Source organism: Prunus avium, chromosome 5, assembly GCF_965620075.1.
Source record: "Prunus avium chromosome 5, drPruAviu1.hap1.1, whole genome shotgun sequence".
Taxonomy (NCBI): Eukaryota; Viridiplantae; Streptophyta; class Magnoliopsida; order Rosales; family Rosaceae; genus Prunus; species Prunus avium.
Window position 1 is genome coordinate 18,322,819 of NC_142288.1, and position 116,053 is coordinate 18,438,871.

General features: G+C 36.1%; 13 protein-coding genes, 1 non-coding gene and 3 pseudogenes across 23 annotated transcripts; 7 read left to right on the forward strand and 10 right to left on the reverse strand.

Moving 5' to 3' along the window:
* Positions 1-717: 717 nt before the first annotated feature.
* Positions 718-7,442, reverse strand: LOC110756465 (CCR4-NOT transcription complex subunit). 2 transcript variants are annotated; one of them, XM_088253519.1, is made up of 12 exons: positions 7,163-7,442; positions 6,736-6,846; positions 6,218-6,313; positions 5,659-5,712; positions 5,346-5,491; positions 5,119-5,269; positions 4,902-5,039; positions 2,958-3,029; positions 2,793-2,866; positions 2,523-2,664; positions 1,262-1,340; positions 718-974 (listed from the first exon to the last, which is right to left on the reverse strand). In XM_088253519.1, exons 1-12 carry the CDS (start codon positions 7,322-7,324, stop codon positions 877-879), a joined length of 1,323 nt encoding a protein of 440 aa, XP_088109645.1. In that variant the 5' UTR covers positions 7,325-7,442; the 3' UTR covers positions 718-876. The 2 variants fall into 2 exon arrangements, with proteins under 2 accessions (XP_088109645.1, XP_088109646.1); XM_088253520.1 differs by lacking the exon at positions 7,163-7,442 and adding an exon at positions 7,005-7,131.
* A 1,252-nt stretch (positions 7,443-8,694) lies between these two features.
* LOC148294448 (uncharacterized) lies at positions 8,695-9,883 on the forward strand (annotated as a pseudogene).
* A 502-nt stretch (positions 9,884-10,385) lies between these two features.
* Positions 10,386-16,309, reverse strand: LOC110748743 (histone-lysine N-methyltransferase, H3 lysine-9 specific SUVH6-like). Of its 3 annotated transcripts, none has more exons than XM_088252977.1 (7): positions 16,022-16,309; positions 15,595-15,705; positions 15,077-15,172; positions 14,518-14,571; positions 14,205-14,350; positions 11,290-14,128; positions 10,386-10,716 (listed from the first exon to the last, which is right to left on the reverse strand). In XM_088252977.1, the coding sequence occupies exons 1-6, from the start codon at positions 16,181-16,183 to the stop codon at positions 11,311-11,313; spliced, it is 3,387 nt and encodes a 1,128-aa protein (XP_088109103.1). In that variant the 5' UTR covers positions 16,184-16,309; the 3' UTR covers positions 10,386-10,716; positions 11,290-11,310. The 3 variants fall into 3 exon arrangements, with proteins under 3 accessions (XP_088109103.1, XP_088109102.1, XP_088109104.1); XM_088252976.1 differs by having other exon boundaries at positions 11,272-14,128; XM_088252978.1 differs by lacking the exon at positions 16,022-16,309 and adding an exon at positions 15,864-16,009 and having other exon boundaries at positions 11,272-14,128.
* Positions 16,310-17,209: 900 nt separating this feature from the next.
* On the forward strand, positions 17,210-18,743 carry LOC148294449 (uncharacterized; annotated as a pseudogene).
* A 391-nt stretch (positions 18,744-19,134) lies between these two features.
* LOC110756442 (histone-lysine N-methyltransferase, H3 lysine-9 specific SUVH6 pseudogene) lies at positions 19,135-23,599 on the reverse strand (annotated as a pseudogene). 2 transcript variants are annotated; one of them, XR_015835761.1, is made up of 2 exons: positions 20,150-23,599; positions 19,135-19,576 (listed from the first exon to the last, which is right to left on the reverse strand). The product of XR_015835761.1 is annotated as a histone-lysine N-methyltransferase, H3 lysine-9 specific SUVH6 pseudogene, transcript variant X2 (transcript). The 2 variants fall into 2 exon arrangements; XR_015835760.1 differs by having other exon boundaries at positions 19,136-19,576; positions 20,132-23,599.
* A 4,727-nt stretch (positions 23,600-28,326) lies between these two features.
* On the forward strand, positions 28,327-34,725 carry TCP-1 (T-complex protein 1 alpha subunit). The gene is made up of 17 exons (XM_021957879.2): positions 28,327-28,562; positions 28,654-28,718; positions 29,212-29,301; positions 29,413-29,499; positions 29,608-29,667; positions 29,824-29,874; positions 30,223-30,318; positions 30,538-30,603; positions 30,739-30,956; positions 31,353-31,449; positions 32,055-32,141; positions 32,396-32,530; positions 32,743-32,847; positions 33,472-33,600; positions 33,687-33,814; positions 34,119-34,209; positions 34,312-34,725. The coding sequence occupies exons 1-17, from the start codon at positions 28,490-28,492 to the stop codon at positions 34,393-34,395; spliced, it is 1,662 nt and encodes a 553-aa protein (XP_021813571.1). The 5' UTR covers positions 28,327-28,489; the 3' UTR covers positions 34,396-34,725.
* A 620-nt stretch (positions 34,726-35,345) lies between these two features.
* On the reverse strand, positions 35,346-35,418 carry TRNAK-CUU (transfer RNA lysine (anticodon CUU)). Its single transcript has one exon. It is a non-coding gene; the product is annotated as a tRNA-Lys (tRNA).
* Positions 35,419-35,631: 213 nt separating this feature from the next.
* On the forward strand, positions 35,632-36,854 carry LOC110756393 (uncharacterized). Its single transcript, XM_021957822.2, has one exon. The coding sequence runs from the start codon at positions 35,696-35,698 to the stop codon at positions 36,632-36,634; it is 939 nt and encodes a 312-aa protein (XP_021813514.1). The 5' UTR covers positions 35,632-35,695; the 3' UTR covers positions 36,635-36,854.
* Positions 36,855-37,437: 583 nt separating this feature from the next.
* On the reverse strand, positions 37,438-43,840 carry GATA26 (GATA transcription factor 26). Its single transcript, XM_021957877.2, has 8 exons — positions 43,319-43,840; positions 41,357-41,728; positions 40,300-40,729; positions 39,786-39,858; positions 39,203-39,306; positions 38,592-38,778; positions 38,396-38,507; positions 37,438-38,014 (listed from the first exon to the last, which is right to left on the reverse strand). Exons 1-8 carry the CDS (start codon positions 43,356-43,358, stop codon positions 37,704-37,706), a joined length of 1,629 nt encoding a protein of 542 aa, XP_021813569.1. The 5' UTR covers positions 43,359-43,840; the 3' UTR covers positions 37,438-37,703.
* Positions 43,841-56,914: 13,074 nt separating this feature from the next.
* Positions 56,915-60,126, reverse strand: LOC110756481 (transcription factor IIIB). The gene is made up of 4 exons (XM_021957923.2): positions 59,922-60,126; positions 59,547-59,723; positions 57,749-57,859; positions 56,915-57,326 (listed from the first exon to the last, which is right to left on the reverse strand). The coding sequence occupies exons 2-4, from the start codon at positions 59,661-59,663 to the stop codon at positions 57,093-57,095; spliced, it is 462 nt and encodes a 153-aa protein (XP_021813615.1). The 5' UTR covers positions 59,664-59,723; positions 59,922-60,126; the 3' UTR covers positions 56,915-57,092.
* A 615-nt stretch (positions 60,127-60,741) lies between these two features.
* On the reverse strand, positions 60,742-63,642 carry LOC110756398 (bax inhibitor 1). Its single transcript, XM_021957827.2, has 6 exons — positions 63,395-63,642; positions 62,119-62,262; positions 61,914-62,005; positions 61,452-61,638; positions 61,165-61,320; positions 60,742-61,058 (listed from the first exon to the last, which is right to left on the reverse strand). Exons 1-6 carry the CDS (start codon positions 63,509-63,511, stop codon positions 61,008-61,010), a joined length of 747 nt encoding a protein of 248 aa, XP_021813519.1. The 5' UTR covers positions 63,512-63,642; the 3' UTR covers positions 60,742-61,007.
* A 1,900-nt stretch (positions 63,643-65,542) lies between these two features.
* LOC110756400 (Protein kinase superfamily protein) lies at positions 65,543-71,598 on the reverse strand. Its single transcript, XM_021957829.2, has 15 exons — positions 71,109-71,598; positions 70,963-71,012; positions 69,801-70,565; positions 69,630-69,696; positions 69,476-69,538; positions 69,002-69,065; positions 68,818-68,911; positions 68,653-68,736; positions 68,479-68,568; positions 68,309-68,336; positions 67,432-67,956; positions 67,260-67,321; positions 66,727-66,836; positions 66,545-66,632; positions 65,543-66,061 (listed from the first exon to the last, which is right to left on the reverse strand). The coding sequence occupies exons 1-15, from the start codon at positions 71,485-71,487 to the stop codon at positions 65,825-65,827; spliced, it is 2,706 nt and encodes a 901-aa protein (XP_021813521.1). The 5' UTR covers positions 71,488-71,598; the 3' UTR covers positions 65,543-65,824.
* A 1,882-nt stretch (positions 71,599-73,480) lies between these two features.
* Positions 73,481-77,895, reverse strand: LOC110756401 (Plant VAMP (vesicle-associated membrane protein) family protein). 3 transcript variants are annotated; one of them, XM_021957832.2, is made up of 8 exons: positions 77,508-77,895; positions 77,132-77,274; positions 75,730-75,800; positions 75,505-75,586; positions 75,082-75,197; positions 74,848-74,979; positions 74,330-74,398; positions 73,481-73,785 (listed from the first exon to the last, which is right to left on the reverse strand). In XM_021957832.2, the coding sequence occupies exons 2-8, from the start codon at positions 77,190-77,192 to the stop codon at positions 73,651-73,653; spliced, it is 666 nt and encodes a 221-aa protein (XP_021813524.1). In that variant the 5' UTR covers positions 77,193-77,274; positions 77,508-77,895; the 3' UTR covers positions 73,481-73,650. The 3 variants fall into 3 exon arrangements, with proteins under 3 accessions (XP_021813524.1, XP_021813523.1, XP_021813522.1); XM_021957831.2 differs by having other exon boundaries at positions 74,330-74,404; positions 77,492-77,894; XM_021957830.2 differs by having other exon boundaries at positions 74,330-74,404; positions 77,508-77,893.
* Positions 77,896-81,334: 3,439 nt separating this feature from the next.
* On the reverse strand, positions 81,335-83,506 carry LOC110756456 (Ribosomal protein L19 family protein). Of its 2 annotated transcripts, XR_002526677.2 has the most exons (6): positions 83,348-83,506; positions 82,910-83,254; positions 82,565-82,651; positions 82,342-82,475; positions 81,528-81,701; positions 81,335-81,421 (listed from the first exon to the last, which is right to left on the reverse strand). XR_002526677.2 is itself a non-coding variant. In XM_021957895.2 (5 exons), the coding sequence occupies exons 1-5, from the start codon at positions 83,369-83,371 to the stop codon at positions 81,593-81,595; spliced, it is 699 nt and encodes a 232-aa protein (XP_021813587.1). In that variant the 5' UTR covers positions 83,372-83,506; the 3' UTR covers positions 81,469-81,592. The 2 variants fall into 2 exon arrangements, 1 of the variants encoding a protein (XP_021813587.1); XM_021957895.2 differs by lacking the exon at positions 81,335-81,421 and having other exon boundaries at positions 81,469-81,701.
* A 14,642-nt stretch (positions 83,507-98,148) lies between these two features.
* On the forward strand, positions 98,149-103,014 carry LOC110756463 (Transducin/WD40 repeat-like superfamily protein). Of its 2 annotated transcripts, XM_021957903.2 has the most exons (7): positions 98,149-98,405; positions 98,560-98,658; positions 99,219-100,309; positions 100,381-100,642; positions 101,272-101,345; positions 102,326-102,365; positions 102,463-103,014. In XM_021957903.2, exons 1-5 carry the CDS (start codon positions 98,387-98,389, stop codon positions 101,340-101,342), a joined length of 1,542 nt encoding a protein of 513 aa, XP_021813595.1. In that variant the 5' UTR covers positions 98,149-98,386; the 3' UTR covers positions 101,343-101,345; positions 102,326-102,365; positions 102,463-103,014. The 2 variants fall into 2 exon arrangements, with proteins under 2 accessions (XP_021813595.1, XP_021813594.1); XM_021957902.2 differs by having other exon boundaries at positions 102,326-103,014.
* A 453-nt stretch (positions 103,015-103,467) lies between these two features.
* G3PP4 (Major facilitator superfamily protein) lies at positions 103,468-108,387 on the forward strand. Its single transcript, XM_021957913.2, has 3 exons — positions 103,468-105,110; positions 106,435-106,980; positions 108,003-108,387. Exons 1-3 carry the CDS (start codon positions 104,075-104,077, stop codon positions 108,038-108,040), a joined length of 1,620 nt encoding a protein of 539 aa, XP_021813605.1. The 5' UTR covers positions 103,468-104,074; the 3' UTR covers positions 108,041-108,387.
* Positions 108,388-112,575: 4,188 nt separating this feature from the next.
* Positions 112,576-113,484, forward strand: LOC110756420 (uncharacterized). The gene has a single exon (XM_021957855.2). It carries the CDS (start codon positions 112,708-112,710, stop codon positions 113,173-113,175), a length of 468 nt encoding a protein of 155 aa, XP_021813547.1. The 5' UTR covers positions 112,576-112,707; the 3' UTR covers positions 113,176-113,484.
* Positions 113,485-116,053: the final 2,569 nt, after the last annotated feature.

The window sequence follows — 116,053 nt, forward strand, 5'->3', positions numbered from 1 at the left end:
GATTAATTAAAAAACATCTTCAGAAAACAAAAACAATGAAAATGTGTCTAGTAGTACAATTTGAAATAATAATATGTGAGTTATTTTTATGAAAATAACTTTTTTCTGTTTTCTACAAGTACACATGAACTTGTTTTCATTTTATGAAAACATTCTCAGTGTTTTCTATTTTTGGGCCACTCGAACGTGTTTTTGCCTCATTTTTGTTCTCTGAAAATGAAAACAACCTCTTAAAACGTTACCGAACGGGCCCTTTCCATCTGCAAGAGCTATAATTATTCTTCATCTGAATGGCCACGATTATAATAAATAGAGATATTTAGTCATATACCCATTCTTAGCACTAAAACTATAAATAAACTCTACATCATTTAATTTCTATAAACAAACCCAAAAAATGATAGCTAACCCTATTGAATTTAATTTTGATTATTAAATTACTTTGATGCCCTATTGAGTGTTTTGGGTTTTTTTATGAGGTTTTGGAGTTGGGTTTATTTTAAGAAATCAATGTCAGTTTTGTAATTTAAAAGAAGTTAAAATTCTTTCTGTTATGTTATAAATGAGCTTCGAGTGTGTCTCTAAAGTCCATTTTATATAGGATTTTTTTTATAATTTATTCTCCTATATTGGATATAATAGTGAATCTCCCTTATAAATATAACAATTTTTTTTTATTATGCACATGAGGGAGGGAAAATACCAACAATGCCAGCATGAAGAAAAGAATAATTCACTAAATGACCTCTAAATGAAGATACAATCTACAAGCAGAGAAAACAGTCGAAACAGAAAGAAAAATCATTGCTTAACCTAAAAGAGTAACTTCTTGTAATATGGATTTAAAAAGAAATTGAAAAAAAATAGGAACATAGTTCATTCCAATGACTTAAGGAGCCTAAAGAGTGCCGCTGCTTCCCTAATCCGTGAAAACTCTATGCAAAAAGCTTGGACTTCGATGAAAAGATCCTTAACTGCAAAGACAACCATTGACCAAAAGTCAGCAACATAACGTTGAGATTAAAATTTGTTCAAATGGGACTTCAGGTGTTCATACAACAACAAAAATCCTTTCAACTTCGAATTCCATCAACCATTTCAACATTTAACATGCAATGCAAGTAGATAATCATGAGTAACACACTTCAAGCACATATGCATATGCTGATGGGCATGATTGCGGCCGCTAACGTCCGCACGTTAAATCACAATCATACGGCCAAGATAACAGAACACACTGCAGATAAAGAGTGATGCTGACCGTTGATAATGTTGTTTCGGATAAGGCTCTGCAGAAACACACAAACAAGCCTCACAAGTCTGTTCTGCATGTACTTGTCCTGGAAGGACGAAATTTAAAATTTCAAGTCGTTAGTAAATACTAAAAAGAGTTTGGTAATAAGAGCAAACAAAGAAACACATTATTTTAATGGCTTCTACTTAAATATTTTGTATAATTGAACCCTGGCATGCAATATTTCACTACATAGCTTCTTAAATGTTATCATAAATAAACACTATAGCTCCTATACACATGGCAACGGAAACTGCTGATGAGGAAGGAGCAACTATGAGTTCGTATGAGCTCACACATCACTGCACGTTCGCAGCTTCCTATATTTTGGTTGAATCCAAACGACAAGCAGAACATGTCTATCGCTTATTTGGCAAGGAATCTCCAGATAATGCTACTTCAGATTTTAAATTGAAGACAACAAACAAAAGAAAAATGCCACAAAATTTTAAGGCCTACATTATATTCAGGAACTGAAAATAGCATGGGTAGGGTACAAACCACAATGCATTTGTGATTGCATGAATTCTTTAAAACTATTTAGTCAACTGAAAATTACAGAAGCTATATCATTTATGGTCAAACTTTATTTGACATTTAAAGTATCACAAGCACTCCGGTAAAATTAAAAAAACATATAGCTAGTACAAGTAGGCAAACACAAATTGCATGAATTTCATCACTCAAATAGTCTCTTTCTCATTTTCGGCCTTAAACTTCAGTATGCACCAATCTATCCTCAAGCATCCTTGTCATGTGCATACTTCAATCCTTTCCATTGACAGACCTTTAAAAAATTAGATGGAATTTGCTGGCACATCATATTTCGCATTGAAACAATAAGCCACATGATTTTCTTCCCAAACCCACACCATTTCAACTTCACTCAGCAACCGCCACCACCAAGGCCACTGCACAGACTAACCTACAAAAGCCGCTCACCCAGAGTGGGGAAAAAATCCCCAGAACCTACCACCATGCTCATCCCTATTGAATCTAGCGAGTCTACTAACTATTTCTTCTCCTAACAAGCTCCTCTTACTTTTATTCATCTTAGTCTTGCATGCACGGAACCACCAAAGGAGACATTAAAAACCCATTATAACGTGACTGTTTATATAAACATTTGAATTGTGCCTTTGCATCTCGGAATGTAGTCAGGAATACTAGTAACCACAGGCAATGTATTCAGCAATACTAATAACCGCAGGCAAGGTGAAGCAAGTACCTTGATATTCTCACACGATGATATACAATTTGTTATGTACATGTGTATGAACTCAGAAGGAAGTTCAACTGCTGTTGTAAGCCTGTTTACCACTTCCATAGAGTGTAGACTCATGTCCATGTTGACAAGCACTGTAAAGTATCTGTGGCCAAAATAAAATGTCAATAAAGCATAAAAATCTACAATGAGGAAGCGAGCAGGCTTACAAAGTCATCTCTGATTCTCTGTATATTAGACACAGAAAGTATATCATAGAAACCATAGACATACTCTGCGATTTCAGGGGAATTTATCAACTTGGTGAGAACTTCAACTGCAATGAGGGGATTATTTTCCACCAATTCCTGAAAACAAGAATTGAGGAATTATAAAAGAAAAATTGGACAAAAAATTACTTGCATTGTTGACCAAGAGTTATATTACAATAACACATACCGGTAGCTTTCTTGGTGTCAACCCACAGTGATATACAAGTTTCGGGTCATTTGCCAACTCCAACAAGACTTGCTGGACAATGAAAGGGCAAGCATTGGGTCATCTCTTCCTTCAAAATGACTGATGTAACACGATATAAAATAAATAACATGAATTACTCAGTTTTTCTTTTGAAAGTAATGTAAAAATGAAGGCCTCAACAAACTCTATTTTTTATAAAATAATTTATTTTAACTATTACAATATTTCGTAGAGGGAAATTAGAACTTAGGACCACCACTTAAGAGGACGTGTGAAATTACCAACTGGACTATACATCAGCCACCTATTAATCGCTAGCAATCACTGAAGTTAAACATTACTAAATTCAAAGGTGCCTACACGGTGTCAGTTCTAATTGGACTCCAAAATTCCCTGGGCCTACCACTAGCTTCAGCTCTAGTAGATCCATACTTCATATGAACCTTGGGGTCAGAAAGGGATGGACCTCCTTTCAGTTTTATCTGTGTTTTGTTCAAGACCCAATATCACTATGATTTTAAGCCTAGCGCAAATCATTTTACCCCTACCCACAAAATAGATTGGGGGCTCCGAGGCCCAATATCAATATCTACAGACTCTTCAACCTTCTAATGAAGGTACCAAACCACCACGATTATCAGAAAGCTTTGAAATTGCCCAAAATTTTCAAGTTAAAATCTCTTCCCATTACAATTGATCTCAAACTCCCATGGGGTGAACCCATTTTCTATACTCCCATATTTAATTATTGCTTCAAACAAATTTGGCACGACCTCTATCTTATATGTACCTCTAAAGGCCTCCACATCGCTCAGAGATCTCTCAAGACAAAAGCATAAATGAGCAAATGCTACAATCCCAATCAACCTCCCAAAGAAGGCAAATTATTACTAACTGAAATGTACCAAAGCTCTGATATCTGTAATGATACAGTAATCCGTACTAAAAAAAAAAAAAAAAAAAAGGGGCCATAATCTTTGAAACCCCTCTGCCTCGAGTGGGTTTCTACACAAGAAAACAGCCTTGTCTGCATCCAGTGCGGTCCTAAATCAACTTTGAACTCCAACAACTTGGATAGGGCTGCTTGTGTTTATCTCCATACAAAGCTATTCTATCTATAACCACAGACAATGACACAAAAATAAGGAAATAGCCTAGAAGATGAATAACTTGCAACTACTGACCCATGAATAATGAGAATGGAATATCTCTGAACTCATTAAATCCACAATGAAGACCAAAAAGGTACTCTCTCCCACAATGAAACCACTTCCTTCTGCGACATTATGTTACTTTGTAACAAACTACACACAAAATAGTCAAATACAACAATTCCACAAAGCATTTGCCCTTTTTCCCCCAAAAGTGTTTCTCAACCAATAATGAAACACAAGAAGCCAGAGTGCCCAGTTCAGTCTTCCCTCAAAAAAGATTATTTCACAAAGAACCGACAGTTGGGCAATGGAGGAAAAGATGATCAATATTCTCCACTCCTATTAAACACATAACACACCAAGAGAGTGAGATAAAATCATTGCGCCTTTTTGTTGAAAAAATATCTTAAGTATTATCTTCCTGTGAGCAATCATGCAAACCAAAATATGAACCTTGCAATGTACCTCTCAGCCTTCCGAATCAAATAGAAAAGGTTGAAAATGGGTCAAGATAGTTCATCAATATTACCGCAGTCAGTCATAATATAGTATACTATTTCATTCATGTATGTACCCAAACCATATAAAGACCAACCAGACAGTGGTTCATACACTAAATCTTAAGACCCGCATCAGCCAATTGCCTAGACACATGACAACTTGATATGGGAAAAAAAAAATTCATTCAACATTTTGGACTGACAGATAAAAATACACGTGTATGTATATTTAAACTGATTATAAAGCAATTAAATATATGTATCAGCACCTCTTGTTGTGCAGGCGCAAGTGGTCCCTTCAAAGCTTTTGCAATCAAGTCCCTGACAGCTGCCCCTCTGCTAGTGTCAACACACATACCATCATCCCATAAAAGTTCATGATTGTCAACAGGGTTGAGCCACACTAGCTGAAACATGTTTTGCAAGAAAAATCTAGTAAACAAATAGGCCCTACAAATTATCAATATATAAAACTTTAAGTCTTACTTCATCATCCTGTACTGGGAGCCTAGGTGGAATAGGCCTCTTCCAGTGAGGACCTAACCCTTCGAGCGCTAAATTGGACAGCAAACCAAGCACTGTCTCATCTCTATCTCCAGAACCAAGCTTAGGATTTGCTCCTGGTTGTACATCAAACCTAGAACATGATCCTCGATGTCATATAGAGAAGAAGAAGCAAATAAGAAAGAAATTGTCTATTGTCAAGGTCATACTCTGATGAGTTAACATCAAAACCGCAAGGAACATCAGGATCTGCGACCACATTTCTAACTGAACTATCCTTTAGTGGAGAATTATATCGTTCAGGATGGACTTTATCGGCATACTGCTGCTGCAACTGTTCGTGTTGCGGGAAGGCCTGTCAAGACAATTGAAAAATATCTGTCATGGGCATGGACTAAGAATTTTTCTCAACACATTGGTAAATAAAATCCCTGAATGAAGCGGAGATCCTTTGTAGGCTTGAACAAAATTACCAAATCATGAGCATATTTGATCTTAAAATACACTTAGGGTATAACTTACATGCACTGAAGGATCAAAACTTTTGATGTAATCTGCAGCAGACTGTTTAAGTAGCTGAAACAGAAGATTCTCCTTCAGATATTCATAATATTGAAGAGACGCATTCAAGATAAGATGATGAGGTAGTAACAAAATTAAGTAAAATAATTACAGCAGCTGGTTACAGTTCACACTGGTGTAGTAAATTGTTTCTGATAGAAAGGTTCTTTTTAATCTTCTTTTTTTTCTTATACTCTTATACCACGGGTATTCTTTTAGGCCTCCAAAGGGGATATTACATATAAAAGTACCAAATACTACAGGCTAACCAAAAAAAATATTCATAAGCCGTAATTTGTTGCTAATTGCCCCCAAGAAGATCATACATCCAATAGGTTAGGTCCAATTAATTGTACTGATCTTAATCCACAAACATTCCTAGGAGAAAAGACCAAAAATACGAAATTGGGGTTTGTTTGCAGTTGTATTCGCAGTACAAAAGGATAAGGAAATTTTGGTAAAACTAAATCAACAACATAAATCCACTTCACGGATCAAAAGGTTAATCAAGAATGAGAACCTCTTTGCCACCACTAGAGCCATCAGAGCCGAATAGCTGTAATAGCTGAAGAATAAGTGCCCTCTCATATTTTTCAGCTTCAACATCACATGCAGCCTGTAACCCGAGAGTTAAAAGCAGGCATTAGCAAATACTGAATTTCATTTTTATTTAAGAAAACAAATGATGAAGCTATTATACTTTGAATAAAGAAAAAGAACCAGCATCATATCCATTGCAGAAATATGAAAACATGTCTAGATGACCACACAGTTTGGGAAAAAGGAGGATTTATCATATATTAGGCAAATAGAGTGCTCTAAAGATTGAGGAGGACGTTGATAACATGATAAATGATTCAAAAGAACTGTTTGGAAGATATTGATATTCCTTACAACTTCTCATATTGATTGTGACAAGCATAGTAACGAGATATCAAGAAGCCGATTTCAATCAGGTACGGATCATCCATTGCGAACACTAAAGCAACCAACACTAATGAACTACCAATGCTAGAATGACAACGGCGCAATGCTTACATTTATTAGTAAACTAATGAACGGATTTGCAGAAGGTTTCTGGGAAGAATACGCCTGCTGAAGAATAGCGAACGCAATCAAACGTTGAGTGGAACTCAGCATCTTCTTATCCTGAGAAGCATAGCATTCAACTAGTTAGAATTGCCCATCATAACACATATGTCAAAGAACCAATATTTTTAACACATTAGAATTATAAATAACAGAACAGGTAATACCCAATTGAAGTCTTCACTCAATTATACATGTTTATTATATAAATTTCATACCCAATTGCACATAAACCCTACCACAGGGGTGATGATAAGGGATCTAGGGTTTTCCTTCATTTTTGTAAAAAAAAAAAAAAGGGCAACTCTCAATGTTTGTTCTAAAGCAGGCACAAGGAAGAAGAGAGAGAGAGAGAGAGAGAGAGAGAGAGAGAGACCTGTAAAAGAATGGAGATAGAAAAGCAGGGAATGAATTGGCGGCCATGGGAGAAAAAGGAGTTGAAGTCTGAGACGATCTCTTCGAGTGGACGTTGCTCTGCTCTCAGCAGACCAAACACGGCCTTCGATTCTTCGAACCCCAGCGTCGCTCTCTTCTTCATCTTCGAGCTTTTACCAAACACTTATCTCACACACACAGGACAGAGAAGAGACTCAGACACGAAAAGAAGAAGAAACAAAAATTTCTCTGTTCTTTTTTTTTATTTATTATATTTGTTATTTTATTTATGTAGTTCAAATCAAAGGAAGAAAGAAGTCTTATTGCTTGTGCACTGTGTAACCTAGCAACTGGACTGGTTCACTTTTCAACGGGCTACCCATTTTCTATTTGGGTGAGGCTCTTTCGGTTCGGATCTCCCAAAAAAAACCCAATGTACTCTGCCCTTTAACTTTTGTTTGAAAAAAAAATTAAACAAAATAAAAAGCACCATAATCCAGTCCTTAAGAGCATCCATAATAGGCTCCCTAAATCACATCCTTATATAAAATTTAGGAGGAATTGAAAAAACTCACCTCCAATCATGCTCCATATCCAGCTCCTAAAATAGGAAGACCTCTAGGAGTTCCTAAATTTGAAGAGAGAGAAAGGGCTCCTAATAACTCCCTATAATTAAATACTATTATATTTTATTATTATTTTAAACATTTATTTAATGATGTATTTAATTTTATCATTTTTTTCTGCATTTTATATTTTTAATCACCTTTCTATTGCACACTACCTACATCATGCACTGTCTTTTCTATTCTTTTTGCTATAGGTGCTTTGCAAAGTACAAGCAAATAATTTTTTTTTCAATTCTTTTCACTGTAGACATTTAGAAGCACACAAACACCCTTTTTTTTTTTTTAATAGTTCTTTTCTCTGTAGGTATTTTGCAAAACACAAAAACCATAGAATTGTTTTTGTTGTTTATTATTTGGGAATATTCAGTATTTGAATATGAACATTTTATTGCAAATCATGAATTAAATTTAAAAAGAAGTAGAGTATTTATGACAAAAAGAAGTAAAGCATTTATGACTCGCCAAATTAGGGAGTATGGTAGGAGTTGAAATTTTTTAGAGAGCTCGTAAAATAATTTTTTTTGTGTTTTTAGATAAATTTTAGCTAAGAAATAGGGAGCATGATTGTATATGCTCTAACAATTAATTACCGTCAACAGGGGCTAGCCTAGTGAAAAAGGGGCTTGACTTGTACAACAGTGGTTTTAGGTTCAAAATTCATGTTACCAATGTGTGTGAGAAAAACCCCCTCCCCTTTTTAACTTTACCCAAAAAATAAACTATTAAATTAGATTTAGTTTATTTTTTTGGGCCGATTGGGGAGGTTGGCTGGTGCAGCTGGGTTTTGGGGTGGGGGTGGAGTTGGTGATTGCTTGGGATGGGAATGGCGTCGGGATTAATGGGTGGGCCTGGGTTTTTTTTTTTTTTTTTATAACTTTTCTTAATTTCAGTTATCAAAACCTTAATGTTGGTGGGTGGAATAGGAAAGAGAAAGAACAAAAAAGAATAAGATTGATTAAAAAGTTTTTAAAAGCAAAAGATTTTACCCTCCGTTTGGATGAGGGAAAATAACGCGGAATTTAGCTAAAAGTAGGGAATTTAAGATGAGAAATTGACAATTCTCTTGTTTGGCAATTTAAGCGCGGAATTTATTAAATGACGCGCGGAAAAAATCATGGAAATTGAGGCATCAAATTCCCGAGTTTAATTTCCACCAAAATAGGCGTCATTTGACAATTTCCACAGTGCGGGAATTCATATTTTCCGTTGTGCCAAAATTTAAATAATAAAAAAAACGCCAAAATTTTCATGAAAAAAAAAAAAGAAAGAAAAAAGGCGCCAAACTTAAAAACAGCGCCAAGTTTGGAGGCCTTGTCGCTCTATAAAACCTATGAAACCCTGAACAACAGATTGCCTTGTCGCTTTATAAAAAAAGCTGCGAGCCAGAGAAGTAAGAAAAAAACTGTGAGTCTCTGTTCTTCCTGTCTCTGATCTTCTGCTCTTCTGCTCTTCTGCTTTCTCCGACTCTGTATGCGTCTCTGTTTTTTTTCTGTTGTTAAAGAGTACTTATAAGATTCTTATTTGACTTTGATTATTTGTTTGGTAGTCTCATGACGATGCTAGAGGTTTTCGATTTAAAGTTATAAAAAATTGGGATGATATAGTAGATTTGTGTGGCAAATATAGAGCCACTGGAGAGGGCGCTGAAACAGGTGCAGATGCAACTGAGGTTATGACTCCTACTGATGAAGTTGATCATGTTGATTTGGATGGTGATACAAGATTTAGAAGATATTCATGTTATTGATGATATTTCACCAACCTCAACAAATGGTCAAAAGAGAAGAAATCGTGCATCAAATTCTTCTGATATTCTTCCTACAAAGAAAAGAGGTGCTGTCAAAGATGTTATTGCTGATTCGATTGCTAGAATGGCTTTATCATTTGAAGAGTTTATCCGTGGTGATACTAAGAACCTTGATCCAGCAGAGGTATATGCTGAAGTACAAGCAGTACCAGGTCTTAGTGAAAATGAACAACTCAAAGCATGTGCTTGGCTGATAGAAAATGACAAACAATTTCAGATGCTGAAGGCACTCCCAATTGAGAAAAAAAAGAGTATGTTGCTGATGTTTATTGCACGTGGGGAGTGATTTGATTTGCTAATATGTTCTATTTGTTTAAGTTGAGTTATTTAGTTCATCAAACGATATGTTATTTTATACTTCGAGGAATACCTTCTATGTCGGTTATTAGTTTTTTTTTTCTTTCGAAATATTTAATTTCTATCATTTATAATTTACATGAGATATCCGAACATTGAAATTTTCAATTTCTGTCATTTACGAAATCCGACATGCATAAATCCAAACACTGAAATCTTCAATTGCTAGAAATTGAAATGACGGAAATCTAATTTCCGTCATTTTAGAATTCTATGTAATTAGCAATTCCTTCATCCAAACGGACTTAGGGAAAAATTAAAGAAACACGTGTCATGGAAACTTATTTCCTTTCCTTTTTTCTTTGAATTATTCACATTTTAATATTTTTATTTCCTCGCATAAAAGGTAGTACAATGAAATTACCACAATTTTTACTTATGATCTGTCTCTGAGTGATTTTAGCAATGATAAAAGTAAAAATCTCCATATCTTTGACAGCAATAGTAAAAAGTTGTATTCCGAGTGAGTTATAGAGTGCTTCCAATGGCATTTGCAGGAACCATGTACAAATTTTTAACAATAACTTTCATGTCTTTCAAGCAATGCAAGCTCTCTATGAATCCGCCTTCAAATGCCCGTCCTTCTCATTGTCCCCGGAAGCTCTCACTCTTCTGTTTTTCAGGTCAAAATCGTTTAAAATGTAAATCTTGCTACTGATATGTGTTGCCGTGTCGAGATACCTTGGGCCTTCAAAAAATGCTGCTGCCAAATCCTTCCAACTCGAAGTCCAACTTCCTGCTCTATTCCCACTAGAACTTTATCTACAGATGGATCACAGAATGCTCTATTAGAATGCATTGTAACAACTAAAGTAATTAAAGAAATAATTATGCCCAGTGAGTTCTAGAAAATGTTCATATACCATACCTCAACCATCTGAAACAATACAATAAAAGCTGCTTTATTATATAACAGATTTATAACTTTCACAATCAATCTATGTTTTGTTTCTTCATTGTCAGTAACAAATATTTCACCAAATTTCCTTGATTTCTATCTATTCTATTTCTATTTATATTTTTCACTAAGATAATCAGAGATGATGAGGAAAAATAATAATAATTGTAATCATAAGAACCAAAGGAATAATAAGAATAAATATACGATACAAATGACTCTATAGAAAATAAGAAAAAGTAAAACTAAACTATTACTCCAGTTGCATGTTCTGTTTGATGGGCAGGACCCACATGCTTCACAAATGCGCACACACAAACACAGAATTACATTTACATGCATGTGTGTGTGAGTAGCTGCATACAAAATAGAAGGCAGGAATCTATCTAGAATCTAAAAACATGGGAGCAAGAAACCACCTCTTGTAAGTTACTCACAATTGTCCTCTTAAGTCTGACTCAATACAGCCTGCCGGTACACTCTGCAGAACCACAATAGCAACTCTTCTTCTTTATATTGCCATCAGAATCACGAACTTGATCGATCATATAATTGTAATGATAAGTCAACTCTTGCAAGGGAGGAATGTTCTCGGCGGCAAAGAACATAATGTGAGGAATTCTAGTATCATCATGATCATAGAGGACATTTTGGGCATAGAGATTAGGGGAACAACTATGGTTGACAAATCTTCCCACATTGCCATATTGTGCTGCATCAATGGTAAATCCACCATCCCCCACAACTTCATAAGAACTTGACTGTCCATCGGGCATGAGGGTTGAAAGTCCATCCCAAAGAGAACCATCATTGTAGTTATTCCCAATATCAAACAGATACTCATCATTACCAGTTCTTTCTTCAGCTTCCTTGTCTTCAAGGAGCTCTCCTATATACTCACATATAAAACTTCCTGAAGGAATGGAATTTAGGGATCTCACTCCCCAACCCCTTGATTCAGTTTTAAAAATTTCAAGCGGAAATTTGATACCACGCTGGCTAACTCTATTGTAACAAGAAGGAGGACACTTACAAGAAGGACCACACTCATACACAAGGGGCTTTACTTCAACAATAGCGCCATTAAAGTTATATGGGATCTCACCTCCGTTGTTAACTGCACAAGAACATTTCTCAGAATCTGAGCATGCAACAGTACAGCTACAACCCTTGGGAGGGATTGGGCGGCACCAATCAGGATATATCATGTTGGTTATGTATACAAATCGTGGAGGTTTCTCATCATCTATGGTATTCACAGCACAAATAGGAATTGACTCTTTCCCCAGTGAAATATCATCACTGCAGCGACCTACCCGTACTCGAGATTTTTTGGACTTCTTGACTTCTTTCAAGGCAAGCTCTGGTTGATCTCGAATTCTGTCCAGTTGAAACTTGAAAACAAGCTTACCATGAGACCCCACATCCTGCCAACATTTAGCTACTAAATATAGTCCATCATAGACATATGTCTTACTTTTTCCATCAGAAGATTCAGAGCCACGGATCACTCTAACAGGATTCTTTTCATGCAGACTGTTCTTCAAAGCAAGGTTTCCCCGTTCAAGCTTCTGATCTTCAGGTTCCTTATCAGTATTCATCACATTTCCTCCTTGGCCCGTATAAATCAAGGAATCTGAATTATCCAAATCATCAGCATAACCACCAGATGCAACTATACTAGTTGCAAGGACCTGGCCACCATGCTTCACATAATCTATACCACATTGACTCTGGCGATGAAGGCCAACTATAGTAAGTTCCACTCTGTAATGAAACTCATCACCAACTTCAACACCCGGGACAGGCCCCAAGATTTGTTTGCCTATATTTACATATTTTCCGTTATCCTTGAGAATCTTCGCCGCTGCATAATCAATCCTCCTGCGAAAACTTCCTCCTTTCTTTGACTTACCTTCTTCCTCCTGCAAGAACTTCCTACAAAGAGCTTGGAACAGACGCAATGTCTCCCTCACCTTGTTTCGGGTGACAGTTCGATCATTATCATGAACTTTGCTAATTGAACTACTAAGACCAAAAGGAGGAGGGCATACATCAGAACAACATGATCTTGGAGTCCTGTGAAGGTCTTCCTTCTGGTCACTCTCAAGAGAATTCTCTGTATCCCAGATAACAAGCTGATTTGAGCCTTGGTAAGCATTCTTTCGTGCTATAGGATTTCGTGCTATAGGAAGAACCTTCTTTTTAGACTTTCCTCCAATGTCCGAGTCAACTTTTTTCCTGGACGCAGTTTTAGATCTTTCTAGCTGACATTTAAAATCAGGTTTCTTTTGTTTGCTTCCACTCATACCACCTTCTGTTTTACGCTTGCAGACCTCTTTTCCCTTCCTCCACGGACAATTTGAGGCAGCCATCAAACCCATCACCATCACCCTATCCGATGTAAGTTCTGAACTTTCAAAATCTTCTTCATGCAATTGGTTATGAAAATTAGATATATCTAAACATTTTTCACTTGGACTTTCCTTCGCATGGTATACCACAATTTCCTTCCCCACCAGCTCCTCTAAATGTCCAACATCCCCCGGGCCTTGACATCCATTGTTTTCTTGAGAAGGTTCAATACACTCTTTTCTTGTATCTTTTGGAACCACCTTCATCTTAGAATTTACCTTACATTCATCTAAACATTTCTCACTTGGAATTTCCTTCTCATTGTATACTACCATCTCCTTCCCCACTTTCTCCTCCGAATATCCAACATCCCCCGCACCTTGACATCCATTGCTTTCTTGAGAAGGTTCAATGCACTTTTTCTTTGTATCTTTCGGAACCACATTCATCTTAGAATTTACCTTACATTCATCTTGTTTCTCCATTTCTTGAACAGCATTCTCCTTACAGTTGGGTTGAACCTCCCCAATTACTTTAGACACATTCACTTCCAAATCGCTCTTGTGAAACTCATCATCCTGAACATCCTCTCCTGTTTGTTTCACACTAGTATTCGGTGTGTTCAATGATGATGGTTTGTCACCTACAGCCGACCTCTCTTGACCAAAATTCCTTTCTTCCAGAGAAACATTTCTTCCACAGAGAAGAGGGAAGTCCCGAACGGCTGATACTCTTCTTCGAGGAGGATATTTTTTAACTACAGTCTTGTCCACACCATTGTCATTAGAAACAGGTGGTGAACAAAAATTTATATCTGGTAGAACAGCAATCATATCTTCATTTGGACTAGCCACACCAAGCACTGTCTCATCTCTATCTCCAGAACCAAGCTTAGGATTTGCTCCTGGTTGTACATCAAACCTAGAACATGATCCTCGATGTCATATAGAGAAGAAGAAGCAAATAAGAAAGAAATTGTCTATTGTCAAGGTCATACTCTGATGAGTTAACATCAAAACCGCAAGGAACATCAGGATCTGCGACCACATTTCTAACTGAACTATCCTTTAGTGGAGAATTATATCGTTCAGGATGGACTTTATCGGCATACTGCTGCTGCAACTGTTCGTGTTGCGGGAAGGCCTGTCAAGACAATTGAAAAATATCTGTCATGGGCATGGACTAAGAATTTTTCTCAACACATTGGTAAATAAAATCCCTGAATGAAGCGGAGATCCTTTGTAGGCTTGAACAAAATTACCAAATCATGAGCATATTTGATCTTAAAATACACTTAGGGTATAACTTACATGCACTGAAGGATCAAAACTTTTGATGTAATCTGCAGCAGACTGTTTAAGTAGCTGAAACAGAAGATTCTCCTTCAGATATTCATAATATTGAAGAGACGCATTCAAGATAAGATGATGAGGTAGTAACAAAATTAAGTAAAATAATTACAGCAGCTGGTTACAGTTCACACTGGTGTAGTAAATTGTTTCTGATAGAAAGGTTCTTTTTAATCTTCTTTTTTTTCTTATACTCTTATACCACGGGTATTCTTTTAGGCCTCCAAAGGGGATATTACATATAAAAGTACCAAATACTACAGGCTAACCAAAAAAAATATTCATAAGCCGTAATTTGTTGCTAATTGCCCCCAAGAAGATCATACATCCAATAGGTTAGGTCCAATTAATTGTACTGATCTTAATCCACAAACATTCCTAGGAGAAAAGACCAAAAATACGAAATTGGGGTTTGTTTGCAGTTGTATTCGCAGTACAAAAGGATAAGGAAATTTTGGTAAAACTAAATCAACAACATAAATCCACTTCACGGATCAAAAGGTTAATCAAGAATGAGAACCTCTTTGCCACCACTAGAGCCATCAGAGCCGAATAGCTGTAATAGCTGAAGAATAAGTGCCCTCTCATATTTTTCAGCTTCAACATCACATGCAGCCTGTAACCCGAGAGTTAAAAGCAGGCATTAGCAAATACTGAATTTCATTTTTATTTAAGAAAACAAATGATGAAGCTATTATACTTTGAATAAAGAAAAAGAACCAGCATCATATCCATTGCAGAAATATGAAAACATGTCTAGATGACCACACAGTTTGGGAAAAAGGAGGATTTATCATATATTAGGCAAATAGAGTGCTCTAAAGATTGAGGAGGACGTTGATAACATGATAAATGATTCAAAAGAACTGTTTGGAAGATATTGATATTCCTTACAACTTCTCATATTGATTGTGACAAGCATAGTAACGAGATATCAAGAAGCCGATTTCAATCAGGTACGGATCATCCATTGCGAACACTAAAGCAACCAACACTAATGAACTACCAATGCTAGAATGACAACGGCGCAATGCTTACATTTATTAGTAAACTAATGAACGGATTTGCAGAAGGTTTCTGGGAAGAATACGCCTGCTGAAGAATAGCGAACGCAATCAAACGTTGAGTGGAACTCAGCATCTTCTTATCCTGAGAAGCATAGCATTCAACTAGTTAGAATTGCCCATCATAACACATATGTCAAAGAACCAATATTTTTAACACATTAGAATTATAAATAACAGAACAGGTAATACCCAATTGAAGTCTTCACTCAATTATACATGTTTATTATATAAATTTCATACCCAATTGCACATAAACCCTACCACAGGGGTGATGATAAGGGATCTAGGGTTTTCCTTCATTTTTGTAAAAAAAAAAAAAAGGGCAACTCTCAATGTTTGTTCTAAAGCAGGCACAAGGAAGAAGAGAGAGAGAGAGAGAGAGAGAGAGAGAGAGAGACCTGTAAAAGAATGGAGATAGAAAAGCAGGGAATGAATTGGCGGCCATGGGAGAAAAAGGAGTTGAAGTCTGAGACGATCTCTTCGAGTGGACGTTGCTCTGCTCTCAGCAGACCAAACACGGCCTTCGATTCTTCGAACCCCAGCGTCGCTCTCTTCTTCATCTTCGAGCTTTTACCAAACACTTATCTCACACACACAGGACAGAGAAGAGACTCAGACACGAAAAGAAGAAGAAACAAAAATTTCTCTGTTCTTTTTTTTTATTTATTATATTTGTTATTTTATTTATGTAGTTCAAATCAAAGGAAGAAAGAAGTCTTATTGCTTGTGCACTGTGTAACCTAGCAACTGGACTGGTTCACTTTTCAACGGGCTACCCATTTTCTATTTGGGTGAGGCTCTTTCGGTTCGGATCTCCCAAAAAAAACCCAATGTACTCTGCCCTTTAACTTTTGTTTGAAAAAAAAATTAAACAAAATAAAAAGCACCATAATCCAGTCCTTAAGAGCATCCATAATAGGCTCCCTAAATCACATCCTTATATAAAATTTAGGAGGAATTGAAAAAACTCACCTCCAATCATGCTCCATATCCAGCTCCTAAAATAGGAAGACCTCTAGGAGTTCCTAAATTTGAAGAGAGAGAAAGGGCTCCTAATAACTCCCTATAATTAAATACTATTATATTTTATTATTATTTTAAACATTTATTTAATGATGTATTTAATTTTATCATTTTTTTCTGCATTTTATATTTTTAATCACCTTTCTATTGCACACTACCTACATCATGCACTGTCTTTTCTATTCTTTTTGCTATAGGTGCTTTGCAAAGTACAAGCAAATAATTTTTTTTTCAATTCTTTTCACTGTAGACATTTAGAAGCACACAAACACCCTTTTTTTTTTTTTAATAGTTCTTTTCTCTGTAGGTATTTTGCAAAACACAAAAACCATAGAATTGTTTTTGTTGTTTATTATTTGGGAATATTCAGTATTTGAATATGAACATTTTATTGCAAATCATGAATTAAATTTAAAAAGAAGTAGAGTATTTATGACAAAAAGAAGTAAAGCATTTATGACTCGCCAAATTAGGGAGTATGGTAGGAGTTGAAATTTTTTAGAGAGCTCGTAAAATAATTTTTTTTGTGTTTTTAGATAAATTTTAGCTAAGAAATAGGGAGCATGATTGTATATGCTCTAACAATTAATTACCGTCAACAGGGGCTAGCCTAGTGAAAAAGGGGCTTGACTTGTACAACAGTGGTTTTAGGTTCAAAATTCATGTTACCAATGTGTGTGAGAAAAACCCCCTCCCCTTTTTAACTTTACCCAAAAAATAAACTATTAAATTAGATTTAGTTTATTTTTTTGGGCCGATTGGGGAGGTTGGCTGGTGCAGCTGGGTTTTGGGGTGGGGGTGGAGTTGGTGATTGCTTGGGATGGGAATGGCGTCGGGATTAATGGGTGGGCCTGGGTTTTTTTTTTTTTTTTTATAACTTTTCTTAATTTCAGTTATCAAAACCTTAATGTTGGTGGGTGGAATAGGAAAGAGAAAGAACAAAAAAGAATAAGATTGATTAAAAAGTTTTTAAAAGCAAAAGATTTTACCCTCCGTTTGGATGAGGGAAAATAACGCGGAATTTAGCTAAAAGTAGGGAATTTAAGATGAGAAATTGACAATTCTCTTGTTTGGCAATTTAAGCGCGGAATTTATTAAATGACGCGCGGAAAAAATCATGGAAATTGAGGCATCAAATTCCCGAGTTTAATTTCCACCAAAATAGGCGTCATTTGACAATTTCCACAGTGCGGGAATTCATATTTTCCGTTGTGCCAAAATTTAAATAATAAAAAAAACGCCAAAATTTTCATGAAAAAAAAAAAAAGAAAGAAAAAAGGCGCCAAACTTAAAAACAGCGCCAAGTTTGGAGGCCTTGTCGCTCTATAAAACCTATGAAACCCTGAACAACAGATTGCCTTGTCGCTTTATAAAAAAAGCTGCGAGCCAGAGAAGTAAGAAAAAAACTGTGAGTCTCTGTTCTTCCTGTCTCTGATCTTCTGCTCTTCTGCTCTTCTGCTTTCTCCGACTCTGTATGCGTCTCTGTTTTTTTTCTGTTGTTAAAGAGTACTTATAAGATTCTTATTTGACTTTGATTATTTGTTTGGTAGTCTCATGACGATGCTAGAGGTTTTCGATTTAAAGTTATAAAAAATTGGGATGATATAGTAGATTTGTGTGGCAAATATAGAGCCACTGGAGAGGGCGCTGAAACAGGTGCAGATGCAACTGAGGTTATGACTCCTACTGATGAAGTTGATCATGTTGATTTGGATGGTGATACAAGATTTAGAAGATATTCATGTTATTGATGATATTTCACCAACCTCAACAAATGGTCAAAAGAGAAGAAATCGTGCATCAAATTCTTCTGATATTCTTCCTACAAAGAAAAGAGGTGCTGTCAAAGATGTTATTGCTGATTCGATTGCTAGAATGGCTTTATCATTTGAAGAGTTTATCCGTGGTGATACTAAGAACCTTGATCCAGCAGAGGTATATGCTGAAGTACAAGCAGTACCAGGTCTTAGTGAAAATGAACAACTCAAAGCATGTGCTTGGCTGATAGAAAATGACAAACAATTTCAGATGCTGAAGGCACTCCCAATTGAGAAAAAAAAGAGTATGTTGCTGATGTTTATTGCACGTGGGGAGTGATTTGATTTGCTAATATGTTCTATTTGTTTAAGTTGAGTTATTTAGTTCATCAAACGATATGTTATTTTATACTTCGAGGAATACCTTCTATGTCGGTTATTAGTTTTTTTTTTCTTTCGAAATATTTAATTTCTATCATTTATAATTTACATGAGATATCCGAACATTGAAATTTTCAATTTCTGTCATTTACGAAATCCGACATGCATAAATCCAAACACTGAAATCTTCAATTGCTAGAAATTGAAATGACGGAAATCTAATTTCCGTCATTTTAGAATTCTATGTAATTAGCAATTCCTTCATCCAAACGGACTTAGGGAAAAATTAAAGAAACACGTGTCATGGAAACTTATTTCCTTTCCTTTTTTCTTTGAATTATTCACATTTTAATATTTTTATTTCCTCGCATAAAAGGTAGTACAATGAAATTACCACAATTTTTACTTATGATCTGTCTCTGAGTGATTTTAGCAATGATAAAAGTAAAAATCTCCATATCTTTGACAGCAATAGTAAAAAGTTGTATTCCGAGTGAGTTATAGAGTGCTTCCAATGACATTTGCAGGAACCATGTACAAATTTTTAACAATAACTTTCATGTCTTTCAAGCAATGCAAGCTCTCTATGAATCCGCCTTCAAATGCCCGTCCTTCTCATTGTCCCCGGAAGCTCTCACTCTTCTGTTTTTCAGGTCAAAATCGTTTAAAATGTAAATCTTGCTACTGATATGTGTTGCCGTGTCGAGATACCTTGGGCCTTCAAAAAATGCTGCTGCCAAATCCTTCCAACTCGAAGTCCAACTTCCTGCTCTATTCCCACTAGAACTTTATCTACAGATGGATCACAGAATGCTCTATTAGAATGCATTGTAACAACTAAAGTAATTAAAGAAATAATTATGCCCAGTGAGTTCTAGAAAATGTTCATATACCATACCTCAACCATCTGAAACAATACAATAAAAGCTGCTTTATTATATAACAGATTTATAACTTTCACAATCAATCTATGTTTTGTTTCTTCATTGTCAGTAACAAATATTTCACCAAATTTCCTTGATTTCTATCTATTCTATTTCTATTTATATTTTTCACTAAGATAATCAGAGATGATGAGGAAAAATAATAATAATTGTAATCATAAGAACCAAAGGAATAATAAGAATAAATATACGATACAAATGACTCTATAGAAAATAAGAAAAAGTAAAACTAAACTATTACTCCAGTTGCATGTTCTGTTTGATGGGCAGGACCCACATGCTTCACAAATGCGCACACACAAACACAGAATTACATTTACATGCATGTGTGTGTGAGTAGCTGCATACAAAATAGAAGGCAGGAATCTATCTAGAATCTAAAAACATGGGAGCAAGAAACCACCTCTTGTAAGTTACTCACAATTGTCCTCTTAAGTCTGACTCAATACAGCCTGCCGGTACACTCTGCAGAACCACAATAGCAACTCTTCTTCTTTATATTGCCATCAGAATCACGAACTTGATCGATCATATAATTGTAATGATAAGTCAACTCTTGCAAGGGAGGAATGTTCTCGGCGGCAAAGAACATAATGTGAGGAATTCTAGTATCATCATGATCATAGAGGACATTTTGGGCATAGAGATTAGGGGAACAACTATGGTTGACAAATCTTCCCACATTGCCATATTGTGCTGCATCAATGGTAAATCCACCATCCCCCACAACTTCATAAGAACTTGACTGTCCATCGGGCATGAGGGTTGAAAGTCCATCCCAAAGAGAACCATCATTGTAGTTATTCCCAATATCAAACAGATACTCATCATTACCAGTTCTTTCTTCAGCTTCCTTGTCTTCAAGGAGCTCTCCTATATACTCACATATAAAACTTCCTGAAGGAATGGAATTTAGGGATCTCACTCCCCAACCCCTTGATTCAGTTTTAAAAATTTCAAGCGGAAATTTGATACCACGCTGGCTAACTCTATTGTAACAAGAAGGAGGACACTTACAAGAAGGACCACACTCATACACAAGGGGCTTTACTTCAACAATAGCGCCATTAAAGTTATATGGGATCTCACCTCCGTTGTTAACTGCACAAGAACATTTCTCAGAATCTGAGCATGCAACAGTACAGCTACAACCCTTGGGAGGGATTGGGCGGCACCAATCAGGATATATCATGTTGGTTATGTATACAAATCGTGGAGGTTTCTCATCATCTATGGTATTCACAGCACAAATAGGAATTGACTCTTTCCCCAGTGAAATATCATCACTGCAGCGACCTACCCGTACTCGAGATTTTTTGGACTTCTTGACTTCTTTCAAGGCAAGCTCTGGTTGATCTCGAATTCTGTCCAGTTGAAACTTGAAAACAAGCTTACCATGAGACCCCACATCCTGCCAACATTTAGCTACTAAATATAGTCCATCATAGACATATGTCTTACTTTTTCCATCAGAAGATTCAGAGCCACGGATCACTCTAACAGGATTCTTTTCATGCAGACTGTTCTTCAAAGCAAGGTTTCCCCGTTCAAGCTTCTGATCTTCAGGTTCCTTATCAGTATTCATCACATTTCCTCCTTGGCCCGTATAAATCAAGGAATCTGAATTATCCAAATCATCAGCATAACCACCAGATGCAACTATACTAGTTGCAAGGACCTGGCCACCATGCTTCACATAATCTATACCACATTGACTCTGGCGATGAAGGCCAACTATAGTAAGTTCCACTCTGTAATGAAACTCATCACCAACTTCAACACCCGGGACAGGCCCCAAGATTTGTTTGCCTATATTTACATATTTTCCGTTATCCTTGAGAATCTTCGCCGCTGCATAATCAATCCTCCTGCGAAAACTTCCTCCTTTCTTTGACTTACCTTCTTCCTCCTGCAAGAACTTCCTACAAAGAGCTTGGAACAGACGCAATGTCTCCCTCACCTTGTTTCGGGTGACAGTTCGATCATTATCATGAACTTTGCTAATTGAACTACTAAGACCAAAAGGAGGAGGGCATACATCAGAACAACATGATCTTGGAGTCCTGTGAAGGTCTTCCTTCTGGTCACTCTCAAGAGAATTCTCTGTATCCCAGATAACAAGCTGATTTGAGCCTTGGTAAGCATTCTTTCGTGCTATAGGATTTCGTGCTATAGGAAGAACCTTCTTTTTAGACTTTCCTCCAATGTCCGAGTCAACTTTTTTCCTGGACGCAGTTTTAGATCTTTCTAGCTGACATTTAAAATCAGGTTTCTTTTGTTTGCTTCCACTCATACCACCTTCTGTTTTACGCTTGCAGACCTCTTTTCCCTTCCTCCACGGACAATTTGAGGCAGCCATCAAACCCATCACCATCACCCTATCCGATGTAAGTTCTGAACTTTCAAAATCTTCTTCATGCAATTGGTTATGAAAATTAGATATATCTAAACATTTTTCACTTGGACTTTCCTTCGCATGGTATACCACAATTTCCTTCCCCACCAGCTCCTCTAAATGTCCAACATCCCCCGGGCCTTGACATCCATTGTTTTCTTGAGAAGGTTCAATACACTCTTTTCTTGTATCTTTTGGAACCACCTTCATCTTAGAATTTACCTTACATTCATCTAAACATTTCTCACTTGGAATTTCCTTCTCATTGTATACTACCATCTCCTTCCCCACTTTCTCCTCCGAATATCCAACATCCCCCGCACCTTGACATCCATTGCTTTCTTGAGAAGGTTCAATGCACTTTTTCTTTGTATCTTTCGGAACCACATTCATCTTAGAATTTACCTTACATTCATCTTGTTTCTCCATTTCTTGAACAGCATTCTCCTTACAATTGGGTTGAACCTCCCCAATTACTTTAGACACATTCACTTCCAAATCGCTCTTGTGAAACTCATCATCCTGAACATCCTCTCCTGTTTGTTTCACACTAGTATTCGGTGTGTTCAATGATGATGGTTTGTCACCTACAGCCGACCTCTCTTGACCAAAATTCCTTTCTTCCAGAGAAACATTTCTTCCACAGAGAAGAGGGAAGTCCCGAACGGCTGATACTCTTCTTCGAGGAGGATATTTTTTAACTACAGTCTTGTCCACACCATTGTCATTAGAAACAGGTGGTGAACAAAAATTTATATCTGGTAGAACAGCAATCATATCTTCATTTGGACTAGCCACACCAAGCTGATTTGGGTTCTTCAACAAATCAGATACTTCATGCTCTAAGGCTGTTAAAGATTCAACTGCATCCACAGTACCAGCAGCCTTACCATTCATCAAGATAATCTCATCCACCTGACCAGTAGAGACCATCGGCTTTTCAATCCCTTGTCCATCACCATTCTTACCCCTGCTAATCAAAGCCTCAGCAGTAACAACAGAAGCGGCCTCTTCAACAGATCTCAAATTGTTTAACTGATGTAGATTCTTCGGAGAATCAGATATTTCATGCTCTAAGGCTGTTACTGATTCAATTGTCTCCACAGTTTCGATGTCCTTGCGATTCTTCAAGTCAGTCTCATGTTCCTGACCATTTGAGAGCATCAAGTTATCAACCCAATGTCCATCGCCATTTTTATCCCTACTAATCGAACTTTCTGTTGGTACACTCTCAGCCACAGAAGTCGCCTCCTTATCAGGTCTCAAATTGTTTATCTGAGCAAATCGTCCACATCCCGGGGGGAAATCTCGAACAGCAGAGATTCTGCGCCTCTTTAACTTAGGTGACTGGGAATGGAAAGAGCACTCTCCATTTTCCATGGGCAATTGTCCCAATCTTACATCAGAATGACTACCATTAAGTGAAGCAATTGTTCTCAACGACTCCAAATGTTGCATTGCCTCTACGACCCCCATTCCAACTCCAAAACCAATGTAGTGAAATGCTCAAAAACCTAAAACCATAGTAATCATTAGGAACACAGCTATCCTCAGTGTGCTAACAACAAAATGAATCAAGTAAAAGCTACAAATGTCATAATCCACGAGACTATAGGACAATGTTTAAACCACCCAAGAATCCAAACCCTAATTAAATCACAAAGTGCTAACAAAAGGATATAACAAAGGGGAGATTTAGAGAATCAGTGGTTGCCTTCTTCATCTTCTCTGTACATGAAGAGTTGGAGAATTGTCATAGTTCTTAACCCATCTCGCCATATTTCAGGATATCTGATAAATATTGCCGAAATCACCCCCATCAACTACGAACTACGTTAACTACGCAAACAACTCAATATTGATGCATAAGGTAATCTAGTTCATTTTCCCACTACTTTCTCAGTACCCAAACAGAAACCAAAATCCAAGGAACCCAATCTAATTTACAGATTGAAATAATCAGATGAAAAAATAAAAAATACCTGAATATCTTCTTCGAGTATGAATAGTTTCAAAGCGTCCAGCTGAAATAGAAAATTCATATATCAACGAGATGACGATGAACACACATAATCGATGAGTCGATTCGTCTTCTGAGTGATGCACAGCTCCCGATGGTTGAAGATGATGGTACAGCTCATAAATTTATTGCAATTGGAGGTCAAAATGGAGATTTGGAACGTACACTGGTAAAAAAGTTAGGACAACAGTAAGACAGAAGTCTGGCGAATGGAAATGGAAGGCATGAACCGCATCAAAATGGGTTTTCAAGTAACGTTCAATGGGCAAACTTGGAAACTTGTAAACTGCGTTACGCCAGAACGACGTCGTTAGGTGTGAGCAATGGAATTTGTAAAGCACAAACCTGCTCGGTTATGTTGAATTTTCATTTTTGTGGATTTCATGCAGGGACTTACAATTTCAGGTGCTAATTTAAAATGACTACAGTTTTTAGGGGTTTTATGTAATTAACCCAATAAAAATAGAGATATTTAGTTATATACCCATTTTTAGCACAAGTGATATAGATAAATCCTATACCCTATTGAATTTAATTTTGATTTTGAAATTACTTTGATACCTTATTGAATGTTTTGGGTTTTTTTATGAGGTTTTTGGGTTGAGCTTGTTTTAAAAAATCAATGGCAATTTTATTATAGGAAGTTCGAAGCTTTTTTGTTATATTGTAAATGGACTCTGGGTGTGTTTTTAAATCCCATTTAATGTATGATTTTTTAAAAAAAATTGGGCCCTATATTGGGTATAATAGTGAATCTCCCATAAAAATATTCATGCTTATGTTAATGACTAATGTCTTAGCAAAATTCTCTACATAATATCCGAAAAATTTCATACAATAAAGCTCTTGATCTAGAGATACTTCTTCCCATTATTAGGAGTTCTCCAAGTTCACATTTCCTATATTAATTAAGAAATATAAAAGACTAAAGTGGAAGGTTGGGGTATTGTAGGGTTACATTGTCCAAAAAATAATCTATATATATAAAGCAAAAAGCAGAGAATGGTAAAACATTCAAAATACCGGAAAATGCCCTTGGTTAATGCAAACATTAAGAATTGAAATTATTAATTAAATGAGAATAATATTGTAAATTCACACTTTTTCATTTAAAAAAAAATTAAAATTAAAAGAAAAATCAGATAATGGATCCTATTTTTATGAAATACAACTACTCTTTATCTTTTTTAATTCTAAAATAAATTTTAAATTTTTTTTTAAAAGTCTCTTACAGGCGCGAAAGCATGCAATCTGAAAGTTCAATTTAAAAATAAAAGAATAAGATATAAACAATAACTAAAAAACAGTTAGTCCAAGTAATATTTGTGTTTCTATTTTTCAATGTTTTAAAAAATTTATATCTAAAACATATTTGTATATTACCTTAATTATAATTTTGGGCCAAATTGCTACAAGTAGTTAATTTTATGTACTAGATTTGAAATTATTCATAGACAAAATTGAAATCATGATCAAACTAGGAAACCAAAACTGTCGTTTCACCATACAATTATCATATTATCCTTGTATTTTAAATAATAACGATATATTTGGTATTTCATGAATGTAGAAATTTTTAGATACCATATGTAACTTTATTAATATGACAAAAGACTCACCCCATAGTGTGGTTATATGATCATAACCTTCTACTTTAGGCCTAAAGGCATGTTTAATTACTTAAAAGGATGATATTCAAGACTCAAGAAAAGTCAGGAATAAGTCAATGGGGTTGAGTCCAAAAAGGGCCTTGACTTGTAAATCAGAGGTTTCATGTTTGAATCCTCATAGTATCATAGTTGTGTGTGCGTGTGAGAAATCTCCCTCCCCTCTAGTTTAGACTATCACTTGTACTAAAAAAACAATCAAGAATAGGTATGGAATCAACTATCTATTCCCGCATAATCAATCTAATTCCTAGTTTTCTGATATTGGATTACAAATTTTAATGTGGAATACTCTTTTATTTTGTATGTGTTAGTAAATGCATGGGAAAGTTAAGAATGAAAATAATTCAAATACCAGTAACATGTAAGGGCTCGTTTGACAATGATTGTGGATAGACCAATAAGAGCATATGCAATGGTTAAGATCAATGCAATTTTATTGCATGAAATTGAACTACAACAGTAAAATCCCCGTGCAATGGTGTGATTTAGTAATTGCAATAAAGGGTGTTATGTGATGAACCCTCTATTGAATTGCAATAGGCTAATCATAAGACTCACATGCCAATAAATTGAAGCTATTGAATTGTACCATTTCAAGTAAAACGGCAGTTCAATTCAATAGATGTCAAAATAGTTCAATAAATTGAACTATTGAACAACCATTGCAAATCCTCTAATGTAACACCTGAGGTTGGTGTGTTGAGTCACACATCAGTAAACTACTAGGTTGATTTGGCTACATAGGCAATTGCATGGAGCCTCGATATTGACTAGTCCTTTTAGGATATAGTGTTGAGGTGGCGTGCGACTAGGTCATGACATATGGTATCAGAGCCAACCTGACTGGTTTTACCATGTGGGCTCAAGGGGCACATTGTGGATCTTGACAAAGATTGTCAAGCTGACTATAGGCCCTGACAAGGACATCATCCATTGAAGTGGGGGAGAATGTAACACCCCATGTTGGCGTGTTGAGTCCCTTATCGGTAAAGTAGTCCCCTATCGATAAAGTACCAGGTTGATATGAGCTTCATAAGTGATTACATGGAGCCCCACTAGTAACAAGTCCTTTAATGGTATATTGCTGAGATGGCATGAGTAATTATTTGGAGAAGCACGTGGGAGTTGCTTCTCCTCATAATCGCTTAAAATCACTTAAAGTGATTATATGGAGAAGTGATTCTCCATATTAGTGATTATTGGCCTATCCAGAATCATTCCCAAACGAGCCATTATATGTCATAATTATAACCAACCCCATCCTTTTTCACCACCATCTCCTCTCTCTTTTCCCCGCCAATACCGGATGCGGCTTGCATAGAGCTGGTCTCCCATGAGTGTAAGATCCTATCGTCCACACATACCTTTCTTTCTCTTTCTTCTTGTCTTTTTATTCCTCATCCGGCCTCGAATTGTGTCAATCACTAGAGTCGGGTGAGTGTTTCCAACGACATAATGAGTGTAGCAAGAGAGAAAGAAAAAGAAAAAGGATGAAGGGATGGTAAATTGGAATATTATTTTGGGGGAAAAAAATTTGGGGGTAGGCATATAGAGCAATTGGTGGTAGTATATTCCTCATGTAATTTAGTCCAAAAAACAAGCAAAACAAGCAAAACACAAAAGGAACTAGACTTGGACTTGCAAACCAACTCAAATATGCATTTGTTTCACATTAGGGTTTTCATTATGGTTCACTAATGTAACGCATAAACACATGTAATGAATATAAACACAAGAATCATAACTTACCTTAGGACTTGTTGATTGTTGCAATGGAGAATGTCAAGAACAAATCTTGTGTTGATGCCGAAATTTGGACAAATACCTAAATGCGAACTATAAGATCATATCATTATAGAGCACTGGAGTGTTCACGGAAGGTGTTTGGTGTTTTCACTACCGAATAAAAGAGAATTATCACGAGATGTTATTTGATCAATAATTCAATTCCACCAAAGCACTCAAAAGATAATATGATAGATGAAATAGGTATTCTAAGAGGCCTTGTTGAAACTTGTTGACTTAAGTATCCTATAGAGAATGAATTGAATGAATTTTTCTGAATTTGAGGCCTTTATATATAGGAATACTCTTTATTGTTAGAGTTGGGGTATAAGTTAAGTTTTAGAGTATACTTGATCCTTAAGAAATCTATTGTGATAAAACTTCCCTTTCTTGCTGGGATTGGATTTTTTTTTTTGGGAATTTCAATATATTAAATAAAGTGAACTAAGAGAGTATCTTTTTAATTTCTTAATTATAAAATATTAAAAAGATTATCGCTTGTATTAAAAAACAGGAAGGTTATTGTAGTTGCCTAGTTATGATATTGTGTAGGACACGCAAATCGCCTGTAATCCGGGCCTACGACGGAAGCCCATATAGAATGAAAAGCGGGCATCGGGCTTCGTTTTCTTTAGCAAAGTGGACCGTTTATGGCTTTTCGCAGAAAGACGTCCAAAACGACGCCGTGGAGATGCGAAACCCTTTCATTTCGAGGTGGTGAGGATGCGAGAGGGGCTTTGTGTTTTGTATTTGTGAACATTCGAGACTCGCAGTTTGCAGTTTTACAGTAAACACCTTCTACTTCGTTCTCATTCTCTTCCTACTTGGTCCAAAGATCCGATCTAGGGTTTAACTAGGGTTTCTACTCTCTCTCTCTCAAGCCAAGCACAAATGACTATGTCCTCACAGACCCCCGATATCTTGGGCGACCGTCAGTACGGTCAGGACGTTCGCACCCAAAATGGTACTCTCTCTCTCGCTCTCTCTGAGTTTTCATTTTTAGGTCTTGTACTGAAATGGTGCTAATTTGTTCGGCTTCGTTTTGGTGAACACAGTGATGGCCTGTCAAGCTGTTGCAAACATTGTCAAATCCTCACTTGGCCCCGTTGGCCTCGACAAGGTATTCCACCCCCTTCTCTCTCTATAAAAACACACATACATACCAGAGATATTTGTATACGCATGAGATGTTATGTGTTTATGAGGTTTCAGTTCAGCTACTAGTATTCTATACTACTATGAAATGGTGGCTCTTTACCTCTTTGCTCCCTTTCTCGTGGGGTTGTGTGTGCGAAATTATCTTTTTTTTTTAATTTTAAAAAAACTTTAAACTAAGTTGCTTGGTGTATTTCACTACTTAAAAGTTTCAACTTTGCGGTTAATATATGAAGTTTGTCTTAGATAATTACGCCATGTAGTGGAATGGAATTCACTGTATTTTGTTTTCTTAAATGAATTGTAAGATGGTGAATTGGTATGCTTACACTTACTTGTGGAGTTTACCTTTGTCTAATGTGGCACCGAATCTAATAGCCCTTTAATTGTACACTGTTGTAGATTATGTATGCAAGAGTTTCGGCTAATTTACTCTGTTTATTGATTGGTTATTTCAGATGCTTGTGGATGATATTGGTGATGTGACTATTACTAATGATGGAGCTACTATACTCAAGATGCTAGAAGTTGAGCACCCTGCTGCCAAGGTGGGTAAAATTTGGTTATTTCTTGCTAATATGATACTATAGATGCATTTATACGTGTCAGAATGCTTGTTCCTATCAAATATATCATATAGTTTCGTTTAAGCTGTACAGGTGCTTGTGGAGCTGGCTGAGCTTCAAGATCGGGAAGTTGGAGATGGGACGACATCAGTGGTCATTGTAGCTGCAGAGTTGCTTAAGGTAATCTTGTCTGCTTGTTCTTCTCACTTCATATGCTTTTTGGGAAGCTATCTGATGTTCTAAAGCATGGTGACTTGGAAATCTAACTTTTTGACTCTAATTCTACAGAGAGCAAATGATCTAGTAAGGAACAAAATTCACCCAACATCCATAATCAGTGGTTACAGAGTGAGCACTTTTTCTTTTTTCCTTTTTTCTCTTGTTTTAATATTTAGCAACTGCATCCACGTATGCTCATTGCAAAATGTTTTGTGGCTTATAACATGTTACTTTTCTATTGTAAACAACCCCTTATGTTTGACCCTTTCTTTGCATTGTGTACAGCTTGCTATGAGGGAAGCTTGCAAGTATGTTGAGGAAAAATTAGCTGTGAAGGTGAGGCTCCTCAAGTGAATTATTCTTTTGAAATTTGTTGAAAAGTAGAAGGGTCCCTTGTTATGGGAATAAGTGTCCTTTTGGTTGTACAGACTGTAGTGCTTCTGTTATATTGTGTAATCTCTTAGAGGTGTGGAAGTATAGTAATGGAATGTTGTGGAAAGAAGTTGATAATTTTGGATGTTCAATTGGCTCTTACCAAGAAGGCTTACTGGTCATACACTCATAGTCATGATAGCACCAGGCCTTATGCTTTGACATGGACAGAAATTTTATGGTAAAGTTGTAAAATGCATGATATATAAAATGTTCCTGTTTGATTAATTGATACTTTCTTGATTTCCCTAGGTTGACAAGCTTGGAAAAGATTCTCTAGTAAATTGTGCAAAGACAAGCATGTCCTCAAAGTTGATAGGTGGTGACAGTGACTTCTTTGCGAACATGGTATGCTTATATGTTGGATATGCTGTTCGGAATTTGTATTTTCTTAGGAATGAAATCTTATAATATTGCTGGATTTGTCATTCATAGAATTATTTTTCTCATATAAAATTTGTAGGTATGTCAGGTATTTATTTGTGATTTCTGGAGCAGTAGAAACCCTTAATTTTCTTTTTGTACTTATGTGTTTTGATGATATTAGTATATAATTGGTTTTTGAAGGTTGTAGATGCAGTTCAAGCAGTAAAGATGACCAACGCTCGAGGGGAAGTCAAGTACCCAATCAAGGTCGGTACTTCGTAGCTATGTATTCACATGTGATTCATGAAGGTTCCATCATGAGCCATTATCTTTCTTTTTATATCATTCTATCGGTTTGTTATTGCCTACATACTATGTCTTAATTGCTCTTTTAATTTTCAGGGGATTAATGTTTTGAAAGCACATGGGAAAAGTGCTAGAGATAGCTATCTCTTGACTGGTTATGCGCTAAATACAGGCCGTGCTGCACAAGGAATGCCACTTAGAGTTGCCCCTGCGAGGATTGCCTGTCTTGACTTTAATCTTCAGAAGACAAAAATGCAAATGGGTGTCCAAGTTTTAGTTAGTGATCCCAGGGAGCTTGAAAAAATTCGCCAAAGGTGATAAGATAGTGGACCCTAATTTTCTTTTAACTTGTATATTATGCAGTGAACTATTTTGCAGACCCTATCTTTAGCATGCCAATGGACACATGCAATTAGTCATATCTATTATATAAGGTTTTTACAGTGAGATATGTTGAGGGCATGAACACAGTTTAGCATACTGTGGTGATATTATGTAATCTGTTCTCCATACTGCTAAAAATAACTTGCTCAATTACACTTTCGTCAGTGAAATTGATAGGGCAATATAGAATTATGGCACATGCCTATGATTTCCATATTGCTATGATGCCTCAGACATAATGGTAACTGCCTCAAATGGATTGGTTTGGGAAATTAAGGATGTCACAAATGTTTGGTAATGTACTAACAACACTCATGTCTCTATAGAGAAGCTGATATGACGAAAGAGCGTATTGAAAAACTCCTGAAAGCTGGAGCAAATGTTATTCTGACTACAAAAGGGATTGACGACATGGCACTCAAGGCAAGATTTTTAGTGATTTGTTTTATCAACTGCTTTAGCTAAGTCATGCCTGATATTCGATTTTGAAGTACCAGACTGGGTCAGAAAAACGTTGTTATTGTAAATTATAGTTACTGTTAGCTTGTTCATAACTTTTGACATGGTTGGAATTTGTATTCCTGAAAGCTCCTGGTTAAATTTTTTCTAATTACCATTTGTAGGTTCTCTTATTGAAAATTCTGCAACACCTTCTTGAGGATATGTTACTTGTATCCATTTCAGCACCTCTTTGAGTTAATAAGATATGCTCTAGTTTAATACAAAAGCGTAAAAGTTTGAGGTTTCAACCTAATGGTTTTAGGAAATGAACTAGTAGGTGTACTCTCTTTATTTTAACTCCCGTATGGTTATTTCGCAATACAAAGGGAGATATACAATACAAATGTGTTTCCCTTTAAATATTGATGATGTGGGTATATGCTGAGTCGGTCTTGTGGGTTCACTGTTATTACAGTGATCTAAGACATGCAATCTGTTTACAATGAGTTTGTGTATGAATGTTTATCCCATGCACTATAGTAAGTTTGTTGGTTATATAAATTTAATATCAGTGATTGTTATTTCAGTATTTTGTGGAGGCTGGTGCTATTGCTGTAAGACGTGTTCAGAAAGAAGATATGCGCCATGTTGCTAAAGCTACCGGTGCAACAATGGTAATTTCCTCTTGTGCTTCTTTAATAACATAATTATCTCGCAGATTTGTTTTCCTTTGGAAATTGACAACCAGATATTCAGATGACTAATGATGTTTAGATTTCAAAATAGTTAAAACTTATTTTTCAATTTTGCATCTTTCTTCAATCAAGTAGATCCATATGTATGTTTCCAATGATAAACAAGTACAACCTGTATATGCATGTCATCTTGTTTCTTATTTTATCCCCCTTTTTTTCTTTTGGATCTGTAGGTTTCAACTTTTGCTGATATGGAAGGGGAGGAAACATTCGATTCTTCACTGCTCGGATCCGCTGATGAAGTTGTGGAGGAGCGCATTTCTGATGATGATGTAATTTTGATAAAAGGAACCAAAAATAATAGTGCGGTGAGTGATTTTAATTAAATTTGATACATTTTTCCTCCTTGACTTTGGGGTCTAGTTTGTTCTGGTGAAAGTTATGAATTTATCTATATGACATGACTTGGATAAGTGCATAACCCTGACCAACCTATGTTAAGAACTAATGAAGTTACACTAGTATTACATTTACTTTATTCATATGGTATGGTCTGATTTTCTCAATATATTATTTTCAGGTTTCTTTGATCCTCAGAGGTGCAAATGATTATATGCTCGATGAGATGGAAAGAGCTCTTCATGATGCTTTGTCTATTGTCAAGAGAACCCTAGAGTCAAACTCGGTAAAATTTGGCACTTCCTGTTAATGTTCTGCATTGTTTGGCAGTGGTTATAAATTAATGATATTTTTTCCTTTAATTAGTATGGTTGCAGGAAAGTTATGGCATATAGTAGCACTTGGATAAGTTATGGTCTGTTTTCTTAACTGTCATCATATCATTGCAGGAAACTTGTAAAAGTTCTATTTGAGTTTTGTGTTGTTTTGCTTAAACATGGTGAAATGAAAGGCAGAAGCTTTTGTCCCCTTTTACTTGGGCTTTTCTGTAAGAAAACACCTCACATTTCTTTCATATATTAGTGATAGGAAAGGGATCAGAACCATTTTAAATTTACCATCTTCTAAACTAAATCATCTTTGCCACTATTTGCTATTAATCAGGTCTTTTGTCATGCAAAACGGATTACTGCGGCTGTTCACTTGATTTATATTAAATTAGAATTTTTTTATCAATGTTTTTCCATATATTATTCCAATCATGTGTGTGGTGTGAGGATGTGCAATGCATTTTTCGATGGAAAGAAAAAGGAAAAATGGGAATGTTTCACTACCAAGTTTGGTGTCCTGGTTTGATTGTGATTTTTCGTGTTACTTATGTACCTAACTCATCGATATATTGACCATGCAGGTGGTAGCAGGTGGAGGTGCAGTGGAGTCTGCGCTGTCTGTGTATTTGGAATGTTTTGCTACAACATTAGGATCGCGTGAGCAGTTGGCAATTGCAGAGTTTGCTGAATCTTTGTTAATTATACCGAAGGTTCTAGATTTCTGTTGTATTCCTGTTGTCTTTTGCTATTGTTATCTGTTCATGGTGTTTATATTGTCACTTTTTATCTGGTTTAGGTGCTGGCTGTCAATGCTGCCAAGGATTCCACAGACTTAGTTGCAAAACTACGGGCCAATCACCACATTGCACAAACCAAGGCACCAACCAAGGCACAGACCAAGGCTGATCAGAAGGATTATTCTAGGTATTCTGATTTCTGACATTGCAAATTCCGGCTGATTTTCATTTTTTATTTTGGGGAGCTCTTACATGAGTGACAGTCTAAATTCTACGTGTGGGTTTCCTTTTTGTTTCCGTCATCCTCTTTGTTTGTGGTGCGTCTGTATATTGAATTTAGTGGCATTGTGATTGTACTTGCTCATATCCAATAGGTGACAGAGATGCCAATATGATAATAATGCAACTGAAATTATTCTGTCTTGGATGCATAGAAATCCTTACAGATTATGTGACTGCTTACTTACGGTGATTGCTCTAAATTATTGCAGCATGGGGTTAGACCTTTTAAAGGGAGAAGTCCGCGACAACTTAAAAGCCGGAGTCATTGAGCCTGCAATGAGTAAAGTGAAGATAATTCAGGTACAAAATCCTAGATACAAATTCAGTAATAATTTATAGGATAAATCTTGGTTAATGACAGTCTTGTGACGTTTGTTAACTTGAAACTTTTTTGTTTGGCAGTTTGCAACTGAAGCAGCTATTACAATTCTCCGAATTGATGACATGATCAGGCTAGTCAAAGATGAAAGTCAAAATGAGGATTAAGGTGCGCGGAGTAGCATTTGACATTGTCCTTTTCTTTTTGTGTTCGAAGTAGAAGGAGCGGGAAGTGAATCCGTGCCAAACATGACTTTACGGTTTATATTCCTTCCCTGCACCGAAGAGGATTTGTTGATGTCTTTTGTTTGGGAATTTGTATCAAACTCTTGTTTTAGGTGAAATGGTTTTCCAAGGTTTGGGTGAGGTGGAATTTATTAACCAATGATGGTTTCCGGCTAGCACTCGAGCTGGAAATGTTTTGTATTGATTAGTGAGTAGATGTTTGTAATGGCCATTTTGGAAACATAAATGTGAAACCTTTTTGTGGTGGCGAAATGGCAGTGTCCTTGTTAGCTTTTCTTACTTTTTCTTATTGAATAATTTGGGTCGACAAAATATGTAGTTGGGAATAAGATGAAAATATGGGCAAGTGAAACTGATTGAATTTAGCCCAAGAAAAGAAATTTGGAAATATGCAGTGCTAATACAAAAGGCGTACCCAGAATAGAAAGAAAAAGTTACAGATCGATAGACTCTGGCAGCTGAAACTGAACTTGGATTTGGAGAGCTGGACGTGGAAAAAGATGAAAAAAATGGCCTGGAATTCGGTTTTAAAATTTCAAAGGCCAAGAAGAGAGCATGCAGTTGAATATATAATTAATTGCAACCCAGTCATCATCTTCTCTAACATTCAATCTTCTCACCTAAACTGCTAGGCTAGATAGTGGAGTGGACTGGTATTGCACGTTGCAACACCATTCCAGTCGCTTTGAAACGTTGAAGCCAAGAAACATTCTATTCCTGCAGAATTACAAGCCATGCAATGCAATAGATTTGATTGGATTTTTATTTTTTCAAAAAGAAAAAAAGAAAAAGAAGCAGAGCTTTTGAAATTTAAGACAAATGCATCAGCAGCTTCTGTTGATTGCAAGAATTATAAAATAAAATAAAATATTCGCCCACCGTGGGGCTCGAACCCACGACCACAAGGTTAAGAGCCTTGCGCTCTACCAACTGAGCTAGACGGGCTTGGTGCTGAAGTTGCGTTTAAGTTCTATTTCAAGTAAAAGTAAAAAATTCAAACACCCGCCTTATCAAAATAACTCAAAGGGAATGCGCGCCTAAATCCAATTTCATCACTCATCCTCCGCCGTTGATCAGAAAATGAGCGGGAATCTCCCAAATCAAACCCTTCAAAACCAAAAATAAAAAATAAAAAATATAAAATATATGCAAACCCTTTAAAAGGAGAAGACTGAAAGAAGAGCAAATTGACGAAGACGAAAACCCAAACAAACCCCATCTCATGGACGACGGCGACGACAGCTACGAGTATGAGAATGACTCGTCGTCTGAGTCCAGCTCCGGCTCAGTGGCCTGCACCGGCATCATTATGGTCTCGCCTCCGGAGAGCTCAGAGGACGACGAAGCTCACAACAACAGAGCCTCCCAAGACGTGTTCCAGACCCCACCCGAATACTCGTACCCGCTAACCTCCGAAGGGAAAGCTCCGTTGCTGGAAGTTAATACGAGCGACGACGATCCTCCGTACGAGGATGTTGGAGACGGGCGAGGCGTAATCGTGGCCTTCAGCGAAGGTACGGGTGCGGTGGATTTGGGAGGGGACACGGATCTAGGGTTTGCAGAGGCTGCAGCGGTGGAATTTAACGTTTTGAGGAGGGAATTGTCCCCGGAAGGCGGTTTACTGGAACCCCCATTGAAGAAATTGAAGGATTCCAAGCACGATTTGGGAAAATTTGAGCCCTCCTGTAGTTCCACTGAAAGTCTCGAAATTGACGGTTGCGATGAGAGTTTGGGCGAGGAAGGCTCGGAGGAGAGGAAGCTGGACTCTTCTGACAACGAGAGCGAGAGTGCTGTCGAAGAAACTCAATCGAACAGTGATGAAAAAGACAGCGTTGTGGAGATGGAGGATGGCGGCGAGGAATGCCTGGATGATGTGATGAGGAGTACACCAAATGTGACTATTGAGGAATTGCGGCGAATAGACAGCCCGTGGAGAGGGCGGGCTCTGCCACGATCGATCGTGCAGCCTGGGTCTAGTGCTATGGATGGTGAGGATACGGTGCAGAATGAGGTTGCTATATTGGATGTGTTGAAACTTCTGAAAGACAAGTATGATGGTGATGGTGATGATGTGGTTGACAATGGTAGTTTTTGGGAGATAAGTAGGCGTCGAGGCATGACTTTTTCCCAGCCATCGTGGTGGCCGGAAGGCGGGTTCTGATTTGAAGAAGAAGAGTCAAGTTTGAAGAGCAGCAGCATTGCAACTGAGGTAGGACTTTTAGGGTGTAGGTAAATGGGGGTTTTATTAGAAAAGTTAGGATGAAACCGCTACTTTTAGTATAGAAAAGTCTTGCTTGTGAATTGGGTTGCATCACCTACTTGTATTACATTTATGTCTAACCTTGGTGTTTTGCTTTTATTTAAAAAGAACATATTGCTCAGGCTTTCTTCTTTTGAAGTTTCACAATTTGGAAAAATATATCTTTTGAAAGGAATTGGCCTATGGTTTGAATATGTATTATTTCTTTGATATTGCTCTTTTATGTCAATAAATTTTTATATATAAACCTCCCCCCATCTTTAGTTTCTCAGTTGATCACCTCTGCAAACAGAAAAACGCCAAAAAATAGATTTGATACTTGATGCTCCTAAAAAATTTAGAATATCTCAGATTCTACCAGTATCTTAAAAAAGGTGTGAGCTTAGTTGAAGACATGTTGAACCTTAACCCCACATGAAGGAAACTCATATCCTAATTCCCACATCTTGGACTTTTAAGAAAAGTAGCAAACCAACAAACCTTAGTATTCTTGAGTGGATAGTTGGATAAGAAAGACCTTATCGTTAAGATATTAGTCAACAATTTGAGCAATTCTAGCATCCTAGAAAAAGGCATAAAGGAAGGCTAAATGTCCACTACCTTCGCATGCATCACGCAAATTTTTTTTTTTTTTCTCTCTTTAATAAGCAACAAACAAGCCACCAAACGAGTATCTGGCTTATTATGAAAGACAGAAACTAAAATTCATACAAAATTATGGAACTTACCAGTTGTGCAATATAAGCTTATATTACAACCTGTTTGTCAACCTATACAAAAAGCCCCACCCAAATTTCATCCCTTAAGAGTTCAGGTTCAAAGAGGTAAAGGGAAAAAGAGAGCAACCATCAAACCTCATTCACATGTCTTTACCATTCAAAATACATGAACCCTGTCATCGCTTTAGGCAGAAGGCGTGGTACCTATATAATTCTATCGATCAACATAGCGTTCGACATTTTCACATTTGTCACGGATGGAGTACGTGTGGGTATATTGAGCTACTACTAGTGCTTGCCTGTTGGGCACCAAAACTCATGGCTGGGTGAAGAAGCTCTGCTTGTGCGAAAGATCCATTGGATGGCAAATCCAGTAGAAGATCCTGATCAGAACTTTCATCAACAAAATTCATAGATTCCATCAAGAGAGAGCTACCATCTGCAGGCAAAGCGAATAGGCTTCTTGGACTAAAGCAAGAACCATCATAGTCCATGAGATCCTTGTTTTCATTGCTACCCTTCACGATTATCCTTTTGGGGCTCTTCATCATCATCTTTACATCTGAAAGATGCAAGATAGTTAAGAACAGTTACAATGTACAATAAATTGAAGGGGGAATTGTGAAAAGATGATAGACTATTTCTCAAATGTTGTTCCATAGGTTTTGAAGTTCGAGTAAATATAAGCTGAAAGTGAAAAGATTGATTTTAGCCTCTTAAATTGCGTTACTATCATTTCACTATCATGATGCAAAGAATTAATCTTGTCTTTTGCAAATGCTCTTACCAATATTGCATGTTACACACGGGCGAAGAGAAGTAATGTTATGGTACTCAGATATGCACTCTCGTTTCATCTTTTGTGTAATGTTTCTGTTTCGAAAAGACATACTAGCAGAAACTTCACCATTCAACTAAATATAAGAGAGAACTTTCAGCTAACCTGGAAAACTTTGAGTCTCGCTGTCCCGCAGTCTCTTGACATGTCGGAAATTACTAGATGCCAGGGCGTTAGGCCCAGAAATAATAGACTTTCCAGGGCTAGTTTTACATTTCTGTAGCAAAAAATGGATAGCGACTATTGTAAATTCACTTTGAAATTTTTTCTAATAATATTTAGATTTTAGAATAGCTCAAACCTTGAGAAGATGATAGCGTTCAACCCATTTAGATTTTGAAGAATTGGACAATACAAGCCTTTTCAAAGTCTTACAGTCTTCAGTTTTTGCCCCTAGAAAGGAGATATCAAAGACCCCTTCTGCTAGCAGTTGCTGAAAGGAAGTCAAATTCTCCCTGAATTGAGGACTATCGAACATGCTTTTGAGGCTGCACATACAAAACAAACAAACCACAATGAATGTCATATATCATGTCCAACTTCTTAAATTCTCTTATGTAAGGTTAGACTTGATAGCTAATCTATCCTTAAAACATACCATACTGACATTCCAAAAGAAATTGTATTCTATGTTTTCAAGCACACATGGTGATAATTTAACATGGCTCCATGTTCATTATGGGCCTCTGGGAAATTTCACCATGTGCAAAATAGGATGGTTCATATCTGTAGGACTAGATAACATATCAATCTTGCAACTGTGCACCCAGTGACATATTGCTTAAGTAATACAAAATAATAGCATGAAAAAGTATATGTTCACTGCCACAGTTGTAAACTTCTCTTGGAATTCAATATTCACCGGTCAACGATAAAATATTCTATTAAAACATAAATGACAAGGCTTCTAACCTATAAGGAAATTTAACAACATCAACTGGAGGTAGATGTTTCAGTAATTGCTGTTGTTCCTCATTTGTCAACTGCCTCGTAAACTCTTCAAAATTTAAAATATCCTACACCAAACAAGAATTGAAACTATGTTAAGAGTTCAATATTGAAGGAACAACTTTTCAAGCAGACCAATTATGACTGAATACACTTGAACTCCAGATCAGACTGTTGAAGTAGCATAGAATTAGGCAGAACTTTGAAGTAGCAGGAAATGACTAAGAAAAGAATAATAAACAAAAATTAAAGAAAATAATGAAAATAATATCAGCTATTGAAAAGCATATACTGTTGCCCACAGGAAAAGTAGTTGTAAGTTTTACATCCTAAAAATGTTTGGTAAATTTGGATATTGGGTTGAGTGAAAAATTGGGCATAAATGGAACAATTCACATTCTGCAATAACTAAGCGTTCATTAACTTGTTGAAATTAGGGACTATATAGATAACAGAGAATCTTATCAGAGGGAATTGCCTTCTTTAGTAACATGAAGCCATGGAATTGAGGGAATTGCCTTCTTTTATAACATACAATTCAACTTACATTTAAATCTACATGACACAGTGGTGAATTATGGTTTCCCAAGATCTGGAAGTTGTCATACTGAGACTTATCCCTGCAAATACAAACAACACATATTAGTTACAGCGAGAGAAATCGATTTTACTTCACCTTTCTCCAATAGTATCTTCTATTTTTAACCGCATGCAGATACTTCATTATAGCTTTGTATCACAGAAAAGGAAGTATTTCCATCCTACTACCAGCTAGTTAAAAATGATCCACGACTCACATAAAGGATGGATGTTTTGTATTTCTAAGATATGTGCATAACAAAATGGTCCTAAATTTCTATCTGAGCCATGTTGGGCCCAGTACTCATTTTGAATACAAACAGTTATGTGAAAAAAATTATACATCACATTAAATACTTAGTAAATCTATATGTGCATTGTACAAAGCATCCTAGCTGAGCAATAATACTCATGTTTGTCGTTTTGGCATATAATTGACAAGAGTGCATATCACCTTGTTACATAGTTCAGGAGAGTGTTACCTTTTCAGTGGCTCTTGTTGCATCCCTTGTCCTGCAAGGTTATTCATCTTTCCAGTTACAGTACTGGTCATAATGGCACCCTTATTATTATGTACAAGAAGGGTTGCAGGATGGGAATAAGCCTCATTTATGTGGCACTGTTTGTTATCAACTGAAAGGGAGCTAGCTTCAGATTCCTCTTCTCGTGTTATTGAGCTGGGATGCCTCATGAGAACACTTCCATGTCCTATTTCAACAGAAACCATTGGTGTTTCACATTCAAAAAGCAGATCCTCTTCAGAAGACCCGGAAAAGTACGAAGACTGTTGCTCATGTAAAATAGTATATAGATCCTTTGTTAGCTTTTCAACAGGAGATGGCTTAGGACGACCGATACAGGTCCTTTTCCTAGAAGGAACCATTGAGTCCCATACCATTGACTGAGCAGGACCTGAAAAAATCAGTCAGAAGAGTGAGAACAGTAAGAATTATTTGGCTACTTTATGAGAAATAATTCCATGAAGATGGTGAAAATCAAATTATTTGGAAGGTGTCAATCTTCATAAATATAAAATGATTAGCCAGATATATTATTGATCACTGCATTATATGAAAGACTAAGATGTGCACAAAAGGCTTCGAAGCGAACTGCTTGAATAAGAGATTCTGAAACACCAATGGAACTAAAGAAACCACTCGACTGGCAAAATTTCTTTTTTTGGTCCAAAGGGCTAAGGCCTAAGGAAGGAGGATAAGAGTCGACCTCTGATAGTGGGTGTGGGAAAGAAGTGCTCTACCATTAAAAACTACATTGGGCATAAGTTCCCTCCTTTTTTTACTCATAGAACTAACAATCATTTCCTGGTCCACTCTTCTTTAACTGCAAATGCATCTCCAAATTTCAATCAAAATGAGCAATTTATAAAGGAATTTGCAGCTCTTTATCTAGTTAATTTATCAACAATTTTGTCACCTTAAGTGTAACAACATAGAAGTAGACTCTCCTTTCATGGATTGAAAAGGCGGAGGAATATTTCAAACATCTATAATTGAATATTAATTGTCACAAGTGTCCAACCTGTCAAATCACTTGCATCTGCACTGCCAAATTGTGCACAGCTCTCAGAGTTAGACACAGCAGACCCAGAACTGGACCTATTACTTGTATCTTCATCAGTTACCTTTCGGAAGCCATGGGTATAATCAGCAGCAACCCCTCCAACCATCACACTGTCAGGATTCTGCTTTCTTTTAACCAGTTTTATTTCTTTGTTTTTGTTTATAGATATGCTCTTCACCCTGGCAACCCTATGATCTTCATAATCATCAGGTTCGGCTCGAGCATGTAGAGGTGTATAATTTGCAAGTGTTCCCTTAGTCCTCCATCGAGATCCACATGCATTGCAAAGTACTGGCTTGTCAGGTGGCCCGTTGCGCCAAAGGGGAGTGCCTGTTGCAATGCTTGGTTGTCAGCATTTAATATGCAGAAAATTACTTAAGCCGGAAGAAGATGTAAAGCAGATAAACATAATTGAACAAGACTAATTGTTTCTATTAAAATGGAGAAACTAGTGGTTGCCACTTGCCACTACTCACAGCTTAACTAGGCCAAGGCTTAATTTCTGCACTTAAATAACTGTAATAAAGAAAAAACAAGTACACAGCAAACGCTACTTTCAATAATTTCGTAACAAAAGACAGATAGGCACTACTGATGAGTGATGACTATTCTGCTTGTAGTGTACTGGCTGAAATTCAGCTCTTAGGCAGGAGTCTAAACCAAGGCACAACAACTGAAGTAACAATCAACTGATTGTTGGCATTGATCTTGAGTTTCTAATCAACACCCTCATTCTGTGTTTGCAATGAGTAAAAGCCCCAACATTCACTAGGCTACCCACAAAAAAGAAGAAGAAAAAGAAAAAAGAAGCTAAAGCTACTGTACTTCCCCACACTGCTGATTATACATGATTAGAATAAACACAGATAGAAGGCGCTTTACAAGTAAACAATGATTTCAACCACAGAGAAAAGTTGGAATTTCAGAAACAAAATGGATGAGGATTAAATTTCACAAGGCTGAGGCGAGTTGTTAATTTCAAGGGATGAATATCTTGGAAGCCAACAAATGCACTACATACTGAGTTCTGAAACTGGAACTAGAGTGTCCGGGAATGAAAAGGAATGGTGTCACTTCAACATTTAAATTTGGTACAAGTTTCTATTACAATACAACTAACTTCAAGTATTCAATTTATCAGTTTCAAGGTTTAAGCTTCAGAACAAGTAGCATTCGATTAGATTGACTTCACATCAAGAGTGCATGGAAGAACATTTTAAAACAATACACAAGAAGAATGGGATAAAACTAGACCAGAGAATACTGAGCAAAAGCTAGAAAAACAGTCCAATTAACATAAGGTGGCAATATGGTTCACAAAGAATATGGGAAAGAAGACTCTCACTAACTTATGGAAGGGATGAAGGAACCGAAACACGGACATTGTGAAAGGTAAATTTGTTGGTAACTGAATCATTTCCTTAGATTACAGACACAAATTATTGCTTCAACACGGTATTTTCAGGATGATAAAGACCTCAAGAGCAATGAGCAAGCATACAAAATCAAACATTACTCTAGGAGTTTTCCAGTACACAACAGATACAAACTTAAATAAGCATTCTGGGACATGTCAAACTTCGAGTGACAGTCAAACACCAATCAAGAGAAAGTAAAGGGTTGAAAAAGAGTCATGAAACAAAATCAAACTCAAACCACTACAGAAATCCGAAGAAAATAGGATGCTGCAAGTAGTGAATTCAGGCGAACACAAGGCCTCATACGTTTCAATTATTGTTTTTTACTTTTTCTCACTCTTTTCGCATAGTTGCTCTCTTCCATTTTGTGATTCAATTTTTTCCTTTCTGTGCATATAAAACCCAGTTACAGAATATTTATTCCGAAAAAAAATTGAAATGAGGACCCAATTTTTGAAGTAGTCAAAATTATAAAAGAAAAAATGGAGAAACAAGAACTCACTTGTAACTCCACAGTGATAGCAAGGTCCTTGCTTGCCCATGTCTTTCTCTTTTCTTCAAGTGAAGAGAACTAAATTCAACGAAAATTTACAGAACCAAAAAAAGAGAGAAAATAATTTATTGGCTAAAAAGTGGGAAAAAAGAACGAAAATTTGTGCAAAATAAGATTTTTCTCTTCAACTTTTTTATGGCATATACTAGTGAGTATACAAGGCTTTTCTGCAGCAAACCCAGAGCGAGAGTTTGCAGAAGAAAGCAAAAGCCAAAAGACCCAGAAGAGTTTTATGTCTTATAGTCCCAAAAATTCACAGAAAACAGCCAAACATCATAGAGAAATTAAGGGATTGAGATGGGTTTTTAGCTGGGAATCTGTACAATCCAATGGAAGAGAAAAGACCATTAGAGGAATCTCATAAATGGGTGTGAAAAGGGAAGATGAAATGAGAGAGAGAAAGAGAGAGAGAGAGAGAGAGAGAGAGAGGGATGTTGTGTTGTGTGTCTGTGTTGTTGTATTGTATATGAAGTAAATGTTCAGCTTTCTCTGCTTTATTTTTGATGTCATTGAAAGATTTCTTCAACCCCTTTTTATTATTAATGTTAATGTAAAAGAATTTAATTAGTTTTTTAACCTGTTCATTTGTGAATGAGGTAAAGGAATATTATTGCATATGTCCTGTTGACTACAGACTTTTCTTCTCTGTGCATCATCAATTTTTCCAACTCCATAAAAATGAAGCCATTAAAATCAAAGCACTGAACCTGAAATTTTGAGAAAAGAATTTGACTATAAATAAAACTAAGGCAAATGGAAAAGATAAGTCATAGCCAATAACAACCAAAATTTGAAGAAGGAAACAAAGAGGGTTAGTTTGCCTTTTTATTTTTCTTCTTATTCCTTTTCATCCCTTTTCTGTTTCTACATTATTTTTCTTCCTTTTCTTTTCTTTTTGGGTATTATTCTATGTGTATGTGATGACATGATGTTGTTGTTGATAATATTTGTTGGTTTTTTCAACAAAAAAAAATATCAGTAAATTCCAAAGTCACCTGTCACACAACCATTGGTAATGACAACAGTAATCTCTACCTTAAATTTAGGGGAAAAAAAATGTTAAGTGGGGTCCTTTTAGATGTTTGCCACGTGGCATAATCTATGATCCTGTGGTGATCCAGAGTCTAGAGAGAGGGATGTCAGCTGTTTTACTGTATTGTGATGGTCACAAAACGCAATCTAGACAAGCAAAATGCAAAGCACTCCATGAAAGGGAAATTTCATTTTCTTTCTTTCTTTCTTTCTTCTTTCTTAATTTATTAATTTTTTTTTAATTTTTTAAAATTATTTTATTATTTTTATGAAAGAAAAATTTATATAGTTCCATGATGCATAGTGGGTATCTCATGAATTTGACTCATTTGGTGCCATGTGGCCTCTTTTATTTAATTATTATTATTTTGTTTGCCCACCTAGGGCCCACCCAGACCCTATGAAATTTAGACCTTCATGGTCAGCAGAAGCATAAAACTGCATACTTTGGCCATCAGATTGCCTGGTCCTTTCTTCAAAAGATTTTGACCTGTAACCAACTAATACACAACTCACATCCTGTTCTAATCCGACGGCTAAGGATCATCCATCTTCTAGGCCGATTAGAGAATGAGAAATTCAACTCTTGAAATCTTAATGATCAATTCTACATAAAGTTTTCTCTCAAATCAAAAACATCAACCATTCAACCCCTTCATCTGTCTTAACCCCCCCTAAAATAAATCACTTTCATAGACTATATAAGTATAAAGACATAGAGAAAATGTGAACATATATCCTTTTATAATAAAAAAAATTAATCGTAAGAGTTACTCACAATTAATAACATGTAGCGTCACAAATTAATGGTGTGTGGGTGATTGTGTTAGTAAATTTTTACATGTTAAAACTTTCGGTCTTGTTGCCAATGTGGTTTAACTCAATGAAAAAGGGTCTTAACTTGCATTGTTTGTGTGAGAAAACTCCTCTCCACCTTATAGTTTAAACTATCGGTTATATTCTATCGAACCTAAGACCACTTGTCATTTTCTACTAGGCTAGACTATGTTGGCTAATCATGTGTCGTTTTAGTTTAGTATACACCATCAACTTTTTAATCAATTTACACTAACTCTCTTCATTTAGTGATAAATTTCAAGTTCGAATCTCATCCCCGTTGGTAAAAACAGGAAAGAAAAAGAAAAAGAAGAAAGAAACTTTTTAATCACTTTAACCCATCCATCAAGGCCGTTCATTTTATCAATAGTATTAAACTGTGCTCAATCAGAAAAGCCTTTCCAGCCAAGTCCGCAATCCTCACCCCTCTGATTCTCAAACCTTCCCTCAACACAGACATCTTACCTACTCCACGTTTTCCCAAGTCCTCACCCTTATAATTTAAATTTTAAAAAAAAGTAAATGATAACATAAATAAATAGCAAGAATTGGCTCAGATAAATCTAACAAATATATATCTCATCATTGACGGTGGAGATTGATACTTTATTCCACAAAAGCCACATCAACGCTCAACGCGCCGTTGATAAAATCTCCCATATTACATCATAAATAATATTAAAAATATATACAATTATAGAATAATAATAAATAAATAAAAGGGGGAGAATATGGTAAATAAATATAGTCCAAGTCATTGTTGGATCCCAAGTAGAACGCTCGAAGCCCTTCTTTCTTCATCGACCAATTCTCCTTCTTTTCCTTTCCTTTGTTTTCTAGTTTCCTTTAAACGGGGCGTCGTAGGATGTGAGCACTCACACGGCTAGACAGACTTGCAAAAGGGAAAATGGTGGGGCCCACAGAAGGATCCAAGTCTAGTAGATGTGGGCCCACGAGCGTGACTTATTGTATATGCCAAGTGTAAAGATGAGAAGTGAGGTGCATGATTGGACCCATGTGATGGGTCACAGGTAAGTCTTTATATGAATTAAAGAAAAACAAAAAAGCCGTCTTTAATAATAGGGGGAGCATCGAGGCCTACTCTGATAATCTCCGGTATTAACAATGAGCACTTTTTTTTTTCGTTGAGATTTTTTGTAGTGACTAAAACAAAAAAATATCCACTCGAGGTTAATCACCTCTCTTCCAATATCGCTTATATAAAAATAAAAAAACCCAAAGCAAAAATTCACATTTTCAAATTCTGCCGGAATTTTTTTTATTCTCATATATAATGCTCATTTCATACCCTTCTCCAAACAACCCACAAAATTTTTATTTTTTATTTTAAATCTTTCCTATTGAGAGGGACGATAGTGGCTAAAACAAAAAATATCCGCTTGAGGTTATGTGTTAAAATCACCTCTCTTACAATATCGCTTATATTAAATATATTTAAAATAACCCAAAATTTCACATTTTCAAATTATACCGGAATTTTTATTATTCCCATATATAATGCTCATTTCATGCCCTTCTCCAAACAACCCACGTTTAAATGTTCTGCATTGGTGTAGGTGCTGTCGTTAAGGAGAGATTTTTGCATTAATTTTGTGCACACTTGTACATCAAATTCCTTTTTTTAAGAGTTAACCAGATTACATTTCAGTGCCCAAATTCCTAATGGGTTTCCCAACGTGTTCTTTAATGGAACTTAATGAATGGCCAAAGTTGGGCTACATTAAAATATACAGAAGATAATTGCTTACAAGAGCAACTCCAAAATAATACACAACACACTTTTTTAACTTATCATGAACGATTTGGCATGCTCAAGCACTTACACAAAACAGTTTTCTCGAACGCAACGGCAAATGCTCTTAACCATTTGACTTATAAGTATATTATTATATAAATTTTAAACCTTAGAAAGAGGGTATAGCAAAATTTTGTTTCATTAAGTTTGGGTGAGAGTTGACAAAATCAGATGTACAAGAAGAGATTAGTTGGTGGGATCTCCTCAAATGTGGTGTTGTGAGCTAAATTATAGTGACAAAAGAAAGTCCATATATTATTAGCCGGTTAGATGTATCTTTTAGCCTTGTTTTTTGGCTTCATTGTAGTCATTTTTATTAAATCGTGTGTGGTTGTTTTATATTGCCTACCTTTAATATCTTATGGTTATTTAAATTAGCAATAATTGTATTCAATAATTAGGCACAAAGATCAAATATCCATAAAGGGTTAATACAAAGATGGATACACAGTAAGGGTTAATCCAAATATAGAAGTATATACCGGCAACATCACACAACTTGTATCTCCATTAATAGCCCTAAAAGACTAAATACATTTCAACGTAACTATTACATTACAAATATTTTTTGGTAATTAACTTACATTTCATTTTGGGGCATGTATATTGTCTTCAAAAGTTTAATTGTACTATCCTTTATATATTGCATTTAAATAAGGACATAAGTTGAAGACTTAACTTATATCAATTGTCACATAAGATACATTATAAGTGAAAAGTTGATGATATATATGTGTGTGTGTGTGCATCTCAACAATTCATATACGATTTTATGGTTGATATACAAATTCTCAACCTAGACTCTATTATTCATTTTCTTTGTAAATTATTAATCTACCCAAACAATAATATAGATTTTTTTTTATAAAGTTAATCAATATATATATAGATGACTATCAAGTTAAATAAATATAAACAACTCATATTTAAATGAGAAGCGATAGTTATTTACACTGATATGTGTTATTACCCATTTGTGTGAGTTTTCCCCTCCCATTTCCTAGCATTGGCAACAACAAAAAATGTTTTCACATATATATATATATATATATATATATATATATATATAAGGAACATTATAATAGTTAAATACATAAATATTTGCTAAATGAAATAGGTAATCTTTTTCTAAAGCATCACATTAAATGAAATAAAAAATTCAGATAGTGATACTTTTCACAATAAAAAAAATATCAAATATCTCAATTTGAAGATATTGCAAAATCAAATTTTCATATCTAAAAATGTTGTTTGTGATTTAAAAGTGGGTTTTTTCAAATCCTTTATCACTTCTCTCACTTTCTCAACAACCAAACAATGACACAACCTTCAACTACATTTTACTCCCCATAAAAAAAAAACTTATGGTGCATTTGGATGGGGAAATAAACTTGAGATTTGGACAAAAGTGAAAATTTCTAAATTGGCATACACTAATTCGTGTTTCAATAAAAAGACATAGAAATTTAGACATTTCATGTGTAAAAAAAAAACATGGAATTTGGAGGTCATGAATCCCAACTTCAAATTATATCTAAATAGTTGTCATTTCTAAAATTTCAAGAACGTGGAAGTTTTAAAATATTAAATTTCATGTTTAAATCCAATAACCAAACAAGAAACTTTACAAATTTTCACTCCTTTTAAAGATATTGTAGGTTTGATGGAAGTGGTTGGAGTTATTCAAGTTCGTGATGTTTATCGTGAACACAAATATTGTAGCTAATGAATTAGCAAAGGGAGGGACATGATCATAGATCAAATCTTTGTATTTGGTATTCTAATTTTGGAATACTAAGGGGATTCTCTCTTTATATATATTGTCATTAAAAAAAACTATATAAATAATGCTAAAAAAAGTTGGAATATTGATATATCAAACTACAAAAAGTGTTTTCATGCCTTAAATATAGAATTTATAAATAAATAAAAATTTAGCTTCCTGCTAGCTAGATAGTGGAAACAAAAGCCATTTGAGATAGATTTTCTTACCTCCAATTGTATTAAAAAGATGCACTATATAAAGGGTTGTTCGTCAAGGAAATGATAGTCGATATTCTTAACATTAAATATTTTAAAGTTGAAGGCGCACACTAAAGTATATTATTTTTTGTCATTTTATTTATTTATTATTCTAGAGTTTTTAGTAAGCTCTAGGCTTTCATTGTAGATTCTTGACGTTGTTTTACTTCAGTTTTCTTTTAAACATTAAATTTCTTTAACATCAAGGCACAACAAAGAAATACACAAATAGCAAAGGACTCACTAATATAGTGGTTTGGAACAATTGCTCCCCCAAAAAAGATCATGGGTTCGAGTATTGGCATCCAAGTAATATGAGTGAGTTTAATATATTATCGTCTCTCTCAATAAGAAATACACAAGTAGCAAAAACAATTATCTTTTGGACTATAATTCAATCACGTTAACTTAGAGTTTTGTTTCAGCTACATATAGTTAATGGGTTTTTAATTGTAGATGCCTTTGAATTTTACCTCAAGTTTTAATTGAGTCCCAAAACTTTTTTCTGAGGCAATTACATCGAGTTTCAATTCAGTCCTTGAACTTTACCTCGAGTTTCAATAAAAATATCGAATGACAAAAGTAAGTTCTCAAAGAGTAGGAAAATAATATGGGAGAATGCACTACAGAGATTTTATTAAGCTGCATTTGTTTCATTGAAAAGTTCAAATAATATATTTACCAAAATAAATATATAGTAATATATTAGAGTACAAAAGTTGAATCCTTCTCTTCCGTGGGTATATGCCTACCCTTTTTTAAAACTTTATTTCAAATGAAGAAGTTCCATTTCATTTTTCTTTTCTAGTTTTGATTTTGTCGTTTATACTTTAGTAATTTTTTGGGTTATATTGGAGGAAAGAAATTCCACTAGGTTCGATGTGCGCTTGTATCTTTTTATTTTCAATAGGGAATAATAATTTTCTTTATTTATATAAAACCCATGTAACTATATCTCTATAACTATATAAAGTTCGTATAAAAAAAACTATATAATAATATAAAGTTTAATATTTAGAGTGTTTGACTTTTTTTTTTTCTGGGTCTAAGCATAGATTGGTCGGTTTGTGCAAAGTAAAGTAGGCTATGATTCAAAATGTAAGTTTCAAAATATACACATTGACATGATCTTAAGTTAATTCATAATGCAAAGAACTCATTAGTGTAGTGGTTTGGAGCAATTTTTCTTCTCAATAAAGGTCTTGGGTTCGAGTCCTAAGAGCATTTTCACTCATTTGCCATGGCAAAAAGCAAGAGGAGGCAATGGTTTGTTTTTTTTCAATTTTTTTAAATTTAAATTGGTTGCTGATGTCACAATGACTTTAGCATTAAGTCATCTTGCCTTGGGCCTTGCCCAAGCTGGTTGAGCCCAGCGTAGGCAAGCCTTGGCTACTAGAATTGGGGCCCTAGGGGGCCACTTGTTCGGGCTAGTCACTCCCGCTGGAAATGCTCTAATATATGTATATTGTATTTGAGTTTAGTCTATTGTACCTCTCAACAGGAAAGGTCCTAAAAAAACAAGTTTAACCCATCTGCTAGTGATTTGAACCTCTACATTTTTCCCCTAATACCAAAAGTTTCTACATCCGCCTGTGGTCCCAGGTAAATAAATAAATATCCGAAGTGCATAAATTTCACTTTTGAATTTTGATTGAAATCTAATTTCCTCGAACAATTTTTTTTTTGAATGTGGGAATAAAACTATTAGGTAAAAGACCTGTGCGCACTAGAAGCCGACCTACTTTTTTTAATTTTCTTTTCCTTTTCCCAGAATTAAAACCAGTAAGGAAGTATCTTTTTACTGTTTCAATCAAGTGGGCTCGTGACTCAAACTCTTGATAGCTTTAGGGTTCAAAGTCCGTCCACACACACACTGGTCGCTGGCTCACTCATGCGTGAGTGCTTTTACGCAACCCACTGCTAATCCGGAAAGATATGACACGTGGCAGGTGGTAATTGGTTTAGGATGACTAATTTTTCTGAGATATTGAGCCACTAGATGCCAACCCACCCCCTTCAGATGACTAAAAGGCCCCATTGATAGCGCTTGGTTGCATCATGGTTCATGCCAGTCCACACCTACCCATGAGCATGGGCAACCCCAAACTCCATAGTTTATTCAAAGTAATAATGTTTGTTTAAATTAATGTAACTATATAACAACAGGTGGGTAGGTATAGATAGATACATACAATTAATTAATAAGTTGTGTTTGGGTCCGTCACTAACGCTAGAGTGATCGACTTTTAATCGTTGATGCATGTGAAGTTCTCATCACTTACATCAATGATTGGAAGTCCTCTACGTGCTCATGAGAATTTGCTATTAAAATTAACTACCCAAGCCTATTACATGTTTACTTATTAGAAATATGATAAGTTATGAATCGGGAAACTTTTAAAGAGGGCGAATTTAAGGAATTGAAATTGGATCAACTATTCCCCTTAGTTAATTCAATTCCTGATTTTGAAGGTATTGAGTTACAAATTTTAGCGTGGAACTCAAATAATTTTGTATTCATTATGTGTTCATAAGTACAGGAAAACATGAATTGAACTAATTCAAATACTCATTCTTGATAAATAAACATGTTATAAGTAGAAAATTATGATTTTGTTTAGCTACGGACAGAACACTATAACTAAGAAAGGTTTCAATGAAAATTTAAGCACTTTATGGAAAAGAAAAAGAGGTTATATTTGGTCAATATTGTTTGTATATATTGAAGGGTTAGGCAAAATTATGCGTCCAATAACTGTCGAGAGCAAAATGCAAATTCAAAATGTGCCATCTTTATCAATAGTGTAGAGAAGCCTAAAGTAAATTCATGTATGCCTTTGATGACTTCATCATCCATTCTTGATTTTTATTTTATTTTTTCCATATGGAGGGTCAAAGACTCAAAGTTAGTTTTTTAATTTTATTTTACAAAAATTGAAGATTAAAATTGCTCCAACCGAGTAGTCAAATTCTACATGAATTTGAAGGTTAGAAAAGATATGTCAAAAATAATATATCAAAAAGCTTGATGTCAAATATTATTTTAATATTTTTTTAGTCATGAACCCCATTATCATTTATTCTTTTTAAAAACTTTATACATCATATAGGCCCCATTTGCTTTTAAAAATATAATTAAAAAAAATTATGATATTTGGCATTTCGGGTGGAGTCAAATTGACACATAAACCATCAAATTCAAATTTAACATTTTGCAAAATTTTGACATAATATTTTATGATTTTTATCTGAATTTGAACCCACCCTTCTACCAAAAATATCAGGCCTAGGATTCCAGAATTTGCAAAATCACTGAAAACCTGGTTTCAATTATTACACTAGGGTTTAGATTTCCTTGATCACCTCTTTGCCTTTTCTATAGGTCTATTTGCATTTTCTTTCCCCCTCTCTGCGTCTGGCCCTGGTTTCATGTTCTGCAATTTTACTACTTTGAGCAAAATTAAATCAATCATTTATTATTTCATACAAAGGACCTCACCAGTCATGAAAATCTCAAAACTGTACAAAATATAATTTATAACTCTATCATTGAATAGCACGTATATGTGGGGTTGGGTTGAGTTTCACTTGTCTTTGATGCTGGCTTTGTTGTCAAACTTAAGAAAAATTCCATGAAGAACAAAATACTTCCCTCCTTACCAAGTAAGTAGGAGCTCCTACATTCCTGCAAATAGCATTGTGACATGTGTGCAAAAGTTTTTTTTTGTGTGTTTTTGATAAATTATTTTTGCGTATGTGTCAAACTGTGATTCACAGGATTGAGGAGTATACTGTATCTCCTTACAGTTAAGTAGTATCCATCTTTGTTGGTCTTTTATGCAACGTGATCTTTGTGTTAATTAAGAAAAATTCTTAAAGATATGGTCTAGCTTTTTGAGGAAATATTTTCTTTTTCTTTTGAGGTAATGCGGGCAAGTACTCTATGTATTTTTTTGTCCAAGTTGTTGCTTAAATATGAAATTAGTTGCCAATAGGGTATAGCTCAGTAGAAAAGAGCATTGACTTGCATATTAGTGGATTTGAAAAGGGATTAAACTTCTATTTTACTATGAAAAAGTTTTGAATTTTTTTTAGAAATTTGTTGTGATTGTAGAAAGGTCAATATCAAAGAGACCCAATTCTTATTTTGTCAAAGCCCACTACTGTGTTTTTAAAATCTTTGATAATGAACTAGTATTTTGTAAAGAGGCCCAAACAATTTTTATTTTATTAAAAACCCATGAAAAGACATGCTTTATTGTATTGTACCCATCATTTTCACAAGTCAAAGTAAATTGAGTGTTTCTAGTTCATTCAACCCAACATTTCTCTTTTTTACCTCAATATTTCTCTTATTATTCCTTGGAAAATAAATTAAAGTGAAGTTTTAGTGGTGATGAGAGAGTGCGTGTTCCTTTAGAGATTGTGAAAAAATGACATGATTTGATTGGTCATTCTCACCACGCATTATGGTGAGGTGGCAGGAGATCTCCTTTGCGTGGGAGTATATATAAAATAGAACATTATTATATAGAGGCGTCCAAGAAGGATGTGCGTATTATAATTAAATTAAGGCTTAATCGTAATAATGGTCCCTGAACTATACCGTAGTTATATTTTCATACCTCAATTCTAAAAATAATTGCAAAGGTTCCGTAATTATGTATCGTGTTGCATCATTGGTCCCTCTGCCAAACTCTGTTAAATTTTCTGTAAAAAATGAGCTCACGAAGTGCTCTCTCTCTCTCTCTCTCTCTCTCTCTCTCTCTCTCTCTCTCTCTCTCTCTCTCTCTCTCTCTCTCTCTCTCTCTCTCTCTCTCGGGTGGCGAGTTTGGTATAAGAGAGGAGAAGCAATCAAGTTGTCTATTTACCCATGAATTTAACAGAAAAATAGACAGACTTTTTTTCATCGGACTATACCCCATTGGCAACAATTCCTAACCTTTTGAATAAGTTCAAACTGAATACGTACAAGATTAAGCTAAACATCCATCAGCCCTAAATGCGTGGTGATTAAGTCAGATCACAAGGGCCCTGCTTATTAAAAAAAAAAATACACGAGTATGATCACTAGAATAATAAAATAAAATAAAAAGTAAAAAGGATGGTGGGTTCTTATCAGGATTTGCAGATTGATGTGAGACACATGGTATATGGGGACAAAGCATATATTAGGATTGCAATCTTTCACAAAGAAATGGATCCTTCTGGCTTTAGAATCAATGCACAAATCTGGTAACTAAGAAGCCCCTTGTTTTGGACAGTCCTAATTCGAATACATTTTGGGAAAGAAAGAAAAGCCAAGCCAACAATTTCACATTTTTTGCTACTTTTTGCACAATTTAGCTACTGCTAAAAAGCAGAAAAGTTACATGCATACAATGGAACATTGATAGTAGCATATTTTTTTCTCAGTTCGATATTTGTGCAAAGATCCCTAGCCCTCGGTGAATATTTGAGTGCGTGAACTTATCAAATCCTTGTTCAGATTGAGGCATCAAACGAAATATACACAAAACAAACGTATAGAGAAGTATAAGAATCTTTTTTATCGAGTCATCAAACGAAGAATAATCTACAAAACAAAGAAGTATAAGAACCTTTTTATATCGTAAAATTTTGTAGGATTTCGGACCAAAATAATATTTACTTAAATGTTGTATACATGTATGCAAAAATAGTTACCGACCGGCCATATTTCAACAATCCCAACCTTTGAATGGTGATGAATACAAGGTATGAAAAGGATGAGTGGGATTGTTTTTGGAGTAAATACTAAATACGATTTGGTATGACTTTAAACGAAAGTGACAATAAGAATGAAAGGGAGACATTGAAAAAAATCTTGAGGACTATAGAATTCAAAAAACTAACTTATTAGGTATACTATAGTAAAAATTGAGCAGTAATTTGGGGACTATTGCTACAATTTATTTTTGAATTATTTTTAAAAATTTGAAACTCACAATTTCACGAAAAGAAAAAACTTGAATGTCACGGATTCATACCCCCTCCTTCTCTAGCTAAGTTTTCCTCCAATTTCACACAATACGTCGTTTGCATAAAGCTCCTAAGTATGAACTATTCTTTATTTTCGGTACTACTCAAAAATATAAACAATTACGAATGGATATATTTGTAATTTTCTAAATCTAAAAAAAATTGGTTGGTTGTAACTTGTAGTTATGAAATAGTTATGCCCATTACCCCCAAACTATATGGTATGTGTGGCACTAATCACCAAGTCATTTTAGTTAAACCCAAATGTTGTCAAAGGAAAAAACTTCAAATTAATATGAGGGACCCCATCTGCTTATTTGAATGGCATTTGGGATGGATCCAATCCAACACCCAATTAGGATAAAAATGTGATGATGATGTATCCCTTCACTTTCATGTTAGACAAAGTCCAGTGAATAGACTCCATCAAATTCAATTGATAAGACTTCTCCTGGATACTTAGTGCAAGGGATGTAATTATTATTTTTATCTTACTTTTGAAAGATGAAATTACATATTGAATAATTAAATTGCTTCTGGGGTTGGCTTTTTGTGTTGAATGTGGATAATCTTCACATTAATTAAATTGACTTTATCAATTATCATGATGGTGCACAGTAGCACCAAGGCCAACATTACAAATAAAGTTTGGTAAATAGCCTTGGTCTTCGTTCTTTGAAAGAGAGTAATTTGCAAATGAAGAACTTAATGGAAAAGCGTCTTAACTTGCAGACCAGTGGTTTCAATTTGAACTTTCATGAAATCTTTGGTAATGTGTAGGTGAGAAACTCCCCTCCTGCTTGTAGTTTTATACTATCGCTTGTATTCAAAAAAGAAATATAGTACTTTGCCAGCAAGGGAAAAACAATAATCTTCGACATTATTAACTAGAGGTCTCTATTAACTGTGAGCTTAGGAGAAGGTGGTCGACAAAATATGTACAACAGAGCATTGGAGCTTTCATAGTGGTGGACAAAATTTATATACGAATAATTTTTGGATTGTTAGGCCATATCTTCGCAATGGAGAGCTAAACATAATCCACCCATAAAATATAATAATTTTTTAAGAAATAGGATTTTTTGGAAGAAAAAAAAAGGCTAGAGCTTGTTGGATATAGCTTTTGAGTGTGAAAGGGCTAAATTTGAGGATTTAGTCCACTGTTGGAGATGACCCTAGTGAGTCATTCTAAGGTAGCTCATAGGTAAGGTCATATCTCTTAACCATTGGATCAGGCTAACGAATTTGATCCAACGGTTAAGAGATAGGGCCTCATATATACAAGGCCCTCTCACTATAGAATTCTTGTAGGTTTACGTGTAGTGGGTCTTGGAAGAAAACACCAAGGCTCTGTTTTGTCTATAAAGCTGTAAACTCCAGCAGAGCCCGTTTCCCTTTTGTTTCAACGAAGCTCACCAATCCCTGGCTTAGGTGACTTTTGTCCTTTCAAAATAAAGGTCGAGTAGAAGACATGTGAGCCCAAAGAGAAAGAAGAAAAAGGACAACGTACTGGAACCACAGCTCCTACAATTACATTCACCCAAATTAAGGCAAATTCCTTCTTCTTTTTTTGGGACAGAATGATACTTCATTAAAAGACCCAAAGCACAGGTCAAGCAGAAAATACAGAAGCAACAATAAACAGGAAGCTTACAAAACACCAAACCAAAGCTCAGCTTAGTGGAATAAGAAGTAACTCTTCCAAACAAACAAATTACAAAACAGGCAAATTCCTTCATTCATTTATAGTTATGTCAACAATGCACATCGTTAGGGCCAACACAAAGACAAGGCAAGGTAAGGTAAGATAAGTGCTCGTAAAATGTGGCGGGGCGACGTAAACAATCAAATACTTCATAGCCAAGTCAATGTAGTAGAACTTGTAGTACACTAAGCACTTCTTTTTATACTCATATCAAAGCACGGTTAATGAAACAGCCAAAACTGATAATGCTCTTACAGGAATAATCCTAAAGCTACATTATTACTTATTACAAAATCATCTCACCTAAGCTTTCATGGGGGCAGTGGCAGATGTTGGGTCTTGGGTCTTGAGTCTTGGTTCTTCTGGTTTGTTTCCAAATTTTGTGCTGCTGCTGTTTTCTCCGCTTCAGCTTTCTCAAGCAACGCCTGTTGATGCATGGCTTTCATCATCTCCTTCATTGTCCTCTCCTCTCCTTCAAGTTGCGTTTTCATTATCATCTCAGCCTCCTTGTCGATCGGCTTGAAGTACTCTTCAATAGCAGCTTCCTTCACGTAAAGAAACTTTGATACATTAGCAAATACAAAGACATAAAAATAAATTAAATTGACACAACACAACAATTCATATTGCAGCCATTAGTCTGATTAAACTATACAGTAAGGGCCATATGGGGCACTTTTTTTTTTTTTTGTTGGTACCGTGTGATATTTCTGTGAATATTCATTCATTTGTTTGACACTTGTTATTCTTGGTGTTAGAAATTTTCAGCAGGTTTAATTCTTTCCTTTTAGAAAGGTGGTAAAAATGCCAGATAGATGCAGTTGGCTGGTTGAGTAATCCTCAAATTTGAAAATGGATATGTGTCGTTATCATGAGAGAGAGAGAGCATATATCCCAAAACTCCCACTTATGCTGATTTGAATCACAGTAAGTAAAATTTATGAAGTTCTATTTATTTAAAACTCACCGTTTCTTCCAGCTTCCTATTTAAAGTTTTCATCTCCTCAACCATACGACGAACCTCCGACAAAATTGTTTGCTCAGGGATCTTTCTTATGGCTAACTTCCGCTCATTTGCCTGGAGACACAGAGAGAGAGAGAGAGAGTCAATCACTTTTAATAAAAGAAATGGGAAAAAGAAACCAGTACTCAAAGTATTAAGGCAAGGAATACCACAGATCATGTGTAAATCCTTTTAACTATAGGTAGTGAATTGGCAAACCCGAATAAGATAAAAGCAACTTGCAAGAGAAATGAAGATACGAATCAAAGTCAGTATCCATTACCAGCTATTTCAAGCTTATCAATGTAAGACATCCAAATATAAGCTACTGCATGCTGCTTTTGCATCTATTGCATATATTTGAAAGCTCAAAAAGAAAAAAAAATTCATTCTTTTGCTGAAAGTAATCAAGTTGCCTTTGAATAATTGATGTCACAAATACTTTCTACAATTGCATTCCAACTTCCTCAGAATCATTCAACATGAAAGAGTTGGATTTTCCTAGTTGGTGTACAGAATAGTGTTCCATTTGCTCCTCTATGATTAAAATTCCCCTCATTATGCTGTAACGTTTTCTTACACCAAGACACAGACAGTAGAGAAGGCAACTAGAGAATTAAAAAAAGGAAGCAGGATCAATGAGTCAAGGGAGCAGTTTATACAATTAAACAAATTCTGATAGAAGCATTTTGGGGTAAATTTTTCTTGTCTGTCTCTCACCCTATCCTTCTGATGGAAACATTGAGGACATACAAGCCATTGGAGAAGTTCTCAGGGTTCGTGAAAGTACTTGTACAAGGTAAGCCTATGATGCGATTCCCACATGAAAGAATGCCTAAGCATTTTCACTTTCGTCATTAACCTCTACATTTAAGAGTTCTTTGACACTGCTAAGTTAGTCTATCTTATTAAACACTGTCCAGAATAAGAAGCCAAGAACACTCCCCGCTGCGCCAACCCCCTTAAAAGCACTAATAGTAAAGTAATACAAAAAAATGGTGGCACTATTTCAGAAAATAAAGAAGTTTAAATGAAGAAAACCACATCACGCATGCATTCCCATGATATAACAAGATAACAGCAGGTACATCAAAAATCCGGCATGTCACCATCTACACTTGTCCAACACAGTTTTGAACACGTATGAAATGCATCTGCAATAATTGTCTCAAGAAATGATCACTGTATTGGGTGCATCAAATATAGAACTGATCTAATACGGACCTATGCTTAAGGCCTAAGGTAAGTACGTGAATGTCAGCCATTTACATATGGCTGAGATGCATGTACTTCAACAGAACCTAAGGTTGTTATTGGTTACCAAAACTAAGGTAAATGTTCGATTCATTAGAATGAACCTTAACGAAACAAACCTAAGGCTCATTCCATTATCTGGTTTCCAAAAAAGAATAAAAACAAGATCAGGCAAATTCCCATTCTCCAAAATGATAAAACCAATTCCACTCCCTACCAACTTTCAACTCTTCCTGCTCTACCCTCTCACTCTCTCCACATTCCTTTCTTATTTTAAGCGAACATCAACAATACTAAAAACAGAAGCGAACAATACGAACTGTAACTAAAATTTGCACAAAGATTAACATCGTAATTCATCTCAGGCTAACACTGTGTCCATCATTTCATGCCACTATTGAACAAAAACTGCATTTCTCCAAAAGCAACAAACTTTTGACTAACAAGAGCAACAAATTATTAACACGATGAACTTTAAAAAGAGAAATAGGAAAAAGAAAAGGCTAACCTCTTTCAGACGCTTTTCAACCTCCAACCGAAACGATCGGATTCTCCGTTCTTCGTAGCCCGAAAGAACCCTCGCATAGAATAGAGCTTTCCTTCCAAATTCAATCAGCTTGTTCATTCTTTCTCACCTTCTCATCCACCTTGAAACGCTTCGATTTCAGCTAAAACGCTCCGTTTTCTACCAAATCAGATTAGAGTATTCTCAGCAGCCAAACGAGGATAAATTGAGATTTAGAAAAGTACTTTTCGAATCAGAGAAAACACAAAAACAGGATTGGAAATTCAATTGGACAACTAGAACTTAAAACCCTGGAATTCCGATCCCTAAGAAGTAAGGAGTGTGTGCGAGAGTGAGTGTGGCGTGAAGTTTTCTTACCTCTACACGCGGGAACAATCAACAATGGCTTGCTTCGATGGAAATGTTGGCTGCTTGAGCCGGTTGGGGCTGGGATTGACAGTGAACGGAGTGGGGCTTTGTTTTGCCGTCTATGGAAAGATGTTCTGCTGTGGGTTATAACAAGTCTTAGCGTTATGCAGATCGGGGTTGGGTAGACTAGTATATCCAAACAACTCCTTTTTATTTTTGGTAGTTTTCATTTTAAGACACTAGATAGATTGGTCATATTTTGAAGGCAAAACTTCTTGTTATTATAGTTTGTTTTTACCAAATTATTCATTAGTTTGCTAATCTATTAAGTTTATTTAGTAATCATTCCCACTTTTATTTTTTATTAACTGGTAATTAGCAAAGGACTCATCTCTCAAATAAAATCATGTGTTCGAGTCTTTACAATTAATATATTATCTACGAGTCTTAATAATTTAATATATTATCATCTCTCTCAATAGAAAAAATCATCACTTAATAATTTAATATATTCTAATCTCTCTCAATTTAATATATTATTTACGAATCTTAATAATTTAATATATTATTATCTCTCTCAATAGCAAAAGTCCTCAAATAAAAAACAAAAACTAATGGTAGTTTATGAAATTTTGTACGTTCTAATATTTAGTAATTGACTAAAGGTACAGTCCCTCTATTTATATTGAAGATTATTTTATTGAGCTGTAATTTATTTTTTTGGTCAGAATTTTATTGAGCTGTATATTACCATATCATTTGGTAAATCTGTTCCTAATCCCGTTGCATGAAATTCTTCTCCGGAAATGGGAGATAGCAAAAATAAAAATAGGAAAAGAAAGACATGAAAATGTCATCCGAATTCCAAAACATGTTTTCAAAGTAACATATCAAACAAGAACTTGACAACACTATCAGTCTACTACCACCACCCACAAGAAGAGTAGGGGATTATATCTCAACACAGTTTGTTTTAAGGGTCAGATTTGGAAAAACTCTATAGACAAAGTGATTTGATTTTTTCGCAATGCATTCATTGCGTTGTTTCTGGAGGAGAAGATGGATCAACCCTTTTCATCATTGGCCTGCAAATGCTCAATCCCTCCTCTTCTTCTTCTTCTCATTCTTCTCAAGTGAGTTCTTCAACTGCACAAAACAAAGAAAATTTAGCATATCACAGAAGCAACAGTCTAGTCTAATATATGATTACAAACTACAAGTCTAGTCTAATAAAACATTTAGGAAAACTTACCATGATGATGAGTATGCGCACAAAAACAGCGACGAAGTCACTGAAAAGGGTCATGGCATGCTTCACATAGTCCAGGTCACCATTGTGTGCCTTCTCAATCATTTCTTGCGTGTCAACTACCATGTACCCCACAAAAATCAGAAGCCCGAAGTACAACTGCAATTCAATGAAACACAACAGCCTAAGTTAATATGCAAATAGCTCCCCTCATTTCAGCTTTAACCAACCAGAGTAAAAGATGACATTGCCATTTTGTTCCTATTACTAACTGATAAATAATTCCTCACCTCAAACTTATACATAGCTGCTGAACCCCCAAAGATAGAAGAAGCAAATTGCAACCAGAGTAGCATGGACAGTCCAGAAGAAACCAAGCCCCCCAGGTAAAGGTATTCTCTGCGCTTTGCCAACATGGCTGCTGCTGAGAAACAACCAAAGGCCAGAGCAGTTCCCCCAAATGCACTGATCAGGACACTGGCCCAAGGAAAAAAACAAAAAAAGTCAGCATGCTGTTCAAGTCTAATTGGCCAAACAGAGAACACAAGGCGTTCCCTAGAGGGGAAAAAAGAAGCAGTTATGAAACCCAAACATGTTATTGCAAATCACTTAAGAAATATAAATACATATACTGCACATGACGGGAAAAGAAGGAACAACTGCAGTTGAAAGAGACCTAAGTTCCATAATTTATCGTGTAGTCTCAAGTTTACTGAACTTGAAAGCTAACACTTAATAACGGGAATATGTACCTTGGATTAATCTCAATGGCCAGATGAATCATAGGACCAAGAGTAGCTCCCTCAAGGAGACCAGCAGCCATAAGTAGAGAAACCCTCTTTTTCTGCTCAACAAAAACACAACAATTCAATACAGGAAAATACATTACAACAGCTGGGACAACACAACATACATATGGGTGCATAATCTAAAGAATGATCTTTCAATAAACTCTACCTCTTCATAATGAGGGGTGGCGAGTACCCAGATCATACATCCTAAGCAGCCAAGAAGAGTTACAATGCCTCCAATGTTCCATAGGATATGCAGGTAAGCTCCAGCAGCTGAAGCGATGAGAGTACAGCATAAGGTGAGGTAGACCTGCAAAATTAAGAAATTAAGCAATAAATCAAAGGTCACAGAACCCTTAGTTTGAACCAGGAAATCACATGAGCCAACCCACGACTACATCAATCGAGGTTCAATCAAGATTAAGCAAAACCCTAACAAGAACAAACCACTCAACCAGAAAATTCAGCAAAGAAAGTTAAATTAAGAAAAAAGATATAGAAATTCACACTTCTTACTCTGTTATCCGAGTAGCCAATGAAATCAAAAAAAGCCAAGAAAAGAGAGATGGGAGATAGAAACAAGAAAGACGAGAGAGAGAGGTGTTCTTTCTGATTTATCGTCCACCTCCTCCATCTCTTCTCCTTAAATTTTTTCAATTCCCCTCTTTCTTTAAATTAAAAAGGAAAAAACTATGACAACATTCACTAATTGCAACAACACCACAACTGCATATGAATCTATCCATTTCTCTTCCTTTCTTTTGATTTTCTTTTTTTTAAACATCAAAATTCTCGGTAACCAAACAAATGAAAATCCACTGAGAGTTTTAAGATACAAAGAATTGAACATAAACGAAGCCCTAAATATCAAAACCAATACATCCAGCACGATTTTTTTGGCAAAAAAATTATCAGCAAGTTAAACGAAACGAAGGCGGACAAAAACCCGAGCCACTCTCACACCTTGCGAAATACGTTAATTACTCAGTCTAATACACAAAACGGGCAAGAAAATGATCAAAATGAACAAGATCATAAGCAAATTCTCTCTTCTTCCTAAATTTTCCCGGTAGCCAAACAAAGCCTAAAACGAGAGTACAATTCACTTCCGAGGAATAGTGTTAGCGAAATACGTAAATTGCCGAGTATAATGCACAAAACAGACAAGAAAATTATCAAAATGAACAAAATCATAATCAAATTATCTCTTCATCCTAAATTTTCCCCGTAACCAAACAAAGCCTAAAACGAGAGTAAAATTCACTTCCGAGAATTAATGTTCTCGAAATACGTAAATTGCCGAGTATAATACACAAAACAGACAAGAAAATGATCAAAATGAACAAAATCGTAATAAAATTCTCTATTCATCCTAAATTTTCCCGGTAACCAAACAAAGCCTAAAACGAGAGTGAAATTCACTTCCGAGAACGAGCGTTTACCAGCTTGAGATGATTCTGAACAACAGGAGAGATCTGACGGAAGTTCTTGAGAGACTCGAAGTTCCAGCGGTTTCTTGAAGACGTTTGGGAATCGAAGAACGATGTGAACGCGTCCATATTGCTTGGTTACAAGAAAATGCGAGAGAATTTGCTGAGAAAGTGAAAACTTAAAAGGGGTTGTGAGGTGGTGGGATCCGGAATTTATAGGGGCCGAAGGTCTCCTGTTTCGTGGAAACTTCTAGCTGTTTTGTGATTCTTTTTTTTGGTCAAGAAGCTGTTTTATGATTTTATTACTGAAATGAGACTAATTAATAGAGAATGGACTCATTTACCTTTTTACCCTTGTGGTATTGTGATGAGATCCATAAACTTTTGCCTCGGAGTCGGATCCGAAAACTTGGCGACTCTTTGCAATGTAGTTTTTTTTTCTTAATTTTAATTTTAACTTTAAAATAAAGAATTAAAGAGATATTAATTTGTGTTTAATTTCTCAATCCATTAACTTAGATACGATTTTTTTTAATTTTTTTTATAAAGAAACCTTGGCTGTGTAAGGGAGAACTTTATTGATCAATAACTGACAAAACAAATAGGCAACTTAAAGCCTGACCCCTATTACAAGCATCCAAGAAAAGTATCCTATATAATGTCTGGTGATTCCTCAAACCACTCTACTCTATACTTGATATGATTTATAATCATAGTTCATTTGTATTAGTATTATGCACAAAATTTGAGTTTTAAATGATGTAGCATGTGCACATCATGAATATTTAATAAATTAATTTTTAGTTTGGATTATGATTTAATTAATTTAATTTAGGAGAAAAAATAAAATAAAAAACTTTGCAACTTTTGTTTCCATAAAATAAAAACCTCACAACTGGCCCTAAACTGTCAAATTTGTCGTCATCCAATCATATTTTTTAATAACATTATGTGTTTACGTTAATGATCATTACTATGCAGAGATCAAAATGTGTCATTAACACTTCATCCAAGCACCATAAAACAAATTTTTTCTTATAAAAACATAAAATAATATCATGTTAACATCACCTTAATTTTGGCATTTTCCTAACGTTTTCATTGCACATATCTTATTGATTACATTATATTATATAAAATTTGTGTTCTTGAATGACTTTGAAATGGAATAAAGCATATACTTTTTTTTTTTTTTCAAGTAATAAAGATGGGGAATTTTAAGAAGGCCAGTAAACTGTTGTATTTTAATATTTTCGAAAAGGTCACCACCATAAGTTTGGGTTTTCGGGTCAGGCCAAAATCAAGATGAATGTCATGTTAGCAATTACATGCCTCATATAGGGGCATTTAGGGAAATAAGAACAGATGGTTCTGGAGGGTTCTCGTTTGGCGGTTGACTGATATTTTATTTTTTTTTTTTTGGTGAAAACTGATATTTTATTTGCTAATTGCTTTTTGGCAACTTGAATTGAGATCGCTTTCTCACTAAGCAAAATTATCAAACAAACAATTGGAAAATTCTACAGTAATCCAAAAGCCTCCGTGAAAGGGCACACAAGCTGACACGTCCTCTCGCCAATTAAACCTTGCCACATCAGCAACTTGACATGGTTTGTTCTCATTTGTCCAAGTTCATGTTCAATTTCGTTTGTTTGTTTTTTTTCATTTTTATTTTCTTTACCAAAAAACAAATATGCTCCCTATAGAAACAACACCCCCCCCCCCCCCCCCCCCCCCCCCCCCCCCCCCCCCCCCAAAAAAAAGAATTAAACTCTGCTTTTTCTAAAAACAAAGTGACGATGTTTGACGTCTCAAAAATTCCGTTAGTTGTTGGCATGGCTCTTATATGGGAAAAAAAATTAGGAGTTACCTAATCGATTTTGTCAATTCTGTTAAAATTGTTGACAAGGCTCTTATGTGGCAAAAAAATTTAGAGGAGCTACACAATCGATTTTGACAAAGTTATTGACGGACTTAATAATGGGGATTAGAGTTACAATAAAAAACTATATCAAGGAAACAATGTGGATTATGACTTTCGGAGGACAATGTAAGAAACTAGTATAATTAATTCTTGTTTTCTTATGGAACTCTGACCCCAAATTTCCCTTATATAAGAAAAAAAAAATTCAAGGTAAAAAATTCTCTATGAATACCAATAGGAAAAAAAAGCCTATTTCATGTGTGTACATAATTTTCTGAGTTTTATATTATAGAATCCAAATGGGTATGTTTTAGAAGGTAGACAAAGAATAAAGTAAAAGTGCACCAGACAACTAGGCTTCAACTATACAACTTTTTTAATCAGTGCAAATTAACAAAGACAGTAGGAGCTGGAGATTATGGTACAACTTTGTCTAAAAGGCTAAAACCCTAATGAGATTGATTAGCCCTAATGATGTTTTGTCCATGTGAAAGAGGAACCGTTTCTTGAGTTCCAAGTTATAACACCTGCCTCTGGAGCCTCTGCTTTCTCAGGACTTCATGGCATGGGGCAAAAAACTCATGTCTAAGGGCTTCCTCTGCACTTATCCTAACCCTAGGGTTCACTGTCAAGCATTTATCCACTAGATCGAAAAGGGGTCTAGGGATTTCCTTAAAGAAGTCTGGTCTCTTTGTGCTCCTTCTACACCAATCCTGTAGTTTAATAGATGGCAAAGACTCTGTACTATAGAGGTCCTGTGACAAAATAATACCTCACAATTCAATCTATGCGCATATTAAAATATCATGGCCAAATTGCACGAATCATCTGCGTGGTGTGAGTCATATGTCAATGTTATTCTTGTGGTGAAATTTTTTCAATAATATTATCATGGTTGAGCCCGTTACCAGTCTCAGTCCAATTCAAAATTTCCGTCCAATTGTGCGTATTTTATATGCCTCAAATGCTTGGGTAAAAAAGTCCTTTCAAGAAATGGACCCCCATTTTTTACCCTTAAGTCAAGCTTGAAAAGACCTTTTTATCTTTACACACGACAGGCAAATCGGTAAAATTAGACGGAGATTTCGATTTGGACCTTGGTAACAAGTTTAAGCACAAGGATATTATTCAAAGTTTTCTCATCACATGAGTAACATTGAAGTGGACCTACACAAGGATGATTCGTGCAATTTACCCAAATATCATTTACTAGATCAAAGTTATGGAATAATCAATACCACTGGAAATGAAGATTCACGGTCGTGTAGCTTGGCAACTTCCCATAATTCTTCACTGCCCCTCAACTTTGCTATGTCCTTTATGTTCCTGATAATGAACATATGGTTGGCAAGACGAAATGTGAGAATAAAGAATCTGAAGAGTAAACATAAACCTTTTGGATCAAAGCAAGGATATTTACTGTTCAGGATCTCCAAAAAAGGGTGTTCTGCCAATTATTAAGTAGAGTAATGTGACCCCAGCAGACCAGATATCAACCTTGGGGCCTTGATGTGGGGATCTCAAGAGAACCTGCATAAACCACACATCCAAACAAAGGATCACGACCAAATATAAAAAATATGAGTCAAGAAACGAAGAGCATAATACATGCTATTGTGTTGAAACTTTAAATTAGGAGTGAACTTAAAAGACTATTTTCTGTGCTTGGCTGCAACAATCTTCAGAAAGTTTTAACTTTGAGTTACATGAATAATGATATTTTGCAAGCAACAGACTGCATCTCTCTTTAATCCTCAGATTCTCACCATTCACGGCTGTCACACTCACAAGTAATATGTTGGTTATTACTTTGGCGAATCAGTATAACTCCGATCATACAGGAATTTGAAACAACTTTATGGAGTGTAACGCCAGCATCAAATTGAGGATATAGGGATTAAAAGTAAGGTAATTATATAAAACTAAAAGTTAACGATAGTTATGAATCCTCACCTCTGGAGCCCGGAAGCCTTTAGTTCCAGCACAAGGACCTTCTTTCTTCTGCTTTCCATTCCCTAAGATTAAAAATAATAATAATAAATAAAGAAAAAAAAAATCATGGCAAACACAAGTAAAGAAATTTGCTAGTCAAACCACATTGTCGAAATCACTAGAAGGAACAAACCTCTGTTTCTAATCAAGCCTGCACCACCTATACCATTGCCAGTTGAGTGCAGAGGCATAGGAGTGATATAGAAAACCTTGCCATCCTCATTTCCCGGAGGGGCAGGAACCCTCTTTCTCATAGGAGCTGAAACACCTGATGCTTCATGATTTGGACTCTGCCTTGCTTCCTGTACTAGGCTGATGAGCTCTTTCCTTCCTTGGCATGGCAAAGGTTCCCTCAGCCTTTCTGCTGGAGGAGTCCTGGCACTTGTCACATCCTTTGCTGACGTTATGCCTGAGCCATCTGCACCTTGACTTTTCATAACACTCCAACTACCTGAATCATTATAGGCCTTCACTTGACTGAAAGCCTTCTTTTTCAAATCCTTCGGATCAAAAGTGGGTTTGAGACCTTTTTTGGTCTCTCCATTGGCCTTTATTGAAGATTTAACACTTGACATCGTAACCGTGGTTCGAGGAATAGATTTCGCATTGGTAAGTTTCTCATCAAGGCTGTTTACATCATATCCAACTTTTGATTTGCCTGTGAAAATATGGATATTAGCTTCATGATTTCCCAATCTTTTTATTTCATAATAGTAAGACCAAAAAATTCAGACAAAGTCATTCAGCATTTATAGGCAGAAACTATTATTATTGTTTAATTTTTTTTTAAATCTTTTTTAATTCTCCAAGTATATTGGTCTGCAATGAGAGAGGGTTTGAACAAAGAAAGTTTACTGAAAAAAAAAATTGTACCTAGGCGAGCAAAAGATTGAACTAAAATCATCATGCAATACTTATTAACACTAATCAGCATCACAACAAAACCGAGGTTCAATAACTAAAATCACGTCAACAGAAAATCTAGTGAGAAAGAAGAGATGAAAACTTACCACTTGTTCCATACTTCTGATGCAAATCCTGTGAAATATAGAAAGAAAAAGAAAAAGAAAAAAGAAAAACCAGTCATGGGCTAACAAATTGCAATATGTTAAAAAAAAGAAAAATAAATTAGTGAAACAGTCTAAAAAGAAAATAAAAAACTGGGACAAGTATAACCAACCGTGGCAAGATTGAAATCAATGAGGTAACCCTTGCTGGCCTTACAAGAGAAAAGGAAGTTACCAGGTTTAACATCTCTATGTACTACGCCCTGTGAATGTAGAAACAAATATTTTAGAACCTTTTATGAAATAATCTTGAATCCTAATATAATATACATAGCAACTAGGCCTACCTGTTTATGAAGGCTTGCCAGCGCTTTAAACAAGCAATAGCCATACCATTGGAGATGAAAAAGATCTATCTCTTTCTTTAAAACCTAAAGGTAAAATCAACATTAAATAAAAGGCTCAAAAGGAAGAGAAGAAAAAAGGAAGCTAGAGAAATGTCCAATAATCACCTCAGGCCTATCATGCTCAACGTGCTGCAATACGAAGCAATTTGAATTTCCATTCGTGATACAGCCTTCATATTTTATCACGAAGTTTTTGCCCCTAAATTACAAAATTCACTGGGATGTAAAATTTCACCACTTTGTGTCTCTAAAGCACAAAATTTCTTTAAGTGAAACTTCAAACACTTACCCAAATCTTTCCAGCATCCTTAACTCATTGTTAACATGATGCTTATGAGCATTAGCATGCGGGCCTGCAGAGCAGTAAAAGCAATATGAGATCTGGAACTTCATTTACTCAAAAGGGTTCGAGTAACACAATTCATAATTTACAGAGTTGCATTCTACCTAAAATTATCAGGAAACTAGTCTACGCATGTTTATATTGACAGGACAGTTTAAGCCCAATTGGTTCCCGACTTATGCCAATCAAAATATTAAGCAAAAAATTATCAATAAAAAACCAAGAACTTAGGTACATTCTATCAATGACAACAAAGTTTTAGATTTTAGTTTTCGTTTATTAACTTTTTATAGGTAGAAGGTACCACATATTTACATTGCACAGGTAAGTAGATTTGGTAATCAGAAGAGGCAACAGTCTGACCCTGACATAAAATTCTTTTATAGGACAGCTGACAAATAAAAATTATGTGTTACTTACATTTAATAGCAACCTTTGTCCCGTCATTCTTGCTTTGTGCCCTATAAACAGTGCCATAACCGCCTACCAGTTTGGGAAACAAGCAAAAATCCATAATGACAAACAGGTTGATGGGGATGTGAAAAATCCAATATATAATCAAAGCTTTACATACCTGAACCTTCTTCTTCATCTACAATGTAAGATTCAAAAATAGGAAGTTCTTTTTTCTCTGGTTGATCCTACAAAGCGTCACATGCTTAATAAATATAAGATTGTCAATTAAAGCATACTTGCACACATTGAAACTTAGAGTAGGCATTACTTATTCGTACGTGTAGCATACCTTAGGAGAAATAGAGTTATGGCGTCTCTTTCTTTCATTAATATGCTTGTCATCATAATTCTGCTTTGATTTCTGTGCCATGCTGATTGGCTTTTGATCTATTTTCTGGTGCTGGTTCTCTTTCGGAGTGGCAACAGCCTGATCATGCTCTAAGTAGTGTGATTGCAGTCTTGAAGCCATCTTATCCTTGTGAATGGCCTTGATTTTGGCAGAGGGCTTCAACAATTGCTTTCGAGCAACAGAGAATTCAGTAGCTGGACATATGGTAGAGCTCTCATGTCTTGTTATTTGATTTTTATTCGAAGGCATCGTATCTTTACAATTTGCATTTTTCAGTCTGGAGTCACTTTCAGGCAGCATATCAGAAAGAGCAGTATATGGCTGAGATAAATTTCCTATTTCTCCATTAGGGCTGGAAGGACCTACTAACAACTGTTCGTCCTCACCTCTCACAATTCTTTCATCTTCAACAATTCTAAGATTTGTAACTTTACATCTGCCAATAATATTCACATCCACCTCTGCTGATATATTGCTTTGTTCACCTTTCTCTAGGAAATTTGTTGCCGTGCAGCCTAACTCATGTAAGTTAGCTCCTTTGTAAAGGACCAAAGCATCGGACACGCTGATGGGATTAGCTGGTTCTGCATCAGCTTGACAAGCCATTATTGTTTTGTTAACATTCGTTTGCACAATTATATTGGGCCTCATTTCATCTGACATGTTTATGTTTCTGCAGATGTAGTCAGTCATGTGGCAATGTATCTGCAAAACTGATTTGATTTAAAACCTGTCCAGAAAAGTGATTTGTTTGGTTGCACTTCACTTATACAACACAAAAATACTTTTGAAATGAAATAGAGAAACCTCGAGGGCCGTATTCAAAGAAAAGGGAATATATGAAAAATGCCAAGTGTACATTTCTAAGTTTCAGAAAACAAATAGGTATCTTAGGATGTCAAATTCCATGATCAATTTATTTTACAAACTAAATAAATGAGATAAAGGGGACCCCCAAAATTAACAGAGATCTATTAGCTTTAAAACCTAACATTAAGTCCAACATTTCTGGTTTGAACGCTAATATTGAAGAATAAAACATCAGAAAAAGCAACCAAATTTATAGAACTACAAACTCTATACAACTTTTATTCAATCATACCTTGGGAGCACTATGTCCAACTGATTTCGGCGCTCCGATTTCTTCATACACTGCAATTCATCACCACAATCACCAACCAAACAAATTAAATCCCCCAAATAAAAAGAGAACCATAATTTTTTTTTTCTTTTTGAAGCAAACATTACCATTTCCAAAATCCACAATCAATCTCCGCTTGGCCAGAGGCCCGAATCCACAATCCACGACGAACCGCTTTCGCTTCCCCAAGTAGCTTCTCAGTGCATCACCAGCACCGCCACACGAAACGGACTGGACGAAAGCTTCAAAGGAAGCCAGAGATGGCATGACGCAGAGAGATTCCGATAAGGCGAGAGGCGAGCCGGGAACGGAGCAGAGGTATTGGACCTGGCGAGGCGACGCTGGGAACAGCGTGCATCGGGAGGCGAGCTCGGAGAGGTGAGTTGGGCGGCCGAGTGACAAGAGGAGGGCCAGGAGGTGCCAGGCCTTCTCTGAGTCGGAGATGGCTGTGACAACGAGAGCTGAGTCGGTGGGGCGAGTCGCCATTTCCGTGTCTGATGAGATTTGGATCGGAGAGAGAGATAGAAGAGAGGGAAAAGAGAAGCGCCAATTTCGCACGAGTAGGGTTTGAGATTCAGCTGATAAGTTCCCGCCAAATGTTTCCCCTCTCTTTTTTTCTTAAAAGAGAATTTGAAAGTATAAAATATGAGGATGAGGTTTGGGCCTGTCAAGTTCAAATGAGTTCAGCGGCCCAGGTCCAGATTCAGATGGTGAGATCATATGACCCTTAGGTGAGACCTTATTTCCTAACTATTAGATCAAATTAGTTAACCATTGGATCAAATTGGTTAGCCTGATCCAGCGGTTAAGAAATAGGGCCTCACCAAAGACCATATATAAGACCCTCACTATAAAATTCTTGTTGCTTTGATTTGAGCTTTCAAAAGGTAAGTACAGTGCGCTCGCCGCTCCTGTACACCTCATCGAACTCAGGCATAAAAACATGAGCACACTATTTTGGTCAATTGGCTTAACCCACATCTACTTATTTGGTATAACTTTGTCGTAGTTCATCTTGTTAATCACTATAATTATTCATCGGGTACAATGATTGTTTGAAATTTCTATCATATCTCGACATTTATGTTTTTGTTGTGTACGGATATTAGATACAATATTTTTCCAAAAATCTCATTTGGTACATTATACTTACATGTCGTTTATAAATTTTTTCGATATCGATATATGGTTGATATTGTCATTAATATTTTTCTGATATTTTCTTGTAATACATTGTACATAAATCTATTGTCATTAATATTTTTCTAATATTTTCTTGCAGTACATTGTTCATAAATTTCTTTGGAATTCGATATCAACATTTTGTTGATATTTTTGTATTTTCTTTGGAATTCGATATCAACATTTTGTTGATATTTTTGTATTTTCATACTGCAATATCTTTGTTTAGAAAAATGCTAGGAAAACCAAATTTATAGACGAGACCAACTTGTATACGCCACCAATCTAATAGCATTTACTCTTCCGTTTAACATTGATATTTAATAGCGAGAGAAGTTGGTGGAAAGCCATTTCCTTCCAAAAGTCTATGGTTCTGAATTGACCTCTTGTAGAGGTATATAACAAAGCTCCATATATAAGATAAGAATAAGACACATACAAAAGCATGCTTGATTCTCCAAATACCATTAATAACCAACTTAAAAGTCCTCTCAACAACCAAGGTGATTGGTGTGAGTGGTTCGGCATTCTCATTCCTTAAGAGAGGTCAGGGTTTCGATCCCTATTCTCGTATGGAGTCACCATTTTGACCAGCACTTTATCCCTTATGGACCGACCCGGTGTGAGTGGGGATTAATCTGAGTTGTGGTTAAGGCTTAAAGGTGCCACCCATAGTTGGGGCCCATCCAAGACCACCTCGTGGTTCAGACCCAAAAAAAAAAAAAAAAAAAAAAAGTCCTCTCAACTCAATCTGAATTTCTACCAATGGAGTGTTAGTTGAATTGACACACGCTTGTGGTGTGCCCTCAAGTAATCCTGAGTTCAAATCCCCATGGTACCCTTGTGTGTGAATTTCCCCCTTCCCCTTCCTAACTTTGGCCAAAAAACCTCAATATGAAATTTATTTGAACTTTTGCTTGAATTACTTCCTTCAAGCCTTCACTGGTATTAGCCCCCACTACTTCCACACCCAACTTCGAATTGCCCTCATAAATTTGAGGGCATTGTAAAATTAGAAAGGAAAATGCCATCGTTAGTTTCGCGTGGGTGCATGATACTTTATCAGCCAGTGAGATGTGTGCGACCTATGTGGGTCGCACTGACTCTCACACTAGAAAGCTGTCATGCACCCTTGCGAAACTGATGCTAGATAGGACCCCTCAAAGTAGAAGAGGTGCTTTCAAGCTGCAAACGGATTTGCCAGACGGGAAGCAGCTCCCCAGTAATGTCAGAAATGTTGCACAATTTAAAATTTGAATATAATAGAATTTGTAGACACACCAAGGATAGAACAAGATGGTGAAATAGAAACATATTCAATAAATCAACTAATCACGATGCAAATTTGCAACAATCATCATCAATATACAAAAAAAGGAAGTAAACTTTCCATCAAACAGAAGATAAAGAAATTATACAAAGAATTTGTCAAGAAAATATTTCCTGATGTCCTGAATAAATGTCAAGTCATTCTGTAGATGGTGAAGATAATGAAAGGTTCAAGAGGAAGCCAACCATGAGTCCAATGAGTCCCACAAAAATTGCAAAGGTGAAGGAGAAGCCTGGGTCACCTTTCCGAAATCTTCGCCTCTTCAGTATATCCTGTGGTGAAAAAAGAAAGAAAAAAAAACCAGACAATGTTAGTTGGTGAGAGCTGTAAGTAGTTAGAGCATCCACAATGGAGGCTCTAAATGCCCCGTTGAAAGTAGGAAAAAAAGAACACTCGAACTCCCAATACAGAGAGATTATGTTATTTCAAATACCAGGTCCTTAACTTCTAGTAATGTTGTAATGTTGTACTGTTCTGTGATTTAATTAGCCACAAAAAAACTCCTATTCAATTTTTTCCTGAAACTCCTGAGGTCACCTAATAAAAGTCCTTTTCTTCCTGCTTTATATGGTTGTGACAAATTTTTCTGAATGTTGGATTTGTTGGCGAGTCCTTACTTAGTATCTGAGCATAACTAAATATTTACCCTACTTTGTTTGACAGGATTACATGTGTATAGCTAATCGTGGACCCTTATATCCAACTTTAAATGTCAGAAAAAAAGCAAACGATCTAGAATAAGCTACTTAGGTTAACTACTTGAGTCTTTTTGTATGTGTGTGTGTAGAGAAAGCAGAAGAATAACTATACACTGACCAGTTCCTGTTGAAGTTGCTGTGTTTGTCTAACAGCTGCATCTCTTTCATCCTTCAGGCGCTGGAAAGCCTGATTCTACATGTAAAAGAAATATCAATGAGTAAGAATATGACAAGAATTCAAATATACAATGAATTACTGTAATGAGCATACCAAGACATTTACAAATGGAAACACACCGCTGGGTTCTGGCAATTGGAGTCTCTTCCTAGAATCCTTTTGTTATCTTATTATGATTCTAAATACACGTTCAAATCGTACACATGATTTCTATACTAAATCACTCGCTATATTCATAGACCACTATTAATCAAAGTCCCAAACTGGTGTTTCTAATTACGCATTCTATTGCAGAATGTAACACACAATACATTCTTGGATTAAGTTTGTGAAGTAGTGGAATGAAGAACTACCCTCAGAAAACCAGAACTATGACATGCACAAGCATGATTGCATTGTTACACAAAAAGACAAACAAGTTCTAGAAAACACCACAAGGAAAGTACAACAACACTCACAGAATTAGTATCAAGACCATGCATGGAGCTCCTTAAAGCTTCATCTTCTGAGTTTCCTTGAGCTAAACCAGGAGTCATATACACAACTCTAAGCTTGCACTCCTCTAATGCCCTTCCACCTTCCTTGGTGAACTGAATGAAACATTAAAGTGCTTTTCCAATGTCATTGTTATTTCAAAATGATAAATTAAGCAAGTCAAACAGAGAGAATAGTGCCCAATTTAAAACTCTTACAGTATCTTGCGGGAGGTCATCAACATCAGTATTTGGGGGCACTGTTGTACTCTGTAGGAGAAATTTATCTTTACACTGCATATCTGGAGGATATTCTCGTTGGGCTTGGAGGGTGACTGCAGACCCAGCAGTTAGTTGGAAGCCATTATTAAAGAAATAAAGGAGAATATAATAAAACTAATTGAGAATGTACAAACAATTACATTCTTATGATTGGCCAAAGCCAGAGAGTACAGCTCTTAGATTCAAAACTTGCCATTTAAGAATCCACAAATCACCACTAGCTACTTTGCTCATTAAAAAGTAAGATAAAGCACTGGGAGATGATTCTGGGGCAGCCTCAAAAGTTTCGCACAATTGAGGTGGTGATAATAAAATTAGAATAACAAAAATGAAAAATTGTAACAAAGTAATGAGTAGCACCTCTGATGACACATGAGTCCCAAGCCTGTATAACACCAGTGTTGGGTCGTACAAAGTACTTCTTAGGTGAAGTGGTTTTAACCTAGAAAAAAGAGAATAAAAAAGAAAAAGAAAATTGTAACAATGTAACCAAAGAACATGCACTAGCAATTTCCAGATTGGACAAAAGAAAAATACACGCCCAGCAACAAAAATCATAAATACGTTCACCAACAGAATTGGTACCTTAAAAGCAACATGGTGTTCTGTGTTGTTGACAACTTTTAGATCACAAAAGCTTTGCTTCTCCAGCTCAACTGAACAATGAATGTCATAATTATAAGTCCATTAGTACTTTATCTAACGACATTATACACGGAAAGAAGAAACTTTTTAAGCCAGACTTTGAAAAGAACCTGCCTGGATGTGGCACTACAATCAAAATCATGTGATGGCCCAAAGTATTTATCAGATTACACCCTATTAGTCAGAATTCTTTGAATTTTAACCATTCCAAAGACCAACCAGAGTAGTGTTGCCAATTATCATATGCATTGGTGTAGGTATAAACATGTCTTTTCTATATATATACATGCACATGCACATGCAAAAGATAAGTTTGAAGACTCTGGTCAAGCAAGTGGGTTCATGTTGTCCAATGCTAGCACTAGTAATTCATGTTGTTTATAGTGTATTCATCACAATGTGTATTTACGCTTGTTTTTAACAATTCCCTACTCAGCTATTCTTATATGGCTTCCAAATTTAACGAGAACTCTTAGTGATATAATCACTAGTTGCCATTACATATTACCTATTCTGAATAACTACACCATAGCCCAGAGACCTAAAGGAGTATAACTGCTAAGGCGACTATGGAGTCCAGAGACTTGAGGGAGTAATCCCACTCTTTATACATAGTAACCTTCAAAAGCTTTCTATAAGCAAGAGAAACAAACACCCAATAAACCAAGATTCCCACCAATAAAATTTCCCTTGGCTTAAAGAGCGTGGATGTGAATTAAGAAAAGGTTACCAAGTGGAGCTCAAAAACCTGAAGCATACAAATCCAGAGGCCCTGGAGTACCCAACAAGAGAAGCAAAATAACATTAAGTACAAACGAACGCGTGTCTGATTTGAAGTCATAAACACATCTATATTATAGCAGTTAAACTAATCCTCCCTCAACTTTGAACTTAATACACGTTTGACTTCAATATGTTTCGTATGCAAACATCTTTGATCACATTCCACCTTGCCTTGGCACCCATCCCCATCAATATAAGACAATCATTTCAACCATATATCTACCATCAATATAAAATATAAGATTATATGTGGCCTAATAAGCTTTGCTTCTAGATCATAAACCTTGCTGAGCTATTAAACTAGTCGAATAATTTAATTTGAACTTTAAAAAAAAGAAGTAACAATGATGGTTTCTTCCCTTCAATTCACTCAAAACAAAAATTCATTAGCAATGAAATTCCTACTTTTCCTTGACTATCCTCAAATTCTCCAAAAAACCATCTCTATTATCATTTTTCAAGAACAATTTCCCACCATAATTCAACTGCATCCCCATTTGGTTACCTAAAGCCTGTGTGTGTGCAAAGAGATAAGGGGAGAGAGAGAGAGAGAGAATACATTGGAATTTGAGCTCATCCGGAAGAACAGAGATCATCTGATTACCACCACCAGCACTCATGATGGCCCACCGCCAAAGATGCAACAATTTCCTTTCTTTTCTTTTTCTTTTTTCCCAAAAATTCACCAAACAATCTCAAACCCTGCCATTCACATTACCAGAACAAACCCTAGCTCAGAAAAACGTAGAGAGAGAAACACAGAATTAAAGCCTCTGCTAGTACATGGCTAACACAGAGAGAGAGAGAGAGAGAGAGAGAGAGAGAGAGAGAGAGAAGGTGCAAATTAATTGAATTGTGAAAGAAAACGTGTGTGTGTTTGTGAGGGAAAGAAAGAGAGAGAAATTGAATTGAGACTAACACATGGTAGAACGTACGTAGAGGAGGAGGTACGGATTGCTCGGTCCAATTGCCAACCTTCTCTGCTTCGAAGATTCAGCCACCAAGATCGGGTTCGGGTCCGAGCGATCTTCAAGACCAACCGAAGAAGAAAGAAACCAAACTCCACCTCCTAATTTATTTTTTATATTTTTTAAAAATATTTAGATTTTTAGAGCCAGAGAGAGAGAGAGAGAGAGTGGTCCGATGGAAATGGCGGAGCTTCGAATTTCAAAGAGAGGTTCAGAGGGGCAGAGGTGGAGAGAGAGAGAGAGAGAGAGAAGGAGGCTGAAGGACATGTGTTAGTAAGAAGGGAGTGGTGACGCCCGCTTCAAAAGTTAGAGAGACGACGACGCTGAGAAGGAGAGGACAGGCAGGAGAAGCTTTTGAGTGAGGGAGTGCGCAGCATAACCTGTCTATACCAGACTGGATGTGGGACCCTCCAACGTGTCACTCAAAATGATAAAAATGATAGGTTGACGTGTCCCCTCTGCTTTTCAATCCCCTTAATTTAAGGTCGGCCCAAAATCTACAAGAAAAGGAAACAAAAATCTATCCCACCAGCATCATATATTGAATGCGAATGGGGTATTAGCTCACTGGTAGGAAAAAACTTATTATAACCGGATAACACTATTTTATTATCTCCGACTAATAATATTATGTCATGTGAAAAAGTTATTACGTATGTCATAACATTATTAGTAGAAAATAGCAAAATAATGGGGTCCTTGTTTTATGCAAGTGATTCTCTGTTGGTAAAACCGTTGGTATGCAAGTTAGTGAATTGCGGTTGGATCTCCTATTGTGCCGTGTATGTGAGAATACCCTCCCCTTTTTTAACTGTGGCGAAAAAAAAATACTGATGTTGAATGCACACCATCTTAATTTGTCGAATTTTTTTACTTTGTTTTATGTGATTTTAATTAGCAATTTGACTCATTTAGTTTGATAGTCATCTCAATTTAATGACACGTTCAAATTCCCGTCCAATTACATGATGAAGTAAGCATGTGTGCCTCTTGTGGTGAGGTATTTCGGGCAAACTTTAGAGCATGTCCACCCATGAAGGCTAAGGCAAGGCTAAGGCAAGGCAAGGGCTACCACTATTCACATGAATAGTATCAGCCTTGCCTTAGTTGGTTCCATCCTTGGAAGGCTAGGGCAAGGGCAAGAAGAAAAAAAAGATTATGCAACAAAATATAAACAATTTAGAAAGTGAATAAAATTGTTATGTATTTATAGGGAAAATATATATAATTTTTTGGTTTTTTTTTTTTTTAAAATTGAAAATTTTTTGGATTTTTTTGAATTTTTTTTACTCGCTGACGTCAGAGCCTTCGGACTACAGCCCAGGCAAGATCTGCCCGTGAGCTTGCCCAGTTTGATGGGACCCACCATTTGCCCGGGCCATTTCTCTCCCGTTGGAGCTCTCTTGGGCTGCCTTGGGGGGCCTTTTGCCCAGTCTTGGCTCAAGGCTGGACATGCTCTTAGATGTGTCTTTAAATTGCAATAGATATCAAACTACACAAGTCAAATCGCTAAAATTTGAACAACATAAATCAAAATGGGAAAATCTTGTTAAAAATGACTAAATTGAAACTTATTTAGTCATTTAATTAATGTCAAGATGATTTGTAATAGGTGATGCTTCTACTTTATCTTAATTATTTTTTTAGTTTTGCTCGTGGGTTAAATGTCTCTATACCTTGAAGTTTCAGATAAAAAGTTGGGTTGTCTCACTGTCACGTAATCACAGTGTCCCTTGTATGCAAAACAATTTCTACCATCTGAGTGTAATTAAAGCGTAGGTAAGGTAGGGAACTGATAACCATTTTGGACCTATTCTGACCTTATTATTATTATTATTTTAAAATCAGGTAAATGCTTACCTTCTATTGTTGATAAGAGGAGACAACAAATTAAACACGAATATAAAAGAATTATAAAATTTATCATGAAAATAGGGCAAATTGACATTTATGTATAATAATCAAGTGGTTGTGCCATAAAAAATGTGTGCCCTAGTTGTCTGTACGGGGGAAGAAAAATGAAAAAGAAAAAAAAAACCCTACGTATTGTTACGTTTGATTTTAAAGAATGTGTATTTTAGTGAGTTTTTCATATGTATACGGAAACATAAATATATTTGAATGAATCTTTTATACACACGTGTATAATACGGGAAAATGCTAACTAGGGTCAAATAATCTTTTATTTTATCATATTTTTGAAGATTACTGATGAAATGATTCTTAAGGTAAGGTAGATTGGTATAATTTATTGAAAACTTTTTTTTTTCTTCCTAATATTGTATTGTACCTAACTTATATGAAAATGACACTCCAGATTTTGAAGCGATTTAATTTCTTGTCTTGGAAGACAACCAAAAAACAGCAGAAGGCTGATCTAATCTAATCAGCTGACAAGAATCAATATAGTAATGAATGTGTTTGTAGCTACATAAGGAAAGAATCATAAACTATTGACCAGTGCAGAATCAATAATGCGGCTCAACAAATATATTCACCAAATGATGTTGTTGTAACTTGTATACATCTAACTGTTTTTAATGTTAAAAATAAATGACCCCAATAATAATCCAAATTTGAATAAATGACACATGTGACAGATACAATTTGATAAGTGTGGGAATGCTTGTTATAATATAGATACATGGGCTTCTGTAATGAGGGGCTATGTTGAGGGGTTCAATCTTGCCGGACCTCTCGTTACAATCTTTCTGATATTGATACTATTATGATATACACATTTGGTGGCCTAAACAAGACATAAATATTCCAATTAACTTGGACTAGTGTTACATCCCACTTCTAGCACTCTTATATAAGAGGAGACTGGACTCATTAAATTTGACAGTAGTCCTACTTTTTAAATAAAACAAGTCTAAATCTCTAAGGGTAAAGGTTCAAGGTTTATGAGCTTGGGAATAAGTTTGAAATTTCATTCCCATGTTTAGTAAGTGCACTACTGAGAATGCAATTCAGAACTAATGGATATGGACTTCCCATGTAAGGGGAATTTCATACCCTTGACTGAGTTTGGGAATTTTTTTCCCCCACCTAGAAAAACATTCAATGTAAATTTTTATGATTAACGTACCCCTGTTCTATTTTTAAAATACCATGTTTTACCCTTAGAAAAACTCTTTGTATTTCTTTCTTTTTAATAAAAAAAAGTTAAGGGAGTTTGAAAACTGAACAATTTTTCAATCCTAATACTGTAAAAACCAAACATGGTAACGAGATAAATGTCATTTCATGTTACTCATTTCCCAACGTTTCCAAATATGAGAATGAACATCCTCTATTCCCATGTCAATTAGATTAGATGTGGGAAGTTCATTTCCAAGAAGTTTAATTTGTGAACGAAACGGGCCTTAAGGGTGGGACTTTATGGGACATTATTCAAAGCCCAATTCAGTACTGTCCAGGCTGATCCACCAATATTGGGCTTGTAAACACCTCTAGAAATTTCCCCTTGGAAGTGGCCACTAATAAGATGTCATATAATCTCTCTAAGGCAATATTTTTAATTTATTTTATAGGAATCATTATATCCCAACCTATATAAAATATGAAGGTAGAATGCTTCCCATGATTAAACAGAAAGAATGAAGCAACTTCCTGGTAAAATGATGTTTTACCATGAAATTTGGGAACCCTGCCCTAAAAAATGATTTAAGATATTTTCTTGAAACAGAGCTGTATTTTTGCCTCTCATCCAAGCACACAGTTGTTTATATCTCCAAACTTAAGTTTGGTGGGGAGGTTTAGTTTACCTAATAGGGAAGAAATCCAGCAGGGAAGGAAACATAAAATACATGCATTACTGGAAGCTTGATGTCGCAGTTGTTGGAAACTTTTTCTTCTTCTTCCTAATTAATTATGAACTGAAACAACAGAAAAGAAGAAAAAAAAATATAGATACAACAAAAAATTGGAGAGAACTGATACGCCTATCAGATTAATGGATTCCAGGGTATATATAGTTCTTACAATGTGAGTATTCCGGGGACTCCTCTGACAGTGAAAACAACCAAACAAGAGCCGTGTACAATTTCTCATTTGAAAGTTGAGAACCTTGGAAGCTTGTCTCTCAAATAGTACAGCCTTGCCCTCCTAACCTTCCTGTGGCTCAGTACCTTTAGCTCCTTAATGTTTGGTGAGTACCTGAAATAATGAGTAAAGAAGATATCAAATATTCTTTGCCTTTCAAACTTGAAGGATGGCTTTAGGGGGAGAAATAACCAGTAAGCTTAAGAACTTTAATTGGAACCTGAGCATCATTATCAAAAAATCACACACATTAAGAAAACTGAATTCTACACATTCTGCTGGAGAATTTTATTTTCCCGTTTCTTTTATTAAATACGAAATACAATAAAAATAAACCATTTTGAGGTGGTTGTGGATGGGAGGAATCCAATCACACAATTAGTGTAAGTTTGCTTGCTCAACATCCTCCCAGCTCATACATGCTTCTACAATGCTTTTATCATCTATATAAATGTTAAAAGAAGCAATGCATCGAACTCCAAATATAGAACAAGTTGTTTACATTTCGAAGAATGCAATATATGTTTGCAATGCATCCAAGACTTAAGAAAGTCCTAATAAATAACCATGGGTGACTATTACTATCTCAGATAGATTCTCCATGTTAAGTTCATCAGAGTCATGTCATCGGAATCAAGGGAATCACATAAAGCCCAACTATTTATTTGTGAAGGGTTATTGAACCATAGACATGATAAATATATATGCTCTAGCAAAATCAAGCTGAACTAGTAATACACAAAAGAAAACTTACAGCGGGAACACAATCTCAACCCCTATTCCAGCAATAATCCTCCGAATGCGAATGGTTGTGTGAATGCCAGCATTTTGTCTTGAAATGACAATGCCTTTATAAACAGACAACCTACGCTTATTTTCAGGAACTTCCTGTAAGTCACACAGAAAAAGAATCACAAAAGATTCACTTCCGAATGGTATTAAAATCTGCAAGAGAAAGTTAGCAGAAACACTATTACCAGTTTGATTTGCACAACGTCTCCAGTTCTAATGTCCGGAACTGGCCTTTCTTGCACTGCTGCCTCAACTGCCCTCTTGTTTAATATCTAACCAAGCAGAAGAATTTTGATCAAAATTAAATTTCAATTTTAACAATCACTTATCATAGGAATCGGATTGAATGACGAAAAAACAAATGACAAGCAAATTAAGAAAGGTTTGTTTCAGCTTTAGTAACAGTGGCCTGTTTAATCCTACATTCCAGCTCAGAACTCAACACAACTTTGATGTCATTCTTATTTCCTGCATTTTCTCACCAGCCAAACAAGGCTTAGGCAGCAAAAGAGAGAAAAGAAATAACGTACCCCCATTATGTCTCCAAGCTTAACCCGAGACTTTCTGGGCGTCTTCGGCTCTTCAGGCTCAGACTCCACAACTGGTTCAGCTTCAGCTTCTACGATGGCCTCTGAGGCCTCTTCACTTCCAACTGCTTCAGCTTCACCTTCAGTGCTCGAATCTGCTCTCACAACAAAGTCCAGTCTCGACATTGCAGCGACGATGGGACTGAAGCTGGACCCAAATGAGATCGACGAAACCCTAGAGAGCGAGACCCGGGCGGAATTAGAAGAAGAACGACGAGAGAGGGAAGCGGAAAACCCAAGCTTTACCGGCGGGTGATGGGTAGGGTTTCTTGGCATTGTTATCAGAGCCTGCAAACCACAAATTCATCAATTTTCACTCCAGACATTGCTAAAACACACACACAAACACATGCAACATACGCGTTGAGACAGAGAGAATACCTGAGGAAGGGCTTTGGAGGCCATGATTCGGGAATTAGGGTTCTGGGAAATGAAGATTGAGAGAGAGAGAGAGAGAGTAGAGGTAATGGAGTGTAGACGGATGATGGATGATGGTTGATGGATTGGTGGATTGGTGGATAGGACGACGACAGAGGTAGCCTCATCTGTTTTATCTTTTTCTCACGTGCGTCGCACGTGATACAATCATGCTCTTATCTTAGCTCGTACATGGCGGGTAAGGGCCTATTTGGTATCATACTTAAAAATCGAAACTCAAAACCAATAATTCTTTCTAAAAATATAGTTTTCAAATACTCATTTTTAAGATCTAAAAACTTTTTTGGTATCCAACTTTAAAACAATTTTTAAATCTTAAAATTTTGAATTAATAAAAAAACAAAAACAAAATCATAGGCGAGAGTATCAGTAGTGCTATCGTCGTTGCTCTTCTTCTCGTACTCTCTCTTAACGTACTTCTTGTGGTCCGATAAGGTCACCTTGAAATCAAATGCTTTGTTTCGCTCTGCAGATCCTAGCCTGATGAACACGCGCTTTTCGATGCCGTCCTCAATCTTGAGCACGAAGTATCGTGACTAGTTGAGCACGGTCTGACGCTGGCACAGGTGGACGAAGCAGGCGGCAAAGAGCTCGCTGCAGTTCGGATCCTCCAATTGGATCTCGCACCGATACCCAAAGTCAATCAGAGAGAGAGAGAGAGAGGCACGCTAGGTGTTGGAGAAAAAAAAACTGAAAGAACAAATATTTTGTAATCTTAAAAATTGGGGTGTTTTTGAGTTTGAGTTTTCAAAAATAGGCCTAGCAAACATATATATATATTTTTTAAACTCAAATTATGTTTTTGAGTTTATAAAGATGGATTCAAGTCCAATACCAAATGCCCCCTAAGGGTCTTCGCGGGTACTCGACCCTAATGGGTCGAGTATGAAAGACAAAAAACGGGTATGGGGACAGGTACATGGAATTTTTTGGGTATGGTGTTCGGGGAGGGATGGGGATGATATTTTAATCCCTAACCTGAACCCTCTCCGTTTAGAATATATATATATATATATATAATTTTTTTGATGATATATATATATATATATATATATATATGCTATTAAAGTGATTGTACCGACTAAGTTTTATATTTTCTATTATTATATTATATATTTATATAATTTATACAAATCTTAAGCCACACTACTTATTTATTTAGTTAACTTCCAGTCCATATATAATATTCTTTATATATATATTCATTATTTTGCCTTAATTTTTTTTTTTTTTTTTTCTTTCAACAAAGTAGTTATATATTGATTTTTTCTTTTGTAATGGGGTGGGTCGGAGAACCCATTCCCCAACGAAGATGGGGATGGGGAATCCTCGATATGAATATTGCCGATATGAAGGCAGGGATGGGGAAAAAAACTTAACAGGGATGGGGATGAGAATGGCATACCCACCCCCAATTCGACCAATTGCCATCCTTAACTCGTAGTTCACCATGTTGTAGTCATTTATAAATTATATCGACGCATATTTTGTCACACCTTATTTCTTCTCAACATGCCGCAATATTTATTTAATATGTTGTTGTTATTCATATTCAGAAGCTTATTAGAGATTTCTTCTAGGGAACTTCTCCAAAAATTCATCCTATCTCTTGGAAAACAATTTGTAAGCCCAAAAATTTGGAGGTTTGGGTCTATGTAATTAAATTTTTGTTAATAATGCCCCTCTAGCTAAATTAGATTGGAAACTAATTATGGCTAAATGTAGTCCATGACTATAATTTTAGCTTTCCAAAATATTAATTTTTTAAAGAATAGTATAGGGCTAAATTTTTCCCTCTCCAGCCCATGCATGGCTATATTTTAGGGCCCTTCATATTTTATTATTTAAAAAAAAAATGGTACAACACTCATACATTCAACATTATGTATTGTTTTAAAAAAGAATTTTATATACATTTAAAACTTAAAAAGAGAGAGAAAAAAAATTAACGTTTGGTTGAAACTGATATTATCATATGTATCAAGTGTAATATATTGTAGTAAATTATTATAACTAAAAAATTATGGTGTGTTTAATTTTCTTTCACTAATTACTATATATTTTCTAAAGTCACAATATTTGTTAGGTCGCTACATAATCAACTTAAATCACTCAAACCCACCATGCCATGCATTTCCTTCCAATTTTTTGTGATAAAATAATAGGCAATTGACTAAGTAAACATCCTCTAAAGTTTCAATAAAAATTTCCAAGTTTTTCTAACAATTTCTTTGATTTTTATTCAATTTTATCGATATTTACATCGATATATCCATGTTTTTGGACCACCGATATTTCCGAAACTCTCGATATTTTATACCTTGATTGATACAAACTTATGCATACAAAATATCAGGTGGACGAGAAGAAATGAAGCTTTTTGATTGTTGGTTGGCCTATGACCAATTGTCATAGTCGGTGGCTTTTTTTTTTAAGCAAAAGAAGGTGTAGAGAAAATGAATTTGCAATGATCGGAGCTATCCAATAAAGATGAACCATAGAAGACAGAGAAGTAGGAGAAAGTGGTTTGACAACATTAAACCACTCCAAAGCATACTAAAAAATGAAATGATGCGGTTCACTAGGCATGACACAATTTTGCTCAAACACACCTTTACATCTCCATTTCCATGTAAACCACAAGCATATAATAAAAACCAATGGCCAAGGCAAACCATTATACTCCTTCCTTTTAGCCTGCAAATTTCTTAACAACCATTCTTCGAAAGCCATCCCATCATGGATAAACCTATCCTTAACTCAAAAACCATTCCAAATGGCTAGAGAGAGAGAGAGAGAGAGGACAATCCTTAAATATGTGAGCAATATTTTCCAAAGGATAAGCGCATCTAGGGCATGAAGAAAGCTGAGTGACAATTCTTTTCTTCCTTTGTTCATTAGTAAGTAACTTTTGATGGCAAACAATCCAAAGGAAAATTTTAAACTTGGAAGGGAGAAGCAAGTTCCAAATAAACTGCCAATCCCATTTATCTACAACCTCATTTAGAAGAAAAGAGCTATATGTTGACTTAACTAGCCTTCATCCAGCCTTCGCCAAGATAGCTTGGTTCATCTAAGTAGACCTCTTAATGCCTAAACCACCAACAACTTTAGGCTTACAAACTTGCTCATAATTAATAAGATGGACCTTTGTTGTATTACCTTTTTTTTTGGGTCCAAAAGTAATTCCATTGCAAAGCCCAAGAGAACAAGTAGAGACAAACAAAACAGCTGGGATGAAATCTATAGCAGAAACAAGAAGAAGCCACATGATTGACCAAGATCTAGCCTAACGAAAAGTAGCTTCTCCCACTTACAGATGAGACAAAGATACTCTAATCACAAGGTAACCCATTAGCTGTGAGAACATGAACAAGAGATGGAGGTGGCCTACATGCCCAACTTTGTAGTTTCACCGCTTGCATGCCAGTCTTTACCGTCATGTAAGCTGCTTGATTCAAAACACGGGGAACCCAATTACACTCCACCACAAAAAGGGTGGCCATCTTACATCCGATTTCTTTGATGACAGGCAGGATAGTCCAAATCCGATTACCAACCTTGCCTTTGATTCCATCAATAAGAAATTTTGAGTCAAATTCTAGAATGACTCGATTGAAACTATGTTGGATAGCAAGGTTGAGCCCACATGTAGCGACCTCTGCCTCATCGACCAAAACCTATTGACAGAAACACGGGGCCGCTAACCCAACACAAAACTGCCTAGAGGAATTCCAAATAACGACCCCAACACTAGCCGTGGAGGAATCATTGACCTAGGCTCCATCAATATTAACTTTCACAAAATCATTTATGGGAGTAAGCCATTGTATGGAATTCCCCTGCCTCTCCTAAGTTCCCCGAGCCAAAGTAATAGAAACACCAATCGTCCCTTGGAATTCCGACGCCGCATCGACAACCTTAGTGATCATCCACTTGGGCTCAAGCCTTCGACCCTTAAAGATGAACCCACAACGAGCTTTCCCTATTTCCCATAGGATGAAACTTATCAAAGTTAGCAACCAATCAAGATCACACTTAGGTATGTTAGGAGGATTGAACAAGCTGGCAAGCCAATTCCTAATGGTTGTGAATCTTTGAGGGTTGACAATGTAATTGAGGGGAGATTCGAACCATATAGATTTGTCTAGAAAAACAAAAAACAGAAGGTGCTCAATATATTCCTCATATTGATCACATATGGGGCACATAGAAGAATCCATAATCTTTCTTCTGTAAAGATTGAGGCGGGTAGATAAAAGCATTGCCAAGTATTCTCCAGCAAAACATATGAATTTTTGGTAATGTTTTTATCCTCCATATCTGCTCCCATATACAATTATCAATATTATAGGAGGAATGATTACTTCTCATAGCAATGTGTTGGTGTTGGGAGAGAAGAATATGATACCCAGAACTGACACTATAATTGCCATAAGAAGTCCAGGGCCACACAAGTTGGTCCGATTGGTTAGTGTCCCCAATAGGAATTTTGCGAATAAGATTCATTGTATCCAAATTCAAGTAACAATTAATATCCGCTAACATCCACTTATGAGCTTGTGGATCTATAATCTCATGAATAAATTGGGGAGCATACTGTGAGAGAGCGGTATCTGGAATGATGTGTCCACAATTCGGATAAGGACGCCAATTGTCCACCCAAATGTGGGTAGTGACCCCATTCATAATTTACGTGTGAGCCTTGGCAATTACAACATCTCGGCCCTCAATCATACTTGATCAAGCCTACGAAGGATGAGATCCCAAAGTAGCATGAAGGAAATCACAGTTGGGAAAATAACGACCCTTAAGAACTTTCACCCATGTAGCATTGGGGTTATGAATCATTTTTCAACATTGTTTTCTAAGAAAAGCCAGGTTAAAGCTAACCAAATCTATGAAGCCTAGGACGCCATCGCTCTTAACCAAACTAACGGATTGCCAAGATTTCCAATGTATCTTAGACCCACCATCAACGTCCCCTCACCAAAACTTAGCCTTGTCTCCGTTGATCTCTTTACAAAGAGTAACATGAAATTTGAAACACATCATAGTATAAGTGGGAACTACACTGGCCGTAACTTTGATTACAACTTCTTTGCCAGATAAAGAAAGGGTTACCATCTTTCACCTTTCGATTTTTCCTCTCGCCTGTCACGAATAAAGGCTATTGCTCCTTTCTTTGACCTTCCCCAGATAGTCGACTTACAAATATTAATTATACAAATCAACAACAAAAGCCTAGTAGCTTGGTTGAAACCTGCTTCCCCAAACTTCGCATTGAATCCTGCACAATCTATATGAGCATTTTAATGCACAGTAAAGTACTGTCAAACCCCTCAAGGTCATCACAGTTAATCAAAGTGTAATGCATCAAACAAAACAAGATACATAAATTATGCAACCAGACCAGATAAATAAATTTCCTTATGAGGTGATGTCATGAACTCACTCTTTTCTAATCATACTAATTCATACCTTAGAGCAACAAGTCTGAATGTCCCATACCATGCGTTTTACCAATGTGGCTTCGAATACCCTAAAATATGAACTAGCGCCCATCCATCTCTTAACCCAATTTTTTATTTATGCATTTCTCAACTTTCACTTTTCATTAAAGGCCTTGCTCCCATCACCTAACTATATTCAGGCACTACTCTCGTCACATGAATATATTCCACATTTTTACTCAGATATATCTAAGGCATTCTCCCATCTCTTAGATATACCTCGATCCAAACACAAATTCAAAACACAACCATATTTACGATGCATATGTAATGCAGCTCAAATATCATTTACGTCTGCAGAATAATAATGCAGATAATAACAATAACATTTCAAGTTTAATCACATGAATAATAATCTTCACCCAACATCAAATAATATCCATGGAGAGACATCAATAACAATACTCACATAACATCAAATAGTATTTCATCGAATATCAAATAATATTCATCGAGCAAAACAACAAGAATATTCATATTTATAGTACTATATATAAACACCAAGATTAAAAGTGACATAGCCCAATAATCGGGAAACCAGGAAACCCTACCTCGTGTCCAGCTAGCTAAAGTACCAAATTACCTTTCAGAAGTTCCTGGATTTGTCGAATATACACTTTTGATCCAATTCCTGAACAAATTCAAATTCAAATTACTATTGAGCAATCTTTGCTCTACTTCACCTAACACTAGTAAACCTCAACTTAACACCTCAACCTTATGTATTTCAAAGATTTTGAAACTCGCAAAATAACGGATTTGGTGGTGATTTGAATGGTTTTTGGCCTATCAAATGATGAATCTAGGAAGCAAAGCTTAGGTTTGGTGGGAGAGAGTTTTCTAAGATCAATGACAATGGAGTTTTGATTGTGGATAAGCATTTGGAGGCATATTGGTATTTATAATGCCTAGGTTTTCTAACGAATATGAAGTTCAAATATCTCTCGAAAATTGATTAGGGTATTTCCTTAAACATTAATTTAGTTTAAAACACCATAAATTGCTACAGTAAAGCATGAAGTTGAAACATCCAGAGAAAACTAAATAGTCATAAGAATTTTGATTCACTTACCCTCCATTAATCGAAGGCCAAGGAATCAAGGTGGCAATGTTTGGGTGTAGTCTCCAATCTCAAACCAAGTCAATTGGTCCTAATCTCGAACCAACTCAAGTGGAAACCCAAAGGCCTAGCCAAAACAAAGATATTGTTATTTATAATAGCAATAACCAAATAAGAAATAAATTGAATGACAAAACCCACAAGCTTGGCTTGGGGTCAGCCAAGGGGTCAAAGGGACGTAGGATTCTCACTAGCCACCTTGTGGAGAAAAGCAACCAAGTCTTTTAGTCTTCTTGGATTTCTACATTCAAGTTAAGAATCAAGGTTTTCTGCAAGAAATGACATATAAATAAATGACAAAGAGATAAGAGTAGAATAAAGAAAGAGGACAAAATTGGGGTTGAGGTAGAAGAAGCCATTGTTGAACTTCACCTTCGATATGTTTTGGTTGGGACACAACCCATCTCTTAGGTACTGAAATTACACAAATCTTGTGGTTGGATTAGAATGGCATGGCAGCTGAAGCTTTTGAAAGTGTGAAAGGAGTTTGTTGAAGGAGGTTTGAAGACCTAATAAAAGTACTACATAGAAGTAAGATTTGCTTATTTATATTTTAATTTATATATATGCTACTTCTAAAGTTTTAAACGATGCATGTGTAGCTTAGAAGAAGCATATCAATATCACGAAAAACTAGTGAAGGTAACTAGTAAAAAAGAAGAAATAATTAATGGATATGGAAAAAGTGGATCATAAAACTAACCAGTAAGCTCTTCAGGATGGTATTTGTAAACATCAACTTCACGAAACCTGTTGATGGGCAGTAGCTCATCTTCTTCTTTAAGTACTCTTCAATTAATTCTTTGTCGGTTGGGACAAATCGATAACCACTTGGAATATCATTAATATATTTATCTGTTAACCATGCTTCATCAAAAATTTCATGAGCAACTTGAATGTTGCTTTCCTCCATTGAAACTCACAAGTATAGAGTTCTTTTTTTTAATTTTTTTAATTTTTATGGAGCCTATAATTTAGGAATATTTGAAATTTGTAGGCTTTAATTGACAAGAGAAATAATAGTGGGTTTTTCATTAGGTGTTTGTGTGGGATTTGGTTTCTTTGCCTTCTTTGTATTGGGTTCGTACTCTGTTCTTTTTATTTATTTAATCCGTACTCCGTATTTTATCTGATATGTGATAATAGCTATAATAACTTTCTAACGACAAGTAATATTGAACAGAGAATTTGAATTACACATGAATTTCTTTGGTTCATGGATTACACATTTAAACAATAATCAATTTGCCAACCGAGCTAGAATTGAAACATTGGGGGGCCAAAGTAGAAAATACAAGTGTATAAAACACCTAAGTATTCAATAATTACATGTTGAAAGCCAAATATTTCTAATTTAGTCATGTCTAATTTGTTTTAGAGTTAATTTTAACTTAAATTATAAGTTGTTTGTTACTAATTCTGTATGTTATATATAATATAATAGAGGAGATATCAAAATTTGGTGACTTACAGACCAAAGGTCTCAGGTTTGAATTCCCACGGCATTATAGTTTTGTTTGTTTGTGTGAAATCCCCCCTCCCCTCTAGTTTAGACTATCGCTTGTATTAAATAAATAATAATCAATTTAATCATTAAAAAAATAAAAAATAAAAAAAGATAAAATTTAGATATATTATCAGGTGTATTGTCGAGGATTGGAGCTTGCATTGCGCCTGGTTAATGGGGCTCATAATTTCAAGATAAGTGTACAGCCTATCATAGACTTCGATATGCATGTTAGTATAACCAAAATGGCTAAAAGAATGGCCTTTTGAGTTGGCTGGATAATGGAGGAAAAGTCAAGGACTTGACTGAGAGAATAGGTCGAAAACTTGGCTGGGAGAACAGCTAAAGAGTTGGCGAGAAGAAGTCAGAAGGTCGTTGAGATAAAAAAAACCCACGTGGGTCACTTTGATAATTTCAAAGTGGGCAAGAGTTTGGAAGCCAAAGATGGTCATTGGCTTTGGGTAATGGTTTTGTGACCTGAGAATGCTCTAAGTTCAAAATGATAAAAGTAGCGTTTAGAACCCACCTTATAAGAATAATTCAAAAGCTCTTTGTAGCCTAGTCACTCGCCCCAACCAAAAACAATGGTTAAATTGAATAACCAAATTGGATGGCCAAATTGGTTAATTATCAGATCAAGAACATATATATAAAGTATATATATATGAATATTAAGTACGGAAGAAATCTTATGATCAGGGCATTATTAATAAGCCTTTCATGACTTTTATATGTAATTATTAATTTTATATGTGTAGTTTTATCAAAATTGGTATATTAAGTATTTTCTTAATTCAAAGATTTTATGGGCTCATCACGAGTTGGTCATACGTCAAGAAAGCTCACACAATTCATTGGGCTCTCATGCCTCCCCAACATCGATGGATTATTTTCAATCAAGACTAGGACTCCGAAAGCCATGATGTCTCACCATATGTCAAGCCAAGTCCTCGAAGGTTCAAGCCGAACCCACGGAAGTAGGCCCAAAACCTCCGGATGTTTTCATGCACTTGACGAGATCCATCCAAGGAAAGCAATCAAAGAAAGTGATGTCAATCCGGAACATTCCTAAGAAGGAGAGAATCAAGTGATCAGATTTGCAATATGATGATCTCATTCAAATTAATTATGCGGATTTAGGAAGCCACACAAGGAAAGATTTTGAATGAAGTTGACCTTTGGCCATTTAACGGCCAGCCCATGGGCTAACGGATGCCCCTATATGCTCATCAGATGAAGGAAGGAGGACCCCGACATTAGACATAAAAACCAACTTTTTGTCTTTCACTTTTCTATCCATAGACTAGGTTTTTATTTTCCAAACAAGTAGACTAGATCAGTTCTTCGCTTTCATTATTGTAAGTTTAATTTCTTGCATTTTCCATTACGTTGTTTTAAGATTCAAGCTTATTGCTATACTTTTAATTGTTATCGAATTTTCTTTAAGTTTAATTTAATTTCAGATTGCTTTACTTTATCGCCTTTATCGTTCATATCGTTTTTGTTTCATTCTTACTTAAATTTACGTTTATTGTTGCTTCGATATTATTTTTTACATTTATTTTCTAGTTATTTATTTTAATCGTCTTTTAATTTAATTTGCATCATTATCATTAAATACCAAAATATATTAAAATACCCAGACGAAACCTAATCATCCTCGACCCTAAGGAAATGAAAGTACCTATGTCACATTTCGGGATTGGCTTCGCCGTAGCATGATATTGTCCGCTTTGGGCCCCCCTCTTTGCCATCACGGTTTTGTTTCTGGGAACTCACAAGCAACTTCCCAGTGAGTCACCCATCCTGGGATTGCTTTAGCCCCAACTCGCTTAACTTCGGAGTTCCCATGACTCCGAAGCCAGTGAGCTCCGAAAAGGCCTCGTGCTAGATGGAGGCGGGCATGTACATATAAGACACATCACCCCCTCTCCGTTGGTCGATGTGGGATCTTACAATCCACCCCCTTAGAGGCCCGACGTCCTCGTGAGCACACTCGCACCACACGACGGAGTGGCTCTGATACCAAATTACCACATTCCGGGATCAACCACGTCGTAGCACGATATTGTCCGCTTTGGGCCCCCCTCTCTGCCCTCACGGTTTTGTTTCTGGGAACTCACGAGCAATTTCCCAGTGGGTCACCCATCCTGGGATTGTTCTAGCCCCAACTTATTTAACTTCGGAGTTCCCATGACTCCGAAGCCAGTGAGCTCCAAAAAGGCCTCGTGCTAGATGGAGGCAGACATGTACATATAAGGCACATCACCCCCACTCCGTTGGTTGATGTGGGATCTTACAACCTAGGCCAAGAGGAGGTTCCTTGCTTGGTCGATCAATCGGCTGGTTAGAAGTCAGAAGCGCGAACACAACAATTCAACTTTTTCCATTCAAGCCAATCAGTGGCTTAGTTGTGACACGCCTACGCAATTCAAGAGAAGAAGGACCAAACATTCGTTTGGTCAGCCACCTCGGCCAAAAAGAGGGAAACATCTCCTCATTAAGAATGGTCTTGTAATGAACATAAGTGATGCACTGCATGAGCAACTCCAAAATTCTTCCTCTGATTCCCATTTCCTAGAGCACCTCCCTAATAAAAGGCCAACACAACCACTCATAGGCCAAGCTGATTTATCCAAGACCTATGATCGATTGTGTTGGCCCTTGAGGCCATTGTCAACCCAACATACGAAACCTAAAAAATTCAAAATTTTAGCCTAATTCCTCTCTCAACCTAATAAAAGTAAGGGGCTAAAATTTGGGAAAACCCAAAGTTGGGGCGAAACACCAGTCTAGCTATTGCCCGTACTAGATTTTTTTTTTTTTTTTTGTGTGGAACCCATTAAGCCATGAGACCCATGTGCAAGAAGGAAACAATGGGGCCCATCGCTACTCTGCTGCAAAAGATGTTGCGCTACATGTCAGAAGCTGGGGATATTGCCATTGGAATCCAACGGCAAAATTCAAATATCTCTTTTTTTTGTTGTTGAAAATTTCAACAGTAACCCAAATCGACGATCCATATTAAATCCAAGCTATTTTAACGTTAAAAAAAAAACAACTGCTGAAATTTAAATCCAACTGTCAAAATAATATTTTTAATTCATCTAAATTAGATGCATCCCAAAAACTCACTCCAAACTCTATAAATACCCACCCATTTCTCAAATAATCTACCAAAAACATTTTTTTCTTCTATTTCTCAATTTATTTTTCTTTTGTTATTTTCATCAATCTCCTTTCATTCTTGTTGAAGATGTCCACAAAATCTAATTAAAAAGAGTACCATTGGTTGTTAAACACATCATCTTCTTCATTCTTTTTCATATCAATTCAAGCTTTCAATGGATAATTGTGACAAAGCCATCTTTTCCTTTATGTTTGATGGTGATTCAGATTATGACGAACATCATTAGAGAGTAATACAACCCATTGTCCACCATACTTCACTGGAGAATGAAGCCGATCACCTCCCCAAACATGGTGGGTCGGTAGTGGGCCTTGAATACAAGAACTGTGAGAGGGAAGATCTCCATCGCAATCTCATGTCTAACTACTTCTTTGAAAGACCACATTTTAATATTACAGACTTTCGTAGGCAATTCCGAATGCGGAAATAGTTGTTTTACCTCATCTTAAATGATGGTGTCAACCACGAGCCATACTTTTGCCATAAAAAAGACGAGCTCGGCCGACAAGGGTTATCCCCTAAGCAAAAGTGAACTGTTGTCTTTCGTATGCTCGTTTGACGTGACTGAAGAGTACTGTAGATTGGGTGAAAGCACAACTCTTTAATTACTATGTAAGTTTTCTTTCGCTGTTGAAGCCATGTATGGACAATGGTACCTCAAGTCTCCAAATCCAGCTGACCTTTACAGGCTCTTGCACAAAGCGAGCCGTCGAGGCTTACTAAATATTTTAGGAAGTCTTGACTGCATGCACTAGGAATGGAAGAACTGCCCATTTACTTGGGCAAGCCAGTTTACCGGTCACAAAAAAAAAAAAAAAAAAAGCCCACTTTTGTGCTAGAGGTCGTGGCCTTGTATAACACATGGATATGACATGCCTTTTTTGTCGCCGTTGGATCTAACAGTAATATCAAAATTTGAGCTCGTTCCCCATTGTTCAATGATGTGGTACATCGAGTGGCTCCCCATGTTGAATATATTGTCGATGGAAATCAATGTCATTTGGGCTACTATTTGCCAGATAAGATCTACCCCTATTGGGGTACTTTGGTGAAGACCATCTCTTCTCCTGATAACCCAAAGAAGAGATTTTTTTACAGAAATGCAAGAAGCGTACATGAAGGATGTTGAAAGAGCATTTAGAATAGGCTTGATGGGCTCGAGGCCTTGCACGTACATGGTGCAAGGATAACCTCGACTTAATCATGATGACATGTATAATTTTGCACAACATGATTGTGGAGGATGAGTACGAATATGTTGAAGAGGAATCTGATGATGAGGATATGTGTCTGCAACGATCCATGATGGCCAAAGCAAGACACTATGAGCTAGAGGCAAACATTACATACGAGTACCACCAAGATAGGCAGACACTCTATGATTACATGACTCGTCATAATAGAGTTCGATCTCCATATGAGCATCAGAGTCTCCGACATGATTTCATCAATTACCTTTGGAGGAGCTTTGGAGATAGTAAATGAGGTAGACAACTGTTTTAATCCTCCTCTTGTGTTTCAATTATGTTGTGTGTTTTCTTTTGGAATAAAATTATATTTGTGAAATTGCAATTTTTTTGGGTAAAATTGTTACAAATTTTTTTTATGAAGTTATTTAAAAAGATTAAATAAAGAAAAATTATCCATGAAAAAAAAATTAGACTTAAACCATTCTTAAACAATTTAATAAAGTTGCAGAGTCTGGAGGACTAGGGAAAAAACAGTTTGAGTCTAGGCAAAACCCAAAAATAGTTACTTTTTGGAGGGAGTAAATTTGGGTTTAGGCCATCTCCAATCATGGGAGGCAAAACCCAAAATTTGGGATTTTTAGCCCAAAACCTTCTCCAACCCATGTATTTGGAGGGGGGGAAATTTGAGTTGATTGAAAAATGGGGTGGAATTTGGCCCTAGATTCCAGTCCAGGCATAATTTTTGTGGGGCCCAATTCGCAGCAAACAAGAGCCACATGGGGCCTCATTTGAAGCAAATGATGGGCTGTTGCCCATTACCCCAAGTTGCTGGCCACGTGTAAAATCCTAGGTAACTTAAAAATTGCACTTCTATGGCTGCATTTCAAATGGGCTTCTTTCAATATTTTTTTTCCAAACCTAAAGGCTAGAAATCAACGGCTAATATTAAATTTTGGCTGGATCAACGGGAAAAAAATAAAGCCAACATTTGAAATTTAAAACCAAAGGTAAAAATAAGTAAATATATTATTCTAAGTTGGATGCAACCTCAAATCATATCTTAAACTCTATAAATACCCATCAATTTGTTAATAAAATTATGTTTGTGAAATTTCAAAAAATTTATGTCAAAATGTTCAAAAAAGAAATCATGGAGTAATATGCACAAATTAACTAAAAAAAAAAATAACCACAAAAACAAAATAGGATTATATTATTCTTTAACAATTTAATAAAGTTGCGGACTCAAATTATGAGTCTGTAAGACCATCTCCAGCCATAGGCTATATCCCAAATATAGCCCTAAAATAATACAAAACCCATCTCCAGTCATGGGCTAAACAAAATTTTTGCCAAATTTGAAGGGCCACATTTGGCCCTTTAGCTCTCCAACCAGGCCACATGTAGCCCAGCTTTAGGAATAGGCCAAATTTGTAGTGGGACACATGCATCTACTTTTCAACAGCCACATTAAAACACGCTGGATATATACATATTTTTAAAAGCCTTTTGGAATGTTTCAATTCGTAGTGTTTAAGAAAAAAGTATAAAAAATTGTTGATAATAATCGTTGGAGGTCAGACCTACCCACTCCCTTTAAAAAGAAATAAATAAATGTGATCAACTTTTCAAATCTTTTCAAGTGTTGTTTAAAAAAAGATTATAAAAAATTCTTGTTCATGACCGTTTGAGCTCAAACATTGAAACCCATCTTTTTTTTTTAAAATGTCTTCACTTTTTAAAATGGAATATTGTTCTTGTTCAAAAAAATTATTGTTCAGAAATCTTGTTCTTATCAATGTATACGCCTCATATATGGAATATTGTCTCTAAATAGTAGTTTAATTAGATTAAACAGTATATAGTTGTGGAATATATGAGTGTTGTACCATAATTTTTCTCAAAATAATAAAATATGAAGGACCCTAAAATATAGCCCTGCACTATTCTTTAAAAAATAACTATTTTGGGGGGCTAAATTTTTAGCCATGAACTACATTTAGCCATATGGCTGAAGATGGCCTAAGGTTGGAGGAAAAAACAGTTTGAGTTATAAAAATACACGAATAGTTGTATTTTGTAGGGTGCAATTTTGGGTTTGAGTCCTCTAGGGCTGGAGATGGCTTTAGGACCAAATGGGTTGGAGAACTCTTTACCAAGGGCATTTTTGGGAATTGAATGTTTTACTCTTCCATCCAACCAAAATCCATTTCCACTTTTTAGGTTGAAATTATTTGATCAACTAACTGCATCCAGCCGCTCATTCCTCTTTCAAAAACAAACACATCCTACTCATCTTGCAGTCGACGGCCTTGTCTCCTGATTAAGGTGCACTCCTTAATCCTACTGCACGCTTCTTCTTTGAAAATCTCCACCTAGTCCCAGATCTCCAACCGACCCGACCGGAGGAGGGCATCTTGACCCGGCAGAGGAGGACCTGGTTGTGTAAACTCATAAAGGCGATGAACGCTTCGATAATCGGTAAGCCTCTCTTTCTTTCTTGCTCTCCAGAGTTCACTTTTAATTGAAAGATTTGCTTTTTCTTTTTCTTTTTCCTTGAATGGGTTTTGGAACAAAGTAAAAAAATAAGTGTGTAATTAATTAATTAATTAATTGTAATTCGTATTTGGTGAAGACCCATTGCAAGGAGATTTCCCAGAAGTGATAGAGGAGTATTTGGAACATGGGGTTATGAAATGCATTGCCTTTAATCGCCGTGGTACCCTTCTTGCTGGTAAAGTTTCTACCTTTCTCCATCCCCTTCGTATTTTTTTTAGACTTTTTTTCATTAGAATGTAAGTGCTTTGGGCAATGTGGGTATTTCAAAAAATCTGATTTTCTGTTTGTTTTCATTTAGTTTTGTCCTGCTGTTTGTGGGTTCCTTTTTGCTTAAGAAATGGCTTATTCATAAATAAGAAGAAGGCTGTAACTTTGGTTGCACATTGGGTGGAGAAACACCATTGTCAGTTTATACGCCACTCACTTCTTCTTCTTCGTCCACAATTTGTACTTTTGAAACGAATATAAGGAGTTGAATCCACAATTTGTGACAAAGTAGAATTGCTAGCTATCCAATTTAAGGATCAAGCAGGTGCATTATGGAGCCAGAATTTCTTTAGCTGTTGATGCCTTTTAGTGTTAAATTTTGCAGGCTGTAATTTCAGGAAATCTTCAAATTAAATTTATTCTTTGCATTCATTACATTCCTCTTGGCATTTGCTGCACTCAAATCTTTACTGGAGATATTCCAACAATTCTGCTGTGCTGATGCTTCATTTTGATATTCTTGATCAGCTGGGTGCTCTGATGGAAATTGCGTCATCTGGGATTTTGAGACCAGGGGTATTGCTAAGGAGCTTCGTGATAAAGACTGTGTTGCTGCCATAACTAGTGTATGTTGGTCAAAGTATGGCCATCGCATTCTCGTGTCTGCTGCTGACAAGTCATTGACACTATGGGATGTTGTCAGTGGTGAGAAAATCACTCGAACGATACTCCAACAAACCCCTCTACAAGCTCGGCTACATCCTGGTTCCTCTACTCCATCTCTCTGCTTGGCATGCCCCCTCTCATCTGCTCCCATCATTGTTGACTTGAATGCAGGAAGCACAACTGTTCTTCCAGTTTCCATTCCTGACGTTAACCCGGGACTTGCCCCTTCGTCACGGAACAAAATTTCTGATGGCACTCCTCCTTTTTCTCCTACTGCTGCTTGCTTTAATAAGTATGGGGATCTGGTTTATGCAGGGAACTCGAAAGGTGAAATACTTTTAATAGATTACAAAAGTGTCCAAGTGCGTGCCATGGTTCCTGTTTCTGGAGGTTCTGTGATTAAGAACATAGTGTTCAGCAGGAACGGACAGTATCTGCTTACAAATTCAAATGATAGAACAATCAGGATCTATGAGAACCTTCTCCCCTCGAAAGATGGACTTAAAGCCCTAGGTGACCTAAATGTGACCCGTGATGGGATTGATGATAGTGTTGAGAAGTTGAAAGCAGTTGGATCGAAATGCTTAACCCTTTTCCGTGAGTTTCAAGATGCCATCACAAAGATGCATTGGAAAGCACCTTGTTTCAGTGGTGATGGTGAGTGGGTGATTGGCGGTTCTGCAAGCAAAGGGGAACACAAGATTTACATATGGGATAGGGCCGGGCATCTTGTGAAAATTCTGGAAGGGCCAAAGGAAGCCTTGATAGATTTAGTGTGGCATCCTGTTCACCCCATTGTTGTCTCTGTTTCACTGACTGGTTTGGTTTATATCTGGGCCAAAGATTACACTGAGAACTGGAGTGCATTTGCTCCTGATTTCAAAGAGCTTGAGGAAAATGAGGAATATGTAGAACGAGAAGATGAATTTGATCTGATCCCTGAAACTGAAAAGGTGAGAAGAAATTAAAATCTGGGCAGATTTTTTGTTTATTTATGTTGTGTAATATAAAATTATTTTTTCAGGTGAAAGAATCTGATGTTAATGAAGATGATGAAGTTGATATTGTGACAGTGGAGAAAGATTCAGCTTTCAGTGATTCAGATATGTCACAGGAGGAGCTATGCTTTTTACCTGCAATTCCTTATCCTGATGTTCCTGAGCAGCAAGATAAGTGCATAGAAAGTTCATCGAAATTGGTGGATAGTAATAATTCTGGCTCCCCTATTTCAGAAGAGGGCCGACCAAATGGACGTGCAAATAATCATGCATCAAGTCCACTTGAAGGTAAGCTTATGCATTGCATGCATATTTGTGTTTTTTGAGTTTGGTTTTTTTCAATGGCTTAAATTCAAATTCACAACCCCACAACTCACTCTTTTCTTTTCTTTTTCTGTAAAAAAAAAAGCAATTTTTTTAATGAATATGTGAAACAGTACAATAAAGCTAAACCAGTAGTGCGTCTATCGGGCATAAAATTAACATCCCAATAGGGTGATAACAAACACTAACATTTGGGTTTCACCTTTAAATAATAGATGGTCAAGATTCTTGCGTCCTTTTTTCTCATCACACACAAATGAGGTAACAACCAACATTAGGCCTTCTCCTTTGAATAATATCACTAAATCAAACCCCACTAGTCAGCTTAATCTATGAGGTTTTGGCGTTGTTGCTTAAAAAAAGAAGTAAAACACTGAGTTCAAAACTCTGATCTTGAGTTTGAAACCCTTGATTACTAATGTGATCCTGTCACCCAACATATAAAGCTCTAGTGATGATTTAACTACACATTGAGCGTGTAATTAGATTTTAACTGTTCTTTTTTCTCCCATGTTTTACGGGATAAATTGGCTCTTATCCAACGATATATGTCTCCAGTTTTTCTCCCATATATTTATGTGTCTCTATTACAGAGGATGCTGGTGCAACACGGTTGAAAAGAAAACGTAAGCCTTCCGAGAAGGGGATGGAGTTTCAGGCTTAGAAGGTAAGGAAACCCTTTAAAATCTTCTGTTAGATCGTCATAACTTGAACATAAGCTTGTAGTCAGGATTGTTGTAATAATATTGATGGGGATGATGTAACCAGTAGATTATAGGTTGTTAAAATTTTCTTTTGTATTTTTCTATTTTCTTCAAAGTTAATTACAATCAAGTCATTATGAAATTAGGATATGGTTAAAAGATGTCTAAATTGTAAACCAAAATATGTTGGACAACTTTTCTTTTTTGACTCATCAAGTACTTGGATTTTTTCTTTTCGATGCATCAGTGGTTTCTCGGGTATCTAAGTTTCTTTCAAAATTTCCACGTCTTAACAAGTTTTTGTGGATTCCACAAATTTTTATGATATATTCACCATTCTACTCCTTGTTTATGTAAATCCAGAATAAAGATGTTTTCTTAAATCTGAACTGCCGATATATCTAACAATAAAATTTTAACCTAGACGATGGTGCATCACTGCTGTCATCGCTTTTCTTTCTTTGAAAAAATAAAAATAAAACCTTGCTTACTGTATGAACTTCATTTGAAACTATATGTGCTGGTATTCTAATTTTCATAGATTTGGTTCTGCCATCTGTGTTAGTGATTGTTAGTTTTCTCAAATTTCTGCACACTATGAACTTCATGGTTAAGTGGTGAAACTCTTTGTTTACAATCTTCATGCTTACTCTTTTAACAGTAAAGCTTTTCAGGTTCTATAGGTTTGTTCTAAATTGTTTGTATCTTGATATTGAGTGGATTGTAACCCAAAAAAAAAAACAGACATTTAAGTAGATTTTAGCAACATATAGGAAGAACAAGACCTGGGAAAAAAATTAAGCAACACAAAAAGTTCCAAATTATAGATAAGGTCCTTATTGTGGTATTGTACCTTGACAGGTGGCACTTATATTTATATATCCTTCCCAAAGGAAAGAGACCTGTGTTTTATTGATGTCCGTCTTATTTTTATGTTCTGCAGTTTTCAACAACAGCAAAATGACCACAATTAATGTTACAAGGTATGACAATCTCTTGCATCTCCAAACTTGGTACCTATTACAGTGGCAAGGACAAAATATTGTGATGACTCATGGACCAAGTATTACATTGCTCCAGCAAATCAACGTTGAATTCAATCAACTGGTGCTCTCAAGTATTCTGCTATCTCTTTCCACCGATGGGCACCTCGCTCTGTTTTACAGGGAAAGCTCCCATGAATTTAGTACTTTTTGGAATGAGCATGGCTTATGGGAAGAGACTCAGTCTCAGAGTTACTTGCGCCGTGGTACTGCGATTACTTGGACCGGAAGCTTATGAGCACTTTCGTTCCAAAGAAAATGTCAAGCATGCCTGTATCTTCACCTGCATAGCACCCCGTGGACAAATTCCTATTTGGAAAAGTCGATTCGGATTTTGAGCTTTGCAGGCATTTTCTTACAGAATTTAGGGTGATTAGAAGAGCTCTAGATGATTTTTGTGTATGTTGTATGATTAAATCATCTGTGTGTTTGACAAAGCAGCTTACATAAGCTTAGTTCAGTAAAAATGATCAAATTTGATCCTCATAGTATGGGTGTATTTCCATTAGGGTTTAGGGTTTTATTTATCGTATCCTTGTACATAAGCTTAGTTCAGTAAAGAATTCGCCAATTTGTTGGAGTTTATTTAGGTTTGGTTTTCAATTAGGTCTCTCTGCCTTGATGACCTACATGCGCCTCTTTTGACTAATTGATGGATTCTTTAATAATTTCTTATTAGGAAAATGCTAAGATTACCATATTTTTATATCACATTGTATCACCTCTGTAATAGAGATGGGCACCATTGTATTAGAGATGTTGTATAAAAATGTGGTAAGCTTAGTATTACCCTTCTTATTAATCATCTTGCTGTAAGAGCAATGGAGATAAAACATTTCTGATTTGTTTATACGATTTGAATAATATGGATTGCTCAGTGTTAATGGCATTTGCGTGCAAATCAAACTCCGAAACACTTCCCCTACCCATTCTAATCTTTGACACAAAAGAGCAAAAAATCTGGATTACTATTTGAAAAGGTATTTTTTAATAATAATTTTTTGTTTGTTTTTGGTTTTAACCCACCCACTCTCTTTTTGTTTAGGGTCGAATTGAACCCATACTCTTCGATATGTGTGTTTGTATGTAACAACAAAGTTGGCAGAGTGCCGTACTCTGCTGCGACGTTCTGTATTTGCAGTATTGTTTTTGTATACATGCCTGATTCATACATCCTAAGACCCACCAGCAACCGGCCACTTGTCTTATGCGGCAGAGCAATTACGCACACACTATTCGATAAGCGATCATCCAACGCGGCACAATCGTCGACATGGTAAACAGCGTGGCGCCCAAGCACAGCAGAACGAGTTCGAATACTCACGCCTCGCCACGTAACCTCCCTCTTGCTCATGCTCTGCACCCCCGTCCTGTACGCTTTCCCTCTCATCCTCTCGACGATGCAAACCAGTGAAATTTTGGCTCTTAATAGCTTTCCCCATGGTTCTTCAGTTCGATAAGGTCACGTTTTCTCTCTCTGAACCTTCGTTCTGATATTTCGAAGTATGAAATTTGCGATTTTGCATTGTGGGTTTTCTTGGATTTGAAAGATGAATGTGATATGAAGGTGGTGGCGCAGGGTTTGTGAAAGGAAATTTTTGTTCTTTTTGGTTTTGGTTTTTTCTTGCTTTTTGTGGGGTTTTGAGAGGATGTCTCATAGTTCTGATACAAGGAGAGAAATCCCACCTGGGATTTTGCTTATTAGAAGCATTAGAGGCAAAGATTGGAGTCTCTCTACATATAGATATGTGATTTTGCTTGTTACTTTCATAGCTTATGCATGTTACCATGCTTCAAGAAAACCCAGTAGTATAGTGAAAAGTGTTTTGTATCCTGATCCCAACAAAGGCACAGGCTTAGGCTTGGACCCCTTGTTTGGCAGGGTTTTTGTTAAGGAAGAGTTTGGAGGAAATGGGAGTTATAGGTTGATAGAGAAAGGTTGGGCTCCGTTTAATGGAACCGACGGGACATCGAAGTTGGGAGAGATTGATCTTGCATTTCTTGCATGTTACTCTTTGGGAATGTATGCTGCTGGGCATTTGGGAGATACATTGGACCTGCGGTTGTTCTTGACAGCCGGGATGATTGGGAGTGGCATTTTTGTTGCACTATTTGGGATGGGATACTTTTGGAATGTTCATGTGTTTGGTTTTTATCTTGGGATGCAAATGGTTGCTGGGTTATTCCAAGCAACTGGCTGGCCTTCGGTTGTTGCTGTGATTGGTAACTGGTTTGGAAAGGGGAAGAGGGGTTTGATTATGGGTATATGGAATGCACATACTTCCATTGGGAATATTAGTGGTTCACTTCTTGCTGCTAGTGTTCTGGACTATGGGTGGGGTTGGTGTTTTATAGTTCCAGGTGCTTTTATTGCAGTGGGAGGTGTAATGGTTTTCTTCTTCTTGGCTCCATATCCTGAGGACATTGGATTTTCTTTCCCACAAGGTTCACCTTCTGATTTAGAGGCAAACCCTAAGGACGAAGAAGCTAATATAAGAAAAGAAACTACAGAGGAAGATGAAACACGAACTATTAACCGAGCTGGGTCTGTGAGCAGGACAAGTGTTGGGCTTCTTGAAGCTTGTCTAATACCAGGAGTTATACCCTTTGCGCTGTGCCTCTTCTTCTCAAAGCTTGTGGCCTACACGTTTCTGTACTGGCTACCATTTTATTTAAGTCAGACAGGTAATTTATCCTTCATAGATTTTATATACAATCGTGATTGACTGGTATGATTTAAAACTGTAAGATTTTGAAATGCTGTCTGGATTGCCAGATAACTTCAGCTTTTTTCTTTACTATTTAATTTAGAATAAGAAGATTCGAAACATTGCAAGTGCTATTGGTTGTTATAAATATTCAAGAATATGTTGGCAGAAGAGTGGTGCACTAGGGTCTAGGGCCTCTCTATTATAAGCACAAAATAAACTTCTCTCTGTATCTTATGTCTCATTCTTTCTGATCTTTGGGTTGTGTGTGTTCATTTGGTTTGCTTGATATAGATTGATGCCCCATTACCTAATAGCTTAAGCTTTTGGAGTCTTTTAGTTGCCTAGAATGATATCAGACCTCTGGTTTGCACGAGGTCAGGGGTTTCAAACCTCCAATCCCCATTCCACACTTTTTTTTTTGTTGGTTTGCAAGGTGCAAGGCAGGACTGCAGCTAGATGTCTCTCTCTTGTACTGCATTTCTCTGCCTATCCACGTATAGGATGGGGCTGCTGTCTGTTGGTTGTCTAGCAGATTTTACATATTTCCCTTGATTTTTGTTTCATTCCAGCAGGTTCTAAAAGTGAGAGTAATAAACTTATTATTGCTTTAAACATCCTATGAATGGTAGTTGTCGTGATCATTGAAGAATTATTGGTTATAGTAATTAAGGCTGTCTACGGTAATTATTTTCCAAATATTTAAAGATTAGCAGTTACCTTTGGCAATAAGTTAGATTTACTGAATCGGAGATGGAAATATGCCATGAGCTTCTAGTTGACAATCTGTATTTTAACAAATAGCTGTTCAGGTGCGTTTTTTGTCCACTTCCTTGGAGGTTCACTAACTGAATACGCAACTTGTTTTGACTATTGCAAAGAATAAACACATGACTCATATTAGGAATCGTAGTAGCCTGCACCAGTTTATGAGCATTAGTTTATCTTTGAGTGGTTTATCTGGTTCTCAACAGTGTTTGAGTACTAGTAACAACAGAAGCAATGTGTCTTATGACAAAGCTGCTAATGTGTATATTGCTATCATGTGTCCCTAAATGTTTATGCTGATCCTATGCATGAGTGCATCTGTACTTTTGTGGATTGCAATGTCCAATTGTCTATTCGAAACTTATTTGAATGTCATCGTCCTCCATAAGTGTTGTTCTTTTCCAGACATTGCTATTGGCAATTGATCACTTCCAGGCAACACCAGAGTCATATCTTGTTTTTTGAGGTATTATTTAAAATCTTCATGCATCTAATATAAGGTTCCCATCTTGTTCTCTCTTTTGCTTTTGCAGAAATAGGAGGAGAATATGTTTCTGTGAAATCTGCTGGAAACCTCTCCACTTTGTTCGATGTAGGGGGCATAGTTGGTGGAATCCTTGCTGGCTACATATCTGATAAACTTAATGCTCGAGCTACCACAGCAGCCAGCTTCATGTGTGCTGCAATTCCAGCAATGCTTTTATATCGCAGATATGGCAGTATTTCACACAATATCAACATTGCGCTTATGATGGTTGCTGGCTTGTTTATTAATGGGCCCTATGCACTTATCACCACTGCGGTATCTGCAGACCTTGGTACGCACAGTTCGCTTAGAGGGGATTCTCGAGCACTGGCAACAGTTACTGCCATAATTGATGGTACTGGATCAGTTGGTGCAGCTTTTGGCCCTCTTCTTACTGGTTTCCTTTCAACAAAGGGATGGGATGCAGTATTTGTGATGTTAATGATTTGTGCTCTTATTGCGGCGCTTCTTTTATCACGTTTGGTTATGGCTGAAATTGCTGAGAAGACTTGCAAACAAGTTATTGTATCCGGCGGGCGACAAAGTTCTGGAGGTAATACTTCTTGTATTGTTCGCTTTATAAACAACTTCCTTCCCACCTCATCTCCAGCCAACACTGATGATACAAATGTCTGGATGGTCAGTGTAACCAATTTTATCTATTTTCAAAAACCTTATTTTGAGAAATGGGATGATTGTTACAAAAAACTTTTTGACTCTAGATAATATACTAGTAACCTTAGAGCATTATTGGTATTTAGCGGTAAGAGTCTCTTACATGATAGAACCATCCTGGTCAGTGGGGATAGTGTTCAACACGCCCTCTCATGTGGGATCCTAGTTTCTTCTTTGGGTGACTAGAGTTCTTATGTGCGGTCCTTGTTAAAATGACCAAGGCATGGTGGTTCTGGTTCCATATTGAAGTATCAAATGCAAAAGTTTAAGTTATCAGTGGAAAGGCCGAACCAATGGGTTTTAGGAACTTGTCCCAAGAGCTTAAGTCACTAGAAATCCTATATGTATATATAGCTTATTATTATTAGGAACTTAGCACAACCACTAGGGGGCTAGTGCTAAACACATTTGTGTTTGAGCCTAATGATTCTTCGTATGAATTACTCCACCCCAATTTCTATAATTGCATCTAACGTCCGTGGATCCTCTAATCAAGACTTCAGGTGTCTAGTTGTGGTGGTTTGGAATCTAATGTTTCATGGGTTTTGCTGATTGTGCTGTCTTGGATAATTTTCAATGGAGTTTGGATGGTTTAGTGAATTTGAGTTGTTGCTAGTTAAGTAGCTTTTGTTTATAATATGACAATAATATTTCCAATTAAGATGCCCTCCTGAAGATTCTGACATGATTTTCTTTACAATTTGGTGTTATGTGGTGTCTGATTGTGGCTCCTAAGAAGCCAGTATATGGGTGCCTGAAACTCTGTTTCCTACTAATCTCTACCAAAGAAAGACAAGTAGTGGATTACAATGATAAACAATTTTCAGTTCATAGAACAAAATTTTCACTATTTGGATGATAATGCTGATTTTGAACTACTGGTATTCTTTTCTTCTGCAGCTCCTGCATCCCAACCACTTCTAAGTGATCGACGATGATACTAAGGAATGCCCTCATGAAGCTTCATCATATGCCGGAAATCATGAAAAACAAGCTTCATTATGTTGATAAATTTAAGCACAACTTGTAGGTGATAATTTGTGGTCTTGAGAAACAAATTTCTTTGGCCATATTACAAAACGAAACATAAGCATCAGTATATGAGTAGAGCTTTTTAGCACCCATTTTGGTGTTTCTGTAATATATGCAAAATAATAAGCAGTTTTTAGATTTTGCTTACTTTGGGTAATTGCCGTCCAAGTTCCATTGTCATTGAGGAACTGGGTGAATTTTGTTTAGAGATATTGCTGATGATAGAATTCAATCTTTTCAATCTTTTCTTTTCTTTGGGTGACAGTCCTTTATTTACCGTTTAGAAACCAAACTTGGCGGTAGTGATGCTGTTTGGATTTCTGTCAAGCTCAAAGCATTTATATTTGTACGGTTAAAACGTTGCTTTTTTATACCAGTCAACATTTTCTCCAAGCTCAATTGTCATTTCTACATATTAATTGAGGTTTGGAAGTAATTGTTTGCCAAACCTCAGTAACTCTTTATGTTGCATTCTTTTTTATGTTTGTTTTTTTGGAATACAAGCGATAGTCTAAATTACAAGGAGGAGGGGGGTTTCTCACACACACACTACCAAGGTGTCATGAGGGTTCGAACCTGAGACCTCTGGTTTGCAAGTCAATGTCTTTTTTCACTAGGCTAGACTCCTTTTGATGTTTAAGTAACAAGTTGCTGTTGAAAATTGACTGTAAAAAAGTTGTTAATTGTGTTACACTTTCAGAGTAATAATGAAAACAAATAGCAATGGGATTAACAATCATGGATCAATTCCCACAAGTCAAGTCAATTGATAACTTACCTCCCACATTTACTCTGAGAGTTCGATACTTTACTAAATAAAACAAAAAGAGCAGAACAGAAAAGAGAACTAATATTTACTGAATTAATTTTCAAGCTGTGAAACATGATAATGAATGTTTTTTTTAACTTGTTTCAAGCAAGACTGAAGAATATGATTGAATTGATAATTGATTTCGAAATGCCATAAACGAACACTTTAATAGCAATCATAGAACTTAAAAAGAGAGAACTTCTGCAATAAAATCACATAAGTAAAGCTAGCTCTGTTTAGGAGAGTTCGAAACTTTCTTAAAAATCTAAAGATGGGTGCATAAAAAAGCAGACATAGCTCAATCACGATTAATCATTTTGTTTTCTGTGGCAAGTAATATTCCTCTTCTTCCCCTTTCAATTCATGAATATGTTCTCTAATCTGTGGTCCTACCATTGTAATGACACCTCATAAAAATGCTACAAACCCTACATTTGGCTCAAAATAATGGGCAGCCTAAAAGTTCTTATTCCAACCCAAAGACATAAAGATACATGCATATCTTTGCTCACCAAAAAAAATTCTTAGGATGGTGAAGATATTATGAAATGCAGATAAATACACAATCTCTAAGTGCAGAAGTTCGGGGTTATGTCGATGATGTCGATATTGCAGATGCTGTCAATATTGTCGATTTTCTACAGTAATAGTTCCTGTTTGAGAACACTCTTGTAGCTTCTAGTGAAGAATTTTTTTTAACTTTCCCCTAAATTTGAACTATTAATATTGGCCGTCGTCGGAAAGTTGGGTGTGGCATAATAAAAATCTAAAAACAAGATGCCATTTATGGGGCCTAATAGCTAGGACTTGATTTAGTGTAAAGTTTTGTGTTGGATCTTGTCTTAATTAAGTAAAGCATTTTTTTTTGGATGAGATCCAAGGGTGTCCACCGCCGACAGCAGTGACTAATCCCTTTTGCCGCGGGAGCTCTCCAAAGGAGATAAACAGCTGGCCATGAAATGCGCTCCATTCCCATGGGCGGGGATCGAACCCCCAACCACATGGTTCGTTTTGAAAGCTTCAACTCAGACATAGCCATCAATCTCTATCATGAATGTTGGAGATTTAAAATATATAAAATAAAAATCAAATAAATCCCCTTTTTTCCATCATTGTATACAATTATTGGTTTTTTAAAATCATTATTTAATAAACTTAACTATACAAACATTATCAAAACTAGCAAAATTACCCCATCTTTCACAAATAGTAATCTTTATAAAACTTTACATGAATAGGAACATTGGCATCTTCATAGGGATGTGCCAAATCCAAATTAGGAAAAAAAAAAGTTACGATTAAGTGGAGACATGTCTCCATGCAGACCGTGCGAGGTCATGCAATTGTCTATTTATTACCGGTTGACATGCCTCTCACAATACTTCGTCACCTTCTTATTAAAAAGAAAAGAGAAAACTATCTTGTATATTTTAATTTACTTCAAGATTGCTAGATTCAAGCTCATGTTGATCATGTACATGAATAAACGGGACGATGACTGTTCTTGATAGGAAGTAGATAAAATGTCAGGATGAAGGCATGGAATTGTTATTTGCAGGCTGCAGTGCTTTCCTTTTCTCATCCACTCACTCCTTGCAAACAGCTAAGGCTAGATATCCATCGAATTTCCATATGCAAATCAAAATCCAAAGCCTCAACACCTCCACATGAAAATTTCATTTGGAATTTTTATACCATTGTCTACTTAAAACATAACATACTAAAATGGCAAATGTTTTATGTTAACTGAACAGTAACTATGGCGCATCGGCGCATCGCAAGAAAATCCCCACTCAATTTTTTCTACGGTTGACAACACAAACAAACACATGACACATGCTGGCTAGCTGCATTGCATCCCCAAAGTCTATGGCTATTAGAATCCGATGACTTAGGTCTTGGGGCAAAAATTGTGGCCGCATATCACTGTACTTGCATCCTCCTTCTCGAGCTTTCTTAGCACAACATTGGCAAAACTAGAGCAAAGGTGGAGCAAGTGGACTGGTATAGGTGTAAAGGTGACTATGCTCCCATGGTAATCATTGAAAAGCAAACTTTACAAACATGTGAATGTTATATATACACGATTAAACTTATTTGAGGAACACTTTTATAGGGCCCACAACATGTTGTTTTTCAATTATCCGAACTGTCAAATTTTTAGATATTCCCTTCAAGATCATATTTGCAAAAAATCACTTGAATCCAAAACATTTTGGCTACTCAATTAGATTATTGTTATTTTTAGTCTTTTCTTGAAGCATCGTATTCATCTATTTTGTTGCTAGCAATTAGATGCCTTGATGATTTTCAATTTTTTTGATTTTTGCAAGGATGACCTATGAATAAAGACTTGAAAAATAAACAGTTTGGATTGTTGCAGGGCAACGATATTAACTACATTATGGGCTGCAAAGCAGAGAGGTTTTTGGGGAAAAAAATCAAACTTATATTTTGACTTGTTTAACTTATTAAGATTCAAAAAAGTCTAATTTTTTTTATGAATTTAATTGCAGGGCAACGATAAAAATAGGTACACTTTCAATTATTGTTGAACATATTTTCATTTTGATAATGTATTTTTTAGTTGTATTTATTATATTTGGTTTAAATAATTTAATGTATACTTTTATTTCAAGAAAAATTATAGAAACTGTAAGTACTAAAAATTTAATAAAAAAAAAATTCCCGTTGAAAAATTCATAGTTCCGTCCCTTGTGCATAATATCTACTTCAAGACTACAACATATCAGAACAGAAAAAGAAAATAGATGAAGCAATTAATGATTTATTATATGCCTGAATGAATACTTGCAAGCTCATTGATGTGAGTTATACCAAAATGTAGGGTTTTCCTCAAATTATTGTATGTTGGTGGCGGCTGCTTTTGTCACTGTGATTCCCGTGCAAGTTTGGTGGGACAAAGTTACCCAGAAAGTCTCTCTGGTGTGAGCCCATAACACAATGCGAAGTCCCCAAATGACTTTTATAATTTACAGTCTCCCCAACAACAAGTGAGTGGAAACATTAAAAAGAAAAAGAAAAAGAAAAAGAAAAATTATACAATCAATCAGTGTCCACCACAATTTTGCCCAGCTTCCTGTCTGTCTCTCTCTCTCTTTATTCTGTGATGGAAACTTGCTTTTGCGACAGGTTGGTTCATGGCAGTTTCATGCTTTTAAGTTAATGTCTGTGGGAAAGTAATGTATTTTCTTGTTTGTTGGGTAAATGAAGCATGCCAAAGTCATACACCTATATGTTAGCAATGAACATATAGGTCCATCCTTTTACTGTGCAAATTTTGTATCTATATAGTCTCGCTATCATAAGAACAGTTCATCCTTTAATAATGAACGAATATCATGTCTGAAAAAGAATTGATACTTTTAATAAAATATCTATACATTTACGATTACAGTTATAATCCTCATCGATATCTCGATATTTACCATTAGAATTCGACTCTCGTCTCTTATTTTGGAAACTAGTGTTGTCAAAATAATTTGTACAATATTAACAAAACCAAAAAAGGTCAATCTCAATGCATAGGTGTCAACCAGCTGCCCTTGTGCTATGAAATTCCAAGCACTCAAATGTTTGCCACATTAAAGATTCTGTACTCCTTTACTCTATATATCAACCTCACCGCTCCAACCCCTATTCCTCACATAATTCTCTCTCTTTCTCTCTCTCACTGTGTCTCAGCTCTTGCTCCATCCAACCTTATTCTCCATTCCTGTGGTACTCCAGTTTCATAGAGCCATGGCTCTCACACGTGCCATGCTCACCCTCACAATGTTACTAGCTCTTGTAGCAATGTCCATGGCTCAAGGCCCAGCCCCGGCACCAAAATATTTCACCCCCTCCATGCCGCCGTCGATCGCCGCCCCACCGACGACCACCATCGCCTCTCCACCGACATCTGTGGTGGCACCACCACCATCAACCACAGAATCGCCGGCACCTAGTCCCGTTGAAGCTCCTCCTCCCTCCATCGCCGCCCCACCAACCACCGCAATGCCCCCGTCCACGGTGGCTACACCACCAACTGCTGCCAGCCCACCTCCTATGGAAGCAGGCAGCCCAACTAGCCCACCAAGCCCACCAAGCCCACCAGCTGCAATGGGACCCGGGCCAGTCGCATCCAGTCCAAACTCAGGTGCTTTTGTTCATGGGATTAGCATGGCCTTGGTGGCATTCTTGGGTGGAGTTGCGCTAGTCCTTGCTTAGAACACAGGCTCTCCTTTGAAATTAATTTATGTAGATTTAGATTAATTAGTATATCTGTGTATTCTTTGTTTTCCTTGTTTCTTATTTTCCTAAAATTTATTGTTACCCTTCTTCTTTTCTTTTTTAAATTTTCTTTTGGGTTTGGGTTGGTTTTGTTAATGGTTTTTGGGAGCTCCATTGTGATTTATGAGAGGAGGGTTGCAGGGTGTTTGGACACATTTGTTGGATCTACTTAATAGCTCTTCTTTTGTAGCATTTTCTTGATGACTAGACGAATAATAAGAGAGATCCATGATTCTTGTTTGTGTTTCCAAGTTTTAATTAACTCTATATTCGTAAATCTCGTTACACATAATAGTTTCAATTCACAGTCTAACAATTTAACATATTTAATTAATAATTGGATTCACGGTCCAACGGAGAAACATTAATTTTAATTTTATATGTTGCCACACAATACTAAGCAGGCTTTAGAATCTAATCTAAGTTTACCCAAATCATTCTTCTTCCTATGTACTTTATTTTTATCATTATTAAGGGGTTTTTTTTTCTTCTTTTTTTCATGTCACAAAAAGATCCTGGCTCTAGTAGTTGGATGGATTCTTAATGAACTGTTATTTATCTTTTGCATAAGACCATTTGATACATACACTAATACACATAATCATACACTAAAACTGTGAGATAAAGGTGCATGGGAGAATATACCAAACAGCTTTTAAAAAAACTTAACCAATTAATTACAAAAGGGCAAAAAAAGGAGGAAAAAGAAAAAGATATTTTAGATGCCCTAGTAAAAAAGGGTAGTTGGCTTGCTGGAATTGGTAGATGGAGAAGTGATGAATTGGTGCAAATGGTGTCATTGTTGTGCAGTGGAATTGGTGGGGAAGGAATGAGGGAGGAAAAGTTTATTTATTTATCCTTAATTTTCCTTAATTTTTTTTAGGGGGGTTCTTGAGGGAGGAAAAGGGTTAGGTGGTAGGATTATGTGGAAGAAATGGGATGGTGAAATGCTTTAGGGGATAGGATCGTTTGGATTTTTAATTTTCAATTTTTGTTATTGTGGGTTAGAACTTAGAAGGGTTATAGGAGAATGGGCCTGTGGTGGTGAAAGCACAGGGAATGAATGGTTATTGAAGGTGGGGCAAAAGAACATTAAGTATGCATGTGACAAAAGAACATGAATTGGAAAGTGATGCGCACATGGTTTTTAAGCCCCACAAACATAGGAGAGAGAGAGAGAGATTGAGAGAGAGAGAGAGGAGAGTTTTCCAGTTCTAGCTCACATGGCTTTTTTTCTCTTAAAGTAGGAACTCCTACTTTTCTGTTAATTACAGTTTGATATGTGTGTAGAAATTTTTCTTTTTGTGTTTTTCATAAATTATTTTTGCATATGTGTTAAACTGTAATTTGTAGAAAGTTGGAATGTCTCCTTTCTTCGAAGGAGGGAAGCAGTGTCCTTTCATCAATACAACTCAAGATCATGTGTTTAGTTAATCTCTTCTTAAGAATTTGAGGTTCTGTTGGGACCTCAACAATTCCGACCTAGAGACTCCAAATCCTATATTTAAATCACAGCTCGAAACCTCAAATATGATTAGATTTTGTGTTCGAATTCCCAATTCCTAATAGTATATATATATATATACAAAAGAGTTAAATACCAAAATATATATATATATATATATATACAAAAGAGTTAAATACCTTTTTGGTCATTGAGAAAAAAATTTAGCCAAATTGGTCATTGTGTTTTCCACAGTTTATAATTTATAATTAAGTGCAGTTTTTTTTTTTTTTTTTTTTGGGAAGCATATTCAATATTCTTCATCTAACTCAACGAGTTTGGGTAAGTTGTGCTATTAGGTTTTAACAAATTGAGGGAAAGCTTGGGTTCAAATCAAAATTGTGAGGTATAAGGTCACGGATTAGATGCTATATTGAAGCTTGAATCGATTGAGTGAGAACCATATTGTGACTTCGGACGGCAAGGAGATGTAATGAAGGTGATATAACACCAAAATATATTGTTCAGTTGTTGATTTCATTTTAATTTGGTTTGGCTTTTTTATTTTTCCTTACATACGTCACAATTTTGATTTCAACCCAAGATTTACCTCAACTTGTTAACGAAATGTTTATAAATTGTAAACTTTGAGAAACACAGTGACCAATTTGGCTAATTTTTTTTTCTCAGTAACCAAATTGAATTTTCGCGTAAAACCCAATGACCAAAAAAGTATTTCACCAAAAAAAAAAACTTGTATTGCTCATTACATTAATAATTTCAATTTTTTTCCAACCAAACAATAGAATCACTCTCATTCCATTCCCATTCTTCTATATTCTATACCAACCAAACACCACCTTATTTCTGCAATTGGATTATGGGAAGTACCGGTCATGGTGGAGATGTTAGTTTATATAAGTCACAGGGAAAGGATGCGTTCCAAGCTTTGGTGATTAGATTCTTAAAGCAAATAGGAGTTGTGTCGTTTCATGAGAAGGAAAAATTATTAAGCATTGGATACCATTTGAAAAGGCCAACACTCAAGATTCATCCTTTGCCTTTTCCTAGCTATGAAGAAATAACACCAAAACCAATCGTTCTCTCTAAAAGCCTATAGAAAATGCATGGTTTGATTTGGGATCCGGAGTTGCTCCTCACTTAGGTACAAACCAACGTCTCCTTCTTCCTCCTCTTGTTTGGGACACCATCGCTTGGAACCCATGACTAATTCTAATAGGCATGTTTTCGTGGAACCTAAGGAGCTTATTTTTGCTTTGAACATATAGGTCCTTAACTTTGTCAAATTGAAACGTTAAAACTTTTCCAAATGAAACTAGTATGAGCTTGATCCTCTACATTGATGTCACA

What these genes read in the sequence shown, in the direction of transcription:
- LOC110756465 (XM_088253519.1), bottom strand. Translation starts at nt 7,324, where the DNA reads ATGAAGAAGAGAGCGACGCTGGGGTTCGAAGAATCGAAGGCCGTGTTT. An exon ending in TCATTAGTTTACTAATAAAT is followed by an intron (nt 6,314 to 6,735) that starts GTAAGCATTGCG and finishes CTCGGGTTACAG; the next exon opens with GCTGCATGTGATGTTGAAGC. An exon ending in TTTGATGTTAACTCATCAGA is followed by an intron (nt 5,270 to 5,345) that starts GTATGACCTTGA and finishes ATCATGTTCTAG; the next exon opens with GTTTGATGTACAACCAGGAG.
- LOC110748743 (XM_088252977.1), bottom strand. Translation starts at nt 16,183, where the DNA reads ATGAAGAAGAGAGCGACGCTGGGGTTCGAAGAATCGAAGGCCGTGTTT. An exon ending in TCATTAGTTTACTAATAAAT is followed by an intron (nt 15,173 to 15,594) that starts GTAAGCATTGCG and finishes CTCGGGTTACAG; the next exon opens with GCTGCATGTGATGTTGAAGC. An exon ending in GCTCTAGTGGTGGCAAAGAG is followed by an intron (nt 14,572 to 15,076) that starts GTTCTCATTCTT and finishes CTTCTGTTTCAG; the next exon opens with CTACTTAAACAGTCTGCTGC.
- TCP-1 (XM_021957879.2), top strand. Translation starts at nt 28,490, where the DNA reads ATGACTATGTCCTCACAGACCCCCGATATCTTGGGCGACCGTCAGTAC. An exon ending in TTGAGCACCCTGCTGCCAAG is followed by an intron (nt 29,302 to 29,412) that starts GTGGGTAAAATT and finishes TAAGCTGTACAG; the next exon opens with GTGCTTGTGGAGCTGGCTGA. An exon ending in GAACCCTAGAGTCAAACTCG is followed by an intron (nt 32,848 to 33,471) that starts GTAAAATTTGGC and finishes TTGACCATGCAG; the next exon opens with GTGGTAGCAGGTGGAGGTGC.
- LOC110756393 (XM_021957822.2), top strand. Translation starts at nt 35,696, where the DNA reads ATGGACGACGGCGACGACAGCTACGAGTATGAGAATGACTCGTCGTCT.
- GATA26 (XM_021957877.2), bottom strand. Translation starts at nt 43,358, where the DNA reads ATGGGCAAGCAAGGACCTTGCTATCACTGTGGAGTTACAA. An exon ending in TGTGTCATGTAGATTTAAAT is followed by an intron (nt 39,307 to 39,785) that starts GTAAGTTGAATT and finishes TGTTTGGTGTAG; the next exon opens with GATATTTTAAATTTTGAAGA. An exon ending in AACGCTATCATCTTCTCAAG is followed by an intron (nt 38,508 to 38,591) that starts GTTTGAGCTATT and finishes TTTTTGCTACAG; the next exon opens with AAATGTAAAACTAGCCCTGG.
- LOC110756481 (XM_021957923.2), bottom strand. Translation starts at nt 59,663, where the DNA reads ATGAACAAGCTGATTGAATTTGGAAGGAAAGCTCTATTCTATGCGAGG. An exon ending in TTGAAAAGCGTCTGAAAGAG is followed by an intron (nt 57,860 to 59,546) that starts GTTAGCCTTTTC and finishes CTGTGTCTCCAG; the next exon opens with GCAAATGAGCGGAAGTTAGC. An exon ending in ATAGGAAGCTGGAAGAAACG is followed by an intron (nt 57,327 to 57,748) that starts GTGAGTTTTAAA and finishes CTTTACGTGAAG; the next exon opens with GAAGCTGCTATTGAAGAGTA.
- LOC110756398 (XM_021957827.2), bottom strand. Translation starts at nt 63,511, where the DNA reads ATGGACGCGTTCACATCGTTCTTCGATTCCCAAACGTCTTCAAGAAAC. An exon ending in GCCATTGAGATTAATCCAAG is followed by an intron (nt 61,639 to 61,913) that starts GTACATATTCCC and finishes TCCTTGGGCCAG; the next exon opens with TGTCCTGATCAGTGCATTTG. An exon ending in TGCGCATACTCATCATCATG is followed by an intron (nt 61,059 to 61,164) that starts GTAAGTTTTCCT and finishes TGTTTTGTGCAG; the next exon opens with TTGAAGAACTCACTTGAGAA.
- LOC110756400 (XM_021957829.2), bottom strand. Translation starts at nt 71,487, where the DNA reads ATGGCGACTCGCCCCACCGACTCAGCTCTCGTTGTCACAGCCATCTCC. An exon ending in AGATGAAGAAGAAGGTTCAG is followed by an intron (nt 69,539 to 69,629) that starts GTATGTAAAGCT and finishes CCAAACTGGTAG; the next exon opens with GCGGTTATGGCACTGTTTAT. An exon ending in AGGCTTGATTAGAAACAGAG is followed by an intron (nt 67,322 to 67,431) that starts GTTTGTTCCTTC and finishes TTTTAATCTTAG; the next exon opens with GGAATGGAAAGCAGAAGAAA.
- LOC110756401 (XM_021957831.2), bottom strand. Translation starts at nt 77,192, where the DNA reads ATGAGTGCTGGTGGTGGTAATCAGATGATCTCTGTTCTTCCGGATGAG. An exon ending in GGATGAGCTCAAATTCCAAT is followed by an intron (nt 75,801 to 77,131) that starts GTATTCTCTCTC and finishes TTCATTGTTCAG; the next exon opens with TTGAGCTGGAGAAGCAAAGC. An exon ending in ATGACCTCCCGCAAGATACT is followed by an intron (nt 74,980 to 75,081) that starts GTAAGAGTTTTA and finishes TGTTTCATTCAG; the next exon opens with TTCACCAAGGAAGGTGGAAG.
- LOC110756456 (XM_021957895.2), bottom strand. Translation starts at nt 83,371, where the DNA reads ATGGCCTCCAAAGCCCTTCCTCAG. An exon ending in CCTCCAAAGCCCTTCCTCAG is followed by an intron (nt 83,255 to 83,347) that starts GTATTCTCTCTG and finishes TGTGGTTTGCAG; the next exon opens with GCTCTGATAACAATGCCAAG. An exon ending in AGCTTGGAGACATAATGGGG is followed by an intron (nt 82,652 to 82,909) that starts GTACGTTATTTC and finishes CTGCTTGGTTAG; the next exon opens with ATATTAAACAAGAGGGCAGT.
- LOC110756463 (XM_021957902.2), top strand. An exon ending in CCGTGGTACCCTTCTTGCTG is followed by an intron (nt 98,659 to 99,218) that starts GTAAAGTTTCTA and finishes ATTCTTGATCAG; the next exon opens with CTGGGTGCTCTGATGGAAAT. An exon ending in TGATCCCTGAAACTGAAAAG is followed by an intron (nt 100,310 to 100,380) that starts GTGAGAAGAAAT and finishes TTATTTTTTCAG; the next exon opens with GTGAAAGAATCTGATGTTAA.
- G3PP4 (XM_021957913.2), top strand. Translation starts at nt 104,075, where the DNA reads ATGTCTCATAGTTCTGATACAAGGAGAGAAATCCCACCTGGGATTTTG. An exon ending in ATTTTATTTAAGTCAGACAG is followed by an intron (nt 105,111 to 106,434) that starts GTAATTTATCCT and finishes TTGCTTTTGCAG; the next exon opens with AAATAGGAGGAGAATATGTT. An exon ending in CGGGCGACAAAGTTCTGGAG is followed by an intron (nt 106,981 to 108,002) that starts GTAATACTTCTT and finishes TTTCTTCTGCAG; the next exon opens with CTCCTGCATCCCAACCACTT.
- LOC110756420 (XM_021957855.2), top strand. Translation starts at nt 112,708, where the DNA reads ATGGCTCTCACACGTGCCATGCTCACCCTCACAATGTTACTAGCTCTT.